General features: G+C 32.3%; 4 protein-coding genes and 2 long non-coding RNA genes across 7 annotated transcripts; 3 read left to right on the plus strand and 3 right to left on the minus strand.

Moving 5' to 3' along the window:
* Positions 1-1,215: 1,215 nt before the first annotated feature.
* LOC127704781 (toll-like receptor 4) lies at positions 1,216-3,961 on the minus strand. The gene has a single exon (XM_052208992.1). The coding sequence runs from the start codon at positions 3,913-3,915 to the stop codon at positions 1,393-1,395; it is 2,523 nt and encodes an 840-aa protein (XP_052064952.1). The 5' UTR covers positions 3,916-3,961; the 3' UTR covers positions 1,216-1,392.
* A 4,273-nt stretch (positions 3,962-8,234) lies between these two features.
* Positions 8,235-9,991, minus strand: LOC127704507 (toll-like receptor 4). The gene has a single exon (XM_052208602.1). The coding sequence runs from the start codon at positions 9,945-9,947 to the stop codon at positions 8,946-8,948; it is 1,002 nt and encodes a 333-aa protein (XP_052064562.1). The 5' UTR covers positions 9,948-9,991; the 3' UTR covers positions 8,235-8,945.
* On the minus strand, positions 9,991-117,861 carry LOC127704502 (leucine-rich repeat and immunoglobulin-like domain-containing nogo receptor-interacting protein 1-B). 2 transcript variants are annotated; one of them, XM_052208594.1, is made up of 2 exons: positions 116,900-117,861; positions 9,991-10,607 (listed from the first exon to the last, which is right to left on the minus strand). In XM_052208594.1, the coding sequence occupies exons 1-2, from the start codon at positions 117,739-117,741 to the stop codon at positions 9,995-9,997; spliced, it is 1,455 nt and encodes a 484-aa protein (XP_052064554.1). In that variant the 5' UTR covers positions 117,742-117,861; the 3' UTR covers positions 9,991-9,994. The 2 variants fall into 2 exon arrangements, with proteins under 2 accessions (XP_052064554.1, XP_052064553.1); XM_052208593.1 differs by lacking the exon at positions 116,900-117,861 and having other exon boundaries at positions 9,991-11,523.
* Positions 41,226-46,307, plus strand: LOC127704516 (uncharacterized). Its single transcript, XR_007983311.1, has 2 exons — positions 41,226-41,494; positions 42,374-46,307. It is a non-coding gene; the product is annotated as an uncharacterized LOC127704516 (long non-coding RNA).
* On the plus strand, positions 96,138-98,957 carry LOC127704501 (toll-like receptor 4). Its single transcript, XM_052208592.1, has one exon. It carries the CDS (start codon positions 96,590-96,592, stop codon positions 98,366-98,368), a length of 1,779 nt encoding a protein of 592 aa, XP_052064552.1. The 5' UTR covers positions 96,138-96,589; the 3' UTR covers positions 98,369-98,957.
* Positions 102,001-104,506, plus strand: LOC127704515 (uncharacterized). The gene is made up of 2 exons (XR_007983310.1): positions 102,001-102,130; positions 104,307-104,506. It is a non-coding gene; the product is annotated as an uncharacterized LOC127704515 (long non-coding RNA).
* Positions 117,862-144,179: the final 26,318 nt, after the last annotated feature.

Genomic DNA, 144,179 nt, shown 5'->3' on the forward strand with positions numbered 1-144,179 from the left:
ATGGAGAAGTTGAACCATAAATCAGAAAATTTAAGTCTTACTTACGAATAAATCTATATATCCCTTATCTTAAATACAGAATACGCTCATACGGTGTCTCCAGATCGCTTTTGCCAAACTTAAACAGAACATTCTGAGGATATAACGAGCAATTTGAAGAATCAATTGTCGATTGTTTGTATGAATGCGAAGGAGTTCTGAAAAACAAAGTACAGGGAGATAACGAGGAGATAACACTCACAGGAAAATAACTTGTTTGTCAACACAAGAGCAAATGCATAAGTATATTCATTGTTGAATATCTAATATTATGTGCAAAGCATCTTTTCGATATCTTGCAAAATAAAACTAAAAACCTCAACATCTTAAAGAGACGGAATAACGAAATTTATAATGATGGAATGATGGAATTGATATCGCTTATGGTGCCAATATATAACTAAAATTGTCTATCTCTAGTGTTAATCAATTTTCTGCAAGTTTTAAACGACGAAAAAGAAGACCAAAGTATGGTTTCAGAAATCTGTATCTATTATACAACGTTCAAACATATTTGCGCAGATAGCTAATAGAAGACAGCGATAATAGCTTTTAGCTAATACAATTTATTAGGCTAAGCTAAATTTAGAAACTATACGGTAAAGTTTGGAAATATTAAGACCCATAATTTAGTCGAGAAAATGATTTAATAGTTTATATCAACGAACGAACGAACTAACAGACTACAACAACTTACGGGCCACTGATCTTAAAAGGTCCGATTGATTTAAAATGCAACAGGATATTTGAAGTTTCGCTTTTTTGTTTAGCTATCGCCCTAATCACCAAAGTACGTGTCATTATAATGAAATACATAGTATTCTAATAACTATACACATAATAATTAGAATAAGACAGGTTTAAGTTCTAACATTGTTTAATTTTGTATAGAAATCGATGAAAATTCTCTAAATTATTGTTCTAGAACCAATTGCTTACTTCTGTGTTCCTGTTGTTCATTTGTTTCCCTCTTATAGTTGATGTGTTTCCCTCGGTTTTAGTTTGTAACCCGGATTTGTATTCTCTCAATCGATTTAGGACTTTTGAACAGCTTTATACTACTTTTGCCTTTATTTAAAACATAATCTTTAAAGAGAGATTTAAAACATTTAGAGAACAATTACTTTTATTATATGAAATAATACTGATTTCAGAATAAGTAAACATTTTCCTGGTTTATATGATGAGTTTATTTTCATAGATAGCACATTGAATTTCTGAAAAAAAGTTCAAAAATTTGTCATCAAATCATGAAATTCAAGATTTTTTTTAATCGTACATGTATGTTGTTAATACATAAATTTCCGTTTTAATGATACAAAACAATCGTATGTTCACCGATCGTTAAAATCTTTATAAAGTTACTTGTTTGTTAGCAACTGACCCATTGTTAAGCAATATCCTCAGTTTCCTCCAAGTATCATCTAAATCCTCTGGATCCTTCGGCCATTGTACAAGATATGCATAATTCCAAATGTACGAAAACTCATAGGGAATATCGGTAATTCTAATATCTTTTGTTATAACAATAATTTTCTCCAAATTTTTTGTTACTCTCTCATATTTTGCTCTGTCGAGTTCAAACAAAAAATCGTGTGACGATTTGAAATCGTGTGTGATGAGGAAAATAATGAACATACTGTTTTGGATACAATCGGCTTCAGTATCCAAAAGACTGTCACCAATTAAAAAATCTCGATCTTTTATGCACATGGTCAGTCCCCATTCGGCCTCAAGTTTTGGTACTAATACGTTTTTTATCCAAACGACTACCTCTCCTTCATAAGACATATACACGTCGTACTTGTATCTTTTGCGAACTTTTTTTTCAATAGTACGCTGAATTACGCCATAGATAGAGAAGGCAATCTTCCATCTCTTACTATACAACACTAGCAGTAAAGAGATTGTAACACATGTAGATAACAATGTTGAAGCAAAGGTTAACCACATAGTACTCTTACAGTCCGCAAACAAGTGTGATAAGGAGTTGTAGGCGGTAAGTGTATCAGTAACGGTTCCATTCGGTAATTGACATTTATAAGTTTGACTGTCCAGGTCAATTTTTGTATTTTTGATCCATTTTATAAAGTCTAAATTATCGCAGTTGCACATAAATGCATTGCCTTCGAGATACAAAGTCATTCCATGCCGTTCTTGCATCTGATCTGCCCAATTTCTAATGGTTGAACTCACACTTGTAAGGATATTATTTCTAAAATCAAGCACCTTAATTTTAGTATGATCAATCAACTGTACCGGAATAGCCTGAAGTAAATTTTCTCCTAAATACAAACTTGACAAATTTGGCATTGGTTTTAAAAGCTCGTTCGGAAAATACCAAATGTCATTTCGAGATATATCTAACGACTCAACAGATGATAATACTTCGAACAACCGGTTTCCTTGTTTTTCTATTCCTTCGTTAAGGTAAGCCTCATTCAATACAACGGTTTTCAAATTTTTGCCAGGAAAACGTTTTATTTCACTCCAGGCAGTTTCGTATAATCCAGTAGAAATAAATGTTTCTATTCGAATTTTAAGAAAAAGTAATACCATATTAGTCCTTTGATAAGATTTATCTAAGTATTTGAGGTTGTTGTTTTCAGGAAATATAAAGAATATCGGAGGGTATGTGCTTAGTATTGTGTAACTCATATCTAATTTTTCTAGTGATTTTGGTAATATCGCATAACTGCCATGAGACTTATCTATCTCTAAATTTGAAATCACAGGGTTGACGATTTTATAGCTGACAGAATTATATGAATAGTCTATCGATTTCAATAGAACAGCTTTTCTGCAAAAAGAATTAAAATCACTAACCGTTCTCTTATTAACAATAGCAAACCGGTTTCTTTTAAAAGACATATTTTGTAAACATTCCGGGTGATCAAAGGAGAATAAAGATCCGGATTCGATATCAACAATTCCATTATCCGATAAATCTAGATTTTTTACGCAAATTGTTTTTAGATATTTCATCATATCAGGTGTAATTGTCGTAACAAAAGGTAGCTCACTGCTATCAATACTGTCGTCACTAACATGACCAAAATTTATTGTGGTTAGATTTGAATAGCTGTACGGGTGTAATAAATGCAGTGCTCGTCTTAGATGCATAAACGTTGCGTGAAAGTCTATAACACGGAGATTTGGAAACGGAAGCAAAGAATCAACATCCGTCCTTACGGCTTTTAGTCGACAATTTGTAAGACTAAGATTCTGTACAAAATATGAAAATGTTTGGAATGTTGTATTAGACAGGCTTACTAAATAGCATGATTGGAAGTGTAATTCTCGAAGTTTAGTAATATGACTGAATCCCCTTCCAAATTTTGGCACAGGCATCATATCAATTCCTAAGAATGACAACTCACTCAGAACACCAAATACATGGTCGGGATAAAAAAAAACCTTATCAAAATCTATTGGTTGGGGCATATTACTTCTGATATCCAATCTTGTTAAGTTTTTAATTGGAAGAAATATTTCCGCTGAATATGCTTTTGATAAATCAAGCATGTTATGAGACATGTCAAGCGCATCAAGATTGTATAATCCTTTAAATGACTCACTAGATAAATCCTCAATTTGGTTTTTTCCTAAAATCAGTTCCTGTAAGTCCTTATAATTAACGAAAGAATAATTTTTAATAGCTGTTAATTGGTTCGAACTAAGATCTAGCACATTGATATCTCCCGGTAAATTCTGAGGTATAAAACTCAGTCCTTTGTTTTTACAATCGGCTAATTTTACATCCAGTGATTTTTTAACAACATATTTGATATCACAATCGGACAAACGTATGAATTGTTTACACTCAATCATGTTAGAAATGTTATACATAACTAAATAAATCATAATCCTCATCATATTGCGACCTGTATATATACGAACTGAATTTAAAAAGTGCTTTGAATACTAATAGTTTCAACAGTGTATAACACTTTATTTCGAATAAACACATTACAATGTACTTAAGTTTTCATGCTTCAATCATTCTGTATGCACGAATGAACTACAATATATCTAAATGTATTGGTAGCGTTGACTAAATGGATGATTTATCCTAACATACCACTTACGTGTTTTTGTTGTAATAAGATGCTTAAACAACAAAATCTAACTGCCCGTTAATCAACAAGGTCAAAACAGTAAAATCAAGTAAAACAATTTGAACCATGTGGTTTTTTTTTTACTTCAGACGCGATGTACGTCTGCAATTTTTACATTTTTATAAATATTCTCTTCGAAAACAACTAAACCATTTTAACTAAATGTTATAAAAGCCAACTGTATGATATGAGTTTGGCGTAATCTCTGTAAAAATAACTACGTTGTAAACGGATTAAGACAGCGTGTGGAACTCAGATAATTTATTCTGTCATATGGGCGTTACAGATGTGTATGATCATTTTCAGTGAATGGCACAAGCATATATATGAAATTGTTCAGAGTGTAGCACAAAAATATATCATGTATATGGTAGAGTTTACAAATGTACCTTATGTTACCAATTTATCAGTTAATGGTTAATGTACAGTACAATGTAATGTTGAGCGCTAATTACATACAAAGTAGGCAGTTTTGAATGTATAGTTTAATGTACATGGTAGTAATTGACATGTTATTTTATAACTGTATTTCGTAATGCTAATAGTGTATACAAATAGTAGGCGGAAGAAACAGAAGGAACTTTCCAACCTCATAATGTCGGGATTGTAGTTACGACAATTGGAATATATCCGTCGTCATCTGTGACACAGATATTTTATTACGGTATACCAACTCGTTATGGAATCGTTAAAACTTTCAAAGGCATGGGTTCAACTTCACCCCTAGGAATCTTGGTTTGATAGTTTCCTTGTAAGCAGCAACTTGTCTCAGGAAAATCATGATGAAAATTCACAGCTATGTGGTTTCGTATCAACATTGGGATATATGGAAACCTGGCTGAAAATGTCTTACAAAAAATGCAAAGGTATAATTAGAAAGCTGAAATCATCTCTATTGTTCTGTACTTAAAAGACCATCAATGACATTTTCTAGATGTAATGTTATGTAATTTTCAAGCAGTGTCTCTATAATTCAATACTGATCACTTACACCTACAATAAACCTAACCGTGTGTCAAGTTGTACTGTTTTTGCAGGCATTCAGACGTTGTAATTTTCTAAGAATTTTCAAGGTTGAGCAAAGTTTCATGCGGTTGTATTGTGATATGATAACTTTTTATTTCAAACGACTAAATTATTTGATATATATTTCTATTTGGACCACAATATGCTCCTTTCTGGAGATGTTTTCTATTTGTGTCTTGGAGTTGTTGTCCTATTGACACATAACATACATCGTTATTTATTAATGAGAGAGAGGGAAATTACAAAAAAAGAATGTCATTTCAAAGTAATCTTAGTATTTCACTTTCACTTCCTTATACCAAAATCCATTGCTGTCATCACCGTATATTGTCTATGCATTACGCACATGAAGCAACCGTAACGTTCAATTTTACCTGTAGGGGAAAACTTCAAAATGAATCGGAAAGTTTGGTAATTTAAATTATCTTGCAGTAAATGATTATAACAGATTCCTAAAAGAAATAATTTTAGTATAAAATACAGATATGGAGCTGTCTGAAAGTTATACATATATCCTAATTTCTATTTATCAACATATTTTTATTTTATTTGGGCATTAGTAAAGAAAATCATTGCTTCATTCATTTGATTTAATTTCCGTTATTTGTATATGTATAAGCGTTTTTGACCATAGATGAATTTCTCTAATGCAAGTACGCATATATTAGTAATATAGCATGTCGTATTACAATACATGCATCATCTATATTTATCAGCTAGCGCGTGTGATATAAATTAACCTGTCAATAGATATCGTTAACAGAAATTGTCGTTTGTACAATCGTAACTACACTTGGTAATTGTACTAGTTGAACAACACTTGGATAGCATTCAAAACATATTCTTGGCGAAGATACCAAAAGGGTATCCAAACTCATAGGTCGAAAACAGACTGATAATGTCATGGCCTTGGTGAAACTTTAATTCAAAGTACAGTTAGGGACAATATCATTTTTTAGTTTAAATGAATGAAGGTACACAAACAATGACAATACTTTAGCATAGCCCTTCATTAGACATCTTCACTATTAGTCATAATTAAAACCAAAACCGGTACCACAATTAAAGGAAACAGGGTTAAAATTCGCTTTTGTCAATGTAAATGTCACTGGTAATAAGTTTAAATGGACTTAACCCGATTCTATTAGATGAAATCAGAATATATTAGAATTATTATTACTCAATTCACATGAATCGTTTCATTCCCATTTTTTAGATATTACAGTATACTAGTAATTAGTGAATTGAAATACTAAATGCACGCACTAGTTTTCGAATTAACAGTAATTCAACTTCTTCCGAATACACTATTGCAAATAATAAACAATTTATTTATAACGTGTTGCTTTTATTTTTAAGATAGATAGTATTTATGAGAGGCACAGTTAGGAGTAAGCAGCAACACACTTTAATCCTAATGATGTCCATAAAGATGGTCTGAGGTAGACACAGGTATGATGCAATTGATTTTGTTAAAGCAGGTTCTGATATTGTTTATAAAGCACGATGCCATGCTGGTGCACTATTAAACATCACATTTATTGAACAAAAGAAATGCACCAGGTGCGAGTTTTGACAATAACTGTCTGTTTAGTGATGCTTGAGGCTAACATTTGTCATTAATGGGCAATAACTCCTGTACCAAGTCAGGAATATGACAGTTGTTATCCATTCGTTTGATGTGTTTGTTTTTTTGATTTTGCCATTTGATCGGGGACTTTCGTTTTTGAATTTTCCTCGGAGTTCAGTATTTTTGTAATTTTACTTTTTCCTATAAGAATTTGTTTAACAGTTTTGATGACGTATATGGACAATTGGTAGAGCTCATTATTCTGAACATTTTTGCCTCTTTCAGATTTTCTCTATTTATTATGGTTCAAAAAATAATAGACAAAGCTTGCATTGTTTACCCCTATGTTCTATTTTTAGCCATGGCGGCCATCTTGGATGGCAAGTCGGGTCATCGGGCACATTTTTTAAACTAGATACCCCAATGATGATTGTGGCAAAGTTTGGTTAACTTTTGTAAAGTAGTTTCAGAGAAGACGATTTTTGTAAAAGTTAACGACGGACGACGACAGACGACGAACGCCAAGTGATGAGAAAAGCTCATTTGGCCCTGTCGGCCAGGTGAGCTAAAAACCGAAATCTAAATACAGACGTAAAAGAGATGGTAAAACCAAATGAGACCAATAAATAGAGCCAAATCTGGATAAATAATTTATGACGGAATACATCCGTTAATTCAAAATTATTTTACAAAAATGTAGACATACAGAAAAATTTTCATCTCCTCCTTATTTGGTGGCAGTCCTGACTCTACTGAATTGGTTATACTGAGTAAAACCTTTCTACGAAATAAATGCAAAATCATATTTCCGATTCTTAAACTAAAGGCATATTCCTCATTTTGACATATTGATACCTCGACGCATGCATGAGTCTTGGAAACAAATAAGATTATAAAATCTTACCAATTATGAAGTTGACTGCGATAAATGCATACTGCAATTCCTAATTTAAACATTTGATCTGGACAGTCGATTGCATTTGCAAATCATTATGTAGAAGATTAGTTTCTAACTTGGTAAGGCAGAGTTGGCCTCAGATAAATTAGACTATTTTTAAGTTCTGTTTAAGTCGTATTTTCAAGTATTGCTCTTAACTTTTCTATATAGATTTAAGAAGATGTGGTATGAGTGCCAATGAAACAACTCTCGATCCAAGTCACAATTTATAAAAGTAAACCACTATAGGCCAAAGTACGGTCGTCAACACGGAGCCTTGGCTGACACAGAACTGCAAGCTATAAAGGGCCCCAAAAATGACTGGAGTAAAACCATTCAAACGGGAAAACCACGGTCTTATCTATATAAAAAAAAACGAGAAACTAGGAACACTACGAACCACATAAACAATTAACAAGTGCGATTCAGACGCACAAAATCTATGAAGTGTAATTTTCGTCATATCATGCATGATGATTGAAGTATGTTTACAATTCATTACTCCAGTACACTTTTAAATATTTGTTTAATAAATATCTAGTCATAAAGTGTTGATCTAATTTAATTGTCATTAAAAACTTTACAAACCCGGTTGTTAAATACTTGTACCGATTTAATGTCTGGACTAAACTGTCTGCAAGATAAATATCATATACTCAGTGTCTGGACTAAACTGTCTACAAGATAAATATCATATACTCAATGTCTGGAATAAACTGTCTACAGGATAAATATCATATAATCGATGTCTGGACTAAAATGTTTACAAGATAAATATCATATAATCAATGTCTGGACTAAACTGTCTACAAGATACATATCATATACTCAATGTCTGGACTAAACTGTCTACAAGATACATATCATATACTCAATTATTTATATGTTAGCAGTGATAATATTGTTTTTTCTACTTCGTGATATTTATGACATTGCTTTGTCATCACCATGTATTATCATTGCAGTATGGACATACAGTACCGGTGATATTTATCTATACCTGTACTGTCATTGTAGTAGGGACATGCTGAACTGGTGACATTTATATATACCTTTATTATCATTAATAAATAACTGTAGATTGCACTAGAATCCCTTTACTTTGATAATATATAAATGTATAGAATACAATATTATTTTGCATGTGTTTATCAGCTAACAAAAGTATTGTTGAAATGAATTATTTTTGTAAAAAAAAACAAAAAAAAACATTTTTGTGGTATGTGCATTGCCTTGATAATTTCTATAATGATATCTATTGTTTAGCAATTAACCCATCAGTAAGCAGCATCCTCAGTTTCCTCCAAGTATCATCCAAATCCTCTAGATTTGTCGGCCATTGTACAACAAATGCATAATTCCAAATGTACGAAAACTCTACAGGAATGTCAGTTATTGTTATATTTTTTGTAATGAAAATAATACGCTCAAGATTTTTTGTAATTCTCTCATATTTTGCCCTGTCAAGTTCAAACATGCAATCACGTGACGATAGGAATTCAGGCGTGATGAGAAATATAATGGCTCTACTGTTTTGAATGCTTTCTGCCTCGTTGTCCGCTTGACTCGGTCCAGGTAAAAAATCTCGATCTTTTATACACATCGTCAGTCCCCACTCGGTCTCAAGTTTTGGTATTAATACATTTTTAATCCAAATGACAATATCCCCTTCATATGAGATATACACGTCATATTGGTAAATCCTCCAGACTTTGCGCTCAACAACACGTCGAATTACTCCATAAATAGAAAAGATGATTTTCCATCTCCTGTTATAGGCTAAAAGTAACAGTGAGATCGTGATAAATGTCGATAATAATGTTGATGCAAAAGTTAACCACATAGTATTCTTACAGTCAGCAAACAAGTCATATAGAGAGTTGTATGCAATAAGTGTGTCAATAACTGTTCCGTTGGACAATTTACATTTATATGATCGGCTGTCGAGATTAACCTTTGTAGTCTGTATCCATCTTATCAAGTCTATATTGTCACAATTGCACTCAAGTGCATTATCAGTGAGCTGTAACGTCATTCCATGACGCTCTTGCATCTTATCTGCCCAGCCCCTGATGGTTGAACTTACACTTGTCAATCGATTCTTCCTTACGTCAAGCATCTTTACTTTAGTATGATCGCTCAGTTGAACCGGAATAGACTGAAGTGAATTTTTACTTAAAAAAAGATATGTCAAGTTTGGCATTGGATTTAATAGGTCGTCCGGAAAATACCAAATATCAATTTCAGATATATCCATTGACTGGATAGATCTTATACCTTTAAAGAACTGATTTCCGTATAGTCTTATTGCATCATCTTGTCGGCGTTTTTCCATACAATCGTTTTCAGAGTATTATAGGAAGAACGTTTTAATTGATTCCATGCAAATGAATAGTCTCCACCATTAGAAATGAATGTTTCAACTCGAATTTGAAGAATAAGTATGGCAATATTTGAATTTGAATAAGATACATCAACATATATAAGGCTGTTATTTTTAGGAACTATTAGATATATTATTGGGAACGTATTTGCTATTGTGTAACTAAGATAAATTTTTTCAAGTGACTTTGGTAATATCACACAACTGTGAAGTGAACAATTTAAATCTGAATTTGAAGTAACTGAATTTTTCATCACATAGTTGACAGCATTATATGAATAGTCGATCGATTTCAATTTAACAGTTTTACTAAAAAATATTTGTATCTCATTTAGATTTTTATCGCTAAAAAGCATAAACCGGTTCCTTTTAAATGAAATATGTCGTAAACATTTCGGGTGATTGAAGGAGAACAAAGATCCAGGCTCATAATCTACTATTCCATTTTCGGATAAATCAAGATTTTCTACACAAATAGTTTTTAGGTTCTTCATTATGTCCACTGTAATTGTCAGAACATACGGGATATCGGCCCTGTCAATACTAACGTCACTCACATGACCGAAGTTTATTGTCGTAATATTTTTATTACAGTATGGATGTAATAGTTGCAATGCGTGCTTCAAATGCATGAATGTTCCAAAAAAATCTATTACACGGAGTTTTGGAAATGGCAATAATGCGTTATCTTCTGTAACAACAAAGTGTAACCGACAATTTCTAAGAGTCAGCTGTTCTACAGAGGATGAAAATCTCTGAAAGGTTCTATTTGACAAACGTACTAAATAACATGAGTCGAAGTGTAATTGTTTTATAATCGTCATTTTACCGAATCCGCTTCCAAAGTGTGGCAAAGGCATCATATCGATTCTTAAAAAAGACAACTCTGTCAGAATACTGAATGCATGGTCGGAATAAATATAATCCGTAACAAAATCTATCGGCTGAGGCATATTACTCCTGATATCCAATTTTGTTAAGTTTGTAATTGGATGAAATAGTTCTGCTGAATATACTTTAGATAAATTAAGTAGGTTTTCAGACATGTCGAGTATTGCAAGTTTTTGTAATCCTTCAAATGATTTGTTAGATAAATAACAAAGTTGATTGTGACTCAGGTAAAGTTCTTGTAGGTATTTATAATTAACAAAAGAACTGTTCCAAATCATTCGTAACAGATTAAAACTCATATCTAGAACATTTATATCTCCCGGTAAATCCTGAGGTATAAAAGTCAGTCCTTTGTTTTTACAATCTGCTATTTTTACTTCCTCATTTTCCTTAAATACATATTTGATATTGCAGTCTGATGCATATACGAATTCATTACAGATGATGATAATAGATAATACTGAATAAAGTATAATCCTCTCCATTTTGTGACCTGAATATCTGAAATACCCTTCTTGAAGTACTAGATGTTAAGAAGCAATCCGATCTTTATATCGTATTCATCATAGGTTTTAAGTTACATATTTAAACACAGTCAAGTAATTACAATACTTTTGCACGCATCAATAAAACACCTGTATATAATTTAAAATAGAAAGTGCCCTAACAGTAAGGAAAATGTATTATGAGGAAGAAAAACTTAAATACATCAATTTAATGGTCACATCAACAAATTAGTTGTCGGATTCCATCTGTTTAAACTCACTAGATACACGTTTGTGTGGTTTACTAGATCTTTAGTCACCATAAACATCGTCTGACGTGTAAGTGTAGAGGTTATGTACTGGTGGTGACATTTTTGACTGATTGTCGATTTGCATGCCGGGTGATGCGTAGAAGAGACGCCATCCATATCGTTGTATGATATGGAGTTCAAGTAGAAACAACATTATACATTTCCAGGATGTCAAATAAACTTTAAGACTTTTTGAACAGAAAAAGGTTAGAACAAGCATAAATCAATGAATTCCGTTAATGTGGAGCACATGAAAAAACAGTTATATCTTGTCACCATCTTATGGTGTTGATATATCTCAACTTGTAAGATTCGCTCGTGTATGTAACAACGTATTAGATTTTAGCGAGAGAAACTTTTGTATTACTGAAAAATTATTACACCAGGGTTTTCGATATCACAAACTAGTCAAAACATTAACTAAATTTTATCATCGGTACAAGGACATCATTCTTAAATATAATTCAACATGCAGACATCTTATACGTTCGGGTATTTCACATCCAATTTTTTATGGTAATATTCTTTACAAAGCACAAAAAAGTCGGCATTCACCTCAAAAGCTAACAAAATCTTTAAACAGACTTATTAAGAAGGGATATAGTTACGATACTGTTGTCAGGTCTTTAAAGATTGCACATTTTGGCATTAATATTGATTACTTATAGGGTCTTTGCATCGGAAATAAACACATTTATTCTAAAACCAGTTGTAGGCATGATACGGGTTATTTTGTTCTCATATATTTTATGATGGTATAATACTAAACCCCTAACGAGAGGGATTGTACTTCGTATTCATATGATGACGACATAATATTTCAATGAGTTTAATTGAGGTCTGGATCTGGCATGTCAGTAACTGCTAGTAGTCCTTTGTTAATTTATGTATCATTGTCATTTTGTTTAGTTTCTTTTGTTGCATATTCTGACATCGGACTCGGACGTCTTTTGAACTGAGTTTTACTGTGCGTATTGTTGTGTGTTTGTTTTTTCTACATTGGCTAGAAGCGCGGGAACAGAATGTACGTCTTGTTCATTAACTGAAAAATCTCTTTACATTAATAACAAGTTATATATATTACAGTCTTTATGTTTTCCCGTTTGAATGGTTTCACACTAGTAATTTTTGGGGCTCTTTATAGCTTGCTGTTCGGTGTGAGCCAAGGCTCCATGTTGAAGACCGTACCTTGACCTATAATGGTTTTACAAATTGTGAATTGGATGGAGAGTTGTCTTAATGGCACTCATACCACATCTTCTTATAACTTTTTATGGAATTTTTCAATCTATCTACCGAATTCCTGGAACAAAACATAATTTCAACATGATTTATCATCACTGTTTTACAGAAAACCGGAATCTTCGAGATAGCAGATTGAAATGTGAAATATCCAATTTTTGTATGTTTTTCCTCAAATATTCTTCGTAACATTTGATCTACTCGTGGTTACATTTCGACTTCTTGTTCATACTGTAAACATAAATATTGAGAATCATAACACAAATACCATAAAACAGAAGTATACATTCACGATTTCAATACATCTTAGCTTTTAAAAAGAAGGACTCACAACGTTCACTATAACAACTAGCAGAACCAAGGTATTGTGTGCATATATTGTTGTATAGAATCTAGAACTAAAGAAAAATTATAGTTATTACGGGGGAAAACAACGGACGTATCATTAGTATAAGTTTCTTATCTTTAATGCAAGAAATGATATACAATACTGTATGACCAGAGGTGTATGTGCAGTTTTACCTGATGAACGACTTATGTCGCTTAGTCTTGGAAATCTTAAACAAACCTTATCTCAACAACATTTACATCCACACGCTAAGAAACTAGACAGGAACGCTAGACCTATTGGACAAAAACAAAAAAAAACTAAACATTATATCTGTATCCCCAAAAACAATAGATGTCCGAACATGGGGTTTGGTTTTATTCGATCAAATCTCCCGGTACTCAACCAAATCGAGAATAGTAGCCATGGTGTTGTCTGTTTATTATCGATATATGTGTTTTAATGTCCCGAAGGTATTTAAGCCCCTCTTTCACGAATGACTAGATTAAGCCCAAGGTATAATGTGTTTTTTTTTTATCAGACCAAAATACCACCGATTTCACATAAATATAGTTGTGGTATAAGTAATAACACAAAACAATTTTATTTTTCACCTCAAATTCAAATTAGAAGTAATGAATGCTGCTTTACTTGAGTTGTCACGTCAGTTTTTGTCTAATTTTCCATCATTTCTTTTAACAAAATTTACATTGGGTGTATCCCTTTTTCAATTTTTTGGTGTGTTTAGGAATTCGATTTTTTTATGAATTGACACTAGCAATATCTTAGGAAACATATACATGTACTAGTATAAATTCACCTTTCGTTGTTTTGTATATAATTACTTTTGTGTATTTTTTTTATATTAAAGGAGTAATTGGATATCATCGAGTACTGTACATATTTGATTTTATTTTATGAATAAACGGTCTCAACATACATTTTAAACATGATTGAAGACAAGTAACTTTTAAAAGATATCTAATGACAAGAATGGATTGAAAATCCCTCATAGCTTTGCTGTAACCGACAACAGCAGAAACGAGTACCAAACAGGTTAAATTTGATAAAATATGAGTAAATATGAGGTATATACGTAGAAGATGAAAATTATTGGTCACCGTACGGCCTTCCAAAAGAGTTATAAACCAATACCACATAGTACGATATATATGCTTGCACTTATAAGGATCGATTACAATGTCTTACAATTGGTCTTCATTTAACTATAGGTACGAGTTTATTTCTATAATTTGGTAGAATGTTTGTATTCTTGTCTTTCATTTTCGCTAATGGGCTTTGTCTTTATGCCTTTTTGGGTTTCTTTGTTACATATTTGTTTGTTTTTATAGTGATTAAGATTATAACACAATGTCGACTGCTGTAACCCTATTTTGACATTTTTACCCATTACGTCTGCTTGTTTTGTTCACACATCGTTGTCAATATAATGGAATTCTATACGACGTTCATATCCATGAAAGATTTAGCTAGCTTTACAACTAGGTTTAATCCACCATTTTCTACGAAAGAAAAAACATTTACCAAGTCAGGAATATGACAATTGTCATCAATTTGTTTGAAGTGTTTGAGCTTTTGATTTTGCCTTTTGGTTATGGAATTTTCGGTTTGAATTTTCCTCGGAGTTTCGAATTTTTGTGATTTTACTTTTTATGAACCACATCAACAAACGACAACTACTGGACATCAGGTTAATATCTGTATATATTCTATGATTATTTACCCTCTATTTTTCAAAATTTGCCCAAAATAGAATTGCAGCACACAGCCACATCATTAAGGTATAACAATGCAGCACTCCTTCTGTATGCTAAACAGATGTTGGATTGACTGAATTTTTTATTTGTAAAGTAGGTACAAATGCATGTTGCCGTTTCAGACTTCAGTCGATGGCTTTAAGTCAAATATTGTTTTATAGTGTAAATGTTCTTTAGACTTGTAATAACATATCAAAGATTACAATCATACAATATGGTACAATAGAAGTGTTTTTCTTTCACATATAAAAAGCAACAAGTCAATATTTGGCAACATCAATGAAAACACAATATGTTCGTTTTATCTGTATGAGATTCATAAGTTGCGATGGTGTAAACAATAGTTTATTATGAATTATACAAGTACATTTTGTTTGTATTTTGAAACAAGCAACAAGTGTTTATATTAATCTGATTCCTTGTTAAAATAAATACATTGTACATAAATAAATCAAAAATACATGCTCTGTTACATAATAAAAATATTGATAATGTCAGTTGAGTTACATTATAATGAACTGAAAAGAAAAAAGAAAAATGCAACTGATAAGACGAAATGCTTACAGGTTTATTGTGTGAATTATAAGTTTGTAAACTTTGAGATTTAGTAATGAACCTATGTACCATGAGAAATAAATTAATGTTTTCTTCATTTGAAATCATATTTGAGCCATTTAATAGTAATTCGGTGTCCATTGGTACCGTTAATTTTAGGCTTTCAAATAATATAATCATTTCTTGTCTTATGTCCTAATATGATGAGCAAAGTAATAAAAAATGTGAACTAGTTTCTAAGTCACCACAGCGAAATTAAGGAGAAGAAACTAAGTTTATTGGAAAAAAATGACAGTTTCAAAGAACTACTACTCATTCTTAGTCGCGCGTGAAGAATTTGGTCTTTTTGACATCCAGCATAAAAGTATAAAGGGACTCGATCATTCTTATTGCAAATATATTTCTAAAATACAGAGAGAGATTCACAATTTGTAACACTTGATGGTGAATAATTCCATTATTTCAATGGCGTTACTCTTCCAACAAAAAAGGAAGCATACTATCATTTGTTCGAGCACGACTGTTTTAAATATCAATTGTGTTTTAAAAACGTAGAATTGATGTGTTTGTGTGCATGTCATTCTAACTAGTAGTAATTGAATTGACCGAAAGTATCATTCAAAGCGATATATATTTTCGTCCCGAGTACTAGTAATCCACATCACTAACAGTATTAAAAAATAAAGGCAACAGTAGTATACCGCTGTTCGAAATTCATAAATCGATTGAGAAAAAAACAAATCCGGGTAACACACTAAAACTGAGGGAAACACATCAAATATAAAAGGAGAACTACGACACAACAGAAACACAAAACTAAAATGTAACACACATAGAAACGAACTATAATATAACAATGGCCATTTTCCTGACTTGGTATGGGACATTTTAAGAAAAAAATTGTGGGTTGAACCTGGTTTTGTGGCTAGCTAAACCTCCCGCTTTTATGGCAATGTTAAATATAACATTAAAATGACAACATTACATGACAGGACTACAATACAAATAAATGGGAGAACATATAGGACAGAGAAACACACGAATAATAGCTATCAAAAGGTACCAGGTTTATAATTTAGTACGCCAGACGCGCGTTTCGTCTACACAAGACTAAACAGTGACGCTCAGATAAAAAAAGTTCGAAAGCCAAAACAACTACAAAGTTGAAGAGCATTGAGGACCAAAACTTCCAAAAAGTTGTGCCCAATACGGCTAAGGTTTTCTGCCTGGGATAATAACATCCTTATTATTTAGAATAATTCATACTTTTGCAAACAGTAAATTTATAAAAATGACTATATAATAGATATACATGATAACACTGAAGTGGTGACTAACTAACTACAGAATAAAAACAAATACATAAAACAACCTAAACCAGCACACAAAATGTCACAGCCGAGTTAGCCGAAGCGATCGACGCACAAAGTGACGTCACATTTGAATTTCAAAAAATTTTCAAAAAAATAGGATAGAATTAGGAAAGATTTCAAGATTAGGTTTGTAATACTGATATAACATTTATTAATAACAATGAAAATTACAATACTAATTAATATAAAATTGTGGTAGTAATTAGATAATTAATTGTATTATCTAGCTATGTCGGTGTTTCTAATGAATCAAACTGAAAACCAAATATATCGTATAAATTTAGTTGACCCAAACTAAAATCTAATAAATGAACTGGGTGATTAATTATCTTTACCATAACACACGAATACAACAGAAAAAAAAAAAGATTTACAACTACAAACGATAAGACATTAGACAAATCCGATGAGAATAACAAATATAACATCAAAACTAAATACATGAATTTTGGATAGAAAAGTACCGTGACACGTCTTATAGCAATGCGAATTCACACTCAGCAAAACAGTAACAATCGGGAATAAGTCACGTTCGGTAATTAAAAGACCAGACGACGTAATGACATCCACAATCTAACACGTGGTAAAAATGTCCTTAGTTAGTTTGGACAAAGACACATCGTATGGATCAACCAATTCGTGATGGTGTCCGTAAAATTTACGTAGTGTCATTTTTAATCTGTCCTCCTCATAACTTTGTTGGAGCAGTTTCTGCGTTAGGAGCACACTCCTGTATATGAAGTCCGTGTAGTGTGAACATGCACGAGCATAACGTATCAACTGAGATATGTAAACACCATACGAAGGGGCAGAGGGTATGTTACTGCTGAGAAATGGGAAATTGATAATTGGGAAGTTGAAATCGTCCCATTTATCATAGATTTCCGTGTGAAGTCGTCCATCTGTGCCAATATTGAGGAAAAGATCAAGGTATGAAGCAGTCTTTCTAATATCAGTAGTATCCTTAATTTCAAGTTCACTAAAGTCTTCCATTTTGAATGTAAGATGACACTTTTTTTTAAATCTAAAATGTATCATATACAATTCCTGCTAGAAATATGGTTGGGATGTTGAAATACCGAGCCATGCTAAATACATAGACATACAATGTAGTTGTTAAATTATCAAAAAAGGAAATAATAAAATTAAAATACAATGAATGATTAATAGTAGAAGAAGAAACAACTACTAGTAAATAAAATGAAGAAAAAAAATGAATAGAAAAACAAACGTGAAATGAAACTGATAATTCATCATTGTTCATACGTAGTTTCCTATATAAAAAGGAGGTGTAGTATGATTGCTATACCTTTACTTCTAATCAGTAAATCATTTTTGAACAAAATGCATACGGTTTCAACGATGTAAATTTCGCAATATAACAATTCATCTTGAATTCCCCAAAATCGGTAAATCCAATGTTTACGGTTATTCCATGTACATAACCAAATAAACATATACAGGGTGACACAGCAATGAAAGGAATATAAGGAAGTTGAAAGTGAAATATTCCCTTTTCATTAACCGATATGTGTATCATGTGTCGCTCGTATAAATAAAAAGAATTAAAGATCTGATATCTTACCTTTGTGTTTGAGCTTTTGATTTTTCCATATTATAAAGGACTTTCTGTTTCGAATTTCCCTTGGAGTTTTTGATCTTTTTTGTTATTTTAATTGTAACACAAAACAATTTACTCTTGCCTTTGTCCGCAAATTGGCAAAGAATCACAAATGTATTTTTATTCCTCCTACAAAAATAGCTCTTGTATACGCAAATAAAGGCAACAGTAGTATATCACTATAAGAGGAAACAACAAAACAACAGAAACACTGAACTGCAAAACAAAAAAACGACAACATACATAAAAACAGATTGCAACACGTTTCCTAGTGTACATATGTAAACTCATCGAAACCCCACTCACCTCTCCAAGAAAACTATAATCCTGAACCAGCTCAATCAGTTGTTTTAAAAAAATTAAATGCGTCCGATGTTTTTTTCTGGATTTATGTTCATTAAGAACGCTCAAAGCCGAATATCTAAAACCCAAGGATGTATCAAAGCAGTTTCAATTGTATGATGTAGTGTCCGACGTTTTAATAAATCATATTGAATAAATGATCTTACCAGGCCAGTAAATACCTATACACAGTAAAGTAATGTAATTATGTGATATAAAAATGTTACTAATTATCACAATTGATATCACGTGGAAGTAATATATGCGATTCGTGTTATGTCATGAATGACGACATTTCTTTTTCTAATCATGTACTGGTCTGTCTCATTTCGTTAGCTTCACCATTCATTTTGGAGAATCTTTTACATCTGTGTGAAAAGGTAACAACATGTTAATGTTCGGAACATATTAACAATATAGGGTGATGACAAATGTAGGTATCGAATATCAGGAAGTTGAATTATTAATATTTGCATAGGTAAACTTTCAATATCAGTTTTTTGTAATTGTACCTTTCACAGTTCAATGCAAATCTTCAATTAATACAAAAATTAAACACCTTTTGTACAGTTATTTAAGACCTTGATAAACAGATAAATATTAATCGGAAACAGAAGTAAACAACTGTCATGACGTTGTAAGTTCTACTCCACTTGTGAATTTTTGCATGTTTCCTTACTATCTTCAGCCTCTCGTATCTAAATCTTTGTCACTATTTTTTGGGGTTGAACGTTTTAGCTTCTCGTTGAATTATTATCCACAAGGTTTCTATTTGATCAATTATAATGTTCACAATATTAAGCAGAAACTTTAAGATTCATCATAACCGTCATCAAAAATATAAGTATTTACGGAGGCCATCACGAGTTTGTTGACAGTTGTGAAATATGTGGTTACTCTGAACACCTTCAATCTCCCCCTCTCCCGGTTTTGGTGGGGTTCGTGTTGCTCATTCTTTAGCTTTGTACATTACTTTTTGTTTACTCTTTTTGTCATTTGTTCTTTTATTTTCGTTTTTATCAATGTCATTGTCTGTTCGTTTTTAAATTATCTGATTCAATATCCATTGAGTGTCCATTTCCTATCCTTCATAGCACGTCCAGTCGTCGGTTGCTATCGTTTGATAATCTGGCATTGAAGATAGATATAAGAAGATGTAGTATGAGTGCCAATGAGACAACTCTCCATCCATGTCAAAAGTTATAAAAGTAAACCATTATAGGTCAAAGTAAGGTCTTTAACACGGAGCCTTGGCTCACACCGAACAGTAAGCTATAAAGGGCCCCAAAAATTACTAGTGTAAAACCATTCAAACGGGAAAACCAACGGTCTCATCTATATAAAATAAGAGAAACGAGAATCACTTATGAACCACATCAACAAACGAAAACTACTGAACGCAAATATTATATTGATGTCAATATTTATAGAACAATGGCATTTTTATTTTTTGATACTGACTTTATCAGCAAAATTAAATCAAGCAAGTCTGCTACAAATGTAACTATTTTGAGGTTATGCAGTCAGTATAAAATATAAAATGTTATTATTCTTTTTATCGGCAATGCGTCTTAACAAAATCGGTGCTTTTTTGTTGAAAATATGAAATAAAAGGAAATAGTAAGTAAAACTACATTGAAGCGTACAAAATGTTGTGATAGTTGTTCGGTTGAATGAATTAAGTCGCATGCATTTCATTGATAAATTGACGCGGATTGACATGAACACGCGACGTTGCTGCTGTGATACGTGACGTCATTGCCTTATATATTCTGAACAGATATACTTTTTTTGCCATGGCATGGTCAGTTTTGTTTCAACTAACAGGTTTGAATATTATTTTGTATCATTAACGTCTGAGAATATAGGTGCATGTTCACAATGTAAAAACTAAATATGAGGAAGTTCTGAAACTTGAACTGAACAATTTAGCGAATGAATTAATTAACTTTCGTGATTATTGATTTAACTAAATCCATTTATTGAACTGTATTTGTTGGATATAAAGTGTAGAGTACTAACGACTATATAAATATTTATAAACAGGAATAGTTTAAATAACTGTCAGGTAAAAAAAAAATGATGATTATTAAAATTTATTCAGTAATGTGTGCAGTAATTCAGTGTGTTGAACTATCCAGGTTATTAGAATGTGATATACAAAACAAAACAATTGTAAGACAAACAGTCTCAATAGCTAATTGTAGTAATAGACTCTCAGAAATTGTTTGTTACACTGTGTGACTACAGAGGTTGATGCTTTGCTTCCGTTTCCAAATCTCCGTGTTATAGATGTTTTTGGAACGTTTATGCATCTGAGGCTAGCACTGCAGCTTCTGCATCCATACCATTATGCAAACATGACCACAATAAATTTTGGTCGTGTAAGTTACCCAATAAGAGATAGCAGTGCCCTCCTTTTTTCTTTAACAATTACATCCGACATAATCCAGCATCTGAAAACAATTTGCGTAGAAAATCTAGATTTATCAGAGAATGGGATAGTTGATTAAGAACCTGGATCTTTGTTCTCATTTGATTATCCGGAATGTTTACGACATATTTCATTCAAGGGAAACCGGTTTGTGCTTTATAACTTTGAAAAGCGTGATGAGATTAATTTGTTTTTTAAAAAAGCTATACAATTGAAATGTTTAGATTATTCATTTAACGCTGTTAATTATAATATGAAAAAATCAGTAACTTCAAATATGAGTTTATTAAGTTCTGATGCAAGTTACGTATTTTTACCAACATCACTGGAAACATTAGACATTAGTTATACAGTACTAAACACAGTACCTGCAGTATGGTTGATAGTTCCTGACAACAACAATCTTACCTTCCTTGATATATCTTATTCAGACACAACTTTGTTCATGTCTATTCCTAATATTCAACTTACGACTTTTATTTCTGCCGGAACGAGGTACGATTTTGCTTGGCATGATTTAAAAAAAATTCAAAATAGTAGTTTGAAAAATATTGTTCTGAAAAACGCGCACATAAAATATGGGATAAGAAAGTACGGTAATCGGTTTTTCAAAGATCTTGCATCTGTGATGTCATTAGATATATCTCAAAATGACATTTGGTATTTTACAGATGAGCTATTAAAGCCAATGACGAATTTGACATATCTGTACTGAAGCCAAAACCTACTTTCGTCTGTTCCGATACAGTTAACTGGTCACTCTTATATTAACAAACTTGATGTTAGAAACAATCTACTTACACGTGTAAAATCTACTATTACAAACTGGGCAGATAAGATGCAAGAACTTCATGGAATGAAATTAAATCTCGGTGGTACTGTTGACTTCATAAGGTGGATTCAAACAACCAAAGTAAAACTTGACAACCGATCATGTATATGTAAGTTATCCAATGGAACAGTTATTGGTACACTTATTGCCTACAACTCTTTATATGACTTGTTTGCGGACTGTAAGAGTACAATGTGGTTAACTTTAGCTTCCTCACTGTTATCTACATTTGTCACGATATCACTGCTGCTTGTGGTGTATAGTAAGAGATGGAAGATTTTATTCTCTATCTATGGAATAATTCGCCGCACAGTGGAACGTGAAGTCCGGAAAAGTTATCACTATGACGTTTATATGTCATATGAAGGGGAGGTTGTTATTTGGATTAAAGATGTTTTAGTACCAAAACTTGAGACCGAGTGGGGACTGACGCTATGCATAAAGGATCGAGATTTTTTAAGTGGCACGAGTCTAGCGGACAGTACAGCAGAAAGCATCCAAAACAGCAGATCCATTATATTTCTCATCACGCCTGAATTTAAATCGTCACGTGATTGTTTGTTTGAACTCGACAGAGCAAAATACGAGAAAATTACAAAACATCTTAAGCGAATTATAGTCATTACAAAAGATATTACAATAACTGATATTCCAGTAGAATTTTCCTGCATTTGTAATTATGCTTATCTTATGCGTTGGCCTAAGGATCCTGGAAATGTGGATGATACATGGCGGAATTTATCGATTCTGCTCACAGATGGCTTTGTTTCTAACGAATAAACAGCTTTATAGAAGATATAAATGCAATGTTCATGAAATAGATTTAAATGACAATGCAATTGTTATATGATACTACCTTACTATTCAAACCTTTGGTTTATTGTTTTGTTTCGTGTTGCTCAGTCTTAAGGTTTCTATGCAGTGTTTTGTGTACCCTTGTTTGTCTTCTTGTCTTTTATTTTCATTGTCGTTTTCAGTTGATGTTTTACTCATGAATTTAAAAATCCCTTTGTTATCTTTCCCCCTTTTTTTGCTGTGTAATAAAAAAAAATCGATTTGAAATGATAATATCTAGGGTTTAGTTTAAACATATTTATTGTTAAAAAATGACAAATGGATTAGACACAAATTTTTCAACTTAGTAACGTCTTCTCCAAATATCTAGGGTGTATGCTTTGTTAATTCATGCAAATTTTAGAGTAATACAATAAGGCAATTTTAATTGTTTTGAATATTTGAATTTATTCAATTTCTTAGATTACTCATTCGATACACTTCATAAGGGGTTAAAGTTACTCCACGAATTTGATATTGTAGTCCGACGACCAAAATTCTCTAAAGTCAAAGCTCCGTGTTGAAGACCGTACTATGACCTATAATGGTTAAGTTTTACACAGTGTGACTTGGATGAGAGAGTTGTCTCATTGGCACTCATACCACATCTTCTTATATCTATTAACATAGTTGTGCAGTAACTAGAAATTCAACTTGTCTCCTTAATTATGGCATACCAAATAGAAAATTCGTACACTGTTTTATATATGTCGTGCCACGCATGTGTCACGCATGTACCTAAAAACGCATGTGGCACAAAAAAAGTGGAACAACCAATACTTAAGAAGTTTTGATATATAAAAGTTTGATAGAACATACAAATCAACTTTTACCAGCCTTTTTATAATATTCATCACATATCAGTATTACTACTCAATTTTCACCTCAATGAGTCATGTAACGCACCCTTTTCCTATTTTCCCCTGTCATATGAAATTCTGTGTTTTCACAATGAATTTAATATGCATTTTCTTAAGTTTTATAAATAAGAATATAGATTTGTATCAATAGTTGTGTCTATGTGCTTGAAAAAGTAGAGATGCTAAGGTTTAATAGCTTTTTGTTTCTTGTTAAGTTTTTCGAAAAGACTAATTGTAAACCACATTGGAACACATTAGAAAAATTCCGGAAAATTATTGGCAGTGCTAATTCCATTAAATAAGAACGACTAAAGTATAGCTTAGGTCGTGTTTTTAAGCCTTTACATGTACAAGAAGAAAAAAATTTGATACATTTGAAATAGGGTAAAAAACATGCGTGTAATGATGAATCAACTTTCGTTAAAACACCCTCCATGGCATTACCATGACTAGTAAAATTGTCTATTCTGGAGACAAAAGTCATACAACAAGCTAATCAATTAAGGCATATCGAGCCATTTTAAAGTCTACATGATGATCTGTTTGCGAAAGAAAGAAAAAACAATTTTCGTTGTCGTATAGTTTGCCAGTTACATTTGTTTACAGATCTTTCATGTTGCGAAAAAATTGTGAAAAGCTGTTTACAATCGTTCGAAATTTCAAATTATTTCCATCTTTACAATGTATTCCAACCTCTCTGATAAATATTTTGCCTTGTTAGTAGATGACAATTATTTTCATATGGACAATGATTACAATGCACTATCATGTGATACTGAACGGAAATGTATACTTTAGCTAAGTGGGTGATATTCCTTTATGAAAAACCAGTACACCCCTGATCAGATAGATGGAATTGGTATTGTCCAAAATCTTTATGTAAAAAGGTACAACAGTTATTGAGATTTGGCCAATGACTGCTTTAAAACCATAATCTAAAAAAGTATGTGGTATGATTGCTATTAAGATAAATCTCAACAAGAGACCAAAAATTACACATACATTTACAACTATCGGTCACCACACGGCCTTCAACAATAAGCAAAGCCCAGACCGCATAATCAGCAATAAAAAGTCTCGAAATTGACAAACGTAAAACAATTCAAACCAGGAAAACAACGGTCTAACTGATGTACAAAAGAATAAACGAACAACAAAAATGTAAAACAGCAACAAATGACAACCACTGAATAACAGGCTCCAGACTTGAAACAGGCACATACAGAATATGGCGAGGTTAAATATGTCGGCGGGCGCCCAACCCTCCCCTAACATGGGACAGAGGTGTATATAAAAAGAAGATGTGGTATGATTGCCAATGGGACAACTCTTACAAGAGACCAAATGACACAGAAATTAAGAACTTTAGGTTACCGTACGACCTTCAACAATGAGCAAATCCCATACCGCATAGTCAGCTATAAAAGGCGTCAAAGGGAAAATAAGGTTTATTTCGAAATTGTTCTTCAAGTCATTGAATGCATTGAATTAGAGATTGTAAGAAATTTCTTTGTGCACCTGAAAATAAACATGGGTTGATAAGATTTGTAGGTAACTATGCACTATCGCATTACAATGATTTTGATTTGCAAGAACATGACAAAATATTTCTAGCGGGATCTTTTCAAAATAGATAGACTGTTAAGCAATTTTGTGAAGGATCTGTAAGTGACTGAAGAGGCAGATATAAGAATTATTCCGCCGCCTCTGTTTGCCAGGGTTGCATCATATCAAAATCAAGACAGTTATATTTTTATTTCTAATAAGGTCTTTTCCTTAGATGTCAAACATGATGAATTGTGATTTCAGACTGGAGGCGTTTCTTCAACCAAAGCCTCAAGACAGTTTTTACCTATTCATGACATATGCAACTTTTTAAAAGTTATTGGATCCCTGATAAATGGCCCACCAACAGCAGCTCGCGCTCTTACAGGATGCGACACGTCTTCCCTAATCGAAATTGGCAAAAGAAGACAATTACAAGGGGTTGGAAAAAAACCATGCATGTATCAAAATTTGTTATTCTAGCTGGTTCTGATATTGACACATCTGTTGCAGTGAAAATCAATTCACCGCGGATCAATATTACCCCAGAAGCAATGGTCAATCAGTACATGGTGATCTTAATAAACTCATGAGTATTGTCAGCGCCATACAATGACATTCACTTTTTTTTTCTAGTACAAACAATGTATTCCGTTACCTTTTCAGATTTATGTGCATGTTGATGTCTAGTGTTAGTGTATTATAATTATACCTAGACAGCTTCTTTTGAAGCGTAATATCTCTGTTAATCGTGTTTTTTTGTAGTTCGCATATATATCGGGCTTTCAAGTCAGCTATATATTCCATTGTTTATAGATATTAGAAGATGTGATATGAGTGCCAATGAGACAAGTCAACTCTCCATCCAGGTCTTAATTTGTAAAAGTTAATCATTATAGGTCCAAGTACGGTCTTCAACACGAAGCATTGGCTCACACCGAACAGTAAGTTATAAAGGGCCCCAAAATAACTAGTGTAAAACCATTCAAACAAGTAAACCATTTCAACAGTCTAATCTATATAAAAAACTAGAAACGAGAAACATTTATGAACCACATCAACAAACGACAAACATGTCTGTCGTTGTTTTATAAAACAAAAAAAGGGACACATTTTCTCAATGTGCTATGGCTCTAGTACTGATTTATTTATTAACATAAAAACAAACTTCATATATTATAGTGTCATGAACATGATGACTAGTTTTATTAGTTCTAACATCCTTTTAAGTTTAAATAATCAGCCAAGAATTTCATCATTTTTTTTTCATTACATCATGGACCGGGTGTTTACTTTACAGTTCTTGTTTCTCCTCTGTTATTTATGGCATTTTAACAAAACTTTCCCAAAAATATCTTTATATGTGGCCATATATTATTTCATATTTAAATCTTAATTATGAATATTTTTTGTCGATAATTCTTGTAGATAAAGATATTTTTTTCATTTTCTTACATGTTGCAAGCGAGGGTATGTATCACTAATCTCTGGCAATCAGACATAAATATGACTAGCTGCATTTGAGGAGCATTCCTAGAGCATGCTTCCATAGAAAAAATTTCTCAGTTAACATGAGAGACTACCGAGAAATTGTCCAAAATGTCTAAAATTTGCGATCGTTTAAAATCCCCCCTTTAGACATTTGACCGCAGTTATCAAAAATCCGCACCACTTTGGCACTCTAGGACATGCCTTAATCAAAGAATATTATATTTATCCACAAAACAAGACCAAAATTAGCCGTGAGGTATTTCGGTCCATTAAATTTTCAAATTTACCTTATTTGTCACCGTACTAATATGAGTCTAGTATCTTGGTTTAATTTGATTTTTGAGAGGGGGTGCAAGATATTTTTTGTTGAGGTGTTTTAGTCATTTTAAATTTTTATTAACTGTTTTTTTGAAGATATATGTGCTATTAACTGTTATTGACTAATTAGCTGTTATTTGTTTTCTTGAAATTGACATTGTATGTTGTGAACTGTTAGTATGAAGAAAACAATTTACCCCTGTTTACTGTTGTTTATTTATTTTTGAATTCACTGTTAATGGAACCCCTCTTGCCCCCTTTTGAGACAATAAGCATATGATTTGCGGGATAACGATCCTTTTGCATGACCATCAAAATAGGGTGTAAAATACTTATCCAATACCTATATATATTAAAGATTATGTCGTATGTTTGCCAATGGTTAAATTTCTATCAGAAACCAAATGAAGTGGATGTTAACAACTAAACGTCACCGTACGACCTTCAACAATGACCCGAAAAATCAAAATGTAAAAGGTTTTGCATACAAATTGAGAACATAGATATAGAGTAGGGGACTTTTTATTCTAATAAAATTAAGAATAGAAATGGGGAATGTGTCAAAGAGCAGAAATCAGCCGACGGCCACCAATGGGTCTTCAACACCGCGAAAAAATCCTGCACCTGGAGGTGGGCTTCAGCAGACCCTAAAACAAAATATATACTAGTTCAAAGGACGTCACACTAAACTCTTAAACAGATAAACTAAAATTAAAAAAAAAACATACAAGACTGACAAAGGCCAGAGACTCCTAACTTTGGACAGGCGCAAAAAATGCGTCGGACTTAAACATGTTTTGTGAGATGTCAACCCTCCCCTATACCTCTACCTAATGTAGAATAAACAAACACACAGCAATACGCACAGTAAAACTCAGATTAAAAGAAGTCCGAGTCCGTGTCAGAATACAAAATGAAAATGATACATAAACTAACAAAAGACTACTAGCAGTTACTCCCATGCCAGCTCCAGACCTCAATTAAACTGATTGAAAGATTATGTCTTCATCATATGAAAATCAAGAACAACCTAAGTTGATCAAGGCAAACTATCTTGTGAGTTGTGAGTTCAGATAATAAAGTCAGTGTAGCCTTAGCATCCTGGATGTTTCTCTGACAAATTTGTCCAATACTGTAGATACTTTTCTTTTTATTCAACCACATGAATCTCATCCTTGTTTCTGCGCGTAAGAATCATGTGTCATCAGCAGCTAAAATCAAACTTCTTTGTAATAATTTAGTATTTACTAAAAGAATGACAATAATATTGCGGTTTTTTTTAGTAAGGGAGAGGGAGGGCACGGTGAAAGTTGTTAAGCTTGGAATAGTTTTGAAATTCTAAAATTGTTGATAAAAAAATTGATGCAGATTTAAGAGTTGTACTTTTAATAAAAGAAAATGCATCTATTAGCTGTTAAGTATCATTTGCCTTTTGTCAACATGAAACATGAAATCAATGTCCGATAAGTTGTCGGGTGTGTGTGGGGGTGGGGGGTGGGGGTGGTTGACTTTCGAAAATTCAATAAAACACTAAAAAAAATATTTGAATATTTCATGGAAGAGTAGCGATAAAGACTAGATAACCTAGATAACACACACAAAAATAAGATTTTTTAAGTTATGCATTTTGAAGATCAAAAAGTAAAGTCTGTTGGCAAGGATTTTTGATAAAGCATTAAGGGGAAGTAAGTGAACGATGTGTCCTACTTTTCTACTTTTAAATATATTTCATGAATGAAAACAAAATATGCCAACATATTTATGAAAATGAGTGAAAAATTAGTGAACGAAAACAATACAATACCAGTAAAAAATACTCTTTTAGTTAAATATTTGTACTATTATCACCTAGCTTTTTTTTGTGTGTTTCAAACATACCTTTTCTGTAGTAATGACTCGAAACAAAGGTATTTCACTGCACCCATTTATTTAATTTTTTCATAATGTATTCTCAATATTATTATATTAACATGTATATATATTTAAATAAATAGAGAATGTGTCCCCATGGACACATATGATGCCACCGCTTGCATACAACATAATAAAGGGACATGACTCAAGAACGATAAAAGCGACGCTACCCTTTGTACTTGATCTGAGTTTTGTGGTAATAAGTATTGTGTATAGGTCTCAAAATGTTTGGTTGGGACAAACTTAAGTTACAGAACGGAAATTAAAAATTTTGCAATTTTTCGATTTATAAAGGGGCATAACTCTATAATGATCAAAGTGACGCCACCAACATTCAACTTGATGTGTATTTTGTGGTACAAAGCATTTGTATAAGTTTCATAACATTTGGTTGAGGCAAACTTAAGTTAGAGAACGGAAACTAAAAATTTGCCATTTTTCCAAGTTGCATAACTCTAGAACGATTAAAGTGACGCCTCCAAAATTCAAACTTAATCTGTGTTTTGTTATAATAGGCATTGTGTATATGTTTCATAACATTTAGTTGAGGCAGACTTAAGTTAGAGAGCGGAAACCAATTTTGGGACGTACGGACGTACAGACGGACAAGGGTAAAACTTAATGCCCCTTCCGCTACGGCGGGGGCATGCAAATCGAATCTAAAGCTATATAAATCAAACATTTTTTCTTATTTTATACGTTTTCAGGACAACACAATCAACTCAAACACGCCTTGAACATAAAATGTGTTCTCGACTGTCTCTTTACGATAAAATAATTGCCGATGATTTTCACCACCCCCTCCCCCCCCCCCCCCCCCCAAAAAAAAACAAATGTCATCTGTAATAAAAAAAACAACTGTGCATAGATCTAGAAATCGACAGATGATAATTTCATTTCTCTAGTATTCGAAATTTTTGCAATTTTGTTTTGTCTAAAAAAATTGACACACAAAATGAATATAGTATTGTGGATTTTTTAAAAAATAAAATGTTCAATACATTGGTAACAATAAAATAAAAAATACTTAGTATCTTCCACATCCCCTTTATAATGTCAGATGTACACATATTTATGACAATAACTGTTGTGAGCACAAGATTCACTGCACAGTTTTAAAGTTCTGATAAAACAAAATATAAAAGTGTGAACTTAAGTTTTGCGAAATTTGTTTGATGAGTACCGATTGAGATTTTAATCTAATAGAACATGGTTTACCAATTAGTTGAAAATGCGGCTTTGAAATATGAGAAAAAATATTGAAATGAAATTAATATTAGTAAAACTTATTTTTCTTTATACCTCAATAAATGCAAGAAAACGACCATAAAACCTGGTTTAATTAAAATTTAAATAATAAAAAAATAATGTTCTCTCGAAAAGTAACATTAATAATGATATATGTTGAAACTAATTAAATCGCAAAATATGAATTCGAATTTCATTTTGTTACACATTACAAACCTAACCCTTTAATAGTTATCACGTATGGCAATCCTGACGTACTTTGTCACACATATTGTACAAAAACTAATTTATGAATGAAAATTTACATACTATTGATATACATTTTTATAAATGAACTACCGTATAAAATTTTTCATTCAAGCGATTATTTGGCCGCTATCGTTGATGGTATCATGTTTCAGAAGCCTTGGTAATTAGACAGATCATGTTAATGCCGTTGATTGTTTGTGAAGCAGGTTATGATTGGATGTTCCAACAAAGATATAACCGATTATAGAGCTTATTCATATCTATTTACTCTTATCATAGAAAAAAGTTGACATTTTTACACCAGTAGTTAGATCATCTAACCTCGTATATTTAACTGAAATAAACCAGTCAAACGTTAATTGTCGTTATATATTTTGGACAGAAATCTCCGGCCTGCAGATGAAAATAAAACTATTTTTCGGCAAGATAAAATTGTTTACAGTACATGGCCTTTAGCTGTGGGTATGGTGTTGACCGTGAAATCGAAAGAGGATACCAATTAAAGTGGTAATTTACATAAATCCAATAAAATGAGAAAAGTTAAAAGAATGAAAGATAAAAACAACAGTAACCGTTAGGATTACCATTACACAAAAACTAAAGATTGTGCCAGTGACGGATCCAGAACTTTTCATAAGGGGACCCACTGACTGCTAAAGAGAGGGCTTCTCTAGTCATGCTTCAGTGATTCCCAATAAAATAAATCAAATTTTTCCCACAAAAAGGGGAGGGGCGGGGTGTTCTTAATCCGCCTCTTTGTGCAACACAAACCTCCAAAATAAATGGGTGAACTCAGGTACTGTGAATGCAGGTGAATGATAAACAGTTAGAAACTTCCTGCTCAACACGTGGCAACCTAGGTTTTAGTATACATGTAATTGCCTAATTAAGTAAGTAAATCTTTGATTTGATTCGCCATATTGACAAACATGTGAAGATAAGATCTGGTGAGCTTTTCGTCGAATATCATGAGGAGATAGTGTTAAAAGTATTTGCATAGTTCATGAGTGGAAAATTATAAAACACAATATATTGTTTAACCTTGGACAAAAAGATCCAAGTCCTAAACTGGCTATTATTTGTGTAGCTTAAGTAACCTTGAAGAGTATATTTGATATTTGATAATACAAGTTTAATATTAGTAAAAAATAACTTTAATGCAATTCGTTGGTTATGATAATTAAACATGAAAGTCACATTTTGAGCCTCAAAATGTTCTTTTTGGCAACCTTGAAACCATTCTGAAGCATACGAAAGGTATAAATAAAATGTACGTATAGAGTTTTATGTTTGACATCGTGAGTATACATTTTTGTACATATGACGTCACATTGTTTAGTTGCTAAAGACAATTTAATGCAACAGTTTTGCGGACTTTTTCATTTATGTCATTTGACGCCAACATATTTGTTAAATGGTATTTATTTTAATATGCTGTATTAGAATGGACATAAACTGTATTTTGTATTTTAAGCTGGGCCTTCGTAAAACTTGATTTTACTGTCACGTCTCTAGGTAAACTAAATTTGCGACAGCAAAATCTATGTTTTACGAATGCCAAGCTTAAAATACAATACAGATATCTCCTAAATGTATAAGCTACTGTAAATTCAGAAATTATTGCGTGCATTTATTATTGCCATTTTGTCATTTAAGACTTGAATGCGATTTTAATTTTGACGAATTTGAGAAAAATCCTGTTTAATTTATATAAAATATTTCAAAATGTGAGTTTGAATTATTATGTTTTCAACTCTGACGGATTTTTCGCAATAATAAAAACCTGGCAATAATTTCTGAATTTACAGTAATTGTTTGCAAAACTCTTTGAATACTTATTATAGTCTTGCATCCACATGCTATTGATAAAGTACTGTTTTCTCCCTTTCAGCAGTACATTGTATTACAACAAATGGACAGAGGAGTTGACTATTGTTAGTGACTGATAATGGACTGGAGTAACCTAGGGTCCAATGACTCCATGCCTGACAGTCCATGTGTACATGTATGTCAACAGCCAAATCTAAGAAACCTTAAACATATATATACAAAAGACCTAAAATAATAGTATGTGCATCTAAAGGGGGGCTTGTATTTCACTGTTGTCACACAGTGTTGTGTGGCTTCATTACTGATTAGAGACTATCAGATTATCCTTTACTGTAAGTTCAAATACAATGTACATGTACTCAATGATTATGACTTGCCTTCATTCAACTTGTAATAATTATGATGCTAGATCAAACAAAAAGTATAAATTTTTTTTACCTACATTTTATGCGTCAGTCTCACTGATTTATTAAGTACCTTGTAAATGTAAATGTATATGGATATATGTATGAATTCAGATTGTGATACTTAGTTTTGAGTCTTGCACATCATTGCACATATATATTTCATTGTACATTGTCATAGGAGTTAAAATTACTTTGATCGCTGACAATGACAGAGTGTTTTGAACATTGCTTCATAATGTTGATCAGATTACCTTATTAAATTAATAAAATTTTATTGTCACAGATTGAAATTTTTAGTATTTTAAAAATAAGGTATTATGAAAGGAGATGTCGTAGGATTGTCAATGAGAAAACTTTCCATTAGTCGAAATGAAGAGGATGCAAACATGTTTAGGTCACTCTATGACCTTCGACAGTGAACAAAACCATACTATATAGTCAGCTGTAAAAGATCCTGACAAAATGAGCAACAATTCAATTCAGAAAACTAGTGATGTTTCAATTACCATGTGCATTATTGGTTTCTATACTATATATAAAAATATTAATTTTCGCGAACCATTTAGGTCACAGAAATTCCAAAATATGACATCAGTCAGGAGAGTTGTATAAATAATGTGAATACACAGAACTTATCTTTTGCTAAAGGTATTCATCATTTTTCTGTTTTATATGTACTAACAACATACCATTTTTGTATAATTTCTGTATTCTGTAGGTGTCGCTGTTGACACTGGATTGTCTCCCTTGTAAATATTAAAGTCTCGCGTGTACAATTTTCACTCTGGTAAACAACTCACTTGTACTTTAATTATGCTTATAGGTGGCAACTGTACTGAACATATTTAGACAAAAATTTTAAAAATCTACATTTAACACATTGAAAACAAAAGACAAAATCTCACAACAATGAAAAGGACATAATCACAACAGATCAGAAGAAAGTCATTGTGTCTTAAAATCTGATAAACAGCGAAAATGTGTACCTATTGAGTTGAGACACTGACAGACCGAATCGAACAATAAATTTGTTTTGGTCACTATTAAACTATTGCAATTTCTATTTAAGTTTCTTTTTCTCATATCCTAATTCAAATCAGATAAAAGTGTTTTATTATGCGTACACAGTTGGTTTTGTTTAAATCTTTAACATGAAACCTATTTATGTGGGATTATATGCAACATATATTTCAGATGACTTACTTAAAATCAAGTAAATCAAAAACTGTATTTCAAATTTTGATATTATAAAATGAAGTGGATTATAATGTATGCAGTATTTTCTGTTATTATTTACTGTAATAAGTTCGTACATGCATTAGACTGCGATATCAGATATGATATTAGAGAAAAAGAGGAAGTAAAAAAAAACGATTGTAAAAACAGAGGACTTACCTTTATACCTCAAGATTTACCGGGAGATATCAAAGTTCTAGATATGAGTTTAAATTGGTTAACAAAAATTGGGAACAATTCTTTCGTTAATTATAGAGATCTACAAGAACTTTACCTGAGTCACAATCAACTTTATTATTTATCTGATCAATCATTTCAAGGATTACAAAAACTTGCAGTACGTGACATATCTGAAAATATACTTAATTTATCCAAAGTATATTCAGCAGAACTTTTTCATCCAATTACAAACTTAACAAAATTGGATATCAGGAAAAATATGCCTCAACCGATAGACTTTGTGACGGATTATAGTTATCCCGACCATGCTTTCGGTATTCTGACGGAGTTGTCTTTCTTAGGTATCGATATGATGCCCTTGCCACACTTTGGAAGTGGATTCGGTCAAATGACAACAATAAAAGAAGTACACTTTGACTCATGTTATCTAGTTCGCTTGTCGAATGAAACCTTTCAGAGGTTTCCATCCTCTGAAGAACAGCTTACTCTCAGAAATTGTCGGTTACATTTTGTTGCTACAGAAGATAACGCATTTTTGCCATTTCCAAACATCCGTGTAATATCTTTCTTAGGTATCGATATGATGCCCTTGCCACACTTTGGAAGTGGATTCGGTCAAATGACAACAATAAAAGAAGTACACTTTGACTCATGTTATCTAGTTCGCTTGTCGAATGAAACCTTTCAGAGGTTTCCATCCTCTGTAGAACAGCTTACTCTCAGAAATTGTCGGTTACATTTTGTTGCTACTGAAGATAACGCATTGTTGCCATTTCCAAACATCCGTGTAATAGATTTTTCTGGAACGTTCATGCATTTGAAGCACGCATTGCAGCTGTTACATCCATATCGTTATAAAAATGTATCGACAATAAACTTTGGTCATGTAAGTGACTTAAGTATTGATAGCAAAGACCTCCCGTATATTCTGCTAATTACAGCAGACATAGTGAAGTATCTGAAAACAATTTCGTAGAAAATCTTGATTTATCCGAGAATGGAATAGTTGATTACGAACCTGGATCTTTGTTCTCCCTTGATCACCCGGAATGTTTACGACATCTCTCTTTAAAAGGAAACAGGTTTTTGCTTCTAACTGAGAAAAATCTAAATGATCTTAATCTGTTTTTCCATGGAACCATTAGATTGAAATCGTTAGACTACTCATATAATACTGTCAACTATGTTATAACAAATTCTGTAACTGCATATTCTGGTTATAACTGCTCATTTCACAGTTGTGTGGTTTTACCGAAGTCACTCGAGAAAATTGACATCAGTTACACAATAGCAAATAGTGGCCCAAAAATATTGTTAATTCCTAAAAACAACAGCTTTACATACTTAGATGAATCTTATACAAAGGTAACTACGTTCCTACTTTTTTTGAATTTCGACTGGAAACGTTTATCTGTACTGGTGGAGGTTATGAATATAGTTATAATCTAATGAAATATTTTCCTCATAACACCCTGAAAACGATTGCATGGAAAAACGGCAACATAGGTGGCGGAATATGACTACACGGAAATCGCTTATTTATATATTTATCATCTATCGAATCAATGGATATATCTGAAAATAATATTTGGTATTTTCCGGATGGCATATTTAAGCCAATGCCTAACTTGACATATCTTTCTTTAAGACTGAATTTACTTCAGTCTATTCCGGTACAACTCCGCGATCAAACCAAGATAAAGATGCTTGATATATGTAACAATAATCTAACAAGTGTAAGTTCAACCATCAGAGTTTGGGCAGATAAGATGCAAGAACCTCATGGAATGGCTTTACATCTCAATGACAATGCATTTGAGTGCAATTGTGAAAAGATAGACTTTATAAGATGGATTCAGACTACAAAAGTCAATCTTGACAGCCGATCATTGAAATGTAAATTGTCCAACGGCACAGTTATTGATACACTTATTGCATACAACTTTTTATATGACTTGTTTGCGGATTGTAAGAATACTATGTGGTTAACATTCGCATCAACATTATTATCTACCTGTATCACGTTCTTATTACTACTTGTAGCCTAAAGCAAGAGATGGAAAATCATCTTCTCTATCTATGGAGTAGTTCGCCGTGTTATTGAACGTAAATTCCTGAAGTACTACCAATACGACGTGTATATATCATATGAAGGGGATATTGTCATTTGGATAAAAGATGTATTAATACCAAAACTTGAGGAGGAGTGGGGACTGACAATGTGCATAAAAGATCGAGACTTTTTAGCTGGAACGAGTCTTGCGGATACCGAGGTAGAGAGCATACAAAACAGCAGGTCTATTATATTTCTGATCACGCCTGAATTCCTATCGTCACGTGACTGCTTGTTTGAACTCGACAGAGCAAAATATAAGAAAAGAAATCTAGAGCGTATCATTGTCATTACGAAGTATATTACAATAACTGATATTCCAGTAGAGTTTTCCTACATTTGGAATTATGCTTATCTCGTACAATGGCCAGAGGATCAAGATGATTTAAATGATATTTGGAGAAAGCTGAGGATGTTGCTCACAGATGGCTTAGTTGCTAACAATTGAACAGCTTCTATTAAAATCTTTAAAACGGTGTTCAACTCTTGTATAACTTAGTTTTATATTACTGTTCTGCTGTTTTCTGATACAATTTCTTTCATTTATATTGTAAATAAACGCCAATACGTTATTAACGTGACTTACGTAGCATTACACGCACTATAGCTTTGAACAGTGATTTGGAATCGTCTCATTCTTATGAACGACGAGAGGCTTACGATAAAGTTTTAAGTACTCATCAAATGGATAATGACTTTTAAGAAACTTTACGAAACCCAACAAACATTGAACATACAAGAGGCAAAAGAATTTTTTATATGTTTTACTGAAGGTCAGTGGAAAGAAAAGGTCGCACTATCACCGAAACCGAGATCGTTTGTAACCTTCATACGTGATTATGAACATGATAATTACATACCGTCTAATATGTCTAAATATGTATGATTGACTTTTGACCTATTGAGCAGAGGGATGCTTTCAAATCGCACTGACACTGAAAAGATCCGAAACAATGGACTACCAGGCCGAACATGAGAGAAATATGAAGTCAAAGACAAGAAACACTTTCTAATAAACTGTCCATTCTATGATAATTTTTGACACAAATACCTGCATTCATGTATATCCGAATTACACAATTTAAGTGACGATAGCAACTGACTAATTCATTTACTGAAATACTAGCAAATCCCAACCTCAAAATTGTGTAAATTCAGTCTTAATTCAATTCAATGAAAAAACTTGAATTGTTTTGCATTGTCATTTCGGAGCCTTTTATAGCTAACTATGCGGTATGGGCTTTGCTCATTGTTGAAGGCCGTACGGTGACCTATAGTTGTTAGTTCTGTGTCATTTTGGTCTATTGTGGAGAGTTGCCTCATTGGCAATCATACCACATCTTTTTTTTTATATTAACGTATATTTCTATTTTTCTATTGTGTAAACACTCATATTCTGTGAATATGCTTCACAAATCTAAAGTAACAGAAAGGACAAATTGGCCGAGTGTACATATTTAATAGCTTTGTACATATTTGTATAATTTATGTAATGATACACAAATCACTATAATATATAATTAGTTACTTACTATTAAGACAATGTACATGAAAGATAACAGTTCATTGAAATACAATGGTATTATGACACGACATAACTATACAAATATATTACGAATTTGACAGATATTGTTCAACATCTTACATGTCTTTATGACGTCAGTTCTACAGGTTAGACATTAGTGGCTAATCCAAAAGCCAATTTCTCTTCGGATTGTTAAGTAGTGTTTCTGAAGAGCAGGATAGGCGAACATGTCTCCTTTAACCTCTATTCTGTTTCATTATCTGAACTAATGAATTAATGTCGTAACTACAATCCCGTACACTTTTCCCGAGTGTGACCTACCGAATTAGACTCATTGTCGCGTTTTTTGACAAAATGATCAATTCGACGTGTGCCACATGTAGAGCAGGATCTGCTTATTCTTATGCGTTATTGAAAACGTAAACGTGTTGCATTATTTCAACAATTATTACGTAGTGTGTAGATGTACCATTTTTGAGATATGGTATATTTAAGTTTTCAATTCTAAGCGACAGAAGTAGGTACAATTGCACATACTCACCTTGCCATACAATATGCTATATTACTACTTGCATGATAAGGATCAAAACTATAGTTTTGATGCGTGTCCGATGTTTTCCTGTAATGATTATCATTTCGTGGTACCAGATTCTTAATAACAATATCTTGATAAGGTATATTGATTTTGCTAGTTCCCATTGTGAACTTTGAAAGGTCGTCTTTTTAACTGCTTGAAAATAAAGAAAACATGAAGGTATAATTCATCATATCATACATTTGTTGTTCTCTATCATAAGTTCTATGTTATGAACAAAAAATGAAATATACCAACGAGCAGATCTAACGTATCGACGAAGAGCTGAGGGAATATTATCTGCTTAGTCAATTCTTTTTCTTTTTGTGTACAAGTGTGGTGCCGTTAACATGTCCAGTACTTTGTTCTGTGTGTAGAAAGACAATTGTATATTGTCTGTATTATAACGTTGTATCAATGTAAAGAGATTATGATAATGACATAGATGTTGAGTTGTCTGTTTGTCTTTTCTTATTAAGCCATGGCGTTGTCAGTTTATTTTCTACTTATGAGTTTGAATGTCTTGTTCTAGCAGCGCCTGCATACAGAGTATGTATCTCCCAATTGATAAGATATTCCCGTGCTGGTGTTTCCTATCATGATTTCCTTGATAGAGGATTGTTGCTCACAAGGAAGCTATTAAACCAAGAGTTTCAAATGGTGAAGTTGAAATCTTCCCTTCGTAAATTTTACTGACGCCATCACAAGTTGGTTGACCGTTATGGAATAAGCGTTTCACAGATGATATTGGATATGTTCCTTACGTCGTAATCACAATCCCCTTCCCTTTTCATGAATATGACCTGCTGAATTAGACTATTTACCGGGTTTGTAATAACATGAGCAAAACGACGGGTGCTACATGTGGAGCAGGATCTGCTCACCCTTCCGGAGCAACTGAGATCACCCCCAGTTTTTGGTGGGGTTCGTGTTGCTTAGTCTTTAGTTTTTTTTGTTGTGTCTTGTGTACTATTATTTGTCTGTTTGTCTTTTTTCAATTTTAGCCATAACGTTGTCAGTTTATTTTCGATCTATGAGTTTGACTGTACCTCTGGTATCTTTTTCAGTCGGCAAACCTCAAGATGGAGAAACACGTGCCTACACTAATTCCGTGGTGTAATGTTGTGCCCTGTCAGCCGTTACTGCGTCTGCTCTCTATGTGTCACCCGTCGGTTTTCTCGTGTTAGTAAAAAACGAGGTGACAAGTCTCATTTATTCCTTCTGTTTAATAGCAGCCATCTAATCAATTATCAATTACTTATAAAAATGAGGTCAAAACATTAACACTTATTGTTAGCTCAACTAGTCTCTTTAAGGTAGATATATGCTCTCTGTTGCTTTATTCGGTTAAATTTTCATCTTAAGGCTTAACTTTGTGGCGCAGTTCAAGAATTGGGGTGTGGAGGATTAACCTTACATTGTTTGTAAAGATGCTAGGTTGATATCTTTTATCACGATATCTTCCATAATTTTTACAATATATTATTTCAAGTGCATTTAACTCCAGGATAAGATGGTGAAATATTTCTGGTGCTCTACATGTTTGTTTGGCCTACCCTATTTTGTAGTAGTATAGTTCTGAATATCCTGTTCTAAGATGGTCAAATTTGGTGAAGGCTTCTTTAGTTAGGTGTTCTTCTCGTGTGTCATTGTCCGATAGGTTACATAGTCTGTTCCTTTTTTCAGTGTTTGATTGACACCCGGTAAAAAAAGGTATGATGTTGTTTCCTAGTTGTTGTCATGTGCTGATGAATGTGAACCTCATTATTACTAGATATGTTGGTATGTCCTGAAGTCATTACCGCTAAATATTTAGCTTTGGATTTTCAGAATATTCTTTCTCAATACGTCTTTAAAGTTATAAGGCGCAAATGTCAGAGAAGGGGGTCTTACGGCGCATTCTCTGCCTGAGAATATCATGAGTACTTGTACATGTTGTATAACGTTGTTTAGTTTTTTCAGAGTGGCAATGTCCAAAGACTATAAGTAAAGCAATCAGTTCTGCCAATAGTGGGGATCCCATTTGTGCTAGAGATTGATGCAGACGTACTGTAGATATACGATAGTACACCTGTCCACTTGGAGCCAAAATATCCAAGACAGGGCCCATTGTTAAAATAAAGTGCTTGCATATCTTTACAGTCCCCTACTATATCTTTTGTGATTTCCCGACACAGGTAGTGTTGCTCTGTTTTATAATTTACAGGAGTCAAGACAAACATATGCATCTAAAAAAATGTATTCATCAAAACGAGTTGACTTAATAACTATAATAATAAATAAAAGGGTATTTTTATGATAACTGTACATTGAACAATGGTTCAAAAATTTCAGACAACCAATTCACTTAACAATAATTATATTTAATAAATCAATGAGTGGTTTCTTATTTGATCAGAAAATTAAATCAAACAAAAGAAAAATAAAAACAAGGATAATGACGGGATGAAATCTCTAAAAAAAAAATGTACACCTTACAAAAAATTCTTAATATCAAAGGGATATGACTACACCTGTTGCAATGGTCTAGTTTACAACATTAACGGTATTCAAAAAAATACGGTTTATAAGATTTACTGCTATCTTTGACGACGCTTTCTAGATAACATGCTAAAACAGTGTCAACAAATATAATAGAATTTATGATTCAGCATAAATTCGGTTATTAGTGTAAGCATTGATTACTTGTGTTATTAGCTGTTTCACCTCTATTAAATGTAGGCTATCAGATGATTGTTGGTCAATGCGCAATATGACTGCGCACGCGATCTTTTTCATTCCGACATTTGAAAGAAACAGACGGAATATTATTTGGTGATTTAAAGAAAATTATTTTGGTGATTAAAAAGATATAGGATCCACATTGTGCAGGTTTTGGTACCACTTTTCTACAATTGGAACTCAGGTGGTATAATTAGAGTTAGTCTCCCGCAACAATTGTGGGATATTTAATAGAATATCAGTGTTTTATAACAAATTAATTTCAATTTATTGCTTATTTTGCTTATTTTTACATGTTATAATACTTTTACTATCCGGAGGTAGCGATCGGTGTTTATGTATAAGAATTGAGCTATTAATTTTTTTTTATGTACTGTTACATAGAGATATACACGTTTTATTCCATTTCATTTCAACGCCTGACACCGATTTGCACATTTCACTCCGGCGGTCACAGCTTAATGCTATTTGAAGGTTACGCATGTTGAACATAATTATTTTTTATCTCTTCGTGTATGCATCACCATAACCTTAACTGTAAGCATCATTATATATGCAATCGCAACAATTTGTTAGCTGTCTTATTATCATTATAGATGTTATTACCTCAGGTTATTACTATCCTTATAAATGTTTTTATCATCATTCTAGATGTTATTATCATCATTCTAGATGTTATTATAATCATTATAGATAGTTATATATAGTACATGTGTTTCTGTTAAATTACCACTCTGTCCGTTTAATTACTTTGACCGATTTTATAATATAAATTAGCACATATCACCTCACTTGCGCTATTTTTAACAGCATCGTCATTCGGTACAGATTGTTTAATCAGCCTCCTCGCTCGTGTAACCCAGAATATTTTATTGTCGGAAGCTGACCGACATTTGTGCAACGGTATCACTTCACGTAAACACAAATATTTCATTCCTGACAGATGAATGTTAAACTGGTTGGTTATAGGCGTCAATGAACTTTTAAAGGTCGCTAATTGACAAATTCTTTATTTATAGTACAAAGCAATATTCTGTTTTGGTTGTTCAATTTAATCTTATAGTTGTTTGGCACTAAGATGAATACAAGAAGGTCATCAAAAAGATGGAAAGCCACTGCAACATTAGGAGCTGTATCAAGACAAGAGGAAACACAACTTGAACCAGGTTCATTACCAGCATCTAACGATCCCCCAACTTCAGGAGGATAGTTGTTCTTTTGATGTAGTAAATCGACCAGGTAATGCAATCGGTAAAGATCATTCAAATCTCACGCAAACAACTAGTTACTCTCCTAGTCTTGATTAAGATGTTAGTCAGTACTTAAAATAAAATCAAAAAATCAAACGGGCGAGTATGTCATCTTTGTTCTACTTAGGAACAACTTTATAATTGATAATGACCAGCAAAAAGTGTCATATGAACAGGGGAAACTTGTTATTGAACCAGTTTTGCCTCATACAAAAATAACAAATAAAGAAATTGAACTTGAGTATAAATATATTGTTGCTGAGATACTTTTGCAGTGGAATTAAGCTCGATATAAAGTTCGACTGTTTGGGACTAGGCATTCGACAACTTTGTTAATATAGCAGTATTATTATATCCTCAATCGATTTGGCTGTCATTAAAACGAATATTATGTTATCTACGTTTAATGTTTACAATATATACTTGATATTCCTTGTACAACTGTTCACATTATTTAACACACATTTCGATGTTTCTCTTTCGAATACAAAATCTTTCTAATTAGATACGTTACAGTTTGAGATAATAAACTCCTAACGTAATGTATCTACAAGCTGCGATGCCGATTACGATTTGAACTTTTCTTGACCTTAGAAATGATATATAGTAAATGTAAGGAAACCGTTAACTCTCTGAGATTGTATATTCATGTCAACGATTTGCAGACGATAATCTTATAAAAGATTAAAACTTTTGGTGATCAAGTTTGTAAAAGTAACTTGTAAAAGAAAATAGTGTACAAACGATCTCTACGCTAATGATTAATACTAATATAAATAAAAAAAAAAAAAAAAAATTATTCTAACAAATGAACTAAATTACAAATAATATTGTCATCTCGCCAGATATCAAGAAAAATATATATATTATTGAACTCTATTTAATTTTATCTAAGACTGACCAGTGATTCGAAGGAACCACACACGTTATTGATGAGCGGCCTAGAGAAATATCCTATTTTTGCTTAAACGAAATAACTTACTATTTACAAGTTTAGACCTGTCGCTGGTCAATTGCTTTGTTATAAGTCCCCTACCGATTGAGTTTAAGGGGACTTAAGGTTCTCACTATGTTCGTCTGTCTGTCTGTCCACCTGTCAATCCGGCAAATCAGTCTTCTACATTTTTGTTTTCATGCTTGAAGATATCGATTTGATATTTGGTGTATTGTTTTATCATGACAAGTTACTGACCAAGTATGAATGTTGTTCCGGTCTGATGATTTTGTGCAGAGTTGTGGTCAAATACACACAAATAATTAGTTTTCCGCACATTTATTTTGTCATATTTGAAGGCGTTGATTTGATAATTGGTTTATAGTTTTATCGTGACAAGTTACAGATCAGGTTCGAATTGTGTTCCGGTCTGATGATTTTGTGCAAACTATGGTCCTTGGACTAAGAAAATTCATTAAAATAATCAGTTGTCTGCACATGTTTTCGTCATGCTTGAATATATTGATTTGATAAATTGTATATAGTTTTATCATGACAAGTTACAGACCAAGTTCGAATTGCGTTCCAGTATGATGATTCTGCGCAAAAAATTGAAAACAACACGTTTAATAATTTCATGCGTCCGAAGCGCCTTTCTGCAAAGTTATGGTTCTTGGACTGAGAAAATGCACTCAAATAATCAGTTTTCCGCATATTTGTTCGTCTTACTTGAAGATATCGATTTGACAATTGGTATATAGTTTTATCATGACAAGTTACAGATCAAGTTCGAATTGTATTTCAGCCTAATGATTTTGTTCAAAGTTATGGTCCTTGGACTAAGAAAATTCCCCCAAATAATCAGTTTTCCGCAATTATTTTTTTGTTTTTGTTATTGCTTGAAGATATTGATTTGATAATTTGTACATAGTTTTATCATGGTAAGGTACATATCAAGTTCATATTTTGTTCCAGTCTGCTGATTTTTGTGCTGAGTTTTGGTCCTTGGACTTAATATTCTATAAATTCACACACATTATCAGTTTTCCTCAATTTTTTGTTGTTGTCATGCTTGAAGATATTGCTTTAATAATTGGTATATAGTTTTATCATGACAAGTAATTGCTCAAGTTTCGAGTTTTGTTCCGGTTTGGTGATTTTGTGCAGAGTAATGGTCCCTGGACTTAATAAAAATTTACTTAATAATCAGTTTTCCACATTTTTTTTTCTCGTCATGCTTGAATATATTGACTTGATATTTGTTCTATAGTTTACACCATGACAAGATATAGATCCAGTTAATATTTTGTTCAAGTACAATGAATTATTAACCGGTAGTGGCTATGTATTGCAATGCATTACTTTCAGAATGCTTGTTTTGATAGAACTCCTTTCTCTAGATATCAGTTTAGGAGTCCTAAAATAGTCACTGAATATTTTCGGATTAAGTCTAGGGATACAAAGTTCTCGTTTCTTCAGGAAAGGCGCTGCTACAGAGCTGCCATAAATGGTTGACCTGATTCTAAACCTCAGGCAATGTGTAGATGGAAGTCTATGTCATTTCATTCATATATTCAAATACAACAATGGGTATAACTCTTTGAATTTTTTCTAATTTTATGTTTAGAACTTGTAATTACTTTAGTAATACTAACCGTTATGTAAGATTAGCAGTTTCACCAGTAATCATTAGAGTTTGGTTTCCACCCTTGTAGAAAACGAATTTATTCAAGTTCGGAATATACCAGGTGGCATTCATCTTGTACAAGATTAAACTGGAATTCGGTTTTCAATATCTCTAATTTTACACATATGTAGATACGCGGAATTGATTGAGTTGACAATACGACAGGAGTATAACATATAAGATGTGGGAAAATTCTGTGAATATAGTTTCTGTTCTTTTACTGAATATCAGATTGTTGTGGTCTTAAGTTTGCCAAATAAACATGACATTATTCCGTAGTAACAGAAACAATGATTAGAACCAGAAAGAGGATAATCAGCTGGCTGGCTAGTTTGATCATTCGTCAAGGGGGATATTGCAATCAATACATACGATACTCCTATGTATCTCCCAATTCCATATTTAAATGCCAAGATGGTGAACATTTGACTCATATTGGTAATACATTTTGCTTACCACATTTCAAGGAGCGGTAGAAGCCTTTCTTGTCTACACACCACATACTTTCCACAATGTGTATTAAGAAATTGCATGATATTCATTAGAATTCAGTTATCGTTAGGGTTTAAATATATGGATCCTTTATATTGTATTTGGCTCACAGCTTCTACGCAGCTCTATCCGCTTTTAATGGCGGTTGACCCGACAGTCATTTATGACTGTCTTGGTCAATTTGGCACATTTCGCTGCGTTTCCTTTAAATATGCGTTATTTGGCGTCATATTTCATTTAGCATCCAAAACATTTGATATTGTGGGTCTCTGTATCCCAGGACCACCACACAAAAATTTACGAATCTCTGTTTCCCAGGATTCATTTAATTGGATGCTTCATTTATTGTAAATAATTAGTTATCTAGTTATCTATCTACATGTATCTATCTAGTTATCTTTTTGTAGTCTGCCAATATGAAAGGTGACTACGTTTAATTAATTATCTATTTACTATATATATATCTTAATTATTTATCTATTCAGTTATCTAGTTATCGTGTCGTAGTTTGCCAATATGAAAGGTGACTACGTTCATCCAAATATCTATTTACTATACATATATATATCTTAACTGTTTACCTAGTTATATGTGTTTATAATTTTATAATAAAGCTGTGGCCAAATACTGCCAATACCGTGTTTCTAGTCATTGCGCATCAATAATAAAACCTCATTACATGTATATGTTTTTACATAGATAGGAAAAATATACAGAAACTGATTGAGTCTTTCTCAAAAAGCCATATGTCTGTGGATATCATTAAGGGCAAAAGAAGGTGATTTAAGTCGAGATCTCATAAATCCTTTCAAAAGATACGAATCAAGACAAAAACAAATTTTTGAACTCCAAAGGGAGAAAAATTGTTTCATGGACATGGAAGGCGTGTTTAGCTACGCATCACCCGGTATGTGCATTTACAGTCAGCCAAAATGTCACAACCATGAATAGCATAATCTCTACATGTACAGATCAGACAATAATTAAGGTAAGTAAAGAAGTAAACAGCTACAACGTGTATCTACTTAGTTTCGAATCGGACAATTAATTTGTTATGGTGACCATTAAACTATCGTACTGTATTGTCGATTTAAGTTTTTCTTTATAATTTATCGTTGTCATGAATGTTGGAGCATACCTTGATTTAAGGTGTTTTATTGATGCTTGAAAAAGTATTAAAACTACTTGAAACTTATCTATGTATGATAAAGTGCAATGCACAGTACGAATGACTTCCCGAACATCTAGTACTTTTAAAGAGAACAGTATTTCAGATATTCATATCACAATAGGATGAGGAGTATACTTTATTCAGTATTTTCTTTTATCTTTTACTGTAATGATTTCGTACATGCATCAGACTGTGATATCAAATATGAATTTAAAGTGAAAGAGAATGTAAAAATAGCCGATTGTAAAAACAAAGGACTGACTTTCATACCTCAAGATTTACCGGGAGATATTAATGTTCTAGATATGAACTCAAATCTGTTAACAGCGATTGGGAAGAATGCTTTCGTTAATTATAAATACCTACAAGCACTTTTCCTGCGAGAAAATCAACTTCGTTATTTATCTAACAAATCATTTCATGGATTACACAAACTTACAATACTCGACATGTCTGAAAATATACTTAATATATCAAAAGTATATTCAGCAGAACTATTTTATCCAATTAAAAACTTATCAAAATTGGATATAAGGAGTAATATGCCCCAACCAATAGAATTTGTTACGGATTATAATTATCCTGATCATGCATTAGGTATTCTGACGAAGTTGTCGTTCTTAGGAATCGATATGATGCCTTTGCCACATTTTGGAAGTGGATTCAGTCAAATAACGACCCTAAAACAACTACACTTCGAGTCATGTTATTTAGTTTGCTTGTCGAATAAAACCTTTCAAAGATTCTCATCCTCTGTAGAACAGCTGACTCTCAGAAATTGTCGGTTACACTTTGTTGTCACAGAAGATAATGCATTGTTGCCGTTTCCAAACCTCCGTGTGATAGATTTCTCTGGAACTTTCATCCATTTAAAGCACGCATTGCAGCTGTTACAACCATACCGTAATACAAATATTACGACAATAAACTTCGGTCATGTAAGTGACGTAAGTATTGACAGGGCCGATGTCCCGTATGTTCTGATAATTTCAGTCAACATTATGAAAAACCTGAAAACTATTTGTGTAGAAAATTTAGATTTATCAGAGAATGGAATAGTAGACTATGAGCCTGGATCTTTATTCTCCTTCGATCACCCGGAGTGTTTACAACATCTTTCATTTAAAGGAAACAGGTTTTTACCTGTAAGTGAGAAAAATCTAAATGAGATAAAACTTTTCTTCTCTAGAACTGTTAGATTGAAATCATTCGACTTTTCATATAATACTGTAAACTATGCTATAAAAAAATCAGTTGCTTTAAATGCGAATTTAAATTGTTCATTTCACAGTTGTGTGATATTACCAAAGTCACTTGAAAAAATAGATGTCAGTTACACCGTAGCAAATACTTTCCCCGAAATAGTTTTTATAGTTCCTGAAAATAACAGCCTTACATATCTGGATGTATCGTATTCAAGATCAAATATTGCCATGATTATTCTTCAAATTCGAGTTAAAACATTTATTGCTAATGGTGTAGACTATTTATTTGCATGGAATCAAATAAAACGTTCATCTAATAACACCGTAAAAACAATTATATGGAAAAACGCCGAACTGGATAATGCATTTAGACTATTCGGTAATCGGTTTTTCAAAAGTACTAGATCTGTCGAGTCAATAGACATATCTGGAAATGGCATTTGGTATATCCCGGACGACCTATTTAAGCCAATGCCCAACTTGACAAATCTGTCTTTAAGTAAAAATTCACTTAAGTCTATTCCTGTACAACTGAGCGATCATACTAAAGTAAAGATGCTGGACGTAAGAAAGAATCGATTGACAAGTGTAAGTTCAGCTATCAGAGGCTGGGCAGATAAGATGCAAGACCTGAATGGAATGACTTTACATCTCAATGATAATGCCTTTGAGTGCACTTGTGACAATATAGACTTGATAAGATGGATTCAGACTACAAAAGTCAATCTGGACAGCCGATCATATAAATGTAAATTGTCCAACGGAACAGTTATTGACACACTTATTGCTTACAACTCTCTATATGACTTGTTTGCGGACTGTAAGAATACTATGTGGTTAACTTTTGCATCAACATTATTATCTACCTTTATCAGCATATCGTTGCTCCTTATAGCATATAGCAAGAGATGGAAAATCATCTTTTCTATCTATGGAGTAATTCGCCGTGCAGTTGACCGTAAAGTCAGGAATTGCTACAAATATGACGTATATATATCATATGAAGGGGATATTGTCATTTGGATAAAAAATGTACTAATACCGAAACTTGAGACTGAGTGGGGACTGACAATGTGTATAAAAGATCGAGATTTTTTAAGCGGACCGAGTCAAGCGGACAACGAGGCAGAGAGCATTCAAAACAGCAGATCCATTATATTTCTCATCACGCCTGAATTCATATCGTCACGTGATTGCATGTTTGAACTAGACAGAGCAAAATATGAGAGAATTACAAAAAATCTAGAGCGTATTATTATCATTACAAAAGATGTAGCAATTACTGATATCCCTGTAGAGTTTTCGTACATTTGGAATTATGCATTTATTGTACAATGGCCGAAACATCTACAGGATTTAGATGATACTTGGAGGAAACTAAGGATGTTGCTTACAGATGGCTTAATTGCTAAATCATAAACAACTTGATAGAAATTATTGAGACAATGTACATATTATAAAAGTTCATTGAAACACACAATGACGCTGAAGTTGTGCACTTGCTACTTTGATATTGTTTCAGAATTTTGTTATCATTCTTTGGAATTTAGTGATTATTCATCAACATTGCGTCAGGAACAAACGTTTTGATAAACCACTGCTACTATAAAATGGAAACAATAGATTCATTAAACAATACATTGATGCATAATATTAGAAGAATATGTGGAACAAAGTACACAGAAAGTTTAAATAATTTGTTTTATAAAATTTATTCATTTCAACCTGACTTTTGTAAGTTGAATATATCATGTAAAATAATGTTGTATTTTATACCTTTATATATTATTAAAGTCAAGAGAATCTGATACAATTTAAAGTTATTATTTAATGATAATACGTGTATACATAAAGATCACAGATACTGCTTTCCATACTACATTGAGATTATATGGTGATGGTTAAGCAGTGTAATAACTATCAGGAAGTAGAAAAACAAATATTGTCACTGCGAACGTATAAATCATTGAAAATGTGGTATTTATCTTGCAGACAGTTATTCAGTTGATACAAACTTTAAACAACCTGTTTTGTAAAGAGATTTATATAAATTTAATTGGATCAAACTTAATAAATTGATATTTATAACAAAAATGTTAAGAAAGTTCAACTAGAACAGGGAATACAGAGACAACAATTGTCACAATCACTTTGATCAGCATGCATAATTTGACGAAAGTAACATTTAACAGATTTCGTTCGTCTGATGCACTTTCATGAATTTCCTTTCATCAGGAAATACAAAGCAAACCGTTTGAAAGCAAGGAATGTATAGATACGTAGAAAAGTTAAGAGCAATACGACTAAGATGGACTTAATGAAACTAGTTTAATTCATCTGAGGTAAATTCTGCCTTACGAAGGTGGAACCTTATCATCTTCTAGATAATAATTTACACATGCAAAATCTTGATTTTGATCATGTGTAGATCATGTGTAGATTAGTGTTTTCAGTATGCATATATCGCAGCCATCGATATACTAGGTAACATTTTTTAATCGTGAGATATTAAAAAGACTCATGGATCAAGGTATCAGTACATCAAAATGAGGAATATGCCTTTAGTTTAAAAATCAGAAATATGTTATTCATTTTCATTCATGATTTCGTTGGCTTTATTTTGTGGTGTTATTGGGTTTTATCAACTCTTTACGTCTGTATTTAGTTTTCGGTTTTTAAAATATTCCAACCTCAAGCATCACTGAGCCGACAGTTATTGTCAAAACGCGAATATGTTGGAGTATATTGGTTCACTAAATGTTTAACATACGACTAACCCTACCATCTACATTTGAACAGAACTCTTAAACATAACATTTAGTTTATCTTACACTTAAAACACAATCTGCATTTGTACCTGACTATGAAAACACTGTCTTCGTTTGAACTTGACACTGAAAAAAAAACCCATTTATATGTATACTTTACACTAAAAATTCATCTACTGTTGCATTTTACAAGGAAAACACAATCGACATTTGAACCTGACGCCTGAAAAAACCCGTCTCCAGTTGTACCTTAAACCGAAAACACTATTGCATCATTTAGGTATCCACTGATAGCTACAGAACATTAAAAAATCAACGGCATATTAACACGTACGCATTACAAAACTAAATACATTGATACCAAACGCCAAGCTATTCTCTTGTTAACCAAGAAGTTATTTGAGATGATCCTATCCTTCATATATTACTATCAAGTTCTTTGATTAAAGGTCAAATAAGAAAATATTGGTAACAGAATGATTGCCGCACGTCAACAACGAAATAAAAGTATTGATAATATCTCAAATGGTCTGATTGGTCCTTTCTGGCTTAATGTACTGACATTAATATGGCTTTTGTTTTTTTTGCTAGTTGGTTTGTAGCTAACTAATTATTTATCTGGAAATAATATTTAGATTAATTTGTTAACCCTGAAATATGTAAATATGACTAATGATTAGCAAAACTTTCGCGCCAATTTGTTTTTTCTTTATTTGTAACCATAGATAGTCTTTTCTTAATTCATTCACTTCGTATTTCACGAAGAAGATGTGATATTATTGATTATGGAACAACTACCCCAGAGTCCATTTTAAATCTATGTAAGATACTACAGGTCAGCGTATTGCATTTAACTATGTACTCGTGTGGATATTTAAAAATAAAAAGTCCTGTATGATTTTCGCCTTGTATTGAGGACCCATTGATGGCCATGAGCTGTTTTTTGCTCCTTGGTCGGGTTGTTGTCCCTTTGACACATTCCCCATTTCCATTCTCAATTTTATCTATAATTGGTATATATTTCTTTACAGTGTCTCAACGCAGTGTCACTGATTTTTACTGATTTTTTGACCACTGTTGGCCCAAAAATCCTAAAATTTCTCTTCATACAAATTTGTTTTTCTGGCAAAATTAGATATGAGTAAGGAAAAGAGATATGATACTATTATTTTCGGTAAAATTATAGTAATCATGTTTTTGGTCATGATCGGAATTGAACTTCAGTGAGAAATACATGAAGTTGTCAACCGCGGTAAAAGTAACTAATACAACACTGATACATCTTACTTGACATTTGAAACAACAGTTACAGAAACGCTTACAACACTGACACATCTTACATGACATTTGAAACAGTGATTACAGTAACGCATACAACATTAACACATCTAACTTGACATTTGTAACAGCGGTTACAGTAATGCACACAAAACTGACACATCTTACTTGACATTTGAAACAGTGATTACAGTCACGCACACAACACTGACAAAATCTTATTTGACATTTGAAACAGCGATTACAGTAGCACATACAACACTGACATAGGTTATTTGACATTTTTAACGGCGGTTACAGTAACACATATAATATTGACACATCTTACATGACATTTGTAACAGCGGTTACAGTAGCACATACAACACTTACATAGCTTACTTGACATTTTTAATGGCGGTTACGTTAACGCATACAACACTGACATATCTTACAAAACATTTGAAACAGTGATTACAGTAACGCATACAACACTGACATATCTTACATGACATTTGTGGTTAGAGAAACGCATACAACACTGACACATCTTTCTTGACATTTGAAACATTGGTTCCACTAACGAATACAACATTTACACATCTTACTTGACATTTGTAACGGCGGTTACGGTAAGGCATACAACATTGCCACATCTTACATGACATTTGGAACAGCGGTTAAAGTAACGCATACAACATTGACACATCTTAAAAGACATTTGTGGTTAGAGAAACGCATACCACACTGACACATCTTTCTTGACATTTGTAACGGCAAGTACAGTAACGCATACAATATTGACACATCTTACATGACATTTGTTGTTAGAAAAACGCATACAACACTGACACATCTTTCTTGACATTTGAAACATCGGTTACAGTAACGATTACAACATTTACACATCTTACTTGACATTTGTAACGGCGGTTACGGTAACGCATACAACATTGACACATCTTACGTGACATTTGTTGTTAGAAAAACGCATACAACACTGACACATCTTTCTTGACATTTGAAATATCGGTTACAGTAACGATTACAACATTTACACATCTTACTTGACATTTGTAACGGCGGTTACGGTAACGCATACAACATTGACACATCTTACATGACATTTGTTGTTAGAGAAACGCATACAACACTGACACATCTTTCTTGAAATTTGAAACATCGGTTACAGTAACGATTACAACATTTACACATCTTACTTGACATTTTTAACGTCGGTTACAGTAACGAACACAACATTTACACATCTTACATGACATTTATAACGGCGGTTACAGTAAAACATACATCACTTACACAGCTCACTTGACATTTAAAACGGCGGTTACGGTAGCGCAAAGAACGTTGACACATCTTACATGACATTTATAACGGCGGTTACGGTAGAACATACAACACTGACACAGCTTACTTGACATTTAGTCAGCATACCAGTCTCTCAATCCATCACGGACATCATTCTGCACCTCGGTATTGGTAGTTTTAAATATGCATTTCTTTGTCAGTTTTTCTATGGAATAAAATGTGTTGTTGGTAACTATTAATTGAGCCGCACGAAACATTTTCTCTATAAGGAAAATATCAAGTGAATACAAAATTGATATTGATCTGGAGATAAAAAAAAACCCCAACAATTTATAATAGGCTGAATTACTGTAAATTAAATAAACAGATATTAATATGTGCACTTAGTATTGCATATTACAAATTAATGTTATAATAAAAGAACTTCTTAATGTGATTGCCTTTCCTTTTAGTCTCTATAGGAATGTGTTTTGAACGCTATTCAAGTGTTGTTTTACAAGCAAATTCTCAAATGCAGTTTCCATTGTACAAAAGAAAATTCTTGTAACAATATCTAAACATAGTTGAGTTATATCACGCACGCAAACTGATAGAAATAGAGGAACATGTACTAAAATACGACGAGCGTAATAAAAAAAGATTCATCTATGGCCAATATTATAAATGATAGAATAGAGGAACATGTATTAAAATGCGACAAGCTATATTACAAACAGATTCGTTAATGGCAAATATGTCATTTAAATGATAGATATAGAGGAACATGTATTAAAATACGACGAGCTGTATTACAAAATGATTCATCTATGGTCAATATTGCAAATCAGTGTCTCCATCAGCCAATCTATCACGGACATCATTCTGCATCTGTGTGTTGGTTGTTTAAGAAGTTTTCTCTCTTGGTTAGTTCTCCTTGGGAATTATTTGTTTTGCTGTTTACTACTCATCGTGCCTCACAAAAAGCTTTATCTTCAAGAACAATATAAGGAGAATACATAGTAGTTATTATCTTGAGAAAAAAACACTTTATAAATATATTCCTTAATATTTGCAATATTGTATTCATAAAACGGTAAACTACTTTGAATTAAATAAACATGAATAAACTCGTGCAATCAGTATTGCACATTACTAAATACTGATATAATAAATGATCTAATTAGTAGGATTACCTTTCTTTTGAATCTCTATAGGAATGTAGTTTGAATAAAGTGTAGTTTATCTAGTAAAATTCTAAAGTGCAGTATCCGACAAATTTCTTTAATGATAGCTATTGGCAAGTTGAGTTATATCACACAAGCTAACTGATAGATATAGAGGGACCTGTATTGTAATACGACGAGCTATATAATAAACACATGCATGTAAAATTAGACAAATTAATGTAAAACCAATATTGTGACACCGTGTTGACTTCTGTGCCCCTATCTTTAACTTTTTTACCTATTATATAGATATAAGAAGATGTGGTATTATGTCTGTTTGTTTTGTTCACACATTTTAGTCATTGTGATCGAGTGCGACCGTCGTGCTGGTGAAGGGTTTGGCTGGTTGTGTGGCCGGGTTCAGAGCGCCGTTATCTACTTCGAGGAATGCCTGTGCCGGTCAGCAGTGTAGAGGTTGTCATTCTTCCGTATGACGTGTCTGAGCTTTTTATTTTGCCGTTTGGTTAGGGTCTTTTCGTTCTTAATTTTCATCGGAGTTCGGTGTTTTTGTTAATTTACTTTTTGAAAATAAATGAATATAATGTGAATGTTTTAATGATTTACTTTATTGATGCCGAAATAAAATGAAAATCTGATAAAAAGAAGTTATGATATGTATAACGTTGTGACAGTACTATATCTGAAATTATTCCATTGAGAAATCATTTATAATTATACCAAATGTCCTCAACAATTAGTTTTGGAGTTTCCCCATATTTGAAAGTGACGGTTACGGTTACTTCATCTGCAGAATAAATTGACAATTTACGGTAATGACGTCGACACAGCAATGAATTTATATACCAGGAAGTGAAAGTAAAATATGTCCTCAGGTTACTTTAAATTTACATTGTTAGTGTAATTTCTTTCCCTCTCCTGAATAAATTGGGAATAACCTTATGTGTCAATGAGACAGCAAATTATTAAACACATATCTACAAGAAAAAAAATCAAATAATTTAGTCGTTTAATATGCAAAGGTATAAAAATATATATTAAGTATAGCGACAGTGCTAGAAATTGAAAATCATGGACTTTTTTTGAATTATTATGGCGTAATCCCCATTTTTTTCATGAGAGAGAAAGAAATTACTCAAACAATGTAAATTCAAAGTAATCTGAGGAAATATTTTACTTTCACTTCCTGACATTAAAATTCATTGCTGTGTAATCACCGTATATTGTCAATGCATTTTGTAATAAACTAAACCACTAACGAGAGAGGTTGTGCTTAATTTTCATATGATTTAGACATAATACTTCAATCAGGTTAATTTAGGTCTGGAGCTGACATGTCAGTTACTGCTAGTTTGTTAATTTACGTTTCATTGTCATTCTGCTTAATTTCTTTTGTTACCTATTTTGACATCGGAGTCGGACTTCTTTTATGCTGGGTTTACTGTTCGTATTGCCGTGCGTTCGTTTATTCTACATTGGATAGATGTGTAGAGGGGTTGAGATCTCACAAAACATGTTTATCCCCGCCGTAATTTTTTCACCTGTCCAAAGTCAGGAGCCTCTGGCCTTTTTTAGTCTTGTTCTTTTAAATTTTAGTTATTCATATGTTTCAGAGTTTAGTGTTACGTCCATTTTCACAGAAAGAGTACACATTTTTGATAAGGGCCAGCTGAATCCTACCTTTCGGGTGCGGGATTTTTTCGATATGTTTGACCATTGATGGCCTTTGTCTGTGTTGCTCTATTGTCTGAATGGTGTCCTTTTGACACATTCCCCAATTCCATTCTCAATTTATTTTAGAACAAACTTCACCACAAAACAAATAATTTCAGCTTTGCAATGTAATCTTCACATTTATTTGTCAGACATTTTCCTCAAGGCCTGCTTACACTTCCATGTTGATACGATACCACAGATCTTGCGTATAAGTATCGACATACGCCGATAAAATAACCTGTAATTACTCTGTCATTTACATTAAACTATACACTCCAAACTGTCGTATATGTATGTAACTTTTGTTCAAAATTGCTTAGTACTGGTACCGTACCAGTGAAACATACAATAAACTTTACCAAAACATACGAAAATTACGCTTCACATTAATTGATAAATTCTACCATATATTTTTCTACCATTTGTGCTATACTTATGAACAAAGTCAGATATATGCTTGAATTTTTTACTAAAAATGATCATACAGATTTGTAACGCCCACATGACAGTACCAAATATATGGGTACCACACGCTGGCTTAATCCGTTTACAGCGTAGTTAATTCTTTAGAGATTACGTCATACTTAATATCATACAGTTAGCTTTTATAACATTTTGTTAAGAATTATTTACTTGTTTTCGAAAGAATATTTGAAAAATGTAAATCGCATAAACAGTTATAAAAAGTGAACATGGTCAAATTTTTGTATATTTGTATATTCTGAATTTAATAGATCAATGACGGACAGTGTTTTTGTGTTATTTAAGCTCTTGTTATTTTAGTAGAACACAAAATCCAGGTATGTCGTATGTAAGGAGAAACCATCCCTTATGTCAACTTAATACATTAAAAACTATTGTATTTCATCAATTTATGCAGAATGATTGAAGCATGGAGATTTAAGTCTATTCTAATGTGTTTATTTGTACGACATAAAGTGTTGTACGCTTTAGAAGCTGTTTGTGTTCAAGGCACTGTTTGAATTCCTTTCGTGGATGTACAGATCATAAAATGACGAACATTTCGATTTATTTAGCTATTCGTTACATTCTTAAGATTACTGAGTGTAAGAAAATCTTACATTTATCAGATTGTGATGTCAAATATATTATTAAAATACACAGGAAGTTAAACTAGTAGATTGTAAAAACAGAGGATTGAATTTTATACCTAAGAATCTACCGGGAGATATCAATGTTCTAGATCTTAGTTCGAACCAATTAACAGCTATTGAAAACGATTCTTTTGTTAATTATACGTACTTACAGGAACTGATTTTGGGAAAAAACCAAATTAAATATTTATCTAGTGAGTCATTTAAAAGATTATACAATCTTGATGTGCTTGACATGTCTCACAATATGCTTGATTTATCAAAAGCATATTCAGCGGAAATATTTCGTCCAATTACAAATTTAACAGAATTGGATATCAGAAGAAATATGCCCCAACCAATAGATTTTGATAAGGAATTTATTTATCCCGACCATGTATTTGGTGTTCTGAGTGAGTTGTCATTCTTAGGAATTGATATGATGCCTGTGCCACAATTTGGAAGGGGATTCAGTCATATTACTTACCTTCGAGAACTACACTTCCGATCATGCTATCTAGTAAGCTTGTCTAACAACATTTCAAGCGTTTTCATATTTTGTACAGGAGCTTAGTCTTACAAATTGTCGGCTAAAAGCTGTTAGGACGGATGTTGATGTTTTGCTTCCGTTTCCAAATCTCCGTGTAATAGACTTTCATAGAACATTTATGCATCTAAGACGAGCACTGTATTTATTACACCCGTATATGTATTCAAATCTCATTACAATTAATTTTGGTCATGTAAGTGACGCTAGTATTGATAGCAGAGAACTACCTTTTGTTACGACAATTACACCCGACATGATGAAATATCTGAAAACAATTAGCGTAGAAAATTTAGATTTGTCAAATAATGGCATAGATGATTACGAACCTGGATCTTTATTCACCTTTGATCGCCCTGAGTGTTTACAAACTCTTTCTTTTAAAGGAAACCGGTTTGTTATTGTTACTTAGATAACGATTAGTGATTTTAATTCTTTTTGTGGAAAATCTATTCAACTAAAATCGGTAGACTATTCATATAATGCTGTCAACTATATCATGGACAATTCTGTGAATTCCAATTTAGAGAAAATCAGTTTTCATGGCAGTTATATGACATTACCAAAATCACTAGAAAGATTAGATATGAGTAACACAATCTTTACCACATACCCTGCAATATGGATTAATAGAGGTGTTTTTCAACTAATAAACGGCATGATAGTGGGCTTCGACTGTGCGCCAAAACTAACCGACTTGTTTCTTTATTCATATACGGCAGGGTACTACCTAGTTTTCTTATTAAGACTGTACAAGTCTTATTTTATTTTGGATGTAATACGTCTTCCGATTGGCTGACAGTGTTTTGACTATCAGTATATAGTCATAATTTTCTCATGTGACCGTGACGTCATCAACGATTTTTCATGATTTACTCCGGCTTAAATGGTAATAAAATTGAATTTTAAAGAATTACTGTAATATTTTTTCTGTCTATTCGAAATAACATAAAAAATGTGGTGCACACTTTAGAATAAGCTGCTACGCGGGTTATTCAGTGTGCACCACGTTTTTCATGTTATTTTTGCATAGACAGAAAAAATATTACAGTCATTCCTTAAATATCTAGGGTCTGATGAGAGAGCACTTTTTTAAACAAAACAAATGATAACAGGTCCCAAATAACGAACTTACAATGCATATGCAACATCATTTCAACAGATCCTACATATGGAGTACATACATCCCGGTTAATACGGTATTCAAGTGTTTGTGGTGCCATCATCATGATCATGATTTTTTTGATAATGTATTGCTGCTTAGAAAAACAGTTATTAAGCCAAGGATTCCGAGTTTGAAAATTACAGGCATCTCACAGAAAATTAACGTATGTCATAACGAGTTGGTTGACACTGATTACGACCGATATATTCCAACTGCCGTTACCGTTTTGGTTTCTCTGACACACCACCGAATTATAATATTCTCCGAATTTGAACTTGAATAAGCAAAACGGATGCCTTATGTAAAACAAGATATGCTTCCTCTTCTGGAGCATCTAAAATTTCAACAGTTTTTAGTTAGATCCGGATTGCCTTACCTGTGGTTTTCTGTGAAATGTCTTGTTTGCTGTGTTTTATTTTTTATTTTTTTGTCTTTTCGTCCTTTTTTTATTTGCAACGGAGTTGTCAGCGAGTCTTCAAGGTTTAAGATTATCTAAAAATTTCAACGGTTTTAGTTAGAAACAGATTGATCAATCTGTAGTTTTCTATGAGATGTCTTGTTTAGTGTGTTTTTTCGTTCTATTTCCTTATTTGCAACGGAGTTGTTAGTGAGTCATCGAATTTTGAGATTGAATGTCAATTTGGTTTCTTCTGCTTCTTTTGCCTTGAAAGACGATTTTGTAAGTTTTTTAATTTTTTTTTCTCAAAAACTATTTTATATCGAGAGAAACCATAAACAATGCTCAACAAAATAAGATTAACAAATAGTTTGGAATATTGCCCTTATAAATGAGTTATTATCCTTGAAAGGCAATTTTGTTAATTTCTTATTTTAGTCCTTTGCAGACACTTTTATCGATAGGGATAACAGAAAACAAGTATTTGGCAGAAACGATATTAAATTGACAAGAACGGTAACCACCAAAATATAAGGTTAAATAAGATCAACAAATTCAGCAATACAGCCAAAATCTCGTCATCGGACACCTAACAAGAGTTATTGCTCTTGAAAGAATAATTTTACCTCTTTTTTGAAGAAACTACAATAGAAAGGCAGAAAATGTAAGAATCAAACATGATCAGCGGTACAAAATACTAAAAAATGCCGAAGTTAAAAGCTTGGTAAATCAAGAGCACAATTTACAAAAAAAATTGTAATACGTTTTGTGTAATGAGCACCCTCTGCTGTATTTTGGCATTGGTAATTTTTTTCTCTGACTGTTTATAACGTCCATTGGATGTTGGATGTGTAATGGTTGATAATTTACTCTTAGATGTATGATTTTTTTTAATAGTTGTTAGTGGCTTTGAACTAGCTGTCAGTAACTGCGAGTACTCTCAGATTTGTACTTAGTGTCTTTTTGTTGTTGGGATATACCAGTATCCGGAAACTTCCACTCGTGTGTTTTTGTTAGATGTATTTCTATGTGTATCTATCTGATGAGTTAAGCCTTTTTCAACTGATTTTTGTAGTTCGTTCTTATGTTGAACTGTTATACCACTGTCCCAGGTTAGGGGGAGGGTTGGGATCCCGCTAACATTTTAACCCCGCCACATTCTGTATATATGTGCCTGTCCCAAGTCAAGAGCCTGTAAATCAGTAGTTGTCGTTTTTTTATGTGTTACACATTTCTTTTTCATTCAGTTTATTGTACATAAATTAGGGTGTTAGTTTGCTCGTTTGAATTGTTTTACATTTGTCATTTGATGGCCTTTTATAACTGACTATGCGGTTTTGGCGTTGCTCATTGTGGAAGGCCGTACGATGATCTATGGTTGCTAATTTCTGTGTCATTTGGTCTCTTCTGGAGAGTATCATTGGCAATCATACCACATCTTCTTTTTTATATTCGTTGTATTTTCTGACAGAATCAGTGTTGATCTTTACAAAATAAGAAATATTATAAACCAAAAAAAAAAAATTATATCTACGATTCCCATTTTTATAGAAAAAAGCTATGTTTAATGAGATGGTGCAGTCGTTCTTTTAATTGAGCATGGTGAATAGCAGTGTAAAGCGTAGAAAAATCAACGTTTTTAATGTTGCAGAAAATATGCACAGATACTGATCTAAGATTTAGCAGTAGATCTTTAGAATGTTTGAGAATCCACATTTGATTCACACTTATGGTTGAATATATCTCATCACAATATTTTGGAAGACCATCTTTAACTGTAGAAAGAAAAGTAGTCAACGATTGAGAAAGATCTTTAGTCGGACATTTTGATAATCTAGCTAAAAAATTAAAATTAAGAATGGAAATGGTAAATATGTCAAAGAGACAACAACCCGACCAAAGAGCAGACAACAGCCGAAGGCCACCAATGGGTCTTCAATGCAGCGAGAAACTCCCGCACCAGGAGTTTTGTGAAGTTTTGGTATCCAGTATAATAACGGTAGACTTTCGTCGTTTTCTTTGATGTTTCTAAGAATAAAAGAAGGATAGATTTTTGACTATGTTAATTTTCATCGTTTGTAAATGATGTTAAAAGATATGTAGGATTACAAGTTGTGCTGTTTATTTATAGCTCTTTTGTGAGAAATTACAAATAATGGTTTTTACATACAAATACAATAATATTTAGAGTCTGTATATGCTGAAACAACGACATATTTGGCATGCAAAGAGGATAAAGCAACCACAACCTCCAAAGTTTCCGAATGCGCTTCTGAATTCATGATCAAATAGCTTTGGTCTATTCAGATAAAGTGTCCAGAACTGGTTTCTCTGGTTCGTGCCTTGTCCATTTTCTAGCATAGTTCTCAACTGCATCAATCATTAACTTGAAGTCATTTTTCAATTTGATGGAATTGAAAATTCTATATTTTGGTCCAATTGCTCCATTGACTAACAACTCTCTCGGTTATTCATTGGTATCGACGCCAAGGTTGCCAATATTAACATGACCAGCAGGACTATAATTGTATTTTGACGATAAATATGAACAATCTGGAGGTTTGGATTTCACATCTTTGAGGATAAAGGCCTCTTAAAGTCTCTTATGGTTGACAATCTTGGATTCAATATACTTGTGTAAGTATATGAAATAACAGGTATAGCATTATTTTTGAAGTAATCAGGTATAGTTTTCTGTGCAGATTTCTGTTAGTATTGATAGCATCAAAACCTTTATTGGCGAATTCTACTTCAGAAAAATTAGGTTTTCCTCATTTTTCGAATAAGTTGTTACTGGTTTAAAAAAGTCTACGGTTAGCAATGTCCATTGATTATTGCAACTGATTTATACAAAACAGAAATAGAATCAATAACGGAAGAATTTTGGACTTCTTGAAATAGTAAATAAATTTTAGATAATCGAATGGAGTATAGTCTGGTTCTGATATGGGGATGCCTAGAGTGTTTTGAACAGATGATATAACAGACTTTCAATTGTCACGATGTAAACAGCAGGTGATGTATAATTTCTGTGACAATGACTTCTATTTCGTCGAGCAGAAGCGTTAAATAATTGTAATTTCTTGACAGTACTACACCTTGGACTAGACAAAATAACTACACCATCAATTTTGTTTCTGCATCCACAGAGAAATAAAACAAATATGGCAACGGCCAGGTTAGGAGTCCATCAAGTGACTACGAAACATGACCATACAAGACTTGGAAATTCATCTAGTGTTGACGATATCTCTTGTAAACAGCCCTTTACAGGGACATCTTTATTTTACGGAAAGAGTCTATCTTTGTTGTACATACGCGAAATGTCAATAAACACCAAAAAAATCTAACGTAAGTGTTTTGAATATCTGTTAAAATATTTTACTTTGAATATTAATATGTTCATTTAATATAATAAAACAAGTATGGCGCATTGAGTCGTTGCATATCCAAAATGGTAAGCCCTCGTGGAATAACCCTTACTCGGGTTGACCATTTTGGATATTCCCTTCTTCAGCGGGTCATAATTGTATAATATAATATCACTGGTTTTATAATATTGACTGTTACATGTTGGAAAAGAGAGCAATAGTGTAAGCTATCATAGAAATCTAAAATATCTGAAAGTTGAACAGTACATGGCCGAATATAGACAAATTTCTCTAAATTTGTAGAGTACAATGAGGAATCAGTAGACTGCACATGTGTCGTTTTCATTAATCCTTTAAGATAACATAGAGGACACCTGATAAAACCGGTGTTTTATATCCTTGAGAACATGCGATTGCCAACTTATTATCCTTGGCGACGTATTATCCAGTATAATATTATTTATGTCAATATACCTGTGTTTTGTGCAATATCTGATGGAATCCTTGTGTTCCAATAACACAGTTATTGGGGGAAATAGTAACAGTTTCGACGGAGAAAAATGAAAGTCAGATTACAGTAAATTTAGCCATTCTACAGATTTTGGTTAAGTGTGGCATAAAACTTTGACCTGGTGAACTCTTACTAAAAATCGAACACTTTAAGCATTTATATCTTTTATGATCTGAATAATAATGATTGAATTCTTACAAAATAGGCTATCATTTGTATAGAAAGCATATAAAATCGACGAAAACGTTCTTGACGTCATAACATCTTCAAATCTTCAATTTCAAACTCATTGATTCTTTTAATTTCATGACGTTGATACAAAAATTTCCGTTTGATTGATAAAAAATAATAATGTTATCACCTTCTGTTGAAATCTCTATCTAGCTACTTGTTTATTTTGAATTTGGCCATCCGTTAGCAACATCTTCAATCGTCAACTCTATCTAGCTACTTGTTTGTTTTGAACTTGGCCATCCGTTAGCAACATCTTCAATCGTCTCCATGTATCATTTAAATCTTCTTCATCTTTCGGCCATTGTACAACAGAGTCATATTTCCAAATGTACGTAGCAAATCCCAACCTCAAAATTGTGTAAACTCAGTCTTAATTCAATTCAATGAAAAACTTAAATTGTTTTGCATTGTCATTTCCGGGCCTTTTATAGCTGACTATGCGGTATGGGCTTTGCTCATTGTTGAAGGCCTTGGCATTCATACCACATCTTCTTTTTTATATTAACGTATAATTCTATTTTTCTATTTTGTTAACTCTTATGTTCTGTGGATATGTTACACAAATCTAAAGTATCATAAAGGACAAATTGGCCGAGTGTACATATCAAATAGCTTTGAACATATTTGTATAATTTATGTTATGATACACAAATAACTATAATACTATAATTAGTTACTTACTATTAAGGCAATGTACATGAAAGATAACAGTTCATTGAAATACAATGGTATTATGACACGACATGACTATACAAATATATTACGAATTTGACAGATATAATTCAACATCTTACATGTCTTTTTCAAGTTAGTTCTACAGGTTAGACATTAGTGGCTAATCCCCAAGCCAATTTCTATTCGGACTGTTAAGTAGTGTTTCTGAAGAGCAGGATAGGCGAACATGTCTCCTTTTACCTCTATTCTGTTTCATTATCTGAACTAATAAATTAATGTCGTAACTACAATCCCGTACACTTTTCCCGAGTGTGACCTACCGAAATAGACTCATTGTCGCGTTTTTTAATAAAATGATCAATTCGACGTGTGCCAAATGTGGAGCAGGATCTGCCTATTCTTATGCATTATTGAAAACGTAAACGTGTTGCATTATTTTAACAATTATTACGTAGTGTGTAGATGTACCATTTTTGAGATATGGTATATTTAAGTTTAAGCGACAAAAGCAGGTACAATTGCACATACTCAACTTGCCATCATACAATATGCTATATTACTACTTGCATGATAAGGATCAAAAGTGTAGTTTTGATGCGTGTCCGATGTTTTCCTGTAATAATTATCATTTCGTGGTACCAGATTTTTGATAACAATATCTTGATAAGGTATATTGATTTTGCTAGTTCCCACTGTGAACTTTGAATGGTCGTTTTTTTAACTGCTTGAAAATAAAAAAAAACATGAAGGTATAATTCATCATATCATACATTTGTGGTTCTCTATCATAAGTTCTATGGTACGAACAAAAAATGAAATATACCAACGAGCAGATCTAAAGTATCGACGAAGAGCTGAGGGAATATTATCTGCTTTGTCAATTCTTTTTCTTTTTATGTACAAGCGTAATGCCGTTAACATGTCCAGTACTTTGTTCGGTGGGTAGAAAGAGAATTAAATATAGCCTGTATTATAACGTTGTATCAATGTAAAGAGATTTTCAGATAATGACATAGATGTTGAGTTGTCTGTTTGTCTTTTCTTATTAAGCCATGGCGTTGTCAGTTTATTGTCTATTTATGAGTTTGAATGTCTTCTTCCAGCAGCGTCTGCATACGGAGTATATATCTCCCAATTGATACGATATTCCCGGCCGGAATTGTGTTTCCTATCATGATTTCCTTGATAGAGGATTGTTGCTCACAAGGAAACTATTAAACCAAGAGTTTCAAATGGTGAAGTTGACATCTTCCAATCGTAAATGTTACGGAAGCCATCACGAGTTGGTTGACCGTTATGGAATAACCGTTTCACTGATGATATCGGATATGTTCCGTACGTCGTAACTACAATCCCCTTCCCTTTTCAGGAATGTGACCTACTGAATTAGACTATTTACCGGGTTTGTAATAACATGAGCAACACGACGGGTGCCACATGTGGAGCAGGATCTGCTTACCCTTCCGGAGCAACTGAGATCACCCCCAGTTTTTGGTGGGGTTCGTGTTGCTTAGTCTTGTTTGCCTCAAGATGGAGAAACACGTGCCTACACCAATTCCGTGGTGTAATGTTGTGCCCGGTAAGCCGTTACTGCGTCTGCTCTATATATGTCACCCGTCGGTTTTCTCGTGTTAGTAAATAATGAGGGGACTAGTCTCATTTATTCCTTCTGTTTTAATAGCAGCCATCTAATCAATTATCAATTACTTATAAAAATGACGTCAAGGTCATATAAACACTGTTCGACAAACATTAACACTTATTGTTAGCTCAACTAGTCTCTTTAAGGTAGATATATGCTCTCTGTTGCTTTATTCGGTTAAATTTCCATCTTAAGGCTTAACTTTGTGGCGCAGTTCAAGAAATAAGATAAGGGTGTGGAGGATTAACCTTACATTGTTTGTACAGATGCTAGGTTGATATCTTTATTACTAATATATTATTTCAAGTGCATTTAACTCCAGGATAAGATGGTGAGATATTTCTGGTGTTCTACATGTTTGTTTGGTCTACCCTATTTTGTAGTAGTATAGTTCTGAATATCCTGTTCTAAGATGGTCAAATTTGGTGAAGGCTTCTTTAGTTGGGTGTTCTTCTCGTGTGTCATTGTCCGATAGGTTACATAGTCTGTTCCTTTTTTTCAGTGTTTGATTGACATCCGGTAAAAAAAAGGTATGATGTTGTTTCCTAGTTGTAGTCCTGTGCTGATGAATGTCGACCTCATTATTACTAGATATGTTGGTATGTCCTGAAGTCATTACCGCTAGATATTTTAGCTTAGGATTTTCAGCATATTCTTTCTCAATACGTCTATAAAGTTATAAGGCGCAAATGTCAGAGAAAAGAGTCTTACGGCGCTTTCTCTGCCTGAGAATATCATGAGTACTTGTATAACGTTGTTTAGTTTTTCAGAGTGGCAATGTCCAAAGACTATAAGTAAAGCAATCAGTTCTGCCAATAGTGGGGATCCCATTTGTGCCAGAGATTTATGCAGACGCACTGTAGATATACGATAGTACACCTGCCCACTTGGAGCCAAAATATCCAAGACAGGGCCCATTGTTAAAATAAAGTGCTTGCATATCTTTACAGTCCCCTATTATATCGTTTGTGATTTCCTGACACAGGTGGTGTTGCCCTGTTTTATAATATACAGGAGTCAAGACAAACATATGCATCTAAAAAAATGTATTCATCAAAACGAGTTGACTTAATAACTATAATAATAAATAAAAGGGTATTTTTATGATAACTGTTCATTGAACAATGGTTCAAAAATTGAGATAACCAATGTCAGACAACCTATTCACTTAACAATAATTATGTTTAATAAATCAATGAGTGGTTACTAATTTGATCACAAAATTAAATCAAACAAAAGAAAATGAGCTATAAAAATAAGGATAATGACGGAAGGAAATCTCTAAAAAAAATGTACACCTTACAAAAAAAGATTCCCCACTCGATTGATTGATTTGAAACCCAAGAGATCCTTTCTGTGTCTATCTGCTATTTAGGGTTATTGTTGTTGCGTGATTTTAAATCATGTGCAACATTTAAATAAAAAAAAATATTGTCAACAACGTACTGGTAGAAGTAGATAAATAAAGGCAACAGTAGTATACCGCTATTCGAAATTCATAAATCGATTGAGAAAAAACAAATCCGGGTTACAAACTTAAACTGAGGGAAACACATCAAATATAAGAGGAGAACAACGACACAACAGAAACACAACACTAAAATGCAATACACACAGAAACGAACTATAATATAACAATGGCCATTTTCCTGACTTGGTACAGGACATTTTAAGAAAAAATGGTGTGTTGAACCTGGTTTTGTGGCTAGTTAGAACACCCCTTCAGCCAAAATGGAGTCTTCCATATTATCAACGTTAAGAAACTGCATACCACTTGTTGCTCATTGTTGATCAAATGTTTTAAAAAGTCAAATTCCCTTAGCATGTTGTAACATTTACGTAATTTTCAGATGTGTTTATTTGCTATTATTCCTGTTTTGTTAAAATTTTGAGTAGTTCAATAATGAACGTTAACTCTGTCATTGATAGATTGTAAAAATAGACTATTCCATTTAAGTCAGGGGTATACTTTTGGATAGACTATTTCATTCAAGTCAGGGGGTAAAATATGTTATAATCAAAAGACAGTGCCCAGAGCAAAAATTTAATAACCAACAATTAACAAGTTCCGGGTCGATTCCGATACAGATCCCAATAGTACCTGTTACCTGTTACATAATCTGTACGTTCCGCCTCAGTAAGGAGCACCACCAAACCGTGTATTTGGGATTTTCTATATACATCGATCATAATCAGACCTGAACTTCGTCATTATACAGAGATTGACACTTTGACCCAAAAAATATATCTACAAGTAGTTTCCGGTTGTAGTAAGAAAAGCAGGACGGGTTCAAACAGAAAGATTTTTAAAGCAAAGAAAACTGTGCGCCTTACAATCAGCTTGGTTTTGTCAGTTGACAATACGAATACTAAATATCAAGAGTGAAAATAAGGCGTAGATCCTTTAATTCAGTCTCAAACCCGCGTTGTCGCGGGTTTGTTCTAGTATTTTTTTAAATTAGAGGGTTTGAATTTCCAAGAATTAAGCAAATGTAGAGCAAATTCAAAACACAATAACTACATTGTTTATGTATATATATACACCTTGTATCAGAGATTGGCTATTTTTTTAAGTTTAAAAACGATATGCAGATTGAATCAAATAGGGAATACATGTGCAGTAGAATTATTTTTGAAAATAATACTAATATCAATGAAAACAATGGCGATCGTATCCCCCAGAGCAATCATGCTCTTTGATTTAACATACGAACGATGTTGAATTCTGCAAAACAAAAAAATGTTTCCTGCGTCAACAAAGTAGCATCTCTCTACCTCTGATGACATCTAACAAAAAAAAGACAAAAACCTCCGTTCAGATAAGCTAGACTAAGTCATAATATAGTTAATGCTATACCCGGAGACCGAGTTCTATAGTTATTATAACCTTTTTTATCATATACTTGTATAAAATATTACTTAAAGTTTACAATTAAATAACATTTAAAAATAATTAAAAGCCTATGAAAGGGTTATTATGTCTATTAACCGGATTCCTAAGAATGTCCTCGACAGGCTGATAAACGAACCTTTATTGACTGCTTCCAGAATGTTATCACATGCCTTTCCGTCATTGTCAGTGGGGCTTATCACATGCAACTTCGTGCATTTCCGGAAATTTGTTTGTAAACATGGCAGACGACACGGCTGCGTTTGTCGAGTCCATGATAAAAGACAACACAGTGCGGAAAACTTATAATTATAACTATTGAAACTACTGAAATGACTTTGAGCTCTAGATGTTTTGTAATTCTCTCATTTTTTGCTCTGTCTAGTTCGAACATACAATCACGTGACGATATGAATTCAGGCGTGATGAGAAATATAATGGACCTGCTGTTTTGGATGCTCTCTGCCTCGTTGTCCGCTTGACTCGTTCCACATAAAAAATCTCGATCTTTTATAGACATCGTCAGCGTCCACTCGGTCTCAAGTTTTGGTATTTATACATTTTTTATCCACATGACAATATCCCCTTCATTTGATATATACACGTCATATTGGTAGCACTTCCTGACTTTACGATCAACAACACGGTGAATTACTCCATATATAGAGAAGATGATTTTCCATCTCTTGCTATAGGCTACAAGTAGCAGTGAGATCGTGATAAATGTCGATAATAATGTTGATGCAAAAGTTAACCACATAGTATTCTTACAGTCACCAAATAAGTCGTATAAAGAGTTGTAAACAATAAGTGTGTCAATAACTGTACCGCTGGACAATTTACATTTATATGATCGGCTGTCAAGATTGACTGTTGTAGCCTGAATCCATCTTATAAAGTCTATATTATCACAAGTGCACTCAAATGCATTATCATTTAGAATTAAAGTCATTCCATGCAGGTCTTGCATCTTATCTGCCCAGCCTCTGATAGCTGAGCTTACACTTGTCAATCGATTCTTTCTAACGTCCAGCATCTTTACTTTAGTATGATCGCTCAGTTGTACAGGAATAAACTGAAGTGAATTTTTACTTAAAGAAAGATTTGTCAAGTTGGGCATTGGCTTAAATAGGTCGTCCGGGATATACCAAATCCCATTTCCAGATATGTCTATTGACTCGACAGACCTCGTACTTTTGAAAAACCGATTTCCGAATAGTCTAAATGCATTATCCAGCTCGGCGTTTTTCCATATAATTGTTTTTACGGTGTTATCAGATGAACGTTTAATTTGATTCCAGGCAAATAAATAGTCTACACCGTTAGCAATAAATGTTTTAACTCGAATTTGAAGAATAATCATGGCAATATTTGATCTTGATTACGATACATCCAGATATGTAAGGCTGTTATTTTCAGGAACTATAAAAACTATTTCGGGGTGAGTATTTGCTACGGTGTAACTGACATCTATTTTTTCAAGTGACTTTGGTAATATCACACAACTGTGAAATGAACAATTTAAATTCGCATTTAAAGCAACTGATTTTTTTATAGCATAGTTTACAGTATTATATGAAAAGTCGAATGATTTCAATCTAACAGTTCTAGAGAAGAACAGTTTTATCTCATTTAGATTTTTCTCACTAACAGGCAAAAACCTGTTTCCTTTAAATGAAAGATGTTGTAAACATTCCGGATGACCGAAGGAGAACAAAGATCCAGGCGCATAATCTACTATTCCATTCTCTGATAAATCGAGATTTTCTACACAAATAGTTTTCAGGTTCTTCATAATGTCCACTGTTATAGTCAGAACCTACGGGACATCAGCCCTGTCAATACTTATGTCACTCACATGACCGAAATTGATTGTCGTAATATTTTTATTACGGTATGATTGTAACAGCTGCAATGCATGCTTCAAATGCATGAACGTTCCAGAAAAATCTATAACATGAAGTTTGGGAAATGGCAAAAATGCGTTATCTTCTGTATCAACAAAGTGCAACCGACAATTTCTAAGAGTAAGCTGTTCTACAGAAGATGAAAACCTCTGAAAGGTTTCATTCGACAAGAGAACTAAATAACATGATTCGAAGTGTAATTGTTTTATGGTTGTCATTTGACCGAATCCACTTCCAAAGTTTGGAAAAGGCATCATATCGATTCCTAAGAAAGACAACTCCTTCAGAATACCGAAAGCATGATCAGGATAATTATAATCCGTAGCAAATTCTATTGGTTGAGGCATATTACTCCTGATATCCAATTTTGTTAAGTTTGTAATTGGATAAAATAGTTCTGCTGAATATACTTTAGATAAATTTAGCATATTTTCAGACATGTCAAGTATTGTAAGTTTGTGTAATCCATGAAATGATTTGTTAGATAAATAATGAAGTTGATTTTCTCTCAGAAAAAGTTCTTGTAGGTATTTATAATTAACGAAAGCATTATTCCCAATCATTTGCAACCGATTAGAACTCATATCTAAAACTTTAATATCTCCCGGTAAACCGTGAGGTATGAAAGTCAGTCTTTTGTTTTTACAATCGGCTATTTTTACTTCCTCTTTCACTTTAAACTCATATTTGATATCACAGACTGATGCATGTAAGAATTCATTACAGTAAAAGATAAAAGAAAAAAGTGAATAAAGTATACTCCTCATCCTATTGTGATATGAATATCTAAATTACCATTCTTAAAGTACTATATATATATATATATAAAAAGAAGATGTGGTATGATTGCCATTGAGACAACTCTCCAAAAGAGACCAAATGACACAAAAATTCACAACTATAGGTCACCGTATGTTCAGTAAGTCATTCGTACTGAAATACTGGTCTAGAAGAACTTGATGTTCAGGAAGTCATTCGTATTGTGCAATATATTTTATCATATGTAGATAAGCTTCAAGTAGTTTTAATACTTTTTCAAGTATCAATAAAACTCCTTCAATCAAGGTTTGCTCAAACATTCATGACAAAGATATATTATTAAGAAAAACTTAAATCGACAATACAGTACGATAGTTTAATGATCACCATAACAAATTAATTGTCCGATTCGAAACTCAGTAGATATATGTTTTCGCTGTTCACTTCTTTACTTACCTTGATTATTGTCTGATCTGTACATGTAGAGATTATGCTATTCATGGTTGTGACATTTTGGCTGATTGTAAATACACATACCGGGTGATTTTTATCTGACATACATTATGAGTTGTATTCGGAACCACTCTCGCATTTTAACAAAACCGTGGAATTCCCTCCCTGACGTGATTCTAAATATATAAAACCCTAAATATAAATTCTGCCTAAATCTGATTTTCCGTATTAAAATATTAACGCAAATAAAAAAGGAAGAAATCAAAACATGAGGATTATGAGAAGAAAATTAACAGAAAATTGTTTAAATTCAATCTCTTTGTTTGTTTTTGACTTTTTATAACAGGACAATCTTAAGAATCCGAGTTGTTCCTAATGTAAAGCACAAAACGGTTGACGTGAGAGCCTTGGACAGGAGTCAATGGTAAAAGTCTACAGATTGCCTGACAGCATTCGTATCCCAAAAACCGACAACCGCATTTTTATTTTGTTTCTTTCATCAGATGATTTTTAACGTCCAAATTTTGAAAAAGAATGAAAATATAACCCTGCCTCTCCGGTTCAATATTTCTACTTACTGTCTATTCATTCTACAGTATGATGGAAGGAAATTGTTTACACCTGAAATTGTTTTTGTATTCTATGTTTGATTTTTTCTGATTGTGTTCAATCTTGTAGAATGCAAAATTAGTTGCATTTGAATGATTGCATATCGAACCCTTTTATGGTCATACCAAATACCCTCTATCTGCGAGTGATTTGTTTGTCATTCTTAATTTCAATAAAATGTTGAAGTCGCAGTATTCGAGACATAAGTATTACAATCCGTCGGCGACGGCGACGGCATAAACGATTTGTTTAAAGCTTTATATTTCAGTAGGTAGAAGACATGAATGTATCACACCTTGTGTGCAGATAAGCTTCCGTCTGTCATATGTCCATTGTCCTTTATGTCATTTTCATGGTTCATTGACTTCTTGAAAATTAATTATAGTTTTTTGTTAAGTAAAATACTCACTTATTTATAGTAAAAGGATAACGAAAGAGGGACGAAAGATACCAGGTGGACAGTCAAACTCATAGATCGAAAACAAACTGACAACGCCATGGCCAAAAATAAAAAGACAAACAGACAAATAATAGTACAGATGACACAACATAGAAAACTATAGACTAAGCAACACGAACCCCACCAAAAACTGGGGGTGATCTCAGGTGCTCCGGAAGGGTAAGTAGATCCTGCTTCACATGTGGCACCTGTCGTGTTGCTTATGTTATTACAAATCCGGTAAATAGTCTAATTCGGTAGGTCATATTCGTTTAAAGGGAAGGGTATTGTAGTTACGACATAAGGAACATATCCGATATCATCTGTGAAATGGTTATTCCATAACGGTCAACCAACTCGTGATGGCGTCCGTAAAATTTACGAAGGGATGATTTCAACTTCACCATTTGGAACTCTTGGTTTAATAGCTTCTTTGTGAGCAGCAATCCTCTATCAAGGAAACATGATAGGATGATAGCTGAAATCATCTCTTTTGTCGTAAAGTTTTGTTTTCAACCGACCCTCATTGTCAATTTCTAGATGTAAGTCCAGATATGAGGCAGACTTTACTGTATCTGTAGTATCCTTTATCTCTAGTTCGATGGGATAGATTCGTTAAAAATAGTCACTAAATTTTGTATTATTTAGTGAGAGAACATCATCTATATAGCGGAACGTAAAGTTAAAGGATATTGCCAACTTCTTATCTTTCTTCCTAAGAAGGTCCTGTATGAAGTCAGCCTCATAATAATAAAGAAACAAGTCGGCAAGAAGAGGGGCACAATTGGTTCCCATTGGAATTCCGACAGTCTGTTGAAAAACACGTCGTCCAAACGTAACAAATATGTACATTGGTTCCTTGTAACGTCTATTTGCTTGACAGGTAGGTCCACTTGACATCGACCTTATTTCACGGATCAGTGATCAAGGTAAAAGTTACGTGGTCAAGTCCGTATCTCAGATACTATAAGCTATAGGTCAACTATGTTTGATGTATGTAATGATTGTAAGGTGTACAAGTCCGACTGACAGGTTTCGTCTGACCCTGATCTCAATTTCATGGTTCATTGGACTATGTTTATTTTTTGTGGTTTTGTCTATTTTTCAGATACAATAGGGCAACTATATTTCATGTATGGAATGATTGTAAGGTGAACATGTCAGTATGGTATGTCCAGTGCACGATGTTTTGTCTATATTGTCAACATCGCAATATCTACTTTATCGTGTCATAATTGTGTTAACACTGTATCCTATCTATATATATATATATATTCTGTACCTTTGTGTTTACATCGTTCACATCGTATACATCGTGATGTTGACAATATCGTGTTTACATCGTTCACATCGTTAACATCGTATAAATGTTGTGTATCAAGTCTATACCTTTGTGTTTACATCGTTCACATCGTATACATCGCAATGTCAACAATATTGTGTCAACATCGTGTTTATATTGTATTTCGAGTCTATACTTTTATGTTTACATCGTTCTCATTGTATACATCGTGATGTTGACAATAGCGTGTTTACATCGTTCACATCGTCAACATCGTATCAATGTTGTGTTACAAGTCTATACCTTCGTGTTTACATCGTTCACATCGTATACATCGCAATGTTGACAATATCGTGTCAACATCGTGTTTATATTGTATATCGATTCTATACTTATGTGTTTACATCGTTCACATCGTATTCATTGCAATGTTAACAATATCGTGTTAACATCGTTCAAATCGTATTAATGTTGTGTAACAAGTCTATACTTTTGTGTTTACATCGTTCACATGGTATACATAGCAATGTTAACAATATAGTGTCAATATCAATAACTTTTAATAAAAAAACGTTGCTTTTATAGTTATTAGTATAGTCTTTAATTTATTTTGTCATATCCTGTTTATATTCTTTCCATATATTTCTTATGTGTTTACATCACATGCCACATTGCAGTGCTCTTACTATATAGTTTTCAACATAGCGTTTATATTGCTTAATAATAAATGTTTAAAAAAATTCTAGCGGCATTGAGAATAGTTGTAAACAAAATGCATTTTGCAAATTATATAGACAAATCGTGTCGACTAAATGTCAATCCATACACAGATGAACAATTCAAAAATATCAACACAGAAGCATGTGAACAGACATTTCAATTCATTGCGAAATATAAATATGCAACAAAACATATATCACATGGAAAATACAATTTGTTTATGTTAAAGCTTTCTGACATGTTTAATATGGATCGACTTGTAAGAAATAATAAAAAAAATCCAAGTGTTAGTCCTCTAGCTTATGTTAATGACAACACCTACAATAATGATTTACTATATAATTTATATTAATAATTATTTAGTTTATTATGTATTACTTATCAATTTAATTCTGTTCATTTGCTACTTATCTGTAAAAGTTTTTGTGCGCAGGAAAAGATAAAAAAAAAATTAGAAAAGAAATTCATTTAAAAAAAATACTCATATTCATAAAATAGAAATGATCTTAAGTCATCTTTACCGCAATTACAATGTAAACGATGTAAACAGTGTACAACAGTTGTTACAATGTAAACGATGTTGACACAATATAGTGGTAACATTGTTAATATGGAGATGTAAACGATGTAAACACGATATCTTTACAACATTGTATAATCGCGATGTTAACAATGTCAACGATGTAAACAATATGTAAGAGTTCAGACAATGTAAACGATGTGGACACGATATCAGGTTAACATTGTAAATATCGCGATGTCGACAATATTGATTAAATATTGTGCACTGGACATGGATGAGTCTGGTAGGTTTCATCTGACCTCGACCTCATTTCCATGGTTCATTTAGATTTTTTTGCTTTTTGTGGTTTGGTATATTTCTCACATATTATAATCAAAAGGTATACTAAGTATATGGAACAATTGTGAGGTTTACATGTCTGTCTGACAGGTCTCATACTAGGTCCGGGAACACAATTATCGTCCTTTGATTTTCGTTGTCCACGAATATAGTCCCTAGTGTGGAAGGTGTGTTACTTGCAATTTTTTTATACCCCTTCCAAATTTATTTATTTGTATTTTATGCATCAAATAGCAAGTAGGGGGATGAAATTACATTGTAAAAAAATTTGGGTTATGAATTTTAAAGTAAAGTAGTGATTTGGTCCAGCTGAAAAAGTTACAAATTAGCATTTCGGAAGCTGTCAAAAGATTTCAAGACCCCCTTAACATAGAATTGTCCATATTCTGAGTTAGAGCTGATGAAGTTTTCTATAATTTTGATATAATTTGTCCCAAAAGTAGTACAACACACTGTAAAAATATTATTGAGAAAGCGCAGGTGGGATTTTTTTAATTTTTATTTATTGTCTAAAAAAATGCACTACGAAATAACTGTGGTATCGGACCATATGACCCTGATATCAATTGCATGGTTCATAGGTCAAAGATCAGTTTTCAAAATTTTGTCAGTTTATCAGATACTTTAAAGCAATATATCAACTATATTTGGTATATGGAATTATTGTAGGGTGTACATGTCTGTCTGGCTGGGTTCATATGACCTTGAACTCATTTTCATTGAACATTGGTAATAATAATTTTATGTGATACTTGAAGTAAAACCTGCATACTACACACTTTCAACATGAATTTAATGATAAGTAAAAACAGGTGAGACATGTCAGCGTGTGCTTGCATGTTTTTAAATAAAACAATTTTTGCCACTTTTATTTAACTGTTAATATTTTACATTTTATTTATATATATATGTTTTTAATATACTATAAGATAATAATAATAAGCACATTTAGTTTAAATGGGAGAATGTTTTAAAGAGGACTTCATGAGTGAGTACATCCTTAAAGGGGCACTAGCTGTCAAATTAATGTTCATCGATTTGACTCAAATCCTCATATTTGATTTATAACCATGTAAACATTTGTCCAAATTATAAAAAAGTCTAGAATAAAGTATTTACAGGGCATGAGCTCGATATTATGTAGATTCGTTTCGTGTATATTTTAGTCTTGACGCCATCTAATTAACTATCGAGTTGACCTCCGAATACCTCAGATGGTCATATAAGCGATATAAACATAAATATAGATATAAATAGAAGTGAACTCGTGTAATTGGATTTTTCTAAGTCTGTTTATTTTCTTATTATAGATTAAAAATATATGTTAATCATCGTTTTTAGCTGTATAAGAATGATTTTTTGTGGACCGAATCAGTAAATCAGATGATTTGTCTTTGTTTTTTATTATGCATTGTTGACTTGTTGACTTGTTTGTCTTTTTGGTCTCTTTTTGGTTTTTTCCATCATGCGTCATTGTTATTTTGACTGCGAGTTTTGAATGACACCTTCGAATCTTCCATCTCTTTTTTTATTCAATGAATCAATCGTTTGAATATGTTTACGAATGCTTTAAAGTGACAAAGCTTTGAAAGAAAGAGAATATGAAAGTCCTTAAATATAAGCCGTCCAATAACTCATCATTTAAAAACCAGAACCACTCTTAAATGACAACCCTAATGACTAGGAATTTGTAACGTTTTTTTTTTATTTAAAGAATATGAAGAATTGTCTGATGAAAAAAGGTTATTATATATTTCAGATTTGTTCTTTATTTAGAAAAAACCATGGATATATTCGACTGGACGTAAATATTATTTTGATGATATACGAGTTGCTTAATCTTTAGTTTTCTTTTTATTGTTTTTGTTGACTGTTGTTTTTCACCTTTGTATATTAACTGCTTTTTTTTTAAAGATATTTGATTCTATTATTTTATATATCTATTAATTCATCAAATACAATGCACTTTATAATATATATTTGTCATGTCCATTTCTATCAAACATCCAACAATACAAACAATTTGTTTTGTTCTACATTTTTTGCTACTTATATAATTAAATACACGACAACAGAAAGATAATCAGTTCGTCTGTACGTAAAACTTCCTTTAATTGCATCGTGTGACATGATTAAGATAATTGGTCATTCAATAGTTGAGATATTCATTCTTTGGTACTGACCTGATATATTTTTTTTTAAATTATCTGTTCAAAAATTCTGAAATTACAAAGAATCTAAGGTTTCAACTCAATGAAAAAAAATGATTAAATGAATTTGGCTGCTCTTTTAAGAGTCCTGACCTTTGTACGTAGTTACATATTCTTGATTTTAGAACTTTTGGTTTGAGTGTTTCTGGTGGAAGAATACTCAGAGAGGCGCCTTGGATGATAGAAAAAAGTAAAATCACAAAAATACCGAACTCCGAGGAAAATTCAAAAAGGAAAGTCCCTAATCAAATGGCAAAATCAAAAGCTCAAACACATCAAACGAATGGATAACAACTGTCATATTCCTGACTTGGTACAGGCATTTTCTTTTGTAGAAAATGGTGGATTAATAAAGGCAACATTAGTATACCGGTGTTCGAAACTCATAAATCGATAGAGATAAAAACAAATCCGGGTTACAAACTAAATCTGAGGGAAACGCATTAAACCTGGTTTTAAAGCTAGCTAAACCTCTCACTTGTATGACAGTCGCATCAAATTCCATTATATTGACAACGATGTGTGAACAAAAAAAACAGAAATGTTCATTCATTTACAATCACGTTTCAGGTTAAACGTTTGGTAAGAGTAGGGTTAAGTTATTGAGTTCGATAGTTTCCCATGAAATTGTGATATTAACTTGACACTAAGAATTTTGTTGTGCACTTTTTAAATATATGTCAAGTTAGGTATACTACCATGATTTCGCAGCTTAATGAATATGGGAGTGATATTGTTTTTGTTTGTTTTGTTTTGTTTTTGTCTAGAGGGAAGCGTCCTATGGACATACATTCTTTTTTGTTGTTGTTGTTTCTTGCGTATATATATAATACGTCATTAAAGAATTAACATATAACCAACCGTGCGAGGGCTGTATAGCCAGTCAAGGTAGTTGCAAACTCCCATCATCATTAACATATTAATGAGTCAGGCATGACTATATACAATCATAATTTATTTTTTTATTCATCATATATTTCTGGAATATTTATTCTGACACGGTTAAAAAAAGGTATCCTTACCAAAACGAAATTCAAGCAAAATGAAAGCTTTAATAAAAAAAAAAAAAAAATTATACCTCATCGTTTATAGATTATTACTTATTATGAGCTTCTGTGCATGTTTTAATGGTCATTGATATTACATCTTATGCAATTGCTTTATCTTTTACAAATCTTAACGGAGCCAGACAGTGTGACAACAACTTCTGAGATTAAATTTAATGCAATAGTCTTAGTTCCTCTCTTTTTAATTCACCTGACCCAAATGGCGAAGTTAGTTTTTCTCGTCCTTTGGCGTCCATCGTTGTCTGTTAACTTTTACAAAAATCTTCTCCTCTGAAACTATTTGCTTAAATTTTACCACATTTGGAGACAATCATCATTTAGGTATCCAGTTTTAAAAATGTGTCCCAAGACCCCTTAAATGACGATGTTTACTCGTTTTATATGTTTTTTGCAAAAACTAAAAAAACATAGAATAAACAAATTGTAAAGGTTAACAGAAAATATCCACAATGTTTGAGATTGTCCTTTGTTGAAGATGCACATAGCCCTAGGTAAGCGACACAATGTCATTGGAGTCTCTGTTTTGTTTTTACTAGGACAAGCGGTAAGCGGAGGATAGGGTACTCACCATAGTGCAATGCAATAAAACATGTCATGTTAACGAACACCTCCTTATGTAACAGCCTTTATCTCCCTCGAAGGTCAAAGGAAAAATGCCGTTCATGTTACCAGCATATTGATATGAAAATAATAAGATGTAGTATAATTGCCAATGAGACATCTATGTACCAGAGACCTATTAACATCGAAGTTAACATGTATAGGTAACCGTATGGCCTAAACAATGAGCAAATGAGCACATCGCAAAGTAAGCTATAAAAAGGCCCCGAAATGACAAATGTAAAAAAAAACAAACGAGAAAACTAACGGCCTGATTTACGTACAAATATATTAACGAAAAACAAAAAATATATATGATATACAGCAACAAACGACAACCACTGAATTACAGGCTCCTGGCTTGGGACAAACGCATACAGAATATGTCGGGTTTACCATGTTTGTTGGCGCTAAACCCTACTCCTGAACTCGGACAGTGGTGTAACAGTAACATAAAAATAAACTATAAAAATCAGTTAAAAAGAATTTAACTCTACAGATTGATACAAAGCACACAAAAACCCTTACAAAAACACAAAAGACACACAGTACAGATCTTAGAGTACTCGCATTTACTGGAAGCTAGTTCAAAGCTGATGACAACTACTAACAATAAAACATCCTGCGTCTAAGACTAAAATATCAATCAGTAGACATCCAAAATCCAATGGATCTAATGTAAAGACGTCATTAACAGCCAGAGAAAAACATGACATTGTGCAAAACCAAAAGATAGGTATCGACATATTGCAGAACCGTTAAGTTACAGATGAGTATACCAATATAATTTAGTTTTGTTTTAATTTACTGATAACAAAATCAATACTTTTATACAGATAACAACAACATTTAAAGGTCTACAGTGCCTTGCAAAAATAAATTTACAACTCTGGCGCACGAGTTGTAATTTTATTTTTGCATGGCACTCCAGGGCTTCCGATAATTACAGTGTTGAATTGGTAACCTTTTTCGAAAACGTTTATTTAAAGGACCGATAAGTTAACCCGGATCGTATCTAAATTTACGGTCTCGGTAAACAATATCATCGTTATATTAGGATGTGCTATCCCGTTTGTAATAAGTCTTACAGCCTAAATTCCTAACAAAATCTGTGTATGTGTTGAAGAATTTAGTAAATATTTTAATTGTAATAAGAGGTAACAAAATCTTTGACTCTATAATTTACAATAGAGTGCGTTCATCATCATACCTGCTACATAGGGTTTTGTAGATTTCACTACTGGACGTATATCTAGTCTAGCCGCTAAATAGATCTAGATAGCTTATCTACAGAATCCAAACTGGCGTCGGAAATGTTATTACTCATGACGTCATTTTGATAGGCTATGTACGTTCAACACACATTCCACATTGATAGATATCTAAGGCATCCATACAATTATGACTATGGTTTTACAAGTGAAGCAGGGACTGCTGACTCTTCCGTAGCACATGCCGTCACCTCGTGATTTTAGCTTGCCCTCACCTCTGGTATATAGTGTGCCGTCACCTCTGGGTTTTAGCATGCCGTCACCTCTGGTATATAGTATGCCGTCAACTCTGGGTTTTAGCATGTCGTGACCTCTGAAATAAAGTAAGCCGTCAACTCTGGGTTTAAGCATACCGTCACCTCTAGTTTTTAGCATGCCGTCACCTCTGGTATATAGTTTGCCGTCTCCTCTGGTATATAGTTTGTCGTCACCTCTGTTTTTTATTAGCATGCCGTCACCTCTTGTACATAGTTTGCCGTCACTTCTGGTTTTTAGCATACCGTCACCTCTGGTATATAGTTTGCCGTCACCACTGGTGTTACTATGCCGTCACCTCTGGTATATAGTTTGGCGTCACCTCTTGTTTTTAGCATGCCGTCACCTCTAGTTTTAAGTAGTGTTCGTGTTGCTCGGTCTTTAGTTTTCAGTATGTACTGTTTTATTGTTTGTTTTTTCGACGTTTTTATTTTTGCCATGGTGTAGTCTTTTTTAATACAACTTGTGGTTTTTATAGCTCACTTGGTATGTTTTTGTTTAGACTAGTTATTTTTTGTATTGTGGTGAATAACCATTCGATAAGTTCTATCGCTTCACAGTTGCACAACAGTGGGTTGTCTTCAAGGAATATTTTTAACTTTTTCTTTCTTAATCTCTTTTGTGCAGCATTAATACGGTCTGTAACACTTTTACTTAGATATCGAATTTTGTTACTTTTGACACTAATTTCACACAAATTAGAAAATGTATTCATATCTATAGGAAAAAATTAAAATCACAAAAGTACTGAACTCGGAGAAAAATTCAAAAAGGAAAGTCGGAAAGTCAATAAATTTGTTCTTCTCAAAATTAATTGTCTTTAAAGATTCTCTTTGTGAATTTAAGAGTTTCTTATGTAGATGTTCAAGTCCATTATCTGATATATCTAATTCTTCTAATTCTTTTAACTCCGTAAAAAAACGCCCCTCTGTATCTGAAGCTAAGCCTATGTTAATTCAAAATTACTTATCAATATAGTTTTAGGTTTTTTTAATCGTGCTAACAAACCTATGCTTAAATCTGAACATGGAATCCCTACCATACTCAGAGCAGTTACATTGTCCATTCCTAGCATTGCCCCAACACATCTGTTAAATGTTGTGTGAGAAATGTTCAAAACTGTCAAATGGTCGGCATGTTTCACGTTTAGAAAAAGCGTAGATACAATACGCATAGATTAAAACAAAATATCCAATACTTTTAGACTTCGGGGGACGGTAACGCTAATTATGGTGTCCTCTGGTAATCGTAATTCTTCTTTCTGATTCATCAAATTCGATCCGTTGAAAACCTTCAAGTTATAAAACAGGTTAGACAATGCGGTATCAATTTCTATATCTAACGTATAAAGCTGGTTGTATGAAAAATCTATATACTGAACACAGTTACCGTACTTATAATTTTCAGAAAACGATTTTTCTATGTTTATTATAAAGTTTTTTGTAAGTCTTATATTCTTTACACAAATATTTCCGAGGTACCTAACATTCGCCCGACAATCTGTTTGGTCCTGTTTTCAGACCAGACAAATCAATCAAATCCATTACCCTATCTGTAAAGCCATCCAGTGCAAACAAATTAGACGTATTTAGATATTTTGCATTGTCAATTGATATTACAAATTTCTTTTTCACAACCTATTTATCTTTTTTTGGGGGGGAAATCATACTATCATAAAATATATGAGACGAACATAACCCGTATCATGCCAACAACTGGTTTTAGAATAAATGTGTTTTTTTCCGATGCAAGGACCCTATGAGTGAATCAATATTAATTCCAAAATATGCCATCGTTAATATCCCTTCTGAATAAATCTGTTTAAAAATTTTAGCTCTTGAAATGAATGCCGACATTTTTGTGCTTTGTAAAGAATTACCATACAAGATTGGATGTGAAATACCTGAACGTATAAGATGTCTGAATGTTGATTTAAATTAACGAATGATGTCCTTGTACCAATGATAAAATTTAGTAAATGTTTTGACTAGTTTGTGATATCGAAAACCATGATGTAATAATTTTTCTGTAATACAGTGATTTCTTTCGTTAAAATCAAACACATTGTTACATACACGAGCAGTATGTAAGAGATGTTACAATGTAAACGACGTTAACATGATATCGTTTAAACATTGTTGATATCGTGATGTTAACGATTTAAACACAATATCGTTACTATAGTGTATACATCGCGATATTAACGATGTCGACGATGTAAACAATATATATAAGAGTTCCTACAATGTTAACGATGTTGACACGATATCGTGTTAACATTGTAAACATTGCGATGTAGACAATATTGTTTTTACATTGTGCTGGTGGAGGTTCCTTCTCCAATGGTATCACCAGCCCAGCAGTCAGCACTTATATATTGACATTACTTATCATTGATATGGTCATAATTATGAATAAATGATTTTTCAAAATACTAAGGATTTTCTACCCTAGGAATAGATGACCTTAGCTGTATTTGGCAAAACTTTTCTGAACTTTGAGTCCTCAATACTCTTTTACTTTGTACTTTATTTGTCCTTTTTACCTTTTACGATTCGAGCGTCAATGATGAGTAACTTCCCCAACTTTTGCTTCACAAACTACAGTTCTACGAAAACAAATTAACATACTGCTAGGTGAATATTTTTATCATGTTGATCCAAATGTGTGTAAACATGTGGACACTTTTAGTAAAAAGATGTAGAGTGAAATGAACACTTACAGGCCTTCAATTTTAGATATTTAAGCTTAATGTGTATTGAATGTACAAGCAGATTGGTGTGATCTTTAAATGTCGAGATTTTATCTTAAAATGCTGTTATGTCTATCATGAAAGGTGACTTGTTTTAAAAGGGTATCAATTTTAAACTATGATTGTTTCTTATGTGTATTTTATTTCATTGTATATTACTTTATAAATGCACTTTTCTAGTTCTTGTATGGACTGCCATTCCCCCATTGTTATCTTTTCTCGGTCAATTGCACACCATATGTAGCCATTAGTTGTAAACTAACATTTCTGGATAGTGAAATATATATAAGAAGATGTGGTATGAGTGCAAATGAGACAACTCTCCATCCAAGTCACAATTTGTAAAAGTAAACCATTATAGGTAAAAGTACGGTCTTCAACACGGAGCCTTGGCTCACAGCGAACAGCAAGCTATAAAGGGCCCCAAAAATGACTAGTGTAAAACCATTCAAACGGGAAAACCAACGGTCTAATATATAAAAAACGAGAAACTTGTCTGTTTGTTTTGTTCACACATTGTTGCAATATAATGGAATTGTTATGGAACTGGCAGGAATATGACAGTTGTTATCTTTTGATGTGTTTGAGCTTTTTATTTTAAAATTTCATTAGGGACTTTCCGTTTTGAATTTTCCTCGGAGTTCGGTATTTTTGTTATTTTACTTTATATCAAAACGAGATGATCTTTCTGTACTAATAAACATGATAAAGTAAGAGACCGATTTCATTGAGCCGCAACTCCTCTAAAACCATACGAAGCCGGAAATGTTTGTGGTATGACGTATAAATGTAGTGTTTTGTATTTCCTAGATTTGTCATTGAAACAATCTTTTTTCTTCAGAAAACGCCAAGTTTTGAGAAAATATCTTAATCCGAAGACCGGTATCGATCCGTGTTTTATACGCTTTCCCGCATGCAGAAAGTAATGCATATTTAACACAAAAGAGTTCCTACGCATGGGTGTAACTTTCAAAATATGTACGCATGGGTGTAACTTTCAAAATATGTACGCATGGGTGTAACTTTCAAAATATGTAGAATATTTAGGTAAATTTGGTATCAAATGAAATAGGTGAACATTGTAGAATACTTTTTAACTTATGATTTTGAATGATAAAAATATTGCATGAAATTTTAAAAAGAGGGTACATTTTGCCTGTCAGATCTGAAATACCTGTTCTGTTACATCCGGATTTCCGGGAACCAGTTCTTTCCTTTTTTTTATTTTTTCAGTACAAGATACCATAAAGTGTTGCTTTGACATGCAATGATTGTCACTTTATTTGAACTTAAAACAAAATGGTTGTGCCTGCTTGAAATTGAAGAATTTAATAAAGAAAGGTCATGAATCATTGGTGTACTTCCATAATACTACAATAACGAGGTCATGAACTTTGTCATTATACAGAGATAAATACTTCTAAATTCAATCGTTGTTACATGAATTTTCCGGTAGTGGTAAGAAAACCAGGACGGGTTCAAACAGAAAGATTTTGATAGCAGAGAAAACTATGCACCTTATTATCAGCACGACTTTATCAGATGGCAATACGAATACTAATTTAACTAAAAATCCAGGTTTTAAATAAGGCGTAGGTACTTTAATTTAGTCACGGATCCGCGATGTCGTGGGTGTTTTCTAGTCACTTATAATAACTAAGAGTCTTTGCATTGACCAACGAATTAAAAATCCGAGATATCCCATGTCAGACAAAAATATTCACCTTACAATCATTTTACTCCATAAAACAATGATCTTTTACTTATTGTATTAAATCGAACATTGAAACTGAACTATAAAAACGAAGTTAAGGCAAATTGAAATCTGTAAGATGAAAATGTACACCTCACAAAAATTCTCAACATGTACTAGGAAGATGAATGAATTGGTTTTAAAAATCCAGTACACGATTTGTATTTGTAAAATTAATAGCTATCAACGACAAGGTTTTCCAGATAACATGATAATACAATGTCAACCAATACTAGTATTAAACCTCAACATATGCACATGCTTTAACATGGATATATGAAAAGGGAAAATATTCCGAAATTGATCGATACAAGAAGCCATATGTTTTTGGATATCATTAGAGGCAAAAGTATTTTACGGATGTTTAAATCTCATAAACCTAAAAAGATGATTCTAGTAAAGGTAAACAAAACACTGGAAACCAAAAGGAGCGAGACAGGGTACATCGAAAGGTAAGGCGTTTCTTGCTACACATGCATCTGAGCGATGCCAATCCACAACCAGACAAAGAGAGGCGAAAATAAACAGACAACGCCAATGACAAAAAAAAAAAGAAAAAGACAAAAAAGACAAGCAATAGTACACAAAACACAACATAGAAAACAAAAGACAAAATGTCACAACAATTAAAAGGACATAATCACAACAGATCAGAAGAAAGTTATCGTGTCTTAAAATCTGATAAACCGCGAAAATGTGTACCTAGTGAGTTGAGACACAGACAGACCGAATCGGACAATAAATTTGTTATGGTCACTATTGGACTATTGTATTGTTAATTTTAGTTTCTCTTTCTCATATCCTAATTCAAAAGTGTTTTATTATGCGTACACAGTTGGTGTTGTTTAAGTCTGTAACATGAAACGTATTTATGTAGGATTATATGCAACATATATTTCACATGACTTACTTAAAATCAAGTAAATCAAAAACTGTATTTCAAATATTGATATTACAATATGGAGAGGATTATAATTTATTCAGTATTTTCTGTTATTATTTATCGTAATGAATTCGTACATGCATCGGACTGCGATATCAGATATGAATTTAGAGAAAAAGAGGAAGTAAAAATAGCCAATTGTAAAAACAGAGGACTTACTTTTATACCTCAAAATTTACCGGGAGATATCAAAGTTCTAGATATGAGTTCAAATCGATTAAAAATAATTGGGAACAATTCTTTCGTTAATTATAGATACCTACAAGAACTTTACCTGAGTCAAAATCAACTTTGTGATTTATCTGATAAATCATTTTAAGGTTTACAAAAACTTGCAATACTTGACATGTCTAAAAACATACTGAAGACTTAATATGGCCGCCGAGCTGACAACACCATAAAAATCAGCTCCTCAGTTTTTGCAGAATTTAGTTATTTTTTCAAGGTGCCAGTAATTAAAACCAATACCAAATGATGAAGAAGTGAATTTGGATTCTTAATATATATGTTTTGAAGAAATTTGATGTGGAATTACTTACCTATGAGCTTCTAAAGAATTTCCATTTGGATATTTAGAATTGAATTATTGATTTTCTGTTGTGAGCAGTTATATTGTCTAACAACATTATGCCTGGAGGCAATTCTTTACCAAGTAATAAAACTGGACAAAATTCTAAGGAAAAGAAATCTACTGACACTAAAACTGTTCAAACACTATTGTCAGTCAGAAGGGATTTAGATAAAACAAAAGCCAGAGCACAACCTAAATTACCAAAGAGAACTCATTCAGAGTTGTCTAGTGAGTCAGACAATAGTATGGATACTAGTGGATTAAATAGTCTACAAAAGGAACTTGATGAAATCAAAACAAACCTTCAGGGGATAACTAAAAAAGATGATCTTGACATACTAACAAAAGATCTTGTAAGAACCCATGATTTGGAAATAATTGTTACCTCTATTGTGACCAAACTTTTTCAAAGATTTGAATCAACTATGGATAAGAAACTTAACACTAAATTAGCAATAATACAGAAAGAAATGCAAGAGATGCAAAACAAGTTTGAAGCCTTATCAATAGAGAATGAAGAACTCAGAAAACAAATTGACCAAACCAGACATGTAGTTATCAAAAACAAAAAAGGCTTAGAGGATTCAACCAGAATGAACCAAGAGGCAATAACTTGTGCCAACTATAATGAGCAATACTCGAGGAAAAACAACATCAAAGTCATGAACTTTCCCAGACGTGAGGATCAGAATTTGCGTTCAGACTTTATAGAACCTGTGAAAAGGGATCTTAACGTACACCTAGAAGAGCGGGATGTTGTTGCAATTCACCGCTTGCCATCAGACAAACCTGGACCAAAACCAATGATTGTAAGACTATTCAATAGTGATGTTAAAAGAAAAGTGATGGTAAATAGAAAAAACTTGAATAACAGTGTACGCATTAGTGACGACGTTACCTGGAGAAACATGCAGCTTATTAGTAAACTGAGAGACATGAACTGTTTTGAATCTGTATGGTTTTACAACTCTGGAGTATATGGTAGATTGGAAGATGGTTTACAACTAAAGTTTAACTTATTTGATAATATAAGGACAAGGTTACAACACAGAAAATAGACAAAATGTATTGAAATTCTTGTTTTTAACTGAAATTAATAAAAAATGCTTTTACAAGTACTCATTTTGACATCTCTGAACTAGTAACTATAAAATTATACAAATTTATATCTAGAAATAAGAAATAGTTTAACTACTTATATTGAAAGTGACTCAATGTTTTTTTTTGTTTTTTTTTTATCTCCCTTGAATCAATATGTCCAATTATTTCTGTCATAGAATATGTTTATACCTTACTATTTTATAATAATAAGAAATATTGATGACAATTTATATTATATAGAAACTTTATGGTAAAATTAGTATACTTAGAACTATAGTATACAATCATGACATTTATAATGTTTAAGGTGACTTAACTTGTATTTTTGTTATCTCCCTTGAGTCACTAATTCCTATTATTCTTATAATTGAACATGTAAATATATACTACTCACACTTACAAAGTGTCAGTTTGTTTTCGATCTATGAGTTTGACTGTCCCTCTGGTATCTTTCGTCCCTCTTTTATAATTATAAGTGACACTTATGGCAAATGTTAATGTAAAGTTATTATTCTGTATAAACTGAAAAATTGTGAAACATTGTTCATAATTATGAAAATACTTTATCACAATTGTCATATTCAATCCATTGAATATTTTTTTAAACTTTTCTCATTTATTGTTCTATTTTTTTTTTTTCATTTTTTTTTAAACACTCCGTTGAAAATTATCCTGTTTGACATCCCCATTCTAATAACTTTTCTGTGTTTACATCATTATTGCAAAATTATTTTCATTTCTTTCATTCAACTACTTGATGTAATTTGGATGCAAACATTTTATGATCAATGAGTTCATTAAAGATTTTTTCTGTTAATTGTCAAGGCCTTCGGAACACATTAAAAAGAAAAGACGTATTTGATATGCTGAAGTCAAAGAACTGTAATATATATTGTATTCAGGATACTCATTTTACAAATGATATAGAAAACATAGTGAGATCTATGTGGGGTTATGAGTGTTACCTTTCATCTGTTAGCTCAAACTCTAGAGGTGTAGCTATTTTGTTCAATAATAATTTTGAATGCAAAGTGTTGAAAAAAAAGAGATATAAATGGAAACTATTTAATTTTAGATATTCTTGTAGAAAATAGAAAGATAACTCTTGTATGTCTATACGGACCAAATACAGACAATCCAGTATTATATGTCTGTTATTGATGATTTTGAAAATGAATACTTTGTTATTTGTGGTGATTTTAATCTTGTCCAAAACCCATGTATAGATTATTGCAACTATGTGAATATTAACAATCCGAAAGCTAGGAAAAAAGTTCTTGAATTTATTGAAGAAAGAAATTTGATAGACCCATATAGAGAACTTTTTCCAGATGTACAGCAATACACTTGGAGGAAGAGAAATCCTTTTAAACAGGCTAGATTAGACTTTTTTCTTCTCACTGAAAACTTTTTAAACAGTCTAAAAAATTGTAATGTACTTCCAAGCTATCGGTCAGATCACTCTATGATTTTGCTAGATTTAGAATTTAACCCTTTCGTTAGGGGAAAAGGTTTGTGGAAGTTTAACAACTCTTTATTATATGATATAGACTATATAAATACTATTAAGCAAAACATACAGGAAGTGAAAAAAACGATATTGTGCTTTAGTCTATAATATGGAAATGTTGACAAAATAGATAATACAGACATTCATTTTAGAATTAACTGTCAGCTTTTGCTTGAGACTCTTCTAATGGAAATTAGGGGGAAGACAATTTCATATTCAAGCTTTAAAAAAAAAGCAAGACGAAAAAAGGGAAATAAATCTTCGAAATGAAGTAACTCAATTAGAGGAAAGAGTTGATGAACATTCCATTAACGAATTAGAAGCAAAAAAAACATGAGCTTGAAAGTTTACGAACACAAAAATTAAAAGGGAAAGTAGAGAAAGAAAATGGGGAAATTATAACAAAACAAAAAGATATTTTGAATGAAGTTAAATATTTTTATGACAATCTTTATTAAAAAAAGGACACTAAAAGTACTTTAAGCGATCTGAAAAAAGAAGGATATCCTAATCAAAGATTATTTGGAGGGAGGTTTGAAAATGCTTGATTTGAATATGTTCATTACAGCCCTTAAATCAACATGGATTAGAAGGATTTTGCAGAGAGATAGTAAATGGCAAAATATTTTCATGTCAAATATAGATAAAGGAAAGTTGTTTAGTTGTGGTGTTGATTATATAAGACAACTTTATATGACAGTTAACAACCATTTTTGGAAAGATGTACTAAGATCCTGGGAAATGATTATTCAAAAAGAAAGAAACTTGACTTATGATTCATTTTTATCAAATCCACTATGGCTAAATAATAATATTAAGATTGGTCATAAATCAGTTATTTATCAAGAATGTTTCAAAAGTGGTATTAGATTTGTAAATGATATAGTTGACCAAGATGGATCGTATATTTCATTTGATCAATTTAAGCAAAACTATAACATTAACACAGATTTTCTTAAATTTAACAGTGTTATTTCGGCAGTGAAAGAGGCATCAAAATCTTTCACTAAAGGATCTTACAAATTATTTTGTCCTTTTATACCATCATGTCTGCAAGTATTTTTAAAACATTGTAAAGGATCAAAAGATATGTATTCTGTACTGACAAGAAATAATGTTACTCCTACTGGACAGCTTAAGTGGGTTAAAATTTTAGGTGAACAGAATCTGAACTGGAAAAAGATTTTCAGACTGCCTTTTGCTGTTACAAAAAATAATAAATTACAGTGGTTGCAATATAGGATTAACCATTGCATTATTGCAACAAATCAGTATTTAGTTAAAATAAAATTGACAGATGATCCTTTATGTACATTTTGTAAATCAGAGAACGAGTCTATAGAACACCTATTTTGGAATTGCAATACTGTACAAAATTTTCTACAGGATATTGATAACTGGTTCCTCTCTGGTGGAATAAGTCTCCCAATGAAAAAATTAAACTTTCTTTTTAGAGACTTATCCAAGATATTCCCCAACAACCCATACAACATGATTTTTCTTTATATTAAACAATATGTGTATAATTCTAGATTCTTTAAAAAGAATCTCTCATTGCAAGCAGCTATAATAAAGCTGAAAGATATGTATAAATTAGAGAGTATGATAGCTGTAAAAAATAAAAAGATAACTGAATTTGACAATGTATGGAATGTTTTTGAAAAACTTTTATTGAATACCAGATAATGTCTATTTTTGTTACAATAACTTATGACTATTTAATTATAATCTATTTTAAAGAAAATATTATTGTAATGTTATGTACTTGATCTGTGTTGATGGCTGTAACGAAAGAAATATGTCTAGTTAATTTTGTAAATATTTTTCAACATAAATTTTTGATATTTAAAATATAAATAGGGATGTAACTGGATAATCCTTTTGTTTTTTTATCTTTTTTTATTTTATTTTTTTTCCTTCTTCTTTACTCTTGACTCCAATCTGTTAGTTATCATTATTTATTTATTTATTTATTTATTTATTTATTTATTTATTAATTTATATATTTTTTTTTATCTTTTCAATAGAAAATGTAAAATATTTCCAATTAAGATGTATTTATAATAATGACATTGTATATATATATGTATTATATTGTATGTATGTCATGTATATGTTGTAATTGTTGGAAATAAAAAAATCAAAAGTTAAAAAAAAAAAAACATACTGAATCTATCTAAAGTGTATTCAACAGAACTATTTCAACCAATTCAAAACTTAACAACATTGGATATCAGGAGAAATATGCCTCAACCGATAGATTTTGTGACATATTATAGTTATCCCGATCATGCATTCGGTATTCTGACAGAGTTGTCTTTCCTGGGAATCGATATGATGCCTTTGCCACACTTTGGAAGCTGATTCGGTCAAATGACAACCATAAAACAATTACACTTCGACTCATGTTATTTAGTTCACTTGTCGAATGAAAACTTCCAGGGTTATTCATCTTCTGTAGAACAGCTAACTCTCAGAAATTGTCGGTTGCACTTTGTTGCTACAGAATATAACGCATTATTTCCGTTTCCAAAACTCCACGTGATAGATTTTTCCGGAACGTTTATGCATTTGAGGCGCGCATTGCAGCTGTTACAACCATACCGTAATACAAATATGACGACAAAAGATGTGTTTGCTAGTGGGCATCAACTGTGCGTTTCTACAAGCCGACTTGTTTCTTTATTCACTGGTTTTCTGAGGAATGAAATTGAGAATGGAGGAAGACTGCAAAAGAATCTAGCATTATCTTTAAACTCCACGATAAGTTATATAGACGGTATCTTCTCACTAAGTTATGCAATGTGTGATGAAAATATTGAGCGTATATGTACCCTATAGAACATGACATTAAGGATACCGCAGGTCAGTTAAGTCTTCCAAATATCTTGACGACATATATCTAGAAATAGACAAAAAGGGTCTGATGAGAAAAACTTAATAAGCCAAACACATGATTACAGGTTCCCAATTACGAACTTTCCATTCATATGCAGCATTATTTCCACAGATCCTGCATATGGATTACATATTTCCCGGTTAATACGATATTCAAGTGTTTGCGTTTCCTATCGTGATGTTCTTGAAAAAGTGTTCTTGCTTTGAAAACAGCTATTAAATCAAGGATTCTGAGTGTGAAAGTTATAGTCACCCCACAGAAAAAAATTACGGATGTTATATCGAGTTGGTTGACAATGATAGTGACCGATATTTTCCAACTGCTGTTACCGTTCTGGTTTCTCTGATACATCACCGAATAAGAATGTTCTCCGAATTTGAACTTGAATAAGCAAAACGACGGATGCCGCATGTGGAGCAAGATATGCTCCCCCTTCTGGTGCATCTAAAATTTACAACGGTTTTAAGTTAAATTCGGATTGCTTAATCTGTAGTTTTCTATGAGGTGTCTTGTTTGCTGTTTTTGGTCTTTTCGTCATTTTTCCTTGTTTGCAACGGCGTTGTCAGTGAGTCTTCTGTTTCTTTTTATATGGGTTATTGTCCTTGAAAGACGATTTTAGCAACATTTTATTTTTTTTTCTGAAACTATAATATATAGAAAGAAAACATAAACAACAGAAATGCTCAACAAAATAAGACCTACAAATAGGTTGGAATATTGCCCTTATAAATGAGTTATTATCCTTGAAAGGCAAATTTGTTAATTTCTTATTTTGGTCCTTTGCAGACACTTTTATCGATAGGGATAACAGGAAACAAGTATTTGGCAGAAGCGATATTAAATTGACAAGAACGGTAACCAACAAAATATAAGGTTAATTAACATCAACAAATTCAGCAATACAGCCAACATCTCGTCATCGGACACCTAATACGAGCTATTGCTCTTTAAATAATAATTTTATCAGGTTTTTGAAGAAAATTAAATAGAAAAGTAGAAACTGTACCAATTAAACATGATCAGCGATACAACATACTAAAAAATGCCGAAGAAATAAGCTATTGAATTTAAAGAATAAAAGTATCCTATCCCAGATACCGGTAGCAACTACAGTACTGATATCTTTAGTTTTTATATCATTACGATTCAGGTAAGTTTTGAAATCAAGAGATGTGACGCATTTTTCCTCACCTCCAACTGCAAAAGCCTTGCAAATGCATCTTAAATCTCGAAGAATACCTGCTTTTTCATTACTGAATTCGCTATCAAAATCTTCAATATTTTTGGTTTGCGTAAATACTTTGTTAATAACATCTGCAATATTAACTGTTAGATGTAGACCACAGAAAAAGTTGTACATGCGCGATAGAATATCTTTGTCAACATTAGGCAAATCATCGTACTTTTCTACATGTTCTTGTATCTCTTTTTCTCGATTATTGATTTCTTTTAGCTTTTCATGACAGGTTTTATTAGCATTACCTTCCCAATACTTAGTTTTTCTATTTAGCCTTTTCTTCTCCATTCTGCATATGGTTTTAACTGTTTTAATATGCATTTTTTTAAGCAACAACCTTTTTTTTTTTCTTCAAACAGAAATCGTTTTTTTCTTTTAAAATTGTATTGCAGTAAAATATGGTTTTCTAAAAGATGAACTTTCATACAATCGAATGAACTATGTATAAGCTTCGGGAAGATCTGGGAACGTGTCATATTATTCGTAATACTGAAAAAATCGAAAATTTACGGTAGTTAATTGTTGAATTGAAGCTTTAAACCTACCAAAAATATTAATGAGCTAAAAGACTTTGATTTTAGTCGTCTCTGATGTATTTTTTATGGCTTCGTTTAAAGCGAGAACAGACGGAATGTGCTTAGTACTGCTAAAAAACGACCGTCTTTTCCGAACGTCGAGATCGAGGCGCTTTTGTTATCGTAAATAAAAGTGAAGAAATATTTTAAATCATGCACATATATTACAGTTTAAAACAAAACTAAATCTGCGCTTCCTAGAAATCTATCTTTATTCAGATTTTCTGCCTCTAAAACATTGATTCGGCAGTTGAAAGAATGTTCATTTTTTTCATTTTTTGCAGTGGCCGATCTAACGTCTTTGACGTCGCAATCCCACAGAGTCCCTACTGTTATTCCGATTCTGATGCATTTCAAAAGATGTATAAATTTAAAATAAAAATTGAGATTTTGCCAACATTATTCATGAGTTTGCGCATAAAGCTTTTGGCATAAAATGACGTCATACAAATGAAAACAGAAGGTTTGTTTTGCCATGCTGTTGTCTTTTTTCGACTTATTTTTTATTGTATTTTTGTATATCTTAAACCTCTTTTTGATATCGATTGATAAATAGAGGAATGCTTTGCTTACCTCACAGTAAAAATTAATAGAAACTAAATTTTTAAATTCTTTATACAAAATTGGTATTGGTGGTGATTATGTTACTCACCAAACTTTGCTTTTGTATGAGGTGGTTTGTTATTGATGTTTGTCATGTCTTTTATTTTAATGCCTCAGTGATGTCTATATTCATTATTTTGAATGCCAATGTAATACCGTGTCTTCATAAGTTATCATGACACATAGCTAAGATCTTTATATTAGACTGGTTTTGTACTTTAAATGATATAATGTTTCATAGCAAACCCTGCTGTAGAAGTATTGGTGGGTTTGGGGATTTTGTGTTGATGAAACACATATTATTATTAAATGTTTTTAGTTATTTTTTAATGTAAGGGCACAGTTCAGATATACTTTTTTCATATCAAATAGTTCAAATGGAAAACAATATATTATAAGATTGTAGTGAAAACAATAGCAACATATTGTTTACATTTAAATAAACAATTCAATAAAAGAGAGGCCAAAAATACCAAGGGAACATTCACATGCACAGGTCGCAAACAATCTGACACAAAAAGCGTATAACATAACATAACAAAACTCATTTATGAAGGGAATGGAGTAACCGATTAAAATACAATTTCATTCGCAAATACGTAGAGTATGCATATACAGCAAGAGCGGTTTACCCTGTCGAACCCCCAGTATTGATATCTTCATACTTCCCGGTTTTATGCAATTTTTTGTTTTTGTTATGTTAGTTAGAAATGTTGCTTCTATATGTTTAATGATATTTGATAATCGATAAACAATGGTCGTCATTAATAACCGTTTTTTTCAGTAAAGAAATAGAACAAAGTTAAAGTAGTGATCATTGAAGCTTAGCATCTCAAGTGAAAAAGATGAATAGTAATGTGAGTATATATATATATATATATTTTAAGATACGTGACGTCAATAGGTTATTGTAAATATTGTGAGATTTTTATCGATGCGTCAGAAATTGAAAAAAGTAATTTGGTAAAATTAATATCGATTATTTGACCTCTGTCGCCTGGTTAATGTGTTGTGAACTGGCAGAGCCATTTTTACTTTAGGACTGCTATAACATTAACTATTTGAGATCCTTATAAAAATGGAAAGGATTATAATTTATGCAGTAATTTGTATTGTAATTCTGTGTGATGAAATCTCTCTATCATCAGATTGTGATATCAAATATGTATTTCATAGAAAAGTTGGAGTTAAAATGGCTGATTATAAAAACAAAGGACTGCAGTTTGTTCCTCAAAATTTACCCAGAGACATAAATGTTCTAGATATATCTTCAAATCAGTTAAAAAGTATTGAACAGTTCGTTGACTAATTATAAATATCTACAAGAACTTTATATTGGCTCAAATCAAATTGAAGAACTATCTAATAAGTCATTTCTGGGATTACAAAATCTTGCCGTGCTCGATATGTCTCACAATTCGATTGATTTATCTTATGCATATTCAGCAGAACTTTTTTTTTCAATTCAAAACTTAAAAAAATTGGATATCAGGAGTAATATGCTACGACCTTACAATTATGATAAGGAATTCAACTATCCAGATCATGCGTTCGGTGTTCTGAGAGAATTGACTTTCTTGGGAATTGATATGATGCCTGTGCCAAATTTCGGACGCGGATTCATTCAAATAACCAACCTTCGGGAACTGCACTTTGAATCTTGTTATTTAGTACGCCTATCCAATGAAACATTCCAGACGTTTTCATCTTCTGTAGAAGAACTTTCGCTTAGAAATTGTCAGTTACACTTTGTGATAACAGAAGTTGGCGCTTTGTGTCCGTTTCCTCATTTTCGTTCCTTAGACTTTTTTGGAACGTTTATGCATCTTACGCGTGCATTACAGCTATTAAATCCATACAATAATGCATCAATAACTACAATCAATCTTGGCCATGTAAGTGACCTAAGTATTGATAGTGATGAGTTCCCATATGCGTTGACCATTACATCCGATATCATGAAGAATTTGAAAACAATTTGCATAGAAAATCTCGATTTATCACAGAATGGAATAGTTGATTACAGACGTGGATCCTTGTTTTCCTTTGATCACCCAGAATGTTTACAACATCTTTCATTGAAAGGAAACAGACTTTCACTTCCTAATAGAAAACATCAGAAAGAACTAAACTCTTTTTTTGGAAAAACTTTACGATTGAAATCTTTGGATTATTCTTATAATGTTGTTAACTTCATCATTAAAAATTCTTTGAATTCCAATTTGAATTTTACAAGTTCTGATGGCAGTTACGTTATATTACCAAAATCAGTAGAAAAATTAGATATTAGTTTCACAATTGTAAACCCGTTACACCCACCCTTGTTTATAGTTCCGTCAATCAATAACCTAACTCATTTGGATATATCTTATACAACTACAACTGTTGGAATGTATTTTATGACACTTCGGCTAGAAACATATATTTCTGCTGGAACCAGGTACACATTAGCTTGGAACGAATTACACCTATTTCCGAAAAACAACATAAAAACGATTGTATTGAAAAACGCTGCCCTAAATGATGGAATAGACAATAAAGGAAACAACTTGTTCACAAATGTTCAATCTGTCGAGACACTTGATATATCTGAAAATAATATATGGTATTTTTCGGACGATATATTTAAACTAATGCAAAATTTGTCAAACCTTTATTTAACCAACAATTTACTACAATCTATTCCAGAACAACTGAATACGCTTACAAAAATAAAGATGCTTGATGTTAGAAACAATCTCATTACAAGTGTAAGTTCGACCATCAGAAATTGGGCAGATAAAATGCATGAAATTCATGGAATGACATTGTATCTCGATGGTAATGCATTTGAGTGCACTTGTGATAATGTAGATTTGATAAGGTGGATACAAGCTACAAAAGTTAATCTGGACAGCCAATCATATAAATGTAAATTATTAAATGGAACAATAATTGATCCACGTATTGCCTATAACTCTATTTCCGAATTGTTTGTGGACTGTAAGAGTACTATGTGGTTAACTTTTGTTCCGACATTACTTTCTACATTTGTCACATTATCACTGTTGCTTGTGGTGTATAGTAAGAGATGGAAGATCATATTTTTTACTTATGGAATTATTCGCCGTGTTGTTGAGCGTAAAGTTCATAAGAGTTATCAATATGACGTGTATATATCATATGAAGGGGAAATAGCCATTTAGATTAAAGATGTATTAGTACCAAAACTTGAGGACGAGTGGGGACTGACCATGTGCATAAAAGAGCGAGATTTTTCAAATGGATCGAGTCTTGCGGACAGAACAGCAGAAAGCATCCAAAACAGCAGATCCATTATTTTTCTCATCACGCCAGAATTTAAATCCTCACGTGATTGTTTATTTGAACTCGATAGAGCAAAATACGAGAAAATTACAAAAAATCTTGAGCGTATTATTCTCATTACAAAAGATATAGCAATTACTGATATTCCTGTGGACTTTTCCTTCATTTGGAATTATGCATATCTTATTGAATGGCAAAAGGATCCCTACAGTTTAGACGATATCTGGAGAAGACTGAGAATGTTAATTGCAGATAGCATAGTTTCTAACAAATACACAGCTTAATAGATAAAATCATTTTGAAAAGCAATTCTGTTATAAAACGAGATAACTATACACATATATTCTGCCATTAAGTAACAATTCCGGATAAGTCATTTACTGTAAAAAAAAAATTATATTTCGCATGAAAATGGTTTTCCGCATTTGTAAAAATAAAGCCAGTGATCTAGCCAATTTGATTACTGAAAAATCGTTTACATTCCTATTTCATGTTGTACATAGATGTTTATTTGAATTTCTTTTTTTTCTAGACACTGCCCCTGGGGCTTCCTTTCAATGGTCATCAAATGAGGCCTCTTGCGAATCCTTATTCAGTAAAAATGTCCCAATCATGGAATTCGCCAGTTGTGAGTGAGTTGAGACACATATACAGCGTATCGGTCGACAAATTCATGATGGTGTGTAGCGTCGATTGCCTTCGTTCTAGGTTTCTCATAACACTACTTGAGCAGTTTTTGTTTTCGGAGCCCAACCCTGTTAACGGAGTACGTCTTGTTTGAACATGGACAAAAGTAAAATTTTAACTGAGATATGCACCCGACGACGGAACAAGGGGTATATTACGGCTGAAAAAATTGGAAAAAAGGAAAATAAAAAAATACCGAACTCCAAGGAATTTTTAAATCAGAAAGTCCTTTAACAAATGAAAAAATCAAACGCTCGAACACATCAAACGAATGAAAAACAACTGTCCTATTCCAGACTTGGTGCAGGCATTTCCTTATGTAGAAAAAAAATTGATAAAACCAGGTTTTAAGCTGGCTAAACCTCTTACTGGTATGACAGACGCATAACATTCCATTATTGTGACAACAATGTGTGGTCAAAACAAACAGACATAATAGGTAAAAATGTCAAAAATTGGGGTACAGCATGGGGTACAGCAGTCAACATTGTGTTATAATCTTAATCACTATAAAACGAACAACTACGTCAACAAAGAAAAACAAAATGGCATGTAGACACTCTATAGACAAAGCACATAAGCAAAAATGAAAGACAATAATATAAAAAATGACCAAAGCACAATAACACAATGGCGGGATATATAAATACCGAGCCACGCTGGAAGTTGACAATTGGAAAATTGAGATCATCACTTTTGTCTTAGATTCTAGTTAGAAGTAGTCCATCTTTGTTAATATCGAGTAAAAGATATGCAGTAGAGCTTCTACTTTTGGTAGTATCCCTAATATCAAGTTCACTGCGATATATAAGATATAAGCACTTATTGAAATGAGGGTTATTAAGTGACAGGACATCATCACTGAAAGTGAGAAAATGAAATTATACAAGATGTGGTTTAGTTTTGTCTTTTAGAATGTTCTGTATTTTTTTTTCTTCACATTAGTACAACAATAAATCGACCAGTAGTGGTGTACAATAACGACTGTCTGCTGTATGAATAATCAGCCAAACCAAACAAATATGTTTCTCGATAATTTGTTTTAGCACTTCGATTTCGATAATATCCTTTTCGGAGAACTTGTCAAAATATTACGGGTTCCACATGTTCAGAAGTATCTGTTTACCCTCATGGATCCCCTGACATGTAAGATCGTTCCCGAATTTTGGTGGAGTTCGTGTTGCTTAGTCTTTAGTTTTCCATGTTGTATATTGTAGACTGCTGTATGTCTTTTGTTATTTTTTTGGTTTTTTGTCATAGTGTTGTTGTCAGGCTGTCTTCGATTAATGAGTTTGAATACATCTTAGGTATCTCCCGCATCCCCTTTTTATCATGTACAATGCCGTTATATTCATATATGAAAAAGAGTTCAGATACTAATTGAATAATTTTTTCTTTCAAAACGATATGTCATTCTTTTGTAGAAACAATGCGGACGATACCCTAACCCTAATCAAAGTTTCAATGAAATGGGTTTAAGGCAAATTGTTTTGTTATAAATTAGGCCTTTACTTTTCTCAATTGAATTGCTTCTTTTTTTTCATGTCGGGACCTTTTATAGCCGACTAAACGGTATGGATTACTCATTGTTGAAGACCTCACGGTTGCCTATAATTGCTTACAACCACTTCATTTGAACTTGGGTGGATAGTTGTCTCATTGGCAATCATACCGCATCTCCTTATTTGTATATTAAAGCATAACATAATGACATGTAGAGGGGTAATATTTTGCTTCATTATAATGCAAAGTACACTTTTCTCAAACATTTATTTAAGGGGGTACAGAACACCTAAGGGAGTTAACTCCTAAATATCAGCTGAGCGTTTTAATCACATACTATTAGTAAGGAGAAATCAAGCTTTTCAACGATCAAAATTTGTGATTGTCAAATTGCTATATATCCAACCAAATTATTCCTGTGAATTGTGTGGTTCAAATTTCTAAAAAATTTCATATTTTTGTAAACAGGTCAAAGTAAATATTTTGTCAAAACTTTATGAAAATTAAACGAGCCAAATTTATTTTAGTCAAAGTGTTGGGTACCCCCTTAATTTCACAAGTATTGTGCGTTGTTGCCAATTGGGGCTTTACCTTTCAATATTCCATCTATGATATGGTTAAGACAGAAACATTCCATTCCTCCTTTTATTTCATCGTATGACCAAATATTCTAAATTTCTATAGGGGAACAGCCACGTGTTTTATATTAGGAAAAAATGGGGTGTTTTAATATTTGATCTTGATTCTCATTTTTTGAAAAATAAAATGTACTGCCAGACATTAGAGGGAATACAATTATTCTGAATATTACGTTTTGAGTAAAATTTGTTTTTTTCTGCAGTAAAAATATCGTGTTACAAGAAAACCCCATAGCATCTCCCTTTTATAAGGTTATATTAACAAATTACTAACAAAGTGACTTGCATTTTTATACATCTTAGCAATTTATATATTTCATGCTTCATGCAACTACAGGAATATTTGTATTGGAACAGAACAGTGATATCTAAAGTTTATATCTAGAATAATTAGTTAGATTTATTTTTATAATAAATAAGTCTTAGCGTGTATTTAAACCTAAACGCTGCAGAAACTGAATATTGTTTTACGTTATATAGGTGGGATTATGCATATTGAAGGTTTTTTTTTTGTCGTATAACACACCGTGATATGTCAAGATTGTTAAATTAAAGAAATTCGTACGGTTGGTCTTTCATTTGATCATTCCGGACACCATCAACGACAAGAAAAACTTTAAAATACGCGTCAACTATAACAGACATCACATGACTTATCATTATGTAATTTAAATCTGATACAGGTGTGTCAATAATGGGTGCAAAATTATGAGGGTAATAGAATATTTCAAATACACCTGGGATAATCTGCTAAGGACTTTCTTAATAGTTTATATTACATAAACGGTGGAAATTCCTGTCTTTGATATTCAGGTAAAAATATGGTGATGATTATCATTATACAATATTTTTTGTGTTATGAACTGTGATGAATATTTACATTCATCTGACTGTGATATCAAACATTTAATTAAAGGACGAGAGAACGTTAAAGTAGCTAATTGTTCAGACAGAGGACTTACGTTTAAACGTCAGATTTTACAAGTGGACATAACTGTTCTTGATCTGCGTTCAAATCTGATCACAAGCATTGAAAACAATTCTTTCGTCAATTATAAGTATTTAGAAGAACTGTTTTTAGGTAAAAAAAAACTTAGTAATTTATCAAGTGAATCATTTTAAGGGTTATGCAATCTAACTGAGCTAGACATGTCTCACATTTTGCTTCATTTATCTAAAGTGTATTCGGCAGAACTACTTTTTCCGATCGAAAATCTAACAAAATTGGATATTTGGAGTAATAAGCTCCAACCAGAAGATTTTGTCACAGTGTTTTACTACTCTGATCATGCACTCGGTGTTCTTAGAAAGTTGTCTGTCCTAGCAATCGACATGATGCCTTTGCACCATTTCGGAAGTGGATTCAGTTATAGAGAAAGTCCAAATAACTGTCCATTCCTGGGAAATAATGGAGCAGGGGCCCGTAGGGCCGACGCCCATTATTTCCCAGGAATGGACAGTTATTTGGACTTTCGCTAACTTAAAATACACCTTAAATAATTATTTCATTTTGTAATGGTTTTCTTTTCATTTCCCCGTGTTGTACCCAATAATTCACATAATTCGATATTTCAAACCATTCTATTAGATCAAATAGAATTAAACAAGAAAACAGTATTTCATGTTTCATGCATAACCCAACATTTTTTTCTTTCCCTTTGCTCATAACAACGAAAAAAATATTATGCATGTTTTAGCGGATAAGTCTTAAATAGCAATACAAGCAAACTGAAAATATTTTTCATTCTTCCCTATTATCAGAAAGGAGGCAAAAAGTTTTAGAAAAAAAACCCGCGTGATTAAAACATTTCTACATTTCTTTTTGTAAGTCTTTAACTTGAGTGGGAAACTACTTTTTGATTTCATTAAAACATTTCAAGATTGACGCCGTCATTTACACTGCCGATATAACTGTTATATTTGCCACTGGACATATAACAACAGTAAAGGAATTCGATTATGTTACGCATTTCTGTTGAAAATTGAATAAAAATCTCACCCAATATTTAACTCAAGTCTTATTCAAATGTTATCCATACCCCCTCAAATTCTATTCATTAATACTATTTTCAAATTATAACAACAAAAAATCAAATAATATACCGAATACGCCATTTTGACCATTTCAGTTTCTTGAACTATTTATTCTATTTTACCACAATATTGTTGTAGAAACTATCCGAGTAATATTTCTTTTGTTAATATATATATATTATAAAATGGAACAAACGATTTTTGCTGTACAAAATCAAAATTCAACACTTTAAATTTCAAGCAAATGATATCTTAACCGGTAAAATTAAAATCAAATCTGTAAGTGAATATAAAAATAAGAAAATGAAGTATGACTGTCAATGAGACAACTCCACAAGAGACCAAATGACACAGAAATTAACAACTATAGGTCACCGTATGGCCTTCAACAATGAGCAAAGCCCATACCGCATAGTCAGCTATAAAAGGCCCCGAAATGACAAATGTAAAACAATTCAAACGAGAAAACTAACGGCCTGATTTATGTACAAAATAATGAACGAAAAACAAATATGATATACAGCAACAAACGACAACCACTGAATTACAGGCTTCTGACTTGGGACAGGCACATACAGAATGTGGCGGGGTTAAACATGTTAGCGGGCGCCCAACCCTCCCCCTAACTTTGGACAGTGGTGTAACAGTACAACATATGAACAAACTATAAAAATCAGTTGAAAAGGGCTTAACTCATCCGATAGATACTAAGCACAAAAACAAGTAACAAAAACACAGAGTGGACGTGGCAGCGTACTTATACATCCCCACAACAAAAAGACACTAAGTACAGATCTGAGAGTACTCGCAGTTACTGACAGCTAGTTCAAAGCCAATAACAACTAATAAAAAAAATCATGCACCTATAAGACTAATTTTCCTTATTGAATAATGTTTTAATGTGTTCAATATCACAAAAGAATTCAACTGAGTAAACACATTTGATATTTTGTAGATGCACAGAAGAGGACTAGCACTAAATGGAAAATATCCGTTTTTACCCGCTTGGATACTATCCGTGACAAAAATTCAGCCACGATTTGCATCGGAAAACAAAATATGGATAATGTTGTGGAATTTTAGTAAAAACGATACTATATGTTATACAATGGAATTACTACTCGCAAATAAAAGCTGTTTATTAATAATGAGATATTTGGTGTTCATTGTATTACTACGATCCCTATTTAAAAAAAACTCCATTATCAGTCGTTTTAGTAAGTTTTCATCTTCATTCAATATCGCGTTTCGTCTTTTAGGATTATTTCCATGGGTGAACACTTTTTAAGAAAGTGCCCATGGAAATATCCAAAGGGCAAAACGTCCGGATGAACGAAGATGAACAAAATAAAAAATAACTCTCCATTCCGGAAAAATAATGGAGATTTTGAACAAAAGATTTACATCACAGGTGTATGTTAAGTCGAATGAATAACCTTAATGAATTACAATTCCAATCATGTTATTTAATAAGTCTGTCAAAAATAAAACGCTTTAGAGGTTTTCATCTTCCATAGAGGAGCTTTCAAAAATTGTCGATTAAACTTTGTAATTACGGAAAAGTATGCCTTGCTGCCGTTTCCGCATCTACGTATATATACTTATCTGGAACGTTTATGCTTTTGAAGCCTGCATTGCAGCTGGTACGGATATTCAGTAATGCTAATATAACTACAATTAATTTAGGTCGTGTTAATGACGTCAGTTTAGATAGTAGTGATTTCACTTTTGCTTTGACTTTCACAACCGATATAATGATAAAGATTTATCCGTGAATGGAATTGTTGACTACGAACCTTGGTCTTTATTATCCCTTAAACGTCCGGAATGTTTACATCTCTCCTTTAAATGAGACAGGTTTTTGCTTGCCAACGGGAAAGGTTAAATGAGGCAAGACTTTTTTGAAGCAGCCGTTGGGTTAAAATCATTTGATTTTTCTTATAATGCTGTCAAATATATGCTGAAAAATTCAGATGTTTCTGGTTTTAATTCAAATAGTTGTCATGGCAGTTTCGTGACAGTTCCAAAATCCCTGGAGAAAATTAATGTCAGCTACACGATCCTTAGATCTTTCCCACGAAAAATGTTTATTGTTCCTGCTGACAACAACATTACATTTATGGATATGTGTTATTCACAAGCAAATTAGTTCATAGATAACAGTCAGCTTCATCTGGAAACTTTCATTTGTGATTAAAGATACTACTCATTTTTAAGGAACGAGTTTAATCGTTTTCCTTCTCATAACCTTAAAACATTAGTGTGTGGGAAAATGTTGGTTTTAGTGATGGAATAAAGTTTCAAGGAAACCGATTGTTTCAAAATTTTCGATCTGTCGTATCGTTGGATATATATGAACATGATATTTGGTATATTGTACAGCAAATGCTTAATTTGTCAAGTTTATATTTAACAAAACATTTTCTCCAGTCTATTCCTGAACAGTGAACTGGTCTCACTAATATAAAGATGCTTGATATAAGACAGAATCTTTTAACAAGTGTGAGTTCAGCCATCAGAAACTGGGCGGATAAAATGCATCAACTTCATCTGTATATCGGTGGTAATGCATTTGAGTGCACTTGTGAAAATGTAGATTTGATAAGGTGGATACAAGACACAAAAGTTATTCTGGACAGCCGGTCATACAAATGTAAATTATCTAATGGATCATTTATTGATACACTTATTGCCTACAACTCTTTATCCGACTTGTTTGCGGACAGTAAGAGTACTATGTGGTTAACTTTTCCATCAACCTTAATATCTACATTTGTCGTAATAACCCTGCTGCTTGTGTTGTATAGTAAAAGATGGAAGATCATATTCTCTATATATGAATTCATTCGCCGTGTTGTTGAGCCTGAAGTCCGGAGGAACTTTCAGTATGATGTTAATATATCATATGAAGGAGAGAGTGTGTATTGGATAAAAGATGTCTTAGCACCAAAACTTGAGGACGATTAGGGACTGACGTTGTGCATTAAAGAACGCGATTTTTTAGGTGGAAGTAGTCATGCAGACAACGAGACATAGAGCATCCAAAACAGCTGATACATTATATTTCTCATCACGCCAGAATTCATATTGTCATATGATTGTTTGTTTGAACTCAACAGATCAAAATATGAAAAAATTACTAAAAATCTAGAGCGTATTATTTATAACAATAGATATTACAATAACTGATATTCCCATTGGGTTTTCGTACATTTGGAATTATGCATATCTTTTACAATGGCCTGACGATCCAGCAGGCGATTCAGATGCTACTTGGGGGAAATTGTGTATATTGCTCACAAACGGCTTGGGTCGCTAAAACTAAAATAGCTTTATATAGATAATAAAGGCAGTGTACATAAAAAAAGTTAATTAAAATACAATGGTATTATAATACGAAATAACTTAACAATATAATCTGCAATACTTATACCTGTACGAGATATCTATACACATATGATTCGCCATGTTAATACGAGGTAACTGTACGAATATAAATCACCATGGCAATACAAGATAACTATACAAATAAAATCTGCTTAACAGAATAAGGTTATATCGAAATTAAATTGCAACTTGACTTTTTAACAAATTCGTTAAAGTTTTTGTACTTGTCCCGAGTTGGCAGTGTTCATTATTGTAATTGTTGTATGTCTTTTCGTCGATTTAGTTTAAGGCATTGTATTTTCTGTTTTATATCGGATTTTGAATTGGTCATTGATCCCTTGTTATCTTCTGTTCTCATTTAGTTTAATAAATGTATAATATTGTTTACAAAAATATTTTTGACCGAGTTGTACGAAGCCGTCTTAATGGAGACCGATGGACACATGTGCCAGCAGGAGTGCGTTAAAAGAAGATACCTATTACATTATTAACTACACCTATAGTTTTCGATCTAGATGCCATGGATAATAACATTTTCTTTTCAAGATCATTTATTGTTTTGTCTTTTTTCTTAAATTTTTGTCTTTCTTCTTTAATGTTTGTCTTACGTCTTTAATTTTTGGTGTACTTATTTATATTTATTATTCATTTTGGGATAATAATACAGGTATGTGTGAATGTTAAGGACACCTCTTCATTATTCATTGACACTATAAATGAAGACAAAGTCATGTATTGAATATCAGGAAGTTGAAATACAAATATGTTCACAGGTAAATCGTAAATATGTGTAATAGATCTTTCAGACGTTTGAGTGCATTTTTCAATTGATGCAAAAATTTAAAAACAGTCTGTTTTTAAATATTTGAACTCATGATCAAAGAAAACAAACCGCTAGAATTATCAAAAATCTTGTAAGATAAGGTTATTAACCAATGAAAGAAAACAAATGATAATTTCAGTGATATTTACAGATTTTGACTTCTGAACTCGCTGACAATTTTATTGTTTAAGTTTCTGTCAATCATTTCAACAATTATCATAAAAGAATTCCATTTTGGAGTCGTATTATATTTATTTTTTTTGCATTAAATGTCTAAGTATATGTAAAGCCTTTTTTGCCGTTTCCATTTTTTTTCTTGAACAGTATCCTAGACATACATTAAGCTTTATTTATAGTTGGTGTAAACCAGACTAGTCTTAACATTCCATCTGAAAGAAGGCGGAAGATACAAATTGAAAAATGTAAACCCATAATTTGTAAAGATACTGACAAAATTATGGCTAAAACAGAAAACCGACAAAAAGACAATGAACCGTCTACAAATTAAAAAAAAGTTTAAAATAAATCTAAACTTGGGAAATAAAACAATGGCTAAAATCAAAACGATAAAAGGAATACAACAAGACACAGAAAACTAAATTTAAGCATTTTGGAACCCCATAAAAATCAAAGTGAACCCAAATGCCGAAACAGCAATATTTCTCGATATGTAAAAACCTAGGTGCTTAAACAGCAATATTTCATGATATATAAAAACCCAGATGCTGAAACAGCAATATTTCATGATATGTAAAAACCCAGGTGTTGAATCTGCAATATTTCATGATATGTAAAAATCCAGGTGCTGAATAAGCAATATTTCATGATATGTAAAAAGGCATGTGCTGAAACAGTAGTATTTCATGATATGAATATCCATTGGGCTGAGACAGCAATATTTCATGATAAGTTACAATAATGTGTCCATAGTACACGGATGCCCCATTCGCACTATCATTTTCTATATTCAGTGGACCGTGAAATTGGGGTCAAAACTCTAATTTGGCATTAAAATTAGAAAGATCATATCATAGGGAACATGTGTACTAAGCTTCAAGTTGATTGGACTTTAACTTCATCAAAAACTACCTTGACCAAAAACTTTAACCTGAAGCGGGACAGACGGACGGATAGACGAACAGACGTACGAACGGCCGCACAGACCAGGAAACATAATGCCCCTGCTACTTTCGTAGGTGGGGCATACAAAACCAGCTGCTGAACCAGCAGTACTTCATAAGTAAAAACCCAGGTGCTGAAACAGCAGTATTTCATGATATGAAAATCCCAGGCGCTGAAACAGCAGAATTTTATGATAAATTAACGCAAAAATTCTGATACAGCAATGTATCATGATTAGTAAAACGAGTTGATGGAGATGTTTGCGTCTGAATATCTCACATCTTTTAATGAATACATTTAACGGAAACTTTGAAAATCCTACAATCAGCATTTAGTGTAAAATCGAACAACAATAGCTACAAGAACATCCAATAATAATAACCTTTCTACCTATATCAATAACTCTTTTAATCGCAAAGAAATATTTCAAGTGCATTCTGGAGCATTCTTGGTTCACTAATGAAAGTTTGATACGTTTAAATTAATAAGAGGCAATTGTAGGGTGTTGGTGTTCGATTCTCTTAAATCTAAAAAGAAGATACAAATTAGAGTACAAAACGAAAACTTGGTGAATAATATTAACTTCAAAAAGAACGAGACCAGGTGGATCCTGCTATGCATGGATCATTCACAAAGCGAAAGTACATTTAGTCCATATTTCACAATCGAGAGGTAGTACACAATCGGTGACGACTATTCTGCCATCAGAAAATTTAAAAGCACGAACACATGTCGGTATTTATTTGAGACACGTGAGTTGTTTTAAAAAACTAAAACACAAACATTGACCGCTTAATTGTAGTAGGCAATCAGATACTTAGATTCAAGTATACTACATAGTAGCCTAATGAACATTCATAATAGAAATATAAAAATAAAGTGTTTATTAATATTCACAAAAAAAAATCATTTTTTAGAAAACTTAATGCAAAATGAAATGATTTTACCAGAATAACAATATGGCAAAATACAAAACGTACCGAAAAGAGAACACTCACAGTCGTACTGGGTAGCAAATTCACTATAATAAAATTATGTTAAGAAAAGGAGATATGGATAATATATCAACAGACAGTCATCCAAATACAAAAGTATCCAAAAAACATGTACACGACAACATTTTTATTTGGACTATAATATCAATCAGTCATTTATTTATTTATTATCATACTGTTTTTGTAGAAGTTGTATAAATCATCTTTTGCAGTTTTTGATTTTTATTAATCAATCTACACAAGTTTCAATAATTATAAACAGCAAATTTCAAATTGTTAATAATTGACAACTACTGCTTTTGGAATTATATTAAAGCTGCATTAGAATAAAAATTTGTTCACTTAATTTAAATGATATTTTTGCTTTTTATCGTCTTTCTATATCTATTAAAGTTTCCTCAGTATAGGAAAAAAATACGTCTGAATCGCTTTTATGGATTTCATTTACCAGGAACGCTCAAACCCAAACTTTTGCAAGCCATAAATATAAATACATGAAAAGAATAGCCTTCTAATATCAACTTTCCTGCAGCATTTGGAATCTTAGCTTCTTAATAATTTTGTAATATATTAACGATGAATTAAAAAAAGGTGTATTATCAAGCATATACAAAGACAGCTGCTTTATTTGGTCAGATACGAATAATATCGTTAATAAGGAGACAATGTTTGGTTTCAATTGTTAAAATTTGATAAATAGATTCGTAACCGTAAATGAAACCGACAATTTTTTTTTCCCAAATTGCTCGCTATATTCTCAGGATGTTATAATTAATTTTGATGAAGCGATGAAGAGATTCCATATGAGAGTTATTTCCCCATCAGTATTTGATATAAGTGAAATGTATTTGTAACTGGCAAACCATAGTGATAGAGACCTAGGGTCTTTTGATATGAGGTCCTTGGTCCATAAAAAAGAAAATAAGGTCGAGGTCAATGTTTTATGAGTTACTATGACATTACACAAAAGTGGCGGAAGAAAAAAAAATTGTTTAGAGAACAATTGTTTTTTAATTATTATAATTTTTTTTTCTTCCGCCACTTTTAATTCTTGGGAGAAAATTTCGTTTCGCAAGATGTCGCTTAGATATTTGGTATATAATATCGAATAGTTTATACGTTTTTAAAACTGACACCGTTTAACCGAACAATTTTCCTTGTAAGAGTTATCTCCCCAAATACTGGTTTCCTTGTTATTGCTACTCCTTCGCAACCATAAAAAAAAGACAAATTTATTTTACCAAATTGCTCACTACATCCTCAGGATGTTAAAAAAAATTGGCCGAGGCGATCCGAAGACTCCATGTGAGAGTTATTTCCCCTTATGTATTTGATATAGGTGAAATGTAATAGTAACTCATAAACCATAAGTGCTAGGGACCTAGGGTTTTTTGATTTGAGGTCCTTGGTCCACCAAAATGAAAATAAGGTCAAAGTGAAAGGTCAAGGTCATATTATCATGATTATAAATCTTGATTTTGGCTAATTTTGGCTTTTCCTCAGAACCGTATACGATATCGACAAAATATATTACAAAATTGTTAGTTGTCATGTTACAACACAAAAATTTTGGTTGAATGGGTACGTTGACTTTTAATAGGAGTTTTCTCCCCTCTTATATTTAAAATTAGCTCTATGATGATATAACTCATTTACCATGTATAGTACAGACCTAGGGTCTTTTGATTTGAGGTCTATGCTTGATGACCTTGAAATTTAGGTCAAGGTCAAAGGTAAATGTTGATGTTCTAGATTTTGACCTATGCATTTATATCATATTTAAACATGATAAAGCTATGAGATTTTTTTCATTAGGTTGGTAGATATGTGACCTTGAAAAGGTAAGTCGGAAGTGACCTTTTTAACAGAAGTAGTCATATCCTGCACTGATTTAATTCAAAATGACGTAGAACCATATATTTTTGGAATCAGGTTGACGGACCTATCAGATGGTACCGGAAGAAATTTTTTTTCAGCCGGAAGGTTTAATTTATCTTCCTTCTTTCATGCAATATTATATAGAAACCATGTATTTTTTGAATCAGTATGAAGAAACCTATGATTAGACAACAATAGTAAATTGAGTATCCTTAGCTTCTTATCAATTTTGTAGCAATTTAATGTGGAAAGACCTTCAATTGTTCTCTGAAATGGTTTTTAATTATGTTACGTATTCGACAGATATATGTTCAACATCTTACATCTCTTAATGATCACTTTTGTTCTATAGGTTATACATTAGTGCCCAATCCAAAAAAAACACTTTCTTTAGATTGTTAAGTATCGTTTGTATAGAGCAGGATAGGCGAAACTGTCTCCTTTTTCCTCTGTTCTGTTTCAATATCTAAAGTATTCAATGAACGAAACTAGATGTAAACAAGTCAACAGGATTTGATGAAGTTAAAACGCATATCTTCGCCAATTGTATCTGAGTCGGTTGAACATATTATTAACTTAAGTTTCTGTACAGGTATTTTTCTTATAAGCCGCAGGAAACTAGAGCTATATCTCACCACAAGGGTGGTGATGCAACTGATGTGAACAATTATAAACCAATATCTATATTCTAAACCGTTGCCAAAATTATTGAAAAAATTGGTATTTAATTGACTATATGCATATTTCGTAAAATCAAATCTTCTCTTAAGGTAGCAATCGGGCTTTAGATCTCGACATTTATAAAACACTGCCCTCCTAGTGATCACGCTATTGATGGGTTTAAATCTGATTGATCAGGAATATTTCAAAAGATAATGATTAATGGTATTGAATCTCATTTCGGAGAAGTTTAATCAGGAGTTTCACAGGATTCCATGCTAGGACCTTTACTTTATATAATATATCTGATGTATCTCTTGTGCTTGAAAATGTTTCTGCTGAACTTTCTGCTGATGATACAATATTATATAAGTCATTTCCATCAGTAACAGATTTAAATGCATTTATGTTTCATTTTACTGAAACACCTTCCAAAACGTGGCACATGCATCATATCAATTCCTAAGGAAGTCAATTCTCTCAGAACACCTATAGCTATTGTTAACAGAAATTGTCATATGTACAATGGAAACTGCACTTGAGAATTGTACTAGTAGAACAACACTTGGATAGCATTCAAAACACACTCTCTGCCGAAGATACCAACGGGATATTCAAACTCATAGGTCAAAAACAGACTGACAATGTCATGGCCTTGGTGACAACTTTAATTCAAAATACAGTTAGGGACATATCAAATTTTAGTTTATATTAATGAAGGTACTTAAACAATCACAATAATTTAGCATAGCCATTCATTAGACATCTTCACTATAAGTCATAATCAAAACCAAAACCGGTACCACAATTGAAGCAAACAGTTGTTTAGTGAGTTAAAATTCGCATCTGTCAAATGGCAAAATCAAATGCAAAATGCTATGTTTAATTAGTTTGAACCCGTCTATTATATTGTATTAGATGAAACATAATATATTAGATCGATTATTACTCAATTCACATGAAAATTTTGCAATCACATTAATAAGATCTCGCATTATACCAGTAATCATTAGTGAATTGCAATGCTAAATGCACGCATTAGTTTCCGAATTTACAGTAATTTAACTTCTTCTGAATACACTATTGCAAATAATAAACAATGTATTTATAAATTGTTGTTTCTTTTCAAGATAAATAGTAAATATGTAATCTATTAATATTTTCCTTATAGAGAAAGCTTTATTAGAGGCACAGTAAGGAGTAAGCACCAACGCAATTAATTCTCCAGGAGAACTGATCATCACCCAGTTGGAGATTGATGTTCATGATAAATGATTTGAGGTAGACACAGGTATGATGAAATTTATTTTGTTTAAGCATGTTCTGATATTGTTTATAAAGCACAATGCCATGCTGGTTCACTATTAAACATCACATTAACAGAACCAATGAACAGCACCAGGTGCAAGTTTTGACAATAACTGTCTGTTCAGTGATGCTTAAGGCTGAAACATTTAAAAAACGAAAACTAAATACAGACGTAAAAGAGCTGGTAAAACCAAATTAGACCAATAAATAAAGCCAAATTCGGACAATACATTTATGACGGAATACATCCTTTAATTCAAAATTATTTTTAAAAATTTAAGAGATATAGAAAAATTTTGATCTCTTCCTTCTAGTACGGCAGTCTTGACTACTGAGCAATATTTTCTACGAAATTAATGCAAAATCATATTCCTGATTCTTAAACTAGAGGCCTTTTTCTCATTTTGACATACTGATACCTCGACGCATGAGTCTTAGTAATATATAACAATTAAAATATATCACCTATTACAAAGGTGGCGGCAATAAATGCATAATGAAATTACTGATCTAAACATGATCAAAATCAATATTTTGCATTTGCAAATCATAATTAGAAGATTAGGTAATAACTCCGTAAGGCCGAGTTGACAGATGAATTAGACTATTTCTATTAGGTATATCTTAGTCGTATCGCTCTTAACGTTTCTACATATGTATACATTCTTTGCTTTCAAATGGTTTACTTCGAGTTTTCTAATACAAACGAATTCATTAAAGCGCTTCGATCGCACAAAATCTATGAAGTGTTATTTTCATCAGATCATGCATGATAATTGAAGTATTTTTACAGTTCATACCAATGTCTTCCCTGTTCTAGCTGCACGCGTTTAAATATTTCTTTTTATAAATATCCAGTCATAAAGTTTTGATCTAATTCAATTGTCATTAAAATCAGGTTCTTAAATATTTTTGCCGATTTAATATCTGGACTAAACTGTCTGCATGATAAATATCATATATTCAATTATTTATATGTTAGAAGCGACAATATTGTTTTTCTACTTCCTGATATTTATTACATTGCTTTGTGATCACCATGTATTGTCATTGTAGTATGGACATGCAGCACCGATGATATTTATTTATACCTGTATTATCATTCAGTAATAAACTTTAAACTGCATTAGATTCTTTTAACTTTAATAATATATAAATGTATAAAATACAATGTTATTTTGCATGTATTATGCAACCCACTAAAGCCTGGTCAAAATAATCATTTTTATCAAAAATATTTGATTAAACTTTCTGTGTAGTTTGTTCAACATATTCTTCTAACATCATGCATCAATGCATAGTTCGATGGATCTAGGTTAAGCAATTGTTTCCATCTTTTTAAAACATTTGTTGAAGAAAAACTACGGTTTGAGGTTGGAAATGCGGGAAAAATCCCCGTACAATTACATAGCGAGTAACTGCAATATATATTCTATCATTCAGGGAAGGTTCAAATACCTTGGCTGATAACTATAGTAGAGGTTTTATTAACACACTTGATACTGACTCAACTTTGCTGAAAAATCAGTAAATTCCAACGAATAATAATTATATTCTGTAACAATTATATATTAGCAAGTACACAACTTCAGCATCTGTCAAATTTTTTTGACGTTTCAAAGATCTTGTTCAAATTCTGTAGGAAGAGTTGAATATGTATCAAATGACCTTTCATGGTTTGTACATTGCCATGACTATATCTATAACGAGGTTTATGTTTTAGTAATTAAACCATCTGTAAGCAACATCCCCAGTTTCCTCCAAGTATCATCTAAATCTTCTAGATCTTTCGGCCATTGTACAACAAATGCATAATTCCAAATGTACGAAAACTCAATTGGAATATCAGTAATTGTTATATTTTTTGTGATGAAAATAATGCGCTCCAGATTTTTTGTAATTCTCTCATATTTTGCTCTGTCAAGTTCAAACATGCAGTCAGGTGACGATATGAATTCTGGCGTGATGAGAAATATAATGGACCTGCTGTTTTGGATGCTCTCTGCCTCGTTGTCTGCTTTACTCGGTCCAATTAAAAAATCTCGCTCTTTTATGCACATGTTCAGTCCCCACTCAACTTCAAGTTTTGGTATTAATACATTTTTTATCCAAATGACAATATCCCCTTCATATGATATATACACGTCATATTGGTAACGCTTCCAGACCTTTTTTTCAACAACACGGCGAATTACTCCATAGATAGAGAAGATGATTTTCCATCTCTTGCTATAGGCTACAAGGAGCAACGAGATAGTGATAAATGTAGATAATAATGTTAATGCAATGGTTAGCCACATAATATTCTTACAGTCCGCAAACAAGTCATATAAAGAGGTGTATGCAATAAGTGTATCGATAACTGTACCGTTGGACAATTTACATTTATATGATCGTCTGTCGAGGTCAACTTTTGTAGTCTGTATCCACCTTATGAAGTCTATATTGTCACAATTGCACTCAAATGCATTATCATTGAGATGTAAAGTCATTCCATGCAGTTCTTGCATCTTATCTGCCCAGCCTCTGATAGCTGAACTTACACTTGTCAATCGATTCTTACTTACGTCAAGCATCTTTACTTTAGTATGATCGCTCAGTTGTACTGGAATAGACTGAAGGGAATTTTTACCTAAATTAAGATAAGTCAAGTTTGGCATTGGATTAAATAAGTCGTCCGGAAAATACCAAATATCATTTTCAGATATATCCATTGACTCGACAGATCTAATACTTTTGAAGAACCGATTTCCGTATAGTCTAATTGCATCATCTAGGTCGGCGTTTTTCCATACAATCGTTTTCAAGGTGTTATAGGAAGAACGTTTTAATTGATTCCATGCAAATGAATAGTCTCCACCATTAGAAATAAATGTTTTCACTCGAATTTGAAGAATAATTATGAAAGCATGTATGTTTGAATAAGATACATCCAGATATGTAAGGCTGTTATTTTTAGGAACTATTAAAAACATTGCGGGGAAAGTATTTGCTATTGTGTAACTGACATCTATTTTTTCAAGTGACTCCGGTAATATCACACAACTGTGAGATGAACAATTAAAATCTAAATTTGAAGTACCTGAATATTTTATACCATAGTTAACAGCATTATATGAATAGTCCAACGATTTCAATCTAACAGTTTTATTAAAGAAATGTCTTGTATCATTCATACTCTTCTCACTAAAAAGCAAAAACCTGTTTCCTTTAAAAGAAAGATGTCGTAAACATTCAGGGTGATCAAAGGAGAACAAAGATCCAGGGTCATAATCAACTATTCCATTTTCTGATAAATCTAGATTTTCTACACAAATAGTTTTCAGGTTCTCCATTATGTCCACTGTAATTGTGAGAACATACGGGACATCCGACCTGTCAATACTTACGTCACTCACATGACCAAAGTTTATTGTCGTCATTTTTGTATTACGGTATGGATGTAACAGCTGCAATGCGTGCTTTAAATGCATGAACGTTCCGGAAAAATCTATTACATGAAGTTTTGGAAACGGCAGCAATGCGTTATCTTCTGTAACAACAAAGTGTAACCGACAATTTCTTAGAGTAAGCTGTTCTACAGACGATGAAAACCCCTGAAAGGTTTTATTTGATAAACGTACTAAATAACATGATTCGAACTGTAATTGTGTTATGGTCGTCATTTGACCGAATCCGCTTCCAAAATATGGCAAAGGCATCATATCGATTCCTAAGAAAGACAACTCTGTCAGAATACCGAATGCATGATCGGGATAATTATAATCCGTATCAACTTCTATTGGTTGAGGCATATTACTCCTGATATCCAATTTTGTTAAGTTTTTAATTGGATGGAATAGTTCTGCTGAATATACTTCAGATAAATTAAGTATATTTTCAGACATGTCAAGTATTGCAAGTTTGTGTAATCCTTGAAACGATTTCTTAAATAAATAATGAAGTTGATTTTGTCTCAGGAAAAGTTCTTGTAAGTATTTATAATTAACAAAAGAATTGTTTACAATCATTCGCAACCGATTAGAACTCATATCTAAAACTTTAATATCTCCCGGTAAATCCTGAGGTATGAAAGTCAGTCCTTTGTTTTTACAATCTGCAATTTTTACATCCTCATTGTCTTTAAATACAATTTTGATATCGCAGTCTGAAGCATGTACGAATTCATAGCAGTAAATGATAGAAAAAAATACTAAATAAAGTACAATCCTCTCCATATTGTGACCTGAATATCTAAAATACCCTTCTTTAAGAACTAGATGTTAAGTAATCCTCCGTACTTTGTATTGCATTTCATCATACACAGATAAGTTTCAAGTTACATATTTAAACACAACCAAGTAGTTAAATACTTTTGCACGCATCAATAAAACACCTTTATCTGATTTGAATTATGATGTGCTCAAACAATGAGGAAAATGAATTATGAGGAAGAAAAACTAAAATCGACAATACATCAATTTAATGGTCACCATAACAAATTAGTTGTCAAATTCCATCTGTCTGTGTCTAAACTCACTAGATACATGTTTGCGCGGTTCATTAGATCTTTAGTTACCAGAATCATCGTCTGACCTATAAATGTAGAGGTTATGTTCTATTCATGGTGGTGACATTTTGACTGATTGTGGATTTGCATGCCGGGTTGTACGTAGCACGAGACGCCATCCATGTCGATGTATGCTATGGAGTTCAAGTAGTTCACTGAGGTTTTTTTTGCCTTGATTTGTATCTTCTAAATTGATTGATGAAATGTGGACATCAATCAAATGCGTTTCCCTCTAATGATATCTACAGACATATGGCTTCTTGAGAAAGACTCGATCATTTTCTGAATATTTTTCCTTTTCATATATCCACGTAAAAACATATACATATTACTAGGATGAGGTTTTATATATGTTTACACTGTTTTAGTGTGTTTATCTAAAAATCATTGTTATTGATAGCAGTTAATTTTACAAATACTTATTATTTGAAATACCGGTAATGTTGTGTACTGGACCTTTAGAAAATATTTGTTCATACTCATTAGATATTTAGGATTCTGTAAGGTGTACATTTTCATTTGACCATTAACCTTGTTTCTCTAGTTTATCACCCAATGTTCGATTTAATTTTCTGATAAGATATGTAAAAGATGATTGTTTTATTGATTAAAATGGTTGTAATGTGAATTGTTTGTCGGACATCAGTTTATGAATCATTGTTCCATGTAAAGTTATCATAATAAGACTCTTTTATTAATTATTATAAGTCAACTTTTTTTTATGAATAACATTATTTTCAGGTGCTAACTCCTAAATGATATAAAAGCATACATCACCAACTGTAATAGGAAACCCCGAAAGATGTAAAGGCAGACTGTAAAGAGGAGCAAGTAATATCGTTTAACAATGGACCTGCCTTGGATATTTTGGCTCCTGTGGAGCAGGTGTGCTATTGTAAATATAAAGTATCTCTGTGGCACAAAGGTGATCCCTACTTTTGTAAGAAAAAGAGAGGCGAAAGATACCAAAGGAACATTCACTGTCATAAGTCGAAAATGAACTGACAACGCGTTGGCTAGAAAAGAAAAGACAAACAGACAGTACAAAAAAACACAAATTAAAAAAGTAAAGACTGAGCAACACGAATCTCACTAAAACTAGGGGTGATCTCAAGTTCTCCAGAAAGGTTTGCATATCCTACTCCATATGTGACATTCGTTGTGTTCTTCGTGTAAGTACAACCCCGGTGATAAGTATAATTCGGTAGGTCATATTCGAAGAAAAGGGGACGGATCGTAGTTACAGTAATTGAAAGATATCCGTCGTCATCAGCGAAATAGATATTCCATATTGGCCATCCAACTCGTGATGGCACCCATAAAATTTACGAAGGGATGTTTTCAACTTCACCACTTGGAATTCTTGGTTTAATAGCTTCCTTGTGAGCATCAATTCCCTATCGAAGAAATCATGATAGGAAATACTTGCCCTGGAAAATCGTATTAACTGGGAGATATATACTCCGTATGCAGGCGCTGCTTGAATATTCTACATAGAAATGGAAAGTTCACAATTGAGAAGCTGAAATCATCTCTTTTGTCGTAAAGGTCTGGTTTAAACCGACCCTCGTTGTCAAGATATGAGGCAGACTCAACTGTATCTGTCTTTTTAAATTATTACTTTTACTGTTTATATAAAAAAGAAGATGTGGTTTGATTGCAAATGAATCAACTCTTCACAAGAGACCAAGTGAAATTGTTTAGTCTATTTTTGGTCAAATTCATTTGACGTGGCTCCGTACATATACGTCCCGTCATTGTGTTATTGTGCTATGGTAAATTTTTGTATTCTTGTCTTTCGTTTTTGCTAATGTGCTTTGTCTATATGCCTTTTTGTTTTTCTTTGTTGACAGATTTGTTTGTTTTTATAGTGATTAAGATTATAATACAAGGTTGACTGCTGTACCTCTAATTTTGACATTTTCACCTATAATGTCTGTTTGTTTTGTTCACACATTGTTGTAAATATAATGGAATTTTATACGACTGTCATACAAGTTAGAGGCTTATAAAACTATGTTTAATCGACCATTTTCTAGATAGGAAAATGCCTGTACCAAGTCAGGTATATGACAGTTGTTATTCATTCGTTTAATGTGGTTGAACTTTTGATTTTGCCATTTGAATATGGACTTACCGTTTTGAATTTTCCTTGGAGTTCGGTATTTTTGTTAGTTTACTTTTTTTGGTATCCTGTATGAGACAAAAGTCAACAAAAAGAGAAGCACAGTTGGTTACAATGGGAATGCCGACAGTTTGTTGAAAATGTTGAAAACACGTCCTCCAAACGTTACAAATATGTTGTCAATCAAGAAATCAAGCATCTTGATAATGTAAGTTTCAGAGAATTTTTTGCTTGAATCAGTTTGATTTTTTACAAATTATGATTTATCTCTTCATAAGACAAGATACTTTTATCTACGGTGACTATTCTTTTTTCATAAAAAAAAAAACGAAGCAGGACAGCTCTTTCAATTTGTCTTTGAGTTTGAAATGAGGAATACTTGTGTAAAGTGTAGAAAAGTCATATGTTTTAATACTATTGACAGATGAAAGAGTCTTAGATTGTATGTACTCTAAACGGTCTTTGAAATTTTTTAGTATCCACATCTGATTCACGCCACCTCTAGAATAGGTAGTTTCACAATAACTTTGAAAGAAGGTTTCATTGCTGATAAACTTGATGTGGATAATGTAAAAGGTTTCATGAATGAATCACTTAGAAGACCCAGCAATATAACGTTGTTTGTAAGGAAACTTTTGTAATTTAGGTATCCAATAAATTGAAGGTATTTTCAGATTTTCCTTTTAAGTTGAAATTGCAAATTAAACAAAAAATGATCCTCTCTGTTTAGACAATTACAGACCGATAACATTATTAAATGTTGACACAAATTTGTTGATTATTCACTTGCTCAAAGAATTATTAAAATATTACCCCAAATTATTCATGGAGACCAAAATGACCATAGATTATGCAGAAAAAATTAATATAGAGGGTGCTTTACTATTCTTAGATTTTTCAAAAGCATTTGATTCACTGGAGTGGGATTTTATGTTTTTAGCTTTACAAAAATTTGGATTTAAAAATTCTATGCTGAGATGGATAAAACTTTTATATACTGACATAAAAAGCTCAGTTTTAAACAATGGGAGTATTTCAAAACCCATGAGTATATATCGTGGAATACGTCAAGGCTGTCCTTGTAGTACGATAATTTTTGGTATTGCTGTGGAGATTCTTGCTTGTAAAATTAGGCAAGAACATAACCTTAAAGGATTTGAAATCAAGACAGATGGAAAAACCCATACATTAAAGATAAGTCACCTAGCAGATGACACTACTCTTTTTCTTAAGTCAAAATAAGATATTTCAAAAGTTCTTAACATGATTGAAACATTTGGTTCACTTTAAGGATTAAAACTTAACAGATCTAAAACAGATGGTATTTGGCTAGGAAAACACAAACACTGTAAGGAAAAATATGAAAATGTTAAAATTACAGAAAAACCAGTTAAAAGTCTGGGAATATATTATGGGCATAACATAGAAGAGTGTCAGAAACTAAATTTTGAAAAACAGCTAAAAAAAGTCTGAAAATATTATATTTTACTGGAAAAAAAGAAACTTAACCATGATAGGAAGAATAAAAGTTATTTAATCAATAGTTATTCCTAATATTACTTTTTTAGCAACAGTTTCAACTTTGGGCAAAGAGTATTTAGACTAATTGAAAAAGATTATACATGATTTTTATGGAACAATAAGACAGAAAAAGTTAAACGCACTGTAATCAGCTACGACCAATTAGATGGCTGATTAAAAATGTTGAATGTAGATAAATATATAGAATCTATTAAGATAGGTTGGATAATAAGATTAAGTAATAGTAAAAGTTCAATGGTTAATATTGATATTAAAAGACCTTCGAACATAAAGGGATGTTGAGATCCCCGAGCCCGAAGGGCGAGGAGATTTGAACAGCCCTTTTTGTGAGGAGGTCTTTTAATGTCAATATTAACTTAATCATTGAACTTTTACTGACTTACAAACCGTCAAAAACATAAGAAAAGTACTCAACAAAACCACTTGCAGAAGCCTAATTCCCCTGAATTGGACGAGTTTAAATATATTCAACTCAAATGATAGTTAAACAGTACTCAGACTGATATATACAAATAACAGTTATCTAATTGCATTGAAAACGGACCGATTAAATGGCATTACATCATATAATCATTTATTTATTATACATTTTAGCATTAAAATAACACCATAGGATAGTTTTATAAAAATTAAGGGGTAAATTTATATTTTTGATTTCCATCTTTTCAATATAACGATTTTTTATTTTATAAATGAGATAATCAAAACCCTATACAGACCTCATTTACAACTGACCAATGAATGATCTGCACAAAAACTTCTTGTTATATATATTTGAATTTTTAATCTGTCAGTAATCATGAAATAGATTCGTAAAGACCAGACCAAATGAAAACAGTAAGTAAACTCTTCCAACAATTAGCTATTTAAACAGCTTGTTTCACAACTTCTAATCGAACAGACCTATATGCATAAGGTCCTTCACAATATTCAGGTAAATGTTCATTTTGGTCTTAATTCTGTCCTACACTACGTTACATGCGAATACAAAATAATTAGTGTTGTCTGTTCAATCCAATTAATTAATAAATCGTGTTTTGTTTGTTTTTTGTTTTTAAATAAAAACTATGCATGTAAACTTCAATGAATAAAATCGCATTAAATAGGCTAAACGTAACATCAAGTTATGTAGGTTTGAGGTGCTCGATCATAACTTGTATAGATGAGATATGTTTGCAAGGTTTAAATTGAAATACAATGTAGTACATGTATATGAAAACAAACACTTTTGTTTTAGTCGTCCGTCATTCCCTGTTCACGTGTAAATGTAGCATAAACAAACACTTGAAAAAAAAACTTTTACCTTTCTTAGTTTTATAATCGCCTGACAAAAACATAAATCATTAATCGTAATAAAACAGTAGATAAGAACCATAGTAAAAAATATTTTTTTTTATAAGTGTTCAGTTATGTAGTAAATTGCAAAACTATAAAAAAAAAATGCACTATTATTGATTGATTTAAATGGAAATTCTACATAATAGCATTTTACAAGATCTTGTCTTAATTTATGAAGTTGATTAATTGTTGTTTGCTTTACGTCCAGTGGCAAATATTTCATTCATGTTCATGACGAGAACACATAAATTGTAGATGACGTGAAACTCGGAATACCACAGGAAAATGAGCGTTTATTGATTAAGGACATAAATTTAGCCTTGCAACAGCTGGCCACATCCTGCCACATCCACACCCCTTAAATAATTGGTCCAAGAGTTTCTTATTTTCAGAGAGCGTTGATCCATGAAATCTACTCAGGTAGGGTGGTTTTTCTTCCTGCGAACTGATATCTTGTGAACTTACGCGTAAAAAAACCGGCTCAGCCTGTCGATTTAGTACAAAGCAGGGTTAATACTCATATTAATTTACATGTTATCGTCCTGAATATTCATTTAATTTGCCGCCGGACGTCATTGATTATCATCATTTATTTTACCGTTATACTATACAGTGAAGTATTTTTCTTCTACTGGTTTATATTACATCTTCTTTAATTTTCACCCATCGAAATTAAAAAAAGGGCAGGTGATATTTTTCAACCAAATACTTGTGCCTGTTGGGATATCTTTAACGGCAAATAATATTAAATCAAATGTGCCTGTTGGGATATCTTTAACGGTAAATAATATTAAATCAAATGTGCCTGTTGGGACATCTTTGACGGTAAATATTATTAAATTAACTCCGTATTTTTCAGTCATGGGAAGGTTTTGAGCTTATTATTCTGTATACGCATCTTTCTATAACAAAAGACTATGTTGACTCTTAATGTTTTGATTTGTCTGTGTCGTTGGGTTGCTCTCGCATTAATGTATACCTTTATCTCCTTTTATTCAAAACCAAAGGATTGACTTGGGTAAAGAAATATTTGACATCTCTGGACCTCTCCCGTCCGACAGTATACCCTTGCTAAAGGGGTGCGTCCGTTTGGCTGTTCGGATATAAAAATACGCAGCTTCGTCCGGTCGAAAAAGAAATGTCGTATATCCGATGCCTGTTGTAGTGAGAGTTTCATGCTATCTATACGTTAAAGAACCATTTGAATAACTATTTGAGGGGGAAAATGATCTACGCACAAGTTAAATGATTGAAACCTGTAAACAACAACAAAGGTCAGCTAAATTTTCAAATAATTCGCATGGCTGATTTTAACACATTTTTTGCGACTTTTGCTAGGAAAACGTAGATGAAAAACAATTTAAATAACAAAACCGATCAGTAAGACAATATCTAAAAAATAAATGAAACGGCCAAAATAAGTTGAATCCTTATATAAACTATTGCCAACATTTTTTTTATCCATTTTTGCATTTATAACAACTATTATACCAGAAATAAAAACAAACTTGAAACAGCAAATTTTGTCACCTAGACGAAACTGCCGTCGTTGTACGCTTCAATATATGAGTTATCACTCAATTAAGATTTTTTTCTGTTCTACTCCCCTCCTCCTAGTTTGGCTGGATAGGGTTCAATGTAACCCCTGATGTTGACTACGTTATTTAATGTTTAAAAAAGAGAAAATGCAAAGAGAAAAATGAGGAAAGAAAATATACGCTTAAAAAATCAAATATAAATCAAAATCAAATATATAAAAATTGGAAAACTGCTTAAGATAATTATCAACTGAAGACTAATGATTATACATCACTTAATGGTGCTGATTAATTAATTGCTCCCTTAAGCTTAATGTCCAGTGGCAAATATGTCCTGCATATTCACGACGAGATGCAAAGTGGATCAATCTGAAGCAAATGATAAAAATTTTAGATCAAAACCGTAATTCAAGCTATTAGCCCCCCCCCCTTTTTTTTCTCCATGGTAGATGAATGCCAAAAACAAAACGACTTGAATTTACAATCCACTATAAGTAAATGAGATATGGACTTATTTTGTAAATATATTCCTATTGCAGTCAACATTTCCCGGTTTCGGACAGGTTTGTATTTCCACTCAAATACCGTTTGATTATAGACCGGAGATATTAAATCAACCATTTTGAAAGCGCTTTGATTCTCTGAAATTGTAAATTATGGTATTTCGCTGGCTGTTTCTTCCCGATCCTATTTTGGACCCCCTGATTCTAAGAGGGCGTGTCTAATTAGTCATGCCCGATTAACTTTTAGAAAATTGAACCTCAACTTAAAGACCTACACCGGGTTAATAAGTTCGAGGTACAATAAGTAAACAAAAGAGATCATTTAGGAAATGAGATCGTCCCAGGTATCTTAGATAATTATTTTGCTTTGAATAACAATGGAAAATGCACGAACAGGTTTGTAACTGCTGATAAATTTCTTAATTGGATGGTCATACCAAAATTTTATCTAAATAAATTTGGAAGCAATCTACTTATCTTAAGAATGAATGCTAATAATATTTACTGTTTACCAGGTACTAAAGAGCTACCAGAATTTTATCTTGATATGATTAAAGAATGGTTAAAAAATAAAAATACTAAAACTGAATATCCAAATAACTACAGACTTATCCGTCAAGCAGTCATTTGGGGAAATCAGTTGATCAAATTTCAGAAGAAAACACTACTTTTCCAAGATTGGATAGACAGCAATATCATTCATATAAATGATATTATTGATGAAAGCGGGGTCTTTTCAGAAAAACTTATAAATTTAAAACTAAAAACTAAAAAAGAAATCAAATTGGATAGCTGAATTTTCAAAATTAAGAAAAGCAATCTCAAAAGAAGGGTTTAAAATATTAAATGAAGAAAGGTCAAGAAAAACTAGAGTTTTAACAAATAACTCACTGTTTGTAAGTAAAAGAACAAATGCAAACAAAAACTAGAAAATTTAGATTCGAAGCAAATTTATACAATTTTAATAGAATATGATAAAGAAGTTCCTATTGGGTATATTAAGTGGAACAGAATATTAAAATGTGAAAATGTACAAATTGAAGCTCAATATATGCAAAAATTTATTCATAAATATTTAAAAGATAATAAACTGAAAATGTGCAGATGGAAACAATACACTTCATTCTTCCAAACAAAGTTTTATTAAAACAATGGAAAATAAGCATTAACTCTAACTGTAATTTTTGTAACCTTACAGAAGACTACGAACATTTTTTGTAACTTGTCACTTTTTAGATGAGTTTTTGAAAAAAAAAACATAGGTTATTTGAAAGAGTTAAGATTGGTAGACATATATTTACTTTAAAGAATTTAATCTGGGGTTATGAAGTTGATGATGGACATTATTATGAAATGAACTTTTACTTACAGTTATTTTGTTTACTATTAATAAAAACACTATTTGTCTAAATATAGGACAAAGTATATCAATCTGTAGAATGTTTTAAAGTCAGAATATAAAAATGGATGATTATTACAAAACAAATATATATAAATTGAAGGAAAACGGATACTAGAAAAGATTTATTCTTATATTTGAACTACATAATTATTATATCATTGTCAATATTGTTATTATATATGTCTTTTACAGAGCTCTGTGTACTTTACTTGTTTGATAGATGATCAGCTCATTTTACAATTTCAATAAGTTTTGAAGGTATCTGTTTATTTGTTCCACATATTTATATACTTTAATCATAGATTATACGGAGGAAACACATATCATGTTTACTTTTTGAGACCTAAATTTTACGTATACAGATCTTTTGTGGCTTATACATTTATGTTTAGAATAGAAAAACTTTGTGAAAGTATTTATAATCCATACAAAAAAGCTGAAAATACCGTTATAGTCGGAAGATAGATAAACATACTAAACCACAAACCAAATTCCGATAATGCTACTATAACCCGTTATTCTTTTTAATCTCAACATCTATCAGATAGTTAACAATGATATATTAAGGGTTACTGGTTTTTCTTTTTTTTTTTATATAAAGTTCATATTCAGAGTTATAATAGTAAGATAATAGAGAAATAATGTATTAATGATAAATAATATATACATACTAACTCATTTATAAATATATACATGAAGATACCCTGGTCTTTAGGTATTAATATAAAGGGATCTCCACTGAAATAGCTGTACCAGTGAAGAAATATGTTAACAGCATGTGCAATAATGTTGTTGAATCAAAAAAAAAAAAGAAAAATATTGCAAAGGGTATATTTTGAGTTTCCAAGTGAATTGCCAATACCTAATTCATTTATCAAGCAGTTGATGTAATATTATTTACAGATACAAACGATGTTGTTTTGGCCTTTACCTGCGAGGACAACAACAAATTCGTCTCGAGGTAGAACAGGTGAATTGCAACTGGGTCTTTATAGATTGATGTAGCATGGGTATTTATAGATCTTTTCATTTTTTTTTTAATTCTGATACGTATCAACAATCTCACAGCCTTAATCCATCCGGAAACATCTACGTCCTTTCACTCGCGTTTAACCAAATGTCTGGCATGATCCTCAACTGAATTCATCAGTATTTTGAAGTTGTGTTTCCAATTGATGGATTTCGGTTTACGAAATTTCGAGCCTTTGAACAACACATTTTGCTGAAAAGTGTAATTGACAATGTTTTTGTGTCACCGGTAATAACGTGGCCAGTCGGATCATATATGAACGGTGAATAAGCACAGGTGCAATCAGGAGGCTAGGTTTAGGCCTGAAGTCGTCCATATTGAGATTCTGCATCACGTGTTTGTAATTGAATGTTTTAGTTGCAATTGGTTTGATATAGGCATAAGAAAAAAATTAAATCACAAAAATACTGAACTCCGAGGAAAATTCAAAACGGAAAGTCCCTAATCAAATGGCAAAATCAAAAGCACAAACACATCAAACAAATGGACAACAACTGTCATATTCCTGACTTGGTACAGGCATTTCTTATGTAGAAAATGGTGAATTGAACCTAGTTTTATTAAGAAATGATGGATACATGCTGATCTTTAAAATAGGGAGGAATTTTCGATTATTCAGCACTAATTGCTTTACTTATTGTCTTTGAATATTGCCCTTCAGAAAACCTACACAACGCTATACAAGTATTCAATATATTCTCGAACAGACAAAGCGCCGTAAGACACCTTTTTCTGACATTTGCACCTAATACCTTTATAGATGTATTGAGAAAAAATATACTGAAAATTCTAAACTAAGAGGTCTAACGGCAATAATATCAAAGACTCCAGGACATACCAACATATCTAGTTATTATGAGGTCGACATTCTTGCAAAACAGTAGCACAGGTCAACTCCTATATATAGCTAGGAAACAACATTATACATTTACAGGATGTCAAACAAACTTTGTAAAAAATTAGACTATTTGACCAATTGAACAGAGACAGAGAGCTTTAGAACACCCGACTAAAGGATCCTTCAACTTATTCTACCATCAGGAAATTCAGAACTAAATCACTTCAGAAAAAGGTTAGACCAAACACAATCAATGAGTCCCGTAAATGTGGAGCACTGGAAATACCTCATCATTTTATCCTGGAGTTAAATGCATGTGAAAGTATGAATTATAAAAATTACGAAAGAGATCGGGAGAAATATATCAACCTAGCATCTTTACTAACAATATAAGTTTCATCCTCCAAACCCTGAACCGCAATCTTGAACAGCGCAATCAAGTTTAGCAATAAGATGGAAATTACATACCGAAAATAACACCAGAGAATATAGTTACCCTCTAGAGACTAGTTGTGTTAACAGGTCATACGTAAGGTGAACTTATTCAGTGTATATAATACGAGTGAATTGTATATGTTTGTCTTACAGGGTTAATATAACCTTGGCCTCATTTGTAAAGGTAATTGATTATTGATTAGATGGATGCTAGTTAAATAACATGATTAAATGAGACTAATCACATAGTTTTTACTTACATGAAGATGACGACATGTGACATATAAAGAGCAGACGCAGTAACCGCCTACGGGCCACCTGATAACACCTGATTACACCACGGAATTGGTGTAGGTTTGTGTTTCTCAACCTTTAGTTCTGCCGTATGCAAAATAAACCATAAATAGATATTCAACAACACAAAGATCTAACGGAACAGACGAAATCGTACGGAAACAAAATTTACGTCTAGGTCATTATCTGAAAAATCTCTTTACATTGATAACACGTTATATTACAGACTCTTTGAAATTTTCAATCTACCTACCGAACAGAGTACTGGAACAAAACGATTTTACGATGTTTCGAATCCGAAACTTAAAACAAATATTCAACATGATTGAAATTTGAAATTGACAATGTTGGTAGATTATTTTCCCTCAACTATTCGTCGTAACTTTAGATCTGCTCGATTTTAACTTCTATTCCATACTGTAAAACTAGAGATCGATAACCAAAACACAAATTTATGAAGAAAAAAAAAATTATACCTTCACGATTTCAATACTTGTTATCAGTTAAAAAGAAGGCCTCACAAAGTTCACAATGACATCTAGCAAAACCAAGGTACCGTATCAAGATATTGTTATTAAGAATCTGGAACTAGAGAAAAACGATGTTCATTACAAGAAAACAACGAACACGTCAATACTATTATTTTCATCTATTTAATGCAAGAAATGATATACAATATTGTATGGTCAGATGAGTAAGTGCAGTTTTACCTGATGAAAGACTGCTATCACTAAGTCTTGGAAATCTTAAACATACCCTATCTCAACAACGGTACCGGTACATCCACACACTGAGTGACGATAGTTAAAAAAACAAGTATACAAGAACGCAAAACCCCGTGGGAAATACAAAACAAAAAGAAAATATTATATTTGTATGCACCAATAACCAGAAATGACCGAACATGTTTGGTTTCATTCGATCAAATCTGCCGGTACTCCACCTAAGCGAGAATAGTTTCATTGAGGGCTAAAATGAGCTCTAAATTTTAATGTGCTTTTTTAATCAGACCAAAATCCTACAAATTTCACATAAAAATAATCGTGATATTAGTTATAATACAAAACAACTTTTTTGGCAACTCGCATTCAAATTAAGAAGTAATGAATTCTGCATTACTTGTGTTGTCACGTCAGTTTTCGTCCAAATTTCCATAACAGTTTTTAGCAAAATTTACATTGGCTGTATCCTTTTTTCAGATTATTTGTGTGTTTAGGAATTCGATTGTTTTTTTGAATTGACACTAGCAATATCTTAAGAAGCATATACATGTATTAGTCTGTATTCCCTTCTTGTTGTTTTATATATATTTATTTTGTGTTGCTTTTAATATTAAAGGGATAACCGGATATCATCTAGTATATCGTACAAATTGTAATGTTTTGATGAATAAACGGTTCAACAAACATTTATATTACAACCACAAACATTGATCAACACACACCTTGAAAGCTGATTGGAGACAAGTAACTTTTGAAAGAAAGGTATTGAAAGATGAGAAGGATTGAAAGTCCCTCAAACTTTGCTGTTTAGACACAAAGTACAAAACAGGTAACATTTAATAAAATATGTGAAAATATGAGGCTTTTCCCTTATCTCGAATTGTTCTATCAAAATAAGGATATTAAATTTAAATCGTACATGATTAAATTGAATTCAACGACTATAGTTCACGAATTCCTTATGTAGAAAATGATGGATTAAACCTAGTTTTTTTAGCTAGATAAACCTTTCACTTGTATGACAGTCGCAATATATTAATTTCATAAAATTCTGGCAAGAATTGTACACAAGAGCCCTAACAATGCAATTTTCCAAATAATTAATGTTTCCAATGGGCATTAAATATCGTCCCCCGTCAATTATTAATTGGAATGAGTGTCGTAATATCATCCACGACTCACTCCATACTTACTGTTTGAAATGGATAAAACGGGAAAAAGCTGACAATAAATCTTTGGACTCTTTTTTTAAATCAGTAATGAACATAGTTGATATACGTATTCAACATTTTAAAGAACATTTTACTCTTAACAATAACCACAATAAACCTATTTCTCGTATCAAACATAAACTAAAAGAACTAGCCAAGGAATTTGTTTTTGTCCCGGCCGATAAAGCTGCTAATAATATTATTATTGTTTGACGTAAATTTTACATTGAGGTTCTGAAAAAAGAAATCACCAATTCACCAACATTCCAACTGACTCCATTTTCAGAAAACGACATCTGTAACAAACATAAACTTTTAGCTACCGCTTTACAAGCAGAACCAAATACAATGAAAGTCCCAACTATGTATTGGCTTCCGAAGCTACACAAAATACCTTACAAATATAGATTCATTTCGTCTTCAAGCCATTGTTCCACTACTAAATTGTCTATTCTTCTTACCAGTACACTTGGTACAATCAAAAACCTGATAATAAATTGTTCAAATAAGGCCTTCGAAAATAGTGGAATTAATTACTTTTGGAGTGTCAAGAACTCGTTGGAAGTACTTGATAAATTGCATGCATATATTGGTGATTTTGAATCTGTTCAAAGTTTTGATTTTTCTACCCTATATACCACATTGCCTCACATTCTCATTAAGAAAAAATTCACACACCTAATTAAATGGGCATTTAAAAAGTCAGAATGTGAATATATATGTTCAAACTCTTTTAGGTCATTTTTTAGTAGCAATAAACAAAAAAACTATGTCAATTGGACATGCTTTGATACTATATATGCCCTTGAATTTTTACTAGATAACATTTTTGTTCGCTTTGGAGATTCCGTATATCGTCAGGTTATCGGAATTCCAATGGGGACTAACTGTGCACCACTTATTGCGGACCTTTTTTTGTATTGCTATGAGTTACAATTTATGACAAAAATCAGTAAAGACCCATCGAAACAACATCTGATACACAAATTTAATAATACTTTTAGATATTTGGATGATATTTTGGCTCTCAATAATGACGACTTCAGTATGTATACTAAAGAAATTTATCCTGTTGAACTTACTTTAAATAAAGCTAATACTAACAATGACCACTGCCCTTTCCTCGATCTTGATATCTATATCATTAACGGAAAGCTTAATACTAAAATATATGATAAAAGAGATGATTTTTCATTTCCTATCGTTAATTATCCATTTTTAGATGGTGACGTTCCCTTGTCACCATCTTACGGTGTTTATATATCTCAACTTGTACGATTCGCTCGTGTATGTAACAATGTTTTAGATTTTAACGAGAGAAATTTATGTATTACTGAAAAATTATTACACCAGGGTTTTCGATATCACAAACTAGTCAAAACATTTACTAAATTTTATCATCGGTATAAGGACATCATTCGTAAATATAGCTCAACATGCAGACTTCTTATACGTTCAGGTATATTACATCCAATTTTTTATGGAAATATTCTTTATAAAGCACAAAAATGTCAGTATTCACCTCTGAAACTAACAAAACCTTTAAATAGACTTATCAAGAAGGGATATAGTTACGATACTGTTGTCAGGTCATTAAAGATTGCATATTTTGGCGTTAATATTGATTCACTTATAGGGTCTTTGCATCGGCACTAAACACATTTATTTAAAAACCAGTTGTTGGCATGACACGGGTTATGTTCTTCTCATATATGTTATGATGGTATGATACTAAACCCCTAACGGGAAGGATTGTGCCTGATATTCATATGATGAAGACATAATCTTTCAATCAGTTTAATTGAAGTCTGGAGCTGGCATGTCAGTTAACTGCTAGTAGTCTGTTGTTATTTATGTATTATTGTCATTTTGTTTATTTTCTTTGGTTACATCTTCTGACATCAGACTCGGACTTCTCTTGAACTGAATTTTAATGTGCGTATTGTTATGCGTTTACTTTTCTACATTGGCTAGAGGTATAGGGGGAGGGTTGAGATCTCATAAACATGTTTAACCCCGCCGCATTTTTGCGCCTGTCCCAAGTCAGGAGCCTCTAGCCTTTGTTAGTCTTGTATTATTTTTAATTTTAGTTTCTTGTGTACAATTTGGAGTTTAGTATGGCGTTCATTATCACTGAACTAGTATATATATTTGTTTAGGGGCCAGCTGAAGGACGCCTCCGGGTGCGGGAATTTCTCGCTGCATTGAAGACCTGTTGGTGACCTTCTGCTGTTGTCTGTTCTATGGTCGGGTTGTTGTCTCTTTGACACATTCCCCATTTCCATTCTCAATTTTATAACTTTTTTTAAAAATGATTGATTGGCACTGATTTTAAAACTCGTCAGACATTGTTGATATAACCTATCAAAATAGGTTTCCTAAAAAATTGACAAGGATTGTACAAGACATGCAAGTGAGAGCGCTTATAAGGCCAAAGGGATAGACCGACTCCAAGTATTTTTATGTCCCCACTGTTTTATGGTGCTTGTCCTAAAGATATAAGAATAATTATAACTTTACGATAAGTATCAAATAAACTTAACATTACCAATGATTCATGAAAATATACTGTCAAGCAAATATTAAGGTCAAGTTCAGATAAACCAAACCTTACAACATGTGCAATTATTGCATACACCAAACTAGAGGCTCCAAGGAGCCTGTGTCTCTCACCTGATATTTTTATTTACAATTGATGCATGAAATAATGCAACCGTTATACTTTTGCTTTAGTTTCAGAGATATAAGTCAAAAACTGCATTTTCCCTCTATGTTCTATTTTTAGCCATATCTGCCATGTTTTTAAAAACTAGATACCCTAATGATGATTGTGGCCAAGTTTGGTTTATTTGTCTCTGTTGTTTCAGGAGAAGACTTTTGTAAATTAAAAAAATTTACGAAAAATTGTTAAATTTGACTTTAAAGGGCAATAACTCCTTATCAGGTCAATTGACCATTTTGGTCATGATGACTTATTTGTAGATCGTACTTTGCTGAACATTATTGCTATTTCAGTTTATCTCTATCTATAATACTATTCAAGATAATAACCAAAAATGTGGATTGTGTCCATGCATGGACACAGATGATGCACCCCGCTTGCATATCATAAAAGATATAAAGGGACATAACTGAAGAACGGTAAAAGTGACTCTCTCTTAATGTGTACTTGATCTAAGTTTTGTGGTAATAAGCATTGTATATAAGTCTCATAACATTTGGCTGAGGTAAACTAAAGTTAGAGAACGGAAACAAATAATTCAGCAATTTTTATGTTTATAAAGGGGCATAACTAAAGAACGGTAAAAGTGACACCACCCAATTTCAAACTATATCTGTATTATGTGGTAATAAGCATTGTGTATAAGTCTCATAACATTTGGTTGAGGCAAACTAAAGTTAGAGAACGGAAACAAATTAAACTGAGTTTTGTGGTAAAAAGTATTATATATACATTTCATTGCATTAATTTAAGACAAACTCAAGCTAGAGAACGGAAACGAAAAATTCAGCAATTTTTTCATTTGTAAATGGGCATAACTCTACAACAGTAATCAAAGTGCTTGTAAGCACTGAATGGTAAAGATTGCTTTAATTTATCAGTAGGAAGTAAAATTGAATATTGCATTGTATAAAGCATTGGTTGTAGTTGATTCAACTACCATTATGCACAAAGAAAGATAACTCCAATTTTCAAAGAAGGCTTTAAAATATTTTTAGAAATGAAGGGTAAAAATTGCTTAAATTTATCAGCGGAAGGTAAAATTAAACATTGCATTGTATAAAGCATTGATTGAAGTTGATTCAACTATAATCATGGACAAAGAAAGATAACTCCAATTTTATAAATACTTTTTATTCCCGCTGACCCTTACAAAAACCTTAAAACTTTATCCCTGAAATATAAATTCAAATTTTCTTTTTTATGAAATGCATCAAACACTAACAGAATTAATAACACATTGTGTCGTATCTAAAAATAGACAAATCAATCATAATTGACCTTAAAATGTTGTTTGCGCAAATAATTTTGCGGCGGAGCGAAACCTGTGTTTAAAAACAATTACAATAAGTTTGTTTCCGTTTTTTTTTTTCATAATTCTGTAAGATGTATCATCTCATAGATGAAATGGATCTGTCCAAATGTGGAAGATTTCAAGTTAAATTATAGATATTCACAAACAATTTGGAATTTTCTTGCTTCATAGATAATAAAAAAAACGTCCATTTGGATATCAAAAATGGGAATGCATGACAACTCATGAATCTGATATCTTCGTCTTTCCAGTGGACAAGTCTGTTACGTTTTTGACAAGAATGGTAAAGCTTATTTTCGTACGATGTGTTTGCAATTTGCATGTATTAGTTTTCGTGCTTGAAGATCATTATTCACCAATAGAAAATGAAAGGATATGGAGTAAATGTACATGGGACAAAATCGCACACAATACATAGAAAACATAGAAAATTATCAATGAACAGGGCTTTTATTCCTGTTCTTCATCTTGACAGTTGATGTAGGGTCTTCCTGAAATTGGTGGATCTGTTTTTTCTTGTTCATGAAATAACGATTTAATTTGTCTATGTCCTTGGACATAGCCCCCCTTTTTGGAAATTGTATGACCTTGGACATAACCCCCCCCCCCTTTTTGGAAATTGTATGACGATGGCATGCATTTTATCCTGCAATCAGCTAACTATTGTACAAATAACAGGTACACAAATAAAGTTTTGCTTTATTTGTACTTAAACAAATAAAGTCTCCTGTTACCCCCGCTTCCATGTTGAGCAAGCGGTAATGTTGATATTTCTTTTTGCGTACCAGTTCATTTTGGGGTCCTCTTCGCGGTCCGCGTTCAAACTATGTTGATTTCTTTGAATAATTAGAGACAATGATTTAGATTTTAACAACTAAAGTTTCAAGTTTTGGGTGTAAATTTCAGGGTAAAAACAATATATGTACATTGTCGGAAAATTGAAATTTATTTGTACTCGCTACGAAACAGGAGAAAAGCTCGGCGAGCCTCGCTTTTCGTCCTGTTTCTAAAGCTTATACAAATAAATTATATATTTTCCGACAGTGTACATATATTGTATATTTATGTTTATAACAGCTGAGCAATAATAATTCATGGAACTAGAATTTACGCGACGACAAGATAGCAAAACCAAACATTTTGTTACTAAGGTGAAATATATTTTTTTCTGTCTTGAAAGATATTTTTTTTCTTTTTATTCTCGACCGACCGACTCGACGTTTTCATGTGTAAAATGTGCAAACCAACAAATTAAAAAAACCCTGGCCTTACCATGCTAACTCCTGAATGGTTAAGGCCATAACCCTCCAAAATCAATCCCAACCTTCCTTTTTTTTTTGGTATGAACCTTGAGGTTCAATTTCATAGAGATCCATAGAAATGTATGGGATTTGCTCATAATTGAAGGCCGTACCGTGACCTGTAGTTATTTACTTCTATGTCATTTGATCTCGGATGGAGAGTTGTCTAATTGGCAATTATACCACATCTTCTTATTTTTATATTATATTCAAATTAATGTCTGGAAACCAGAAAATCCTTGTTTTGGGGCCCTAAATTCATTATTGTATAGGCAACTTGTCATGGTAAAACTATACAACAATCATAATTCATGACAATTAACAAATCAATATCTCCAAGTATAACAAATAAAGAAATTGAAAAACAGATTATTTGCCTGAATTTTCTGTCCAAAGACCATAGCTATGCAAAGAAAAACATCTCAACAGAATATATATTGAACTTGATCTGTAAATTTGTCATGGTAAAACTATATACAATGTATAAATATCCAATCAATATTTTCAAGCATTACTTAAAGTCCCCTTGGCTTTGCTGGCAGGGGACTAATAAACATTTTAATATTTGTTATCATGGTTTTATCTATTTCAATCATGCATGTATATTTTTTAATTTTCAGAAATAATTGTTTTTTTAAAAGTTGCATGTAAATTCTCAAAGTATAACCTGTGACGAAAAGTTGGTTATACAACTTCAACTAACGTGTGTATCCTTGTGTTTGTGCTGTGTTGTTGAGTGTATTAGTTTCTGGTCGTGCCTTTCACTCATACACAGTGTCACTGATGACAAATGCCAATGATACACTTTTACAGGATTACCCTAGAAAAGAACTTGTAGCGCGATTGAGGGAATCCTGGTGTAGTCTGAAAGAAGTCTTGCCAGTGAACATAAACACAAAGTTGATTAAAAGTTCAAAACTCAATACTGAATTATTCAAAATCCAAAGTAACAGTAATATAAGTTTACAACATCTAAACTGCAGGCTCAACAATACCGTGGCATAATCTTAAATCTCTGAAGTACATTTCTCTCGTACACAAAATCGTAACTCCTTCTCTATAGCTATGTCTCTCTTTTATACCTCTATTTGCCCTAGTAACCTGATTACAATATCGTTAAATGACTCTGAACAAAGAAAGAATCAACCGGAGCTATGGCTACAGGAGCCCGGAGCTGGGGTCAATTCATACATTATTTTTTCAAACCATGAGTTGGATGACGAAGATGGAATTTTTTCTTCGAGTTTTCTTGTTTTGTATCAACTTTTGAGTATACATGTGTGTGTGTCTAATGAGTGTTTATCTTAAACGGAGTTTTACAACTGATCAGGTCAAAAGTTGAAAAACATTCTCACTATTTCTGTTTATTTCTGCACTATTTAATCATTTATTTGAGTTACCTGTATTATTTCCGCGAGTATCTATGCGTTCATAGCTCCTTGATTGTGTTTGTCTCGTTTAATAAACAGAAACAAGTACTTGTTCAAGTTGTTTTCAGTTGGCTACCGGCGTCTTCAAATATGCATCATTCATCTGAATCTTTCAAGCGTTTTAAAAACCGATCTCCGGTCCCGGATATCGTCACGAAGAATAGTTATCCATGTGCAAATAGGTACATGCTGGTTTCCCCATTCAATAGACCAATATCCAATGTTTCTTAGCATAATCAGCTTCCCGACTTTACTGACTCAATTCAGTTTTAAAATGATATTTACTGCTTAAAGTCCTGACTAAGTAAGACATATAAATGAACAAATAACAAATTCTTTTGTTTACAAGCATCCCTTACATAGGAGCACCCCTTTAGTAGAGCATAAAGTTTAACCCTTAAAACTATTTGATATATTTTAATATAATAACTATATTGTTAATTGAATAATTTCAATGAAGTTATTTCATTTAGTTGAAGAATATATATGTTTAATCCAATGAACAGCGTGTCTAATTGGCAATAATACCCTCACATTTATTACAGCTAAATAATATTAGAGACATTATTTAGTATATATATGCCTCTGGTAATAATTTAATGTCAATCAATAATTTTCGATAACATACATAGCACAGTAATGCATTTGCCTGGAACACTATATAGGACTTAAAATATGTTTATTATCTATAAATTTTAAAAGATAATTAAAAATATTTGAAAATTATACAGCATTTTTAGGTGTAAAATTCCTGGTTTTACATGTTTCAAGACTGTAGTTTTTAAAAAAAAAATTATATCAGATCTATCAAAGTTTTAAATTTAACCTATCATTCGCTATAAATTAACAAATTATTTCAGACAATCCTTAATTATCTTCTTAAAACATACTTATTAATAAGCCAAATAAAAATATACATTGGCGGATCCAGAACTTTTCATAGGGTGGGGGCACTAACTGACCTAAGGGGGGGCTGCTCCAGTCATGCTTCAGTGATTTCCTATATAATCAACCAAAATTTTTCCAACAAAAGGGGAGGGTGGCAGAGCCCCCTGGATTTGCCTAAGATATATGTGTGGTTCCACTCACCGTTACCCTAACTACCCTACTTTTTAGTCTTAATAATAGCCTACCCTAAAGATTTTTTTATCATTTTTCATTAAGCACTGTTAACTCAGAATGTTACTCCCATAGATTCAATGAAAAAAAACACAACATAACTTTAAAATAAATCCCTACCTAGTTACTACTGAAATTATAAAATTAATATTTAGTTTAAAATTTTTCCCATTGATTGACAAACCCTGACAACTCATTAACTCAAAAGGAAAAATTGAGAAATCTTGATCATTATAAAAAGGTTTTTAAAATATTTTGAAGTGTACCAACACATAAATTGCAATCCAGTTGATACACATGCAATCCCTGAGAGAAGATAGTTTCTTTTTTCTTCCTTTTTTTTAGATGAGGAAGTAGTTAGCATTTTCCGCTTTTGTAATACTCATTAAATCAAGCAAAGCAGTTTTAAAAATATACTGCACTTCCAATATATATACTTTCAACATTAAACATTCAATTTTACATTTATTGACAACATTTGGCCCAATAAATTCTTTTCAGCACACTTACTTATTTTTATTCATATGTCCTATTGTTAAACTTATGTGTGGTTCAAAGCCCAAAATTGTACTTGACTTATAAGTTTGAGGAAAAGTTTAATACACAGCAAAAAAGGGAGATAACTCAGGTTTTGAAGTAACTGATATTCATTATCATTTTTTTTCTTTGCAATTATGGAAAGTAAAGGATCTTAATTACAGTAACAGGAATCTATTTCATAAGCTGGAGTTACCTCCCATATTTTATAAGAGTACAAAAATAAAGAAAACTTTCAATGTGTGAAAGAAATTAAGTTTACTGAGAAATAATAATAGAAATATTACTGATAAATCAATATTAAGCCCATCAATATAATCTAGGTATCTAGGAATTTGAAATCAAAGATACAAATTCTACCCTTATTGCTCTACTAGAGATAAATGTAAACATTGATAGAAAATACAACTCAAAACCAGCACTGATCTTTTTGTAGTTGCATCTAATCCACTATCAAGGGAAATAATTCATGCGAAATAAAAAGATAAATATTAATCATTTGATGGTTATATGTCCCCCTTTTATGTAAATTATATTAAAGTGCTAGTAAAAATGTTCTCCTGAGTATGTTTTTAAAATGTTTATTGTGAAATTTTGTTAGAATTTATTAATTTTTGTATTTCAAACAAATAAAATATCTATATTCTTGTTCTAATTCTTCTTCAATAATTATTTTTACATTTTGGCGATTATGTCAAAATGGCAATAATGAGTGCACACACTTAATTATTTTAAACAGTGATTTTATCTTGTGCAAAACCAACCACGTAAGCACATTATATAAAAAATTAGCCTCAGTCAGATCAAATGAATTTCACGTGAATTTCACGTTAGTCAGATCATGTGAAATTCACGTGAGTCAAATCATGTGAATTTCACGTGAATGAGATCACGTGAATTTCACGTGAAAAAAGGTTTATGTGAAATTCACATGAATTTCACATGAGTTTCACGTTAACAAGTTCACGTTTAATTCACGTAAGTCAGATCATGTGAGTTTCATGTGAATTTCATGTGAAAACTGTTCACATGAAATTCACATGAAAAATTCACGTGATATTCACGTGAGCAAAAATTCATGTGAAATTCATGTGAAACTCACGTGAATTTTACGTGACTTTCAAGTGAAATGAGACTCACGTGACATTCACGTGAACAAAATTTGCCTGTGTATACCTCTAGCAAATGTGGAATAAAGATAAAACACACAGCAATACGCAAAGTAAAACTCAGTTTAAAAGAAGTCCGAGTCCGATGTTAGATAAGGTTACAGAAGAAACTTTGCAAAATGATAATGATGAACATAAATTAAAAAAGGACTTCTAGCAGATACTTACATGCTAGCTCTATGCCTCAATATAACTGATTGAAAGATTATGTCTTCATCCTTTGAAAATCAACCACAATCCCTACTGTAAGGGGTTTAGTATCATACCATCATAAAATATACGAGAAGAACATAACCCGTACCATGCCAATTTCTTGTTTTGGAATAAATGTGTTATTTCCGACGCATGAGTGAAAACTATAATGCCGAATGTTGGGTTAATGATGTGTAATGTTGTTCATTTCCCGTCACATTAATATTTGGTACTAATCTACCATATTTCATATTTTCACATACTTCGAGAAAAAAGAAAGATTAGTTAGGAAGAAGAACATTCTGCATAATGGTCGTGTGGTGTTGCATCAGTACCAAGTATATATAAATTTGAGTATGATACTTGATAGCAAGCTGAAATCCATTATTGAAATTCAGAGAAACAATAATACTATTTGCATATACTTTTCGCCTTTTAAACTTTTTTGATTCGATCGTCACTGATGAGTCTTTTGTGCGTCAGCCGGATAACATTTTAATCTTGGTATTTACGATGAGTTTATTCACAATTACTGGCTCGATCCCATTGCTAGTGGAGGTTTCTACCCGACGGTATCACCAGCCTAGTAGTCAGTGTGTTGAAATGAATCATCATTGATATGGTAATAACTCTAAATTAGCTGCTTACAAAACTATGAAATTTTCAAAATACTAAGAGTTTTCTGCCCCAGGAATAGATTATCTTAGCTGTATTTGGATAACCCTTTCGGAATTTTGGGTCGTCAATGCTCTTAAACTTCGTACTTTTTTGCCCTAAAAAACACTGTTGATTCGAGCGTCACTTATGAGTCTTTTAAACGAAATGCGCGTCTGGCGTACACAGTGTTAATCCTGGTACCTTATGATGAAGAATAGAATAGAAGAATATTTATTGAATCCAATTAAAGGGCCCGTTTCCGAGCATATACATATATATATAGTATTAATTATACAGTAATTTTAAAGATATATTACATTAAAAATAAATGATTAAATAACTATATTCCATACCAGATGGTGTTTGAAAATAAATACAATAGAATATTAATCCTATTATTATGATGAGTTTTAGCCGTTTCTGATTCAGACGAAAATGCATACAGAAGACGTATTTAACATCAAGGCTCACCACACAATTTATACGGATTCAGGAATAGTAACATTTATTTTAAACTTAAAAGTGCGATTGGTGAATATACACTAGACAAAGAAGTATTAAATAAAGGAGAGAACATATGCCATGGGGCAATAAAAACCAAAACCAAAAACAAAACCCAATAACTATATACGAAACAATGACCAGAAAGTTAAACGACGAAAATACAAACAACAATAACACAAAAATGAAAAAAGGTTAAGTAACAAAAAAAAAAACACCACAAACCAGGTATTTCCTATGCTCTTTTTCAAAGTTTACTTATCGTAAATCAGAAACAACTCAATGAGCAGAAGAAGGGATATTGGTGGTTTCCCATACACGTCCTCAAAATATAATATGCTGTAAATAAAACAAGTCAGCATCTTTATCACGTATGCCAGTTTCAGTGAAACTTTGTCTTTGAATCAGAGCTGTTTACAAAGCACAACGAGACCTTTCGCAAATAAAAATGTACTAGCAGTGACTGTTTTATTTTATAAAACAGGTTGGACTATTCTCGCTATCTTTCATTAAGTTACGAATAAGAAACAATAGTGCAAAGAGTAAAGAAGTCAAATGAAGTTGACATGTTTTCGCGGTCTTACATCTTTAGCTACCAGTATAGTTGTCTGATTTGTTAGTGTGTCCTCTTTCCGATTGTGACATTTTGACTGAATGTAGAAGAAAACTCTAACCCTGTTGACGATTACAGGCTCGCCCCTTTTAGAGTTCATGTGATTACATAAAGTTTTTATTTCCATGGTTTGACTCGTCTAAATCTATATACGAGATTTAAAAATCGTCTTAATTTTAATACTATTGCACGAAGAGAGGGTTTTCGAAGGATCGTTTTTACAATTATTTTGTTAGTATCGTCATCTGATTTACATTTCCCCTTAAGTAGGTAGTTTCATAGGAACTCTGAACCCGTTTTTAATACTGATAAATGACATGTCAATATTTTGCAAATACGTTTCGTATAGAATTTGACAACCCAGTGGTTTAATGTTGTTTGTATGACCAATTTATAAGTGGAATTTTGGTATCGAGTAGAATGATGTACATTCAATTTTTCATCATTAAAACTCTAAAGGAACTTTGATTTTCAAGGATTTCCTCTTCAGTAGTTGCCGTAGTAGAATATGATGCTTTTCCAAGAGAAATGATGAATTTATCAAGCAGTTAATATTAGTGGAGTGACTTTAACCATGAAATTAAATTTTTAATGCACCCACCTAATACAAGGCTGAATTATATATCATTCGAGAGCTAAACATCTGTACTATCTATTTCGCCCGGTCGTAAAAACATCGTACGGTACAATTTCCGTCAAATCAATATCAACGGTCAATGACGAATAAGTGCATATTTTCCAAGATGTCAGCTTGATTGCAAAACAAACGCCAACATACATAAACACGGATTGCAACACGTTTCCTAGTGTAGATATGTAAACTCATCGAAACCCCACTCACTTCCCCAAGTCAACTATAATATTGGACCAGCTCAATCGTTTGTTTAAAAAAATTAAAACAACACGTTATAAATTTAATGCGTCCGAAGCGCTTTTCTGGATTTACCTTCATCTGGAACGCTCAAAGTCGAATATTTTAAAGCCAAGGATGTATAAAAGTAGTTTCAATGTGTATGATGTAGTGTCCAACGTTTTAATATTCCATTCTGAATAAATCATCTTATCTGGCCAGTAAGGGACTGTTTCAAAGGAGTCTTGTTATATTATGTTCATTAGTCCCTTAAATAAATAAAACAACAGATGTTAATGAGAAACAATAACTTGCAATCTAGTAACGGAAAAGACATTGGTGCATATTTTTGTGAAGGATTTCAGGTACTTAATACTAAAAAGTATCACCAGATTCATGATATAAAACAACTGTCAATTTCACCACAGCCTGCTCTGAACGATGGGTATAAGTACCACATACAACATAATATTATATCAAAGATAAATATTTGCTAAAATGGGTTTCCAAAGTTTGACGGTAGGTTCAGTAGATTTTCAAACTTAAAGTTCAATAATGACCCTGACTAACAAAATTAACGAATAAATACTATTGACGGTAAAATAGTTTAGAATTGTTATATAGAAATATTACCGATAACCACAATTGATATCACGTGGAGGTAATAACATTTTAATGTATACCGTGATGCATGTTATGTCATGAATAACAACATATTCTTT

This window comes from Mytilus californianus, unplaced genomic scaffold (genome assembly GCF_021869535.1).
Source record: "Mytilus californianus isolate M0D057914Y unplaced genomic scaffold, xbMytCali1.0.p SCAF_6, whole genome shotgun sequence".
Taxonomy (NCBI): domain Eukaryota; kingdom Metazoa; phylum Mollusca; class Bivalvia; order Mytilida; family Mytilidae; genus Mytilus; species Mytilus californianus.

Coding starts and splice junctions, on each gene's coding strand:
- LOC127704781 (XM_052208992.1), bottom strand. CDS start 3,915: ATGATGAGGATTATGATTTATTTAGTTATGTATAACATTTCTAACATG.
- LOC127704507 (XM_052208602.1), bottom strand. CDS start 9,947: ATGGATATATCTGAAATTGATATTTGGTATTTTCCGGACGACCTATTA.
- LOC127704501 (XM_052208592.1), top strand. CDS start 96,590: ATGTCTCACAATTCGATTGATTTATCTTATGCATATTCAGCAGAACTT.
- LOC127704502 (XM_052208594.1), bottom strand. CDS start 117,741: ATGGAGAGGATTGTACTTTATTTAGTATTTTTTTCTATCATTTACTGC. Junction 10,608..116,899: donor AGTGACGTAAGTATTGACAG/GTCGGATGTCCC, acceptor TAGTATTGACAG/GGCCGATATCCCGTATGTTC.